Source organism: Anastrepha obliqua, chromosome 4 (genome assembly GCF_027943255.1).
Source record: "Anastrepha obliqua isolate idAnaObli1 chromosome 4, idAnaObli1_1.0, whole genome shotgun sequence".
Lineage (NCBI taxonomy): Eukaryota > Metazoa > Arthropoda > Insecta > Diptera > Tephritidae > Anastrepha > Anastrepha obliqua.
Genome location: NC_072895.1, coordinates 56594345 through 56716240, shown reverse-complemented (window position 1 = coordinate 56716240; position 121896 = coordinate 56594345). Strand labels below are relative to the sequence as shown.

The window sequence follows — 121896 nt, the reverse complement described above, 5'->3', positions numbered from 1 at the left end:
TTTTTTATTTTTTTCAAAAGCAGTATAAATTTTATCGAAATCTATTAAGTGTTAGGTTTTAAGTTACAGTGATCACCATTTAAAAAAAAAGAGGTTGTCTTGAAAGTCGGTTTACTGACGATAGTTCTGTCATGTTATAAGAAAATACTGATGGAATGGTTGCATTTTTCAAAAGAAAATTTTATTTATTTGTTTATTTATTTATTTATTTATTTATTAATAATGAAATATAATTATAAATAACTATATTACAAAAAAAGGCACTAGCTACTAAGACTATCGGCCTGATGTTTATCTAATATATCTTAACATTACTGAGTATAACAACTTTAGATTAGGTAACATTAATTGTAATATATTATTCAAGATATAGTAGATTGTTTTGGTATATAAACTTGTAAATATCTTTAACATTTTCTTAATGCGACGGAAGGTGATTGGTTTTTAAATATGTTTTTCCTACTATTGGAAAACTTAGGGCAATGATCTAAAATGTGATTTATAGACAGTGGGCGGTTGCATATACTACACTCGGGGGCTGCTTTACCAGTTAGGAGGTGTTCGTGGCTAATTTTAGTATGACTCAGACGGCATCTTGTGAAAATTTTTAGCTGCTGAGAGGAGCAATTCGATGAGATATCTGGCCTATTTCGTTCCGGATTTATGCGCTTGTAGGCGTGCTGATATTTGCACCAATCGTTGTGTGTGAATTCTTTAATAAAGGCATTGATTCTGTGTTTAATATCCGCCTTAAAGTAAGTGTTGTGAAAAATACTTGGTGAGGTGCTAGCTTTCTTGGCTGCTTTGTCAGCGAAGGTGTTACCACCAATTCCGCAATGCCCTGGGACCCACACAATTTTAATTTTGGAGCTGCATTGTCCGAGCTGATTATGTATTTGCCTTTAGCTTTGAAGAAAATTTTAATTTTATTTGTTTGATAGATATTTTGTATGGATATAGAGAAGGAGGTAAATGGAATCGCAATGGAATTGATCAAATTAATATACATTTACACAAACGTGAAAAATTACGAAAGATTTATCAAATTCATGAAAGATATGTTCAATTTCGATTGTTAGACGTTAATAAGTCATCACGACTACGAGACATCATCATCGATTTGACTTTTTCAAGACACAGTACACTCGAAACACTCCCTTTCATTTCCTACATTTCCTAGAGCAATGGTTCATTACCATGCACACAGGAAGAAGGCATATGTAAGGGTGTTACCGCAGGCCTCACACGTGCAGACACCTGCTCGAGCCTGAGCCACCTCCCAGGCACATCAGGAAGCATCTCCTCAACTACGCGGACGAGATCTCAGACAAAACCAACAGACAGCTACTGGATCGGACGGTGTACAGACGGGCCATAAACGGTATTCATCGGGAGACTCTCACCACCTTCTTAAGCTCCCGACCCCCGAATGCCGTTATCGGAGTCCAACCACCACCAATCGCAGACGAAGAGCTCCGACTTCCCCGAGAGTCCCGCGTTACCTTGGCACAATTACTTTCTGGATATTGTAGCAGGCTAAACTCCTACTTGTCTAGAATCGACTCCGACATACTAATCATATGTCCACCTTTTCACATGCCCCATTAAACCCACTCATCTAACACCTCTCTCTCTCTACCCCCAACCCGTCGAAACAGCTAGTTTCCTGGGCCTACCGTTAGATGAGCTAGACGAAGACGACCGGTGATTGCGCTACACTGATAGGGCAAAGGTACTGCTACAACAACAACAACAACAAGGCATACGCAAATACAAATATGTGAATTTATAGTAATGTGATATTTAACTTCTTACTATTTGTGTTATTCTGTTGATGCAACAGCTTCTTGATCCTCCATGGGAACAGGAATTGCCGGAGAGAGTGGCTCCTTTTTGAGATTGACACGCTCATTAGGTTGATCTTCAGTGGTGGTAGATTGTAGCGCGTGTTGTTGACATTGGACAGGTTGGACATTGTTCGACTCTTCCCCTGAACAGGATGAAGATGTAGTTGTCGCTTCAAGAGAACCACTAGCAATAGCCCAGTTAGCAGCTTGGCGTAATCTGTTGTTTCGAAGTCTTACATTACGTGCTTTTCTTGCAGCTGCTTTCTGTGCAGGAGTTTGCAATGCAGCAATCCGCTGTCTGTACTCACGTTGTATTTGTGCTCTTGTTTTTGGAGCAGCAGTTATTCGTTTTCTACATGGCCTCGCAGAGGTAGATGCAACAGATTCTTGAATCCAAATGGGAACAGGAATTGCCGGAAAGAGTGGCTCCTTTTTGAGATTGACACGCTCATCTGGTTGATCTTCAGTGGTGGTAGATTGTTGACATTGGACAGGTTGGACATTGTTCGACTCTTCCCCTGAACGGGATGAAGATGGAGTTGTAGCTCCAAAATAACCACTGGCAATAGCCAAGTTAACAGTTTTGCGTAATTGATATCTTACTTTACGTGCTTTTCTTGCAAGGGCTTTCTCTGCAGGAGTTTGGGATGCAGCAATCCGCTGTCTGTACTCACGTTGTATTTGTGCTCTTGTTTTTGGAGCAGCAGTTATTCGTTTTCTACATGGCCTCGCAGAGGCAGATGCAACAGCTTCTTGATCCTCCATGGGAACAGGAATTGCCGGAGAGAGTGGCTCCGTTTTGAGATTGACAAGCTCATTAGGTTGATCTTCAGTGGTGGTAGATTGTAGCGCGTGTTGTTGACATTGGACAGGTTGGACATTGTTCGACTCTTCCCCTGAACGAGATGAAGATGGAGTTCTAGCTCCAAAATAACCACTGGCAATAGCCAAGTTAACAGTTTTGCGTAATTGATAGCTTATTTTACGTGATTTTCTTGCAGCTGCTTTCTGTGCAGGAGTTTGGGATGCAGCAAGCCGCTGTCTGTACTCACGTTGTATTTGTGCCCTGGTTTTTGGAGCAGCAGTTATTCGTTTTCTACATGGCCTCGCAGAGACAGATGCAACAGCTTCTTGATCCTCCATGGGAACAGGAATTGCCGGAGAGAGTGGCTCCGTTTTGAGATTGACACGCTCATTAGGTTGATCTTCAGTGGTGGTAGATTGTAGCGCGTGTTGTTGACATTGGACAGGTTGGACATTGTTCGACTCTTCCCCTGAACGAGATGAAGATGGAGTTGTAGCTCCAAAATAACCACTGGCAATAGCCAAGTTAGTAACTTTGCGTAATCGATCTCTTTCTTTACGTGCTTTTCTTGCAGCTGCTTTCTGTGCAGGAGTTTGGGATGCAGCAATCCGCTGTCTATACTCACGTTGTATTTGTGCCCTTGTTTTTGGGGCACTCATCGAAGGCAGTGGCTCATTCGTGACATCCTCTGGTTCGTCAGGTTGTTTTTCCATGGTGCGATTGTAAGCGGTTCTGCAAAATGAATCGTCGTTCGAAACAATTTAGAAAAATGTTTCATAAAATTCTTCGTTCCAAAAATCATTTTAAGTTATAAAATCCTTTAATAAAATATTGTTTCAATTTCTACTCGACTGTTAAAATTTAATATTTGATTTTATTATTTTATAATAATAATACATTTTGTATTAACATTATTTCTTTCAGCAAGTAAACTGAATAAAAGTTGTTCAATTAGTTATTTAATTATTTTTGCAAATTTAATTCTAATAATTTTGAATAATTTATTTTAAGAATAAACTGTGATAAAATTATTGTTCATAAATCTTAAATTTAAAATTTGGAAACATTAAAATTTTTGTAACTCTAGCTTTTAAAAAGCCCTCCTCAATGTGTATGATATATGAGAAAATTGTTCCCAGAGGACGTTAATGATAGAGAATTCTCACGAGCTACGAATAGTGTGAATTGTCAAAAATGAAGTGAAACCGCGAACACTTTTTCACCTCGCTCAACTCGACAGCGGGGAAGTTCTTAACAGAGCTGATTACAGTGAATTATGTACAAGTACATTGGCTCTGCTCAGTTTTTGGTTTCTGTATGAAATCAAATTGACGAATGCCGACGGCATTTTGCTTGTGCATTTTTATGTTCCCTTGATAAACGAAAATTTATTCAATTTACATTTTCAAACAAACTTAAATGATTGATGAATGAATATGCGCCAACTTTAATTGTGCGTAACTTTAATGTTTGTTGATTTAATTTAAAAAGAACAATTTAAACAAAATAAATTATAAAACAACCTCACATTTAGGTGTGTGTGCGTTTTAGTAAATTTAAAACTATACAAATTTGATGAAACATTTTAGTAATTTTTCGAGTCGAAATTAATTTTAGACAAGAATTCATAGAGCATACAAGTGTTTTGGTATATTGATATATACTTATGTATGTATATCAATATATACATACATATGTATACTATGTTAGTTATGTTTGTGTAAAAGTTCAATTGCATCTTCAATTCTTATAGTGTTACATACATATATACATATTACATACATATGCATGCATGCGCACTGCAGGAACCATGGCCTACCTCTCGCGCATCGCCTTATCATATTTAGGAAGAAATATCCGAATGGTCAAATTCCTGCCTAACAAATGATAAAACTATCCTCTTCTGCATATGCGTGTACATATTTGTATGTGCGTATGCACACTTGATTCCCTAGACTATGTACGTGCATATATATATGTGTTTTGACATATAATATACATATATATATATTGATCAAATCAAAAAATTCTTTATAGAAAACGCTTCATTGCCAGGCACACAGAAAGATGGCATGTGCAAATTTAAATATCTGAATTTTTTATACATACATATGTATGCTATACTATGGCAACTATGTAGAATCATGGCTTAGCCTATGTACGTATATATGTATTTGTGTACTGAACTTCCAGCTTATTAGTATACACTTACAAATGCATGTACATACAACTGCACACACGGGCCACTCACTTTATTCCTGTAAATGCGTATGTCGTCCAAAGCTAAAATTCTATGCTTAGCGACTACAAGAACAAAATGCATTAATAGGCGCAGCCGTAGCGGTCATCACTCAAGTTGCCATAGTGCTGAACAGTCTGAAATAGTCGCGGCGGCGCCGAACAGTTTCAACTATTGTACTGTACAACAAAAACTTATAGTTCTAAGAGCAAAGTACTTTCATTCGTAAAACGAGCAGCCCATATGCCAATTTTCTTGACCATTCGAAAATAGTCAATATTGGAATATTTCGCATTGAATTATTTGCCAATATTTGGTAAATCTTTAATTTTTGTCATGTCGAATGATCGCGGCTCCGTACATATGTATGTATGCATCAATATATGTATGTCTTTCTAAATGCTCGACAACCGCAGCTGCTGTGCGTCAAGTGCGCGCATGAGTATACAGTAACTTGCTAAAATAAGGCCAAATAATAAAACCGCTCACAAAGTGTATTGAATTGCAAAAAAAAAATAAGAAAGAAAAAAATTAACACTTTTCACAGAAGCAAAATTCGTATTAGTACACATGTATTTTTAATGATTTAATGAGTAAATAAAAGATAGTTCAGAAAATTAATATTTTGTAGGATACCTTCGTTACCTTAGAACAGCAGACAATCTCTTCGGCATAGATTCCACCAATTTTTTTGTGAGATTTGGAGAAATCTTCTTCCACTCTGATTTGAGGACTTTTTTTAAATGTTCTCGGTTCCTTATTTGATGATGTTTCAGTTGCTTTTTGAAAATCGACCATAAACTTTCTATGGGATTAATATCCGGGCTTTGTGGTGATGTTTTGAGATAATTTGGACACTTATAAAGGATCAATAACCATCAATAACCTCTTGTTGGAATATACATTTTTTTTTGCAACCCAATTTTTTGGCACTTTTGCGTAGATTCTTTTTTTAAATATCAATATATTGCCTCGCAGTCATAATTCCATCAATAAAATGCAACTTTCCTACTCCGTTTGCCCCGAAACATCCCCATACCATCAGAGAACCACCACCGTGCTTGAAAGAATGCTGCAGATTTCATTTCTGAAGGCTAGTATTACACTTTCTCCACATTTTTATGCGTCCATCGGACATTTTTATATTAAATTTACACTCGTCGGAAAAAATTACCCCTTTCCAAAACCACATATTTTTGTTTAAATATTGTCTGGCGAATATAACACGCTTTCTTCTATTGACTGAGCTTACATACGGTTTTCTAACCGCAGTTCTGCTTCTAAATCCCATTTTTTTACATAATTGCGCACTGTTTGAGGTGTAACTTTGATAGAAAAGTATTTTTCTAGTTCTTCAGCTAGTGAAACTCCACTGACGGTGGGATCTTTCCTGATAAGGCGTTTCAAATAAGTCTTGTGCCTCTGTCCAAGCTTTGCCCTGTTCACATTTCGAAGCTTTTTGTCAATCCTTCCACTGTCTCTATAAATTTTGACTACGTTTTGTATTGTAGACACACTTTTCTGCAATGTTCTCGCAATTTCGCGTAAAGACTTTCCGTTTTTGTTCATATTTATTATTAATCTCCTAGTTTCGTTCGATAATTCACTTAGTTTAGGCGACATTGCAAACTAACTCCGCGAACTTCAACCAATGTTAAACATTGAATGTTTAACACAATCGTTTCGAAAATAACGGTAAATACCAACAAATTGTTTACAAATTCAACGCATACTAAGTGTACTAATACGAATTTTGCCTGCAGTAGAAATAGCTACACTGCTACTAAAGCTATTTTTTCAATTCTATGCAAATGTTTCGGAGTTTTTGTTATTATTCGATTTTTTTATGAATTATACAATACCGCACTACGATTGAAATTAATTGCTTTAAAGTAAATTTGAAAAAAAAACGTGGTATTCTTATTTGTAAGAGGGTGTACTAATACGAACTTTGCATACTGTATGTATATCTGCAAGGTTAAAACTTACTCTGAAATCAGAGTATTTTAAGGTTACTGTACATACAATGCTGTGCCTATGTTCACTCTTAACAGCATCAGCCATACTAAATGTGTGCCAGAAACGTACGATTAATTGCGTTTAAAATAAAAATACCGTTAGCTAGCTTAAGTTTTCCTTCAAGTTGTGTTTGCAAAGAATTAATTGACAACGCAATATATGCCGAATTGTAGTGTTGCTTGTTTATTTTACTGTTATATTTTGGTTTTGGAACATGTTGTACGTAAAACATTTGACGAATATTGCCTTTAATAATATTGTAAAGAAAGGGCTAATAAAAGACATTTTAGATAATAAAGCGTAAGTCTAAAAATGAGTTTATAAAATTTTTTCATTTTGCAAACAATTAATTGGCATACTGTATGTAACACTGTAACTTTTGCACAAACATAACTAAAAACACTTGTATGCTCTATGAATTCTCATCTAAAATTAATGTCGAATCAAAAAATTAGTAAAAATTTTAATCAAATTTGTATAAAAAAATCGATTTTTTCTTTTTTCGATATTTCAAAAGTATAGTATCTTAAGAATATACTGTGAAATTTTTCATTCGGAAATTCCCAAAACTATAGCCTCTTCAGCTCATTAACTAGGTAGAGAGCTGTCAGCGCGCTCCTGTACCTCAAACTTTAAACTCATTTATCTCGAAACGACTTTTTTCGGCACGGCGGGGATGAAAACAAAAAAACTATTCAACCGAATCACTTGAAATTTGGATATGTTGTTCACAAAATGTATCGCTATCGTCGGAACTAGAATCATATTTTTATTTAAATAATTTCCTATTTTTTAAACTAAAAAACTAGTGAAAAAACACGATTTTACGAACTTTTTTTTCAAAAGTGCGCCATTTTGTCAATTTTTTATTTTTTCGATTTGTTCTAGTTTATTTATAATATATATTTTTAATTATAAATTCGGTAAGGATGATGATGATACACTTGGTTTTATTTTAAATTCTTCAAGTAAATCAAACTAATAATAATCAATAAAAAGGCATATGCTACAACAACAAATATGTGAATTTATATACATATGCGCATATACATACATACATATGCTCACTCAAGTAGAAGAGAGCCAGATGTCGAACGTTGCCGAATGCAGGGGTCGATTGTGCTCTTTGTCGTTCGTTCCGCGCTCTCGCTTGCAGTTCAAGCAAGGTAACGCCGCATAAGCAAGATAACGACGAATGTGCAAATTTTTTCGTGCGTGCAGCCGGCTAAATCGAATTATAAAACGTTATTACGTCAAAAACATAGTTTTCCGAAAAACGCATTTAAATTTTTGCTATCAAACCGGAGCGCCCGAGCGCCCTTTGTTAATTGTTAAATAACTCGAATTCACTTCAAATTTTCACACAATATTTTTAAGATATTATACTTTGAGAAAATGCAAAAAAATCCATTTTTTTTTTAATTCTAACTACCCCTAACGCCTTAAATGATTTGAGGGGTACTTCGATATTACAAATGATACACGTTTACTAAAAAAGTCAAAAATATGTAATAAAAGGAACGATTTGTTCCATTCGTTTTCGAGGAAAAGACTTAAATAACCGCTATAGGCCAGACAAAGCTACTGAAATAATGTTTGTTTTGTAGTTGGTTGAACGCTAAAATTGAGTCCAGCAAAATTTTCTGTATTATTTTATTATTTGTTTTAGTTGTATCCATTATGTGCTACATTACATTCTCTTATAATGACATACCTAAAGGTATATAAAATACTTAATTTTCTAAAAATTAATAAATATTTTACGAGTATTGTTATATATAGCATTATATAGCATATACATATATAGCACAAATAATAGAAACAATTACGTGCGCGTTGAAGTTTTGCGCTGTCGGCTTATATATGACAATGGTATGTAGTCTTCCATATTTGTACGTTTTATTCGGACTAAACAACGTTTTACATACTTGGAGGAATCTTTTAAAGGGAACCATTGAGTTTGTGTTGCCGACTTTAATGGGGAGATCTGCGCTGCTGGAATTCCGCTTTTAATTTTTGGTAAAACTTTTTTAATAGTTTTTGATTTCTTATTCATTTTGGGCATTCTAGCTGAGCTATTATCGCTGGGCAAACTAGTTTCATATGATGCATTCGACGTGGTACTTGTCACTAACTGTTCCTGTGAATTATCCTTAATCTCGGTCATGCAAGGTTTATAGGTAGATTTCAAAACTATTAATTCTTTAATATCCATCAAATCAAGTAGTTCTTCGTATTCATCATCAACACTCAATAAATTTGCATCAGTTAACTTTATAGTGGCTTTGGAATCTAATTCGGTATTTAATATTAAGTCCATCATTTCAGCCTCTAATTGTAAGCGTCTTGTTAATGGTAACTGCTCAACCATTCTCATGTTGTCGTATATGATCTGTTGCGCCTGGGTTAAATTATTTGTTCGTACATCTGTTATTTGATCTTCAAGCTGAATGTTGATCTTCACTATTATCTGACGCAATGGTTCTGGTATTGCAGTTAAATCCAACATTTTTGCCATTTTCATTATAATCGGCTGGAGCTTATTCCACCGACGCAACAAGTCATCCTTGGTAAACAAGACGGGTGGCAGAAAGCCCGTATAAGTTAAATTGAATGCCGATGTAATGCGATTCCACGCCCAATCGTCATAATCGGCATCCTGGAATGGACGCACACGTGGATTGTACAAAAATGGATACAACTGTATTAATTCCAAAAGCTTTTCGTCATTTAGCACAACACATCCTGAAGAATCAACATTATTTACATTGAGCACCTCAACATTTGATTTGCCTTTTACATCGTCTGGGTAGCAAAAGATGGTACTTGTAGGAATTTCCGAGCTCATTTTTATTTACTCAATAATTTGATACCACAAAACACATTCAACTTACAAAATATTCAATTGGATATGATCTTCAATCCCCCGTAAGACTAGCTTTGTCATCTATGCTAGCTTTTTTACAAAATTCGATTTTAGGTCAGCGAGTACGTTCAATCGAAGCCAAAATGAATATATTATATTTCACCAAAGCGAATTGAATACGAAAGGTGGCGTCTTTCGAAAACAGTTACTTTATTTTTCGTGATTTTGACGAGTGTGAGTCAAGCTCCTTAACAATACAAAACAAATAAAAGGAAGAGAACATGCATATGTGTGAAACTCAGTGAATGCCTTGGTAATATTGAGTTTTGTGAGATTGAAACTCAACAAACTAATGCAAATGAAGTGCCGTGTGTTAAATGCATAAAGCCCAAATGAATATAAAGCCTCCAAATGCAGTTTTTTGTGTTTTTATGCGGAAGAAAGTAAACATACTTTCACATATAGTAGATCGTGCTTATCTCCCAATCTGTAATTAAAAAGCCAGATTTCCCATTTACAATTTCTCTCCCAAAATCTCAGATTATGAAATAATCCTAGATAATAACCATACCTTTTTACATACAACCCTGTGTTATCAATAATTATTATTGCGAATATAAGGAGAAACATCCAAATAAAAACTTAATAAAATAGATGCCTACAAAGAGAACAGGTTTGCAGACGTAATTCTAATAAAATTTTGGCTAGGTATTATTAACTATGCATTTATATTACAGAAAAAATGTGTGTCCATAAACGCTTTGCCCTGTTATTATATATTATAATATGTAATATCGAATTTCGCATGCGTATTCCTGCCATAATTTTTTGAAACCTCAGTAAACGTCATTTACAGATTTCCTCCAACTGTTTATTAGCAACCAATTCTGCAATTAAATTAGTAATCCTTCTTCTTGTCTTTTCTCTATACCGTTAATAATAATTAAAAAAAACCAAAAACCCCGAAAAATTCCAACCAAATAATTTCTATGAAGAAAACTCCTTTACAACAGTATTGACAGCTGGTTGTCAGTTTTGCAGGTAATCTTCCATATGTGAACGGGTAGATTAATTTTGTGGATTTATTGGTAATTATTGCATATGCGAACGTACTTTAAGTGTGTGTGCATATAATTTCTTGTCTTTGGTTGTTTCCATTGTTTTCGCCTTCTCTTCTTCTTCACAAACAAGTAATTTCCCTTCCTTTAGTTTGTTTATTGATGGACTCTTACGACATGGCGAATTCGGAAAGCGCAATCCGCTTCTCTATCATTCTTGGCTAGGGCACTAGTCTGTGCTTTAACAATTTAACTCGCAGAACTTCGTTTGCATTAGTTTGCTTAGTTTTAATCTCACAAATTAAATCAATAGCATAAATTTTCACAAACATGTAATTTCTCCTACTTTTGTTTGTTTGCTTTGTTTTGCGAAGGGAGATGACGTCAGTGTAAAATAATTGCTTTTTTTTATGGAGCCACCTTCAATACTCAATTCGCCTTGGAGCACTCCCATTCGCGCGTTTTCGATGCACGAAGTTCTCTCTATAACTTTATTTTGTTACTCTCACTTTCGGAGCAAATTTTTTTTATGCATTCGACACTTGATAAAATGTTTGAGATCCTCTGGACTGACATTTTCCATATAATTCACAATAAAACCAATTAACTCATGGTGTAATAAAATTGTTACTACACCATAGAACTAACATTTTCATTAATTATTGAACATAAACAACTGGAGTATGAAAATAGCTGGTAAATATGGAAAGCTCGGATTCGAATTCTGTTGGCCTTCTCAAGGACGTATTTACTACAGCTGATAAATGTCTCACAGACGAAGAGAAAAGTCGTTTGAAAGCTCAAGATACTCGCCTAGTGCCAGAATTCAAAGCCAAGATGCTTGAAGATCAAGCCCAACGACATTGGGATATTTTCTATAAACGCAACGAAACCAATTTTTTCAAAGACCGTCGCTGGACTACACGTGAATTTGAAGAATTGCTGGAGGAGACGCAAGGAAGAAACGATGGTCAGAAATTCGGCAATGCCAAAGACCAACGCCGTCTTTTCGAAGTCGGTTGTGGAGTTGGAAATCTGATATTTCCATTAATAGAGGAGCAACAAAAGATAAATTTTAAAGTTAACAGGGGTTGGTTTTACTACGCGTGCGACTTTTCACCACGCGCCATTGAATTCGTGCGGTCGAATCCACTGTACGATGAACGTCAAATACACGCCTTCCAATGTGACATTACCACGGATCAGATACACACTCACATATCGGAATGTTCCTTGGATATTATCACAATGATATTTGTATTATCCGCAATACATCCACATAAATTCGCCGTCGTTGTAGAAAATATTTATCGTCTACTAAAGCCGGGCGGGATTGTGCTCTTCCGCGATTATGGACGCTACGATATGGCGCAGTTGCGTTTCAAGCCTGGTAACAAGATCGCCGAGAATTTTTACATGCGGCAAGATGGCACAAGAAGTTATTTTTTTGCTGAGAGGGAACTAGCAGCATTGTTTACAGATTCTGACAAATTTGAAGTTATTGAAAATTCCTACGTTCACAGACGTACACTGAATGTCAAAGAAGGAATCGATGTGCCGCGTATTTTTCTGCAAGCGAAGTTTCGGAAGAGATAGTAAGGGGCAGAAATGACACTTTGAATTCATCAAGAATCATTTATTAACTTTATTATTTGAGTTTAATAATAGATAACATTTTGTTAGATAACATTGAATAAATAGATCTATTTTTATCAGTTGTGGATTAAGAATTATAATTCTTGAAACACAAAAAATTTTGTAATTCGCTTAATTCAAATATAATCGTTTTTTATAATTTTTCTTGGTGACAATTTTAATACATGTTGTAATTTACAAAAAAAAAACACATTTTTTAAAGCGGTTAATTTTAATTTTTTTCCCCCTTGATAAAATTAAACCTTCAAAACTATTTTTTAATAAAGGCGTAGCGATAGCCGGTATAGCTTCCTAGCTAACTACATTTAACAAACGATTTTAGTTCACAGCTTCTTTCCAGGTTGTGATTAAAATTTATTTCCTGCCCAAATTAACAAAGACGTAGGGCAACAATAATACATGTAAGAATTATTTGTTCATGTGTAGAATAGTATTCTGCTCTTATTATTTATATTATATTATTAATACATATTTTTACTTGTATCATTAGATTTCCTTAACCCACAATCACTTATTCACTAATATTCATTCATTCCATTTAAACCTAGCAACAATTATTTATATTTTGTTTTATTCATAAATTAAAATTTAATTGTATGTATATACGTTTTCTTATGTTTAACAGCTTTAAGGAAATTTGTCGTTCGATAAAAATAAATGTGGGAAGCATTCCACCCTACAATTGGCACCCACACAAAAATCTTTCATAGCTTTTATATTTGAATACGCGTAAGCTAAAAAAACTACACATCTTGGAAGCCTAGATCCACTAATCCATACTCACATCTCCCACTTTGGCATTGCTCCCAACAACAACACCGCCAACAATTTGCGGCATTTCAATACTTGAATCAAAGCTTTTTGTTATTAAGTCACTGCTCGTAAGTGAATTTGTATTGCTGGCCACGCTACTGTTGTTTAGCATGTTGCAACTTCCAACACCTCCACCGTTTAGTTCACTGTCAATACTGAAGCTGCCACTTCCATTCTCATTAGCAAGTAACGATTGCATTGGCAGCAATTCCGTTGTATCCATTGAATCGTATGTTTTGCTCTTGATACCAGCTAATGATGGACTCTTTTCGAAATCAGTCGTTGTCATGTTCGTACCTTCGGCTTGCAATTGTAGCAATGAGTTACGTTGGGTATGCTTTTCGAATTTACGTAGTGGAGGTTTTGGGGGCTCTCCTGTCGCACCAGCAGCACTGCTCTTGCCATCCTTTTCCTTCTCTTTCTCTTTCTCCTTATCTTTATCTTTTTCCTTTTCTTTGTCTTTGGATTTTTTAAAACCTGCGATTAACGCTTTATGTGCTTGCGCCTTAATACCCTCCATGCTGGGGCGTATGATGGAGTTACGTGATGATGTATTTTGTGTCTGTAGTTGATCTTTGGGATCTACCTCTTCAGTGACACTAGCCAACATTGGAGGCGCTTGTGGCATCGTGAGATCCTGAACTTGTATGGGTATATCATCGGGCAACTTTTTAGTACGGAATGATGCGTTGGTGATCATGGATTTGGATATGGCAATGGTCACAGTATTTGTGGCAGGTGTGAGAGCCACACTGAGTCCCATAGGACCATCACTAGGCTGGCCTGAAGGATTCGCGTGCAGTGAATTTCGCACTGCGCTCGTTACCAGTAAAAGCTCAGTATACATTTCGAAACACGCTCGATGATGTATGTCGTCCAATGTCTGTATGGCTACAGTGCCAAAACCATTAAACATTGCGAAATATATAGCATGGACCAACTCAACAAGGAATGATGAAGAAAGTGGAATACGCGGCGTTATCGACTTAGGCACAAGTGCGCCACTCGAATCAGAACTAAAATTAATCAGTTTTAGTTAAGTTTAGTGTGCATGATTTACTTACCCATAAGATATTCGGTGTGCATGTTGTTTGGAGAAACCTTGATTAACTAACTGTGATGCTACTCGACAAAGATGTATTAGCGCAGATTTTTGTGTGAGGCTTACTTGCTGATTATAGCAGAACATTAGTGCAGTCATAATACGTAGTCTGTTTTGGGCCGTAATTGCCTCTATCTGCGCATGTGGACCCCATTTAATTTCTCGATTACAATTCTCTTCCCAACGTCGCAAATCTGTCATTGGTAAGTTTTTTTCCTCATGATAGACTGACGCTTGTGCTAATATTGGCATGCGGAAAGCCACTACACGTTGACCGCCATCTTCAGTGGATACTTCTGCATTGTAAATGCAAATAAGCAATGTTTCTACACTACGAGCACCTTTTTTGTCACCAGCGGCGACTGCATGTAAGTAAGTATATATTAATACTGGAATGAATTGTAAAGGGAACTTCCGCAGCGAGTCCTCGGGAGCACGATAAAACGATAGCAATTGGTGGCATATATCATGAACTAACGTGTCGTGACGTTGACGCTCACTGAATATTGTATAAATGGCCTCAGCGATTTCAGGGTCTGTCTCATGTTCCACCGCGAAAGCTGTGACATCAGCTGGTTGATTCTGAACGCGACGGTAATCTGCCAACCAATCTTGTACTATTGATTCCGCCATAGTTACCTTGTGTTGTGTAATGCGACTTCTTCCACAGTTTCTGTCGACAAATGCTCTCAGCGTCTACACACTCACTTATAGATCGCGTTTGTTAAAATTAATGTGATTAATTAAGAAATATGCGAAAAACTATTTTTGACGTAACTTTTTTACCCAATCAATTTATCAATTCATCATACAACTGCTTCTTCACACAATCTGCACGTGTTCACAATAATAATCCCAAGGTGAAGTTAAAAGTCAAGAAAGGCATGTCTACTTCAAGACAGTATAGGGTTTGGGAGGAATAGCATCAAGATGCACTCCATAAATATAAGAAGAGCTCGACCAAACATCCAAAACTGGTGTAAGCGTCAATTATATTTATATATACGTATATACGTATAGGGTTTGGATGCAGACCCAATGAGCACAAAATTGTCGTTCCCACGACAGTCGGTTCTACGTTACCGGAGCAACCCGGATTTATATCCGGCCAAGGACTGTCACCTCAGCAGCATTCCCCATATATGTATGAGGAATGATTATGCTACAACAACAACAACAACAACAACAGCACAAAATTGTAATCGGATCATTCAACTTTGTTAAATAGCTTTAGGCTTATACAAGAAAATAAAATGAAGACAGTTGAAAAAACGTATTAGCTGTCAAAAAACAGAGAAACTATTTGCGTAACCTAGTTACGTCCATACAGTTGTTAAGTCAATTCACTTTTAAGCAGCCGCCGTTAGTGTCGTTTCATGCAATTTTGTTTTCTGTGTAATAGATCATTATTTTTACGGGTGTAAAGAAAAACGTTTAAGTAAAAACTAAATAAAATAAATACCAAAGAAAATAGATTTGCAGACGTAATTCTAATAAAATTTTTGTTAGGTATTATTAACTATGCATTCATATAACACAAAAAAAGCGTGTGCCTATAAACGTCTTCTTATTACTTGTTATAAAATGTAATATCGAATTTCACATGCGTATTGCTGCCATAATTTTTTGAAACCTCAGTAAAGGTCGTTTACAGATTTCCTCCAACTGTTTATATAGGGTTTTTCAATAAGAGCGCTTCAACTTTTGAACTTTTTTGAATAAAACACAACCGGTTTGACTTTTTTAACTAATTTTTTTTTTTTTATCGAGTTTGAACATATACATTTAAGTATGAAATTCGATTTCTTTTGCATGACCACCGCGTGCACGTTTTACGAAGTACAATCGTTGAACCCAATTTTCGACCACTTTTTTGCATAAATCGGCCGAAATTCCAGCAATTTCGCGTTCAATATTGGCTCTGAGCTCACAAATCGTCGCCGGCTTGTTCGTTGCAATCGTTGCTCAAGTGTGTAGCGTTCCATGATGAAATGTATACTAATGAAGTTTACAAATGACAAGCGAAAAATAAAAAATATTGCGTCGTTCGCCCTCCCTATCGGAAAAAAATTGAAGCGCACCTATTGAATAACTCTATATTAGCAGCCAACTGCGCAATAAATTAGCTATTTCTTCCCATTGTTTTTTTTCATATCGTTAAAAATAATTAAACACACCAAAAAAATCGAAATATTCTACCAAAATAATTTCTATGAGCAAAAACCTTACAAAACAGTATTGGCAGCTGATTGTCAATTTTGCCGGTAATCTGCCATATGTGAACGGGTAGATTAATTTTGTGAATTTATTGCTAATTAATGCATATGTGACCGTACCTTAAGCGCCAAGTAAAGTTCGTTGATAAGTTTTTTTAGCACAAGTGTTCTTTCTAAAAGTACATTTTTACGACAAACTCGTGTGGCATCCCAACTAGTACTTTTGGGGATTTTACAGCTGATTACATATCTCCTAATATTGTGAATATTATAGAAAATTGAAGAAACTACCGAAAGTCCGGTTATAACGAAAAGGATACAAATATAAAAACAATTGCCTTTGGCTCCCAGTTTAATTTGTCCCATGGAAAATGCTATCCGATGACACTGTAGATAACGACGATGATACAACTGTGATTCAAGAAAAGCTTATAAGAACTAAAGGAAAATGTAGTAAGTAGTATTTAATAATATTAATGAGCTTTCATAGTACTATTTGTTTCATGATTTATAGAAAATTTACGTCCTAATGATATATATGTTGAAGTAAAAACAAGAAATCGTTCCGGAAAATGCATGGGTGCGAAGCAATCGCAAGTGCGGTTTCAATATTCAATGGAGCGAAGTGACAGTGAGAAACCTTCATTGTTTTATAACACTATTCAAAGTGATATATGGTACCACATTGCAGATCATATTCCACCTGAATATGTTCAAACTTTCGCTTTAATTTGCCGTCAAACGTCAGACCTTGTAAATACGCGAAAGTTTTGGAATATGCTCTACAAAAAGTATTGCTTGAAATCGAATGCTAACGACAATTGGTTACTTGCACTGCCTGCCCGTGTGATAGAATCACTATTTTACACATACACACCATTATCAGAACGTTTAAAACAAGGATACTCACTAGACAAAATGTTGGGTTATACCTACGTGTCTTCTTGGCATGAACAGGAGAATTGTATTTGGATTATGTGCTATAAATTTCTACAGAAAAATATAACTGAAAAGAGGGGAGTCAAAAATTTAACTGAATTAGTTTCAATTGATACCGAAACAGATGACTGGGAGACATTGGCGGATAATTCATCGTGGTGTAAAAACCAGTACAAGAACTCGAAAGAGTACATCAATGATGGAGTTAGTTTACTAGTAATACGTTGCGAACGCTTCATACCATTTCCCAATCAGTTACTTTATGAGGGTGGAGGATCGCGTGTAATATTGTTAGCCACTCGGCAAATGCTTGCTAAAGATATGTGCGGCTTAAATTTAGAATTAGATTTTGGAGACACTTCAAGTAAAATTATCACAACTGTGAAATATCCTCAAGTTACAAGTTGTAAGGCATATCCTTGGTGGCATCCCGATTTTCGTAAATACGTAAAAGGAAATGAATTTCCTAAAAAGACTACTTAGTAGTGCAAATTTAATTGTACAGTGTATATTACTTAATATTTTTATAATAAATAAAAGAAAAACTTTAAATTTATTCCTTTCAAAATATATTTATTTGAAAACAAAAAATTGATTAAAGTAAAGTTATCACTACTGTGATATAACCCTAGGTTGTAAGTTATAAGGCCTATACTTGGTATCATACCGATTTTATAAATATATAAAATTAAATTCATTTATTTATTTATTAATTTCTACATGTTTATTTCCTTATAAAATTAACAGCAATATCGGTAAATCGATATTCACAGATATCTTTTTACTGTAACTTACACGGAAGAAGAAGCAGACAACTTAATACAATTTTGTTTGCGTGGACAACGATTGGAGTATTTAATTCGCAAAAATGAATGTAAGTTTAAACATTTCCTTATTATTTAAATGCATTATGGTAAATGCCTTACATTCTCTTAATGCAGGAAGCTGACATTCCAATTGATATACATACGCTGAAGCTGCAGGATTGGCTAGTAAGTAGAAGAATTGTACCCAAAACTATTCAGAAAAATATCAGGGACATACGCACCAAGATTTCAAATGCACTTCAGGATATGCCAGCAAATGATCAGTTGATCAAATTATTGTCCGGCACAAGTAAGTATATTTTTAATAAATAGATATATAGAGCTTTACTGATGCAGAAAACTACCTTATTTATGGTTATGTATTTATGCGTTTCTTTGCAGATATAAACTATTACCATTGCAAGGAGATAGTTGAGATACTTAAGCAAACTGAAAAAGATACTAAAAGCGTGTTTGGTACGTACGGTAGTCAACGAATGAAGGATTGGCAGGAGATACTACGTTTTTATGAAAAAGATAACGTCTATCTTGCCGAGGCTGCGCAAATTTATGTACGTAATGTAAATTATGAAATACCTGGAGTTCGGAAGCAAATGACAAAATTAGAACAACAAAGCGATGAATGTTTAAAACGCGTCCAAGATCTTGGAAAACCGGAAGCGCAATTGTTAGCCGAACATGCTTCACTGCTCCAACAATTGGGCATTAAAGGTGAAAATTTGCGGGAAGAATTTTTGCAAGTTTTGGGTAATTTACCCGGATTGTATGAAAATTCAATACGTAATATTGGCAAATTACAAGAGGCAATCAATTTATTTTCCGAAGGTAGCGAAAAACTATGTTTACCTATATTACGTTACCTTATAGAGTTCGGTAATACAACTGTTTATCAGTATGTACACAAAGAAGCGCCTTTGACGATCGAAGAACCGGCAGTTAAATTAAATTTAAGTGATGCTAATGCGGTAGCAATTGCTGCTAGTGATAACGAGATTGATTTTGGAGGTGATGATAATGGAGGGACTTCGTCTACAATTTCAGCAGAAATTATCGACTTTGGCGAATTTACGTTTGAGGATAACAATAGTCCGTTAGAAGAAGAGGATGCAGTAAATTTGGACGAAAATAGTGCTGACATTGACTGGGGAATCGAGAGTGCACCAAGTGCTGCAGTAGAGATAAATTTTGACATACCCATTGAAGAATATGGAATTGTTGTTGAGGGCGCAGGTATGGATGGAGGCATCGCTAAAGGTAAAATTAGTAGCTTTAAAAAATATACGTACATATATTTATATGTATGAATATCACGTTTTTTTTTTTAATTTAGGAGAACAGGCTTTTACGATCCTTGATTCGCCGTCTTATCGTGATAGATTTTTGGATGAAATTTACGAGCTTGAAGCATTTTTATGCATGCGCCTATATGAGCTTAATCAATTAGACACATCCAGCAACATTATGTTCTCGCTAATGGATAGCATTTCCACTTACGATGCTGTGAGCATACGGAAAATGTTAACGAATATAGAACAGATTTTGAGTGAAATATGCAGTGAGCAAACGCGCCACCTTTTCCAACTGAAACATTCACCAAAATATGCTGATTTGTTAGCAACTAAGTTGAAGCAAATGATGAAGGCTGTGGACAAAATACGTGATACAAAAGAAGTTCTTAAGAAACGCTCTATAGAGTTGATGCAGCAGCGTGTGGATTTAAATCCAGTGCTAGCTGAGCTTGTATCACAAACAAAAAAGCTACAATTGAACATCGAGAATGATATTTCTAAGCGTTACAAAAATCGTATAGTAAACTTAATAGGAGGTGTAAATTAAATACATTTTTTTTATCTTTTGTAATTATTTCGTTATTGTAAAAATATACAAATATTAATTAATTAAAAAATTATTAAAGAAAAAATGCATAATCCTAACTACATATAGCTCATATATACATATATATAATATATATTATATATATATACATATATATAATATATATTATATATATATACATATATATAATATATATTATATATATATACATATATATGTATATATATGTATATATACATATATATAATATAATACATATATATATATGAGGTTTGTCATTACCTGCCGATCATTTTGGTGTTTCATCCGAATGATAGTCACGCACCAACCCATTCGACTACGACGGCCGCCTATATACATATATCTCATACGGAATAGATTAAAAACAAAACATTAAATTTGCACTTGACTCCAAGTGTTTGCTTTTAGATTTTCTTTTGATGGTGAACAATTTATATTGTGTATGCATTTCATATACATATTTTCTTTTCAAACATGTTTATATATTTTGGCTATATTGCTTTTATATACCGCCATTAGGTATTGTAAATTGCATCTTTCTGATATGTTTTAAATTTACGGATTTTATTTGGGTATACAGTTACTTCGGTGCAATTTAGTAGTTGGGTTACAAAACTTGATTCGGCTGTCTAACTTACCCCTACAGTCAAAAATTTAATATTTCAAAAAAACTGCATTTGGAGATATTGTGATATTGTTATAATTCATGCTTGCACATTTAACACGTGACACTTTATTTTTATTGGTTTGTTTAATATAAAAATCGCAATATTACCAGCCATTCACTGAATATTTACAACAAAGTAACTTTTCTTACTCTTCTTTGTGTGCAGTGCTCACGTCATCCCGTTGTCAAAATCGGCAAGAATAAGGTAGAGGTTTTCAGAAGGCGCCACCTTCTGTACTCTGTTGAGCGTGTTTATTCTGTGTTTATGTTTTAAAAGAGTGGCAGCACTATTATTGACAAACCACAAAAGTTCACTAGTGATTGTCAGATTTTTTCCTTTCATTCATTCAGTCTTTGTTTTTCATTGCATCTCGCTAAATATAAAAATTTAATAAGTCCGAACAAAAGGAAACTAAAATTTTTTAGTAACTAGTTAAGGGAAAAACCAAATCGTCGCGAATTCAATTCTGTGCCAATTATTTACTTATTTTAATTCCAATTTCATCCAATTTGTGTTCGTGCTAAAATATAAAGATTCGCTAAAAATCCAATAATTGTAAATATATCAATTTGTACGAAAAATTGTACAACGATTATTCAGAAGGGAGCGGCAGCGTGAAGGAGGAAACTTTAACTTATAGGAAAAAAACGTATAACAAAAATCGAAAACGGAGGAGCCAAATTACAGCAGCAAGCCGAAAGCACAAGCGACGGCGGCGTGGAAAACTTCAACGTTTAGCTAAGCTTGTACACTTTTGCAGCGCTGCCAACGTCAAGTTGAAGGATAAATTATAAAAAAATAATATCTACATATACTTATACACATATATTTTGATCAAAACAAGGCGCTGAACGCGTAATAGTAACAAAATTGAAAGGATGACTTCTAATTTGCGTCAAATCCCGTTGACCTGCAGCGGTCATACGCGCCCTGTGGTGCATTTGGATTTTAGTGACGTTTGCGAGAGCGGTTACTTTCTCATTTCAGCGTGTAAAGGTAAATTATTTCTACTTGTAAAATGTAATTAGTTTGTTTAAACATTCCTAACATTTTTAAGTAATCAAAATGAGAGCATATTGATATGCTGCCTTTTTGGTTGCGTATCTACAGTTTTTAGAAATTATAATTTATCTAGAAAAAATTTGTAAATGATGTAAATACACATTTAAATCGGCACTTCGATTCGGCTTAAAGGCAAATCCAACAGCTAAAGCAACAATTGCTGTAAATCTGCCGAGGTAAAATCTAGGCTTTTTTGCGGGAAGTACTATACAATTAGTATAGCTGTACATTGAATTGAAAGCGCTTTTTCATTAGTTTCATTGCCCAAGGTAAGCCTTGACCTACATGATTTGATGACGTTGTAAGTGATCACAGGCCAAATAAAATGTGCAAAATTAGTTGAGGCGAAAGGTGTACTACTCCAAAACGAAACTCGTTTTACACTTTTGTTCTGTCCTATCTGTGCTAACTACATACATACATGTATGTACATATACATATGTTTGTGCATGAATTTAGCCCAGCCGGTTGATTGGCTGGCAGTTGCTTATTATTGAATTCTACGCACTATAAACAATCAGTTCAAAAGATAGCTTGTTGTTCGTGGCCTCCGTCGATCCTCTGACTTCCCTGGGGCGCAAAGTATTTTACGAAATAGCTTACATTGCTTGCTATAAGTTAATGCACAATATTTCGCTGCAACTTGTTTCGCTTCTCGTTGATCGTTGCTGTATATCGCTCGTTTTACGTTTTGCACATACGGGAAGTACCTTGAAGCTGTCGCATGCTTTTTTGCTTTACCATTTTTGCTTGCAATTCATTTGTCTGTTTGGTGTTTCTTTTTTATTTGCTTTACATGCAATCAATTTTAATTATTGTAGAATGTTTTCTAACTTTTCCTTAATTTATTTACGTTGATAAAACACTCAAATTTGGTTATTATTATTATTAAAAATGCATACAGAGTATTAATGACCATTTGAACATGTGGCAAATGCCGCGACAGTTGGATTCTCCTATATCCATATGACCAGCAACATTTCGATATTAAAAAAAGGTGTTGCCGTTAGAACAACAACAACGATAGCAATTAATAATTTTAATATAACTAAATAGTTTTGTTTGTTAAATCGCGTGCCCATGTATTCTTAGTCAATATTTGAGTTTTGCCTTGTAAATAAGAATTCTAGAACAACCTACTATGGAAATATAACGAATATAGTTCCCTTTTTTTGCCTACATATTTGAAAAATTAAATAAAATTGATATGTAACACATGTTTGTATAGATACATACACATATTGTCATTAAAATAGGTACGCTGCCTTTATCTATCGATTTCCTTAAGGGGTTACGCCACTCTAGCTACTGTAAAAAAGCAGTTTTTTAAGGATTTTTTTTACATTGAAAGAAAGGTGCCAGGAAAAAACTTTTTAAGTATATTATTAAGCATGTATTTAAGTGTAATTACAAATATTTTTATTGAAAAATATTACAAAATGGCGCCTTTGGAGTGAATCTCTGAACGCGCCCTGCGAAAAAGGCACTTCACGGCAAGCAGTACAACTGACGTAAATGTCCACCTAAACCAAATTAAAAACATTCTTCTCAATCGACGTGAGTATAGCTGTAGAAATACGTACGGGATTTTAGAAATATTGAAATTTGTGTATTTTGCAGATGTTTGAAGTCAAAAGTAGAATTTTTCGTCTAAAATGGAACCGTTAATTGTTTATAAAAATTTTTCTAATTAATTAATAAAAAAATCCGTACGTATTTCAGTGCGGAATAATGTTCTAAAGATCCTTGTACAATTACAAGTGAAAATATTAAAAATTGTTTGTGTTATGCTGCTTGCCGTTTTGAAAAATCACGTTTTGAGATAAACACGCTTTAAATTTGAATAGTCGGTTCAGAGACGTCAGAGGCGCTCGCGCAAAAGTGCGAAATATTAGAGATAAACATTTTTTTCACGCATAGGACTTTTTGTTTTATATTCTAAAGAGTTTAAAGCATCTTTTAAGCAAAAAAAAAAAAATTTCGATATTTTGAAAATCCTAGAGTGGCCTAACCCCTTAAAGCTATTGAAACTTCTTCGGTTGTTGTTGTAGCAACATAAACATTCCCCATACATATATAGGGAATGCTGTTGAAGTAACAATCCTTGGCTGGATATAAATCCGGGTCGTTCCGGTAACGTAGAACCGACTGTTTTCGGTGTTTATTATCGGTCACTAAAATCATAAAGTGTAATTTTGCGTGACCTCTATAATATTTACTTTGCGGATAACTCTTGCATTTTAACTAATTAAGTGAGAAATATTGCATGTACCGCAAGTAGCGAATTAGATAATTCATTTAAGGGGTTATACGCAGTTATGAAGCAAATAAAAGACGGGTTGTCAAGGATTTATCCTGAAGAAACTTCAGAATATTTTAATTTGAAAATTTTTGGCGGTTATAAAAGCATCCTTCAAGAACGTAACAAAATTTTTTATTTATGAAAATGTTGATTATAGAGCGCGCTGCAGGCGATTTCTGGAACCTCCTTTAAAAAAAGACGATTTACGGTGTACATCGTAGCTCAGGATTGGATTATCTGAAATCAAAAAACCAAACAAATTTTGTTAATATATTAGATTATCTAGTAATTAATCGTTCGGCTAATCAAAATAGTGAATTTTCACAAAACGGCAGCTTTTAAAAGAAATGATTTCGATTTTTACGTTAAAATTGGCCGTAAATTGATTATAAAATGGAAAATAAGTATCAGATTTACAAAAGGAACGATTAATTACTAGAAAATGTATCTTTAAAGATTGAGTTAAAACGGTTGATCGATCAACCAAGCCGTTTTCGAGATATCGTGTACACCGACTTAAAAAATGCCGTTTTGAAAAAAACACGTTTAAAGTTTCAATACCTACCTTAAAACGTGCCGAGGCATCTCTACATATTTAGGTATAACTCCGAAAGTATTGCTTAGATCTACTTCAAATTTCGTGCGTATACTTTTGAATATACAGTGCACTCGCGATAACTCGAACTAATTAAAACAGGCGCTGTTCGATTTATCGAATTTGTTCGACTTATCAATTGAGTGTGCTATGTTAAAAAAACAGTCATCGATATCGATTTTTCGATCGATTGTTGAACATGGAAGCCAGTAGAAAATTTCTGTAGTATAGTTTCGTTATACGAATTACATTTTGGTCCATTGGCTGGATCAATGGTGTCGCATTCGGCGGCATAAACATAGTTAAAATTAAACCATCCTCGGACTTTAATTCGATTTCGTTGGGATGTGATTGGGCATTATCAATTAGAAGAAGAGCCTTCTCCGGTAGTCCCCCATCTTTCAAATATTTTCTTACCTAAATATTAAAGTCATTTAACTTGGTTAAAAAAATTGTTTTAATGAATCTGGATTTTACCTGCGGCACGAACGAATTATGAAACCAGTCTTTGAAAATCGCCGAAGTCATCCAGGCTGATTTGGAATTTTTGTTAAAATTTTTGAAAACACGAGGATTTCTTGCTTTGTCAATAACGAGAAGTTTAAGCTTATGGTTGCCGGTAGCGTTAGTGCAAGCCATAAATTGCCTTATCTTTCTTTTTTATAAGACTTATGGTGGACTTGGCTACCCCATATTCCTTCGCTAGAGAAGTAACACTACGTCCACGTTTAATTTTGTTAAGGACTTCAGCCCTCTCTTTTAATGTTAAACACTTCAACCTTTTACGATCCATTACTCACGTGCACTGATACACTACAAATGACAAATTTAAAGCAATTTGGCCAATGCAAGATGTTGTTCCCAGAAAACTAACGGGATATTAACGCCGAAATATTCATATGGACAATACAATAGTATACATATAATTTATATACATATACTAATATACATATATTATTACATATGTATCTATGTACAAAATGTACATGTTTGAAAAGAATGTGTGTAGGGGAGATCGGGGGGTTATGAGACGGGTTTTGTTTTTTGACCATAAACATAATATAACCTATCCATTTTTCTGCACATTAAAATTTTTTAATTGTGATTAAGTATAACAACACTTTGACAAAAGATTAATTTCTTAAAATTATAGAAAAATCTCTAAGTTTTGCCTGCCTGCTCAAAAATCATTTTTTTCGGATTTTCGCATGTTCGGGGGGTTGTGAGACACAAATTTCATCAGAAAGAAAACGGCCTGATTTTATAAAAATTTTTTATTTCAATCGTTAAAAAGGCATATATTGGCTTCTACAATATAATTGATATGAACAATATGAATAATATACCTAATCAATCAAGTCAATGAATATCCGAAAAAGAAAATATTAGATTAATCAGATTCACAATGGATGCAGGTGTAATAGCCGGCTGTTAAATTTGCACATTTCAAGTGAACAGGTCTATCGCAAGTATTACAGTGAATCGAATTGTTTCGGTTTAATTTTTTGGGCATTACACCTTTGCAGATAATACAGAAATGCGAGATACGGCTGTAGAATACTATTAAATGTTCCTAGATTACGGAAATAGCATGTCTCATGACCCCCCGAATACGCTGTCTCACGACCCCCCAATTGCTTTATTTTCAATGTGGCCACTGTTTTATGGATGCATTTAATATTTACGCAAAACTCTTGTTGTGGGTCAAAAGGCTACTCACCAAGGAAGGTTTTGATGCATGCACTTTTATAATTAGCTTGTTCAACAAAGTGTAAGAAACAACAAAAACGATTATCAGCAAAACTTTCAATCACACAAGTGGAGTCGCGGTATGAGGACACACAAATAACCTGCATGAACAAAATATTTGTCATGTAAATATTATGATTGAAAGCTAGCAAGAAGTTACGCAGATACCAGACAGATGCCGCGCTCTTCAGTTCAGGGCTGTGAGCGTGTCTCATGACCCCCCGTGTCTCACGACCCCCCGATCTCCCCTACAAATAAATTTGTTTTTTTGTTCGAGTTATAGCGCTTTTTTATTGTTCGAGTTACAAAGAAGTCAATAGGGGAAAAAATGTGTTCGAGTTAGCACGTCGTTCGACTTAGCGGCTATTCGAGTTACCGCGAGTGCACTGTATGTACATTACAAAAATGCAATAAAAAAATCGATTTTTTTGAAAGTCATAATTGCGTATAACCCCTTAATAACTAATAGTTAATATGAATTTCTTTCAAAGATAGGTCGTGTGCAGTATTGCACAGTTGAATTTCCTTAAGCCCAAATAATCCACAAACGGCGTGCTGCCTAAATGAAAACGACTTGCATTATACATATATATAATTGGCGCGTACACCCTTTTTGGGTGTTTGGCCGAGCTCCTCCTGCTATTTGTGGTGTGCGTCTTGATGTTGTTCTACAAATGGACTTGCATTACTGGTAATTTAATTGTGACTCTTGCCAAGAGGGATCCTTTTAAGTAATCAAAGGGCATTGAAGCTGGGTCAACAACGAGCAAAATACATTCATTTGAAAACGATGCTGGACGAAATATCAGACGGCTTAAAGGACAAGAGTTCACGGACGGGTTAACAAAGAAACAAAACAGTTAAGCATAGTGGTGGCAACATAATGGTTTGGGGATGGTTCTCTTGGTATAGAGTAGGTTTTTCATATTTTCATAACTAACAAAACGGGCAAATTTATTTATAAAGACACACTTCAAGAGGTGTTGCCTCCATTTGCTGAGGAGAATATGCCGCTTCGGTGACTTTTTATGCAAGATAATGACTCTTGATGTTAAAGTTAGGGATTGGCAAGCGAGTCACCGCATTATGGCATAAAATCAAAGACTATTGTATTCTACACCCACCGAAACCTGTCATTTGATTATCAATTTTATACGAAATTGAATACAAAAAGACATTGCCAATTATGGTGGACACAGTGGTTATTGATTAAACTTCATTAATTTTTAATAAAATCATTAAATTCGTTTTGTATCGTAGATGTTTCTATTTCGTATCTATTTTACCGACCAATTTCCTTTTCCTTTTTATTCCTATTAACACTAGTTTAAGTTTTAAAATATGAAACCTGTCATTTGATTATCAATTTTATACGAAATTGAATACAAAAAGACATTGCCAATTATGGTGGACACAGTGGTTATTGATTAAACTTCATTAATTTTTAATAAAATCATTAAATTCGTTTTGTATCGTAGATGTTTCTATTTCGTATCTATTTTACCGACCAATTTCCTTTTCCTTTTTATTCCTATTAACACTAGTTTAAGTTTTAAAATATGAAACCTGTCATTTGATTATCAATTTTATACGAAATTGAATACAAAAAGACATTGCCAATTATGGTGGACACAGTGGTTATTGATTAAACTTCATTAATTTTTAATAAAATCATTAAATTCGTTTTGTATCGTAGATGTTTCTATTTCGTATCTATTTTACCGACCAATTTCCTTTTCCTTTTTATTCCTATTAACACTAGTTTAAGTTTTAAAATATGAAATAAAAACTTTTATTATTAATTTAAAAAAATTGCATTTTCCATATGAAAGTAAGGAGTACCTATTTTAATGGCCGTATGTGTATGTATCTACTATGTACATTTGCATTTTATACGTCGTATATACACATTTCCTAATTGCTATTATCTGTTCCGACTATTTTCTCAAACATGTTTCTTTGTTATGCGTGACAGTTATGCTTGCAATGCAGCAAACAAATGCATATAAAATTGCAATTAAACAACCGACAGTCAGGTAGGCAGTCAGATCGATAAATAAAAAGAATTTATAATAAAAACGCCTGTTCACCTTGATTTAGAATATCTACACGATTAACACAAAGCACATCGACAGAGAGGGACGACGAATGCACAATTGCAAACAGATTTTAAGAAAAAAAATTGTTACGTAGAGGCGTGTACGAGTATACAGAGCACGCAAATTTACTAGATTTGCCAGCAGTGATGTTGTAATGCGCTAGGAGATCACTGAGCCGAAAATGTTAGCGTACTTCAAAATTTTATATTTTTCATAATTGTGAATGCCATTCTAGTAGTTGGACTACAAATAAGCTCTGGAATCATTTGAAATAACCTCTGGAATAACCACTTTTCCTCGAAAATTGTATCTCCACTTGTGGTAATAAGCCATATTAATTACGAAAATTGATCACTGCTACAACAACAACTATAACCAAATCCTTCATTTCCTGGGAACTGGATATAAGGCAATTATTTAACACATACTCGTAGTTATGCACAATGTTATTACAGCCTTCCTAGAAAATGCAGTAACACTTCAGTTGTAAGAGGTTTAATCTACACTATTGTACCATCTCGTCGAGATCAATTAATCATCCTACCCAAAAAAAAATCTCTGAATTCAAGCTGTCAAAAATGCTTTTAATTTGCTACTTATATTGTGATATTTTACGTTTATATGGAAACTTTTAGAGAGTGCATATTTAAATACCAAATGTCATACAAGTGATGCGCAATATATAATATATGCAGCACATTTGAAGTTTGAGTTTCTTTTTAGCAGTGTTTTGCTTTGACAACTGCCCTAGTTTCCCGTTTGACAGATGTTAAGTAGACAATTTCCAAGTGTGCCATTTTTTATTTCAATTTCATTCTGAACAAAAAAAAAATCATAGATATATAAACATTTTTATAGAATAGTCATTAACATACGCAATAATACTACAATACAATACATATTGGTGTTCTGTCTCTGCATTTTACGACAGTCGATTATACGTTACTGGAACGATTCAGGTTCATCTGCGAGCAAGGGCTATCAATTCTGCACCACTCCCCAAAGAATTTATTGACTCTGTTTTTATGTTCTTCCACAACAACAACAATAAAACAACAAAAACAAAAACCAAAAACAATATTCTTAACTGACTTGACGTCGGTATTTAGGGTTATCATTACTACATTAACACATTTTACCATTGTTTGGGATCAGTTATAAAAAAATGATGAAGCTAATATAACTAGATGAAATAATTGCCAGTCCCTAATTTATTTGAAGAACTTTCAAGTACAGGGTGGGCCAAATAAGACCTACTAATGCTACTACTACTACTATTAGCAGTAAGCGCAGTTGCTCCATCTTGTTGAAACCACAAATTATGATACTGCTCCGCCATTGGCCGCAAAAAGTTTTCAATCAATGTTCTGTAAGAAGCTCCTGAAATCGATTCCGGCGTTTCATCTTCATTTTCGAAGAAATATGGACCGATAACTCTAGTGGCCATAACACCGCACCAAACAGTACATTTAGATGGGTGCAACTGATGTTGGTGTGTTACCCTTGGATTTTCAGAGCCCCACAATCTATAGTTTTGTTTGTGGACATAACCATTTAAATGCAAATGCGCTTCATCCAACATCAAAACATTATTTAAAAAATCAATTTGGGTGGCTAATTGCGTAAAACGAATAGCGTATTGTAGTTGTTGTTGTTGGTCTTGCGGTAGGGTTCCATAATAAATTTCCAACAACTCAATTATAACCTACAAAAGAGAAAAATAAATATAAAGTTATTTGTGCTTAACATTAGTAGGTCTTATTTGGCGCACCCTGTACATATACATATATTAATGAAATTAAATAAATAACTGGAATCCACTTCGTAAGTAAATCATATCTTGGAGGCGTGTCATTATTCTGGATGACAAAATTCTGTAAATTGCAAAAAAATTCTGCTTTTTAAAATTCTGCTTTCTAAAATTCTGCTTTTTAAAATTCTGCTTTCTAAAATTCTGCATGTTTAATGCGAAAAATTCAGCTTTATTCGAGTTTTGTGATTTTCGTCATACAAGAAGTAACAAAATAAACATTTAATTCATAAATATACATATAGGTATGTTTAAACGATAACAATATTTTAGTTTAGCCAACTACAATATTTTTTGCAATTCTTTTTAAATATGTAGTATGACTTAATTCATTTCTTTTTTTAATAATTCTTCGCAGCTGCTCGTTTTGTTTTTAGAAGAGTTCTACGCAAAAATACGGTGGATTGCGTAGCCGAAGTTGGACTGATGAGGGTTATTTTTTTGAAGCGCGGCCGAAGGCCGCCCACGCGAAAAAGAGTTCTACGCAAAAATACTGTGGATTTTATCGAAACTGAAGAAAAAATTATTATTATTATTTTTTATTTAATATCTCGAATAATAATAAAAAATAATAATAATAATAAATTAAATAATTACATTACCTCTTTAACATTGTTAACATTGTATTTTAATACAGAATTTTGTAATACAGAATTTTAGAAAGCAGAATTTAAAATAAGCAGAATTTTAAAAAGCAGAATTTTGTTTTTAGAATTTTGTACAGACCGAATTTCGACACCAACCCTCATATCTTTCCTCTCATTTGTCCCAAAAACTCGTAGTGCCGATTTCTTCTAAATAAAATAAATAATAAAAATAGTGTTAAATTCTTGATTTTAGCAGGGGTTTTTTTGGAATATAAGTTTTTAATTCTTACCAAAATTACTGTGTGAACACGACTATTGGTGATCCGGCAAGATAATTACTTTGTAATATGTATTTGCATACCATAAATATTTGAACATAATAAATATATGTATTATACATACGTAAATATGTATGCAAATATATATTTTACAAAATCGAAACAATGTTTTAAAGCCCATTCTTATGTAACTATTGTATACTAATCATCACAACTACAAATACAACTGTACGTACATTAATCGACTAACGGAAATTGATGCGAAAAAACTGCTTTCTTAAAACTAAGTTTTAAAAGCACATACAAACATATGTATATTTTAAATTGAGTTTTGATTCGTGCATTTCCAAAGTACAACGTTTTCTGTTCAATAAATGAGTTATGAGTTGGTGTAGTTGTTGTAAAAGCAACGTGGATCAAAATAGATAGTGGTTTCGCTCTATGCTGCACTTACTTAGGTCTGCCACCAGTCGCGTAATCGGCTCACCAGCCAGTGAGTCGCACTCAGGTCGTTGGCATTGATGCAGTCATTGAGTCAAGGTTGCTTCCGCTTTTTTGTTTGGCGACGCCTGTTTGCCTGTTGCACTTTTTGCCATAGCTTACGTTGTCTGTTGCTTTGCGATTTGCTGCAATTTATTTCGCTTTGTACATTACAACTTTTGCAATACTTGTGCATGTTTATACGAGTATGCACGTATGTATCTATGTATGTATGTATGTTTGCACATTTATCTTTTTAGTTTTGAATAAATGTTTTTTTGTGTGATTTGTGTTGCTGGACAGGATTTCAACATTAAAGTTGGCCTTGCTGTTTTTCCCCTTTATAGATTGTATAGAGTGCAATGTTCAAGGTTTTTTCGAAGGAGATTCTATATTTAAAAATTATGTTAAAATTAAAGAGCTACGTTTTGCGATTTCCTAAAACGTTTCAGGATATTCTGCTTCTCACTACTTTTTAAATATATTTTTATCTTGTTAATAACATTTTACAAATAATTATCCTACTTCTGATTCTGTTTTATTATAAGTTTTTGTGACTATTTAAAGTATTCGTTGCTTACGTATGTATAAACCATCCACCGAATAATTAAAAATTAATCAACGTCAAAACTATCTACTTGAAGAAGTTATAGAAAATTGTATTTATACGATTTTTTAATATGGCCTATACTGTTTTTGTTAGAATATTAACTTTGAAATGAAAATGCACAATTCACTGAATTGACATACCATGCATTTCTCTTTTCAGATGGCAGTCCCATGCTGCGACAAGGTGATACCGGTGACTGGGTGGGAACATTCGAGGGGCACAAGGGTGCCGTTTGGGGTGTGGCGTTGAATAGGAATGCCACTTTGGCTGCTTCTGGTGCGGCGGACTTTACTGGAAAAGTTTGGAATGCCGTCACGGGCGGTGAAATCCACAGTTTTCAGCATAAGCACATTGTGAAAACAGTTGCATTTGATGCAAACTCAGAAAATATTGTCACTGGCAGCAATGAGAAATTGGTGCGTGTATTTAATTTGGAACAACCGAACGCCGAACCGGAAATGTATGCCGGTCATGCAGGTGCTCTGAAACGGGCACTCTTCTGTCGCGATGATAAATGCATATTGTCGGCAGCTGAGGATAAAACCGTACGTTTGTGGGATCGTTTAACTGGCAATGAGATACAGCGACTACAGTTTCCACATAATCCAAATAGTATGGAAATATCAGCTGATAATCACATTTTGACCATAACACATGGTTCGACCATCAGCTTCTGGGAGGTGGACACTCTCAAAAAGTTGAAAGAGGTGAAAGTGCCGACAAATGTGTCCTCAGCTAGTTTGCATCCAGACAAACATGTTTTTGTGTGTGGCGGTGAAGATTTTAAGATGTACAAATTTGACTATATAACTGGCAATGAAATTGGTAAGTTGCAAATAAAAAGTATTTCCGACATTGCCGTCAAAATCGCTTTCATGTTTGTTTCTTTTTTCTTCTTCGCCAGAATCGTTTAAAGGGCATTTTGGCCCAGTACATTCGGTAAAGTTTAGTCCAGATGGTGAACTCTATGCCAGTGGCTCTGAAGATGGCACATTGCGACTCTGGCAGACAACAGTTGGTAAGACCTACGGCCTCTGGAAGTGTACCGAACCGGGAGAATTGAATAATTCACTGAATTCTCCTCGCGAAGTACATGCGAACTAAAGAAGTATTCATTAATTGATGTGGCGCAATGGATAGGTGTACACAACCGACAAGTCCAGACCCATTCAGCATTAAGAATGAAACGAATTTTAAACTACTTTAAATTTATTGATCTTTTCATTAATTTACAATCAAAAAAATTATCGTTTTGCAAAACTATTATTTTATAAAACATACCAGAGTGAATGATTTGTAATGAATTTGGAAATTTTTTTAAAAGACAACCAGAGTTCCTGGCTAAAGTAAAAACTCACACTTTTGTATAAATTCATTTACTTTTGCGATATTAAGTAGCTGGCAAAATACTGAACTTAAAATGCGACTTATGCAAAGAATTTCAAATTGCTTCGCCATTTTTACTTAAATATTATAGACAGAAGAGCGGGTTGAGCATATTTTAGTATGTAATACAGTAAGTGATTTGAAATAAATACGTACACATTGTCCTACTTGGCAAAATTGGTTTTTTTTTTCAATTTTGAAAGAAAATACTTTTAATCGAACAATTGATGAATGTAGGATTTATACATGAGTGCCCGTCGCCCAACCATGTAGGTAGATTGTTGTGAAGTTAAGAACACTGCCTCCTTGGCGTATTTCTGGCCTCTGCTGCAGATGATCGAACCAGCGCGATAGATTTAAATAGTTTTCTTTTTCCACGGGTGAAAGAGATTTCTAAAATTAAAACAGAAAATTGAGAAGTATAGTAGTTTTTTAACAGTTGACGTAAAGGTAACAGTAAAGGGTTTTCCAATAAGAGGTGTTATTTTGATAAAAGATCAATGGTTTCGTTACTTGTTTGGCACGTAGCGCCGTCTTGTTGAAAATAAACGTTGCCTTGATCAATACCATCCAATTCCGGCCGTAAAAAATCGTTAATCACCTCTCGATAGCGCAATCCATTTACCGTAACTGTTGCTCCATCTTCATTTTCGGAAAAGTAAAGTCCAATGACTCCGCCGGACCATAAACCGCACCAAACAGTCACACGTTGAGGATTGAGAGGCTTTTCAAACATAAATATTGGATTTTCTGAGCTCCAGAACCGACAATTTTGTTTGTTGATGAAGCCACCGAGGTGGAAATGGGCTTCATTACTCAAGATGATTTTTCGATGGAATTCTGGCTCATTTTCATGCATTTCAACGACCCAATCAGCAAAGGCACGACGTTGTTGATGATCGGCCGGCTTGAGTTCTTGTGTTAACTGGTCTTTATAAGCCTTAAACCCAAATCTTTATGCAAAATACGGTGTAATGACGTTTATGGAATGCCTAATTCCAAAGAACGACGAGGAATGGAAAAACCTGGGGTTTCTTCAACACTTTCGGCTATAACAGCAATATTTTCAGCTGTTCTTGAGCGACGTGCACGGGTTTTATTCTTCACATCACTAACTTGTCCCAACAGCTCGAATTTTTTCACCAATTTATGTATTGCGGTCCGACAAGGTGCTTCACTTTCACCTTTCACTTTTAATAGTCAAATATCAAAAAATGACATTTCAAAAGTGACATCTACCGAAATAGCGGACTATTCAAAATAACACCTGTTATTGGAAAATCCTTTAGCTAATAACAATGAGCTCTTCTAGCATAAATCTTGAAAGCAAGAAGAAATAAATGAAAAGACCTTTTTGCTTTTTGAAGGATGAAATAACGAGTCTATGTATTTGCGAATCTAATGCTAGATTATTTTCTGGCCAAGCGAAGCTGTGTTTGTCTGCTAAATAGTGGATTGCAAGATGCTTTCTTCTATTAATAATACGTTGACGTATAACTCGCGCTTAACTCTCAACCCGTAATTAAAAAGCGAGATTTCCCACACAAAATTTCTCTTCCAAAATCGAGATTATAAAATAATCCTAGATAATAACCATTCTTTTTAACATACAACTTTGTGTTTTCTGTGTAATACATAGATCATTATCTTTGCAAGTGTAAAGAAAAACGTCAAAGTAAAAACTATAAATAAAATGGATGTCGGCAAAGAAAACAAGTTTGTAGACATAGTTCTAATAAAATATTTGTTAGGTGTTAATAACTATGCATTCATATAACAGAAAAAAGCGTGTATCCAGAAATGTGTGTCCTCTTATTACTTATTTCTTATAAAATGTAATTCGAATTTCGAATGCGTATTGCTGCCATAATTTTTTGAAACCTCAGTAAACGTCGTATACTGATTTCGTCCAACTGCTTATTATTAGCAGCCGATTTCGCAATTAAATTAGCTATTCCTTCTCCTTGTATTTTCTTCATATCGTCAAAAATAATTAAACAAACCAAAAATACCGAAATATTTCACTAAAATAATTTCTATGAAGAAAAACCTTTCACAACAGTATTGACAGCTGATTGTCTATTTTGCAGGTAATCTTCCATAAGTTAACGGGTAGATTAATTTTGTGGATTTATTGGTAATTAATGCATATGTAAACGTACTTAAAGTCTTCAAGGCACTCACCATCAAATTGTAGATAGCATAGAAGATAGCCAAATCGGCTAGTGTAATGAAATATCCTACTAAATAGGATTTAGTGCTGAACAGTTTATTGAAATCACGCAGCAGTTGTTGTGATACGTGCTTGTCTTTACAACCTGGCGCTGCGTACAATACAGCAAATTCAATCCACTGATACACTTCGGCACTAATTTCACATGTCGCTGAACTATTGTAAGCTATTTCAGATTTTGATTCCTGTGCAAGAGTATTGAGGATAGTGGCAAAGCCCGATACCGTTTTGTTGTTGTTAGTGCGTGTGATGACCTAAAATTAAATTTCGATTTACTAAGAAATAACACCAAGTCAAGTAAAAAATTATATATGTAATACCTTTTCAGAATTGAGATTCACTTCGCCGGCTGGTACACCGAGAGAATTCGCTATTTTGGTTATTGTCTCGACTTCACACATTTTACAAACTTTCGTTGGCAATTTATGTTTTCTTTTATTTATCTAATTATCAATTCGGAATAATAATTTTGCCTACTCCACGTGAAATTTTTTTGGTCAACTTAATGTTTATTAAACAGCTGTCTGCCAGAGCGCTACCAGATTGCTAAATTTGCATCATTATATTTATTTATTATTGCTTCGGAGACTTTTGCCAATTGAAAAATGCAGCGATAATGTGACATTCTCTAAATACTTTTTAACTAATTATTTACAGAATTTTTCTTAATACATTTGCTAAATCCGATTTGGACTTCCTGATTTGTGTGTTTGTGTAATCGCCTCATAGGTGATATCATACTGCAGAAGAAATATGAATACGGTGGACATGGTGACAAGTAACTAAAAGTTTTGTAATAAGTTGTTTGTATCAGAAATATAAATTTAATTACTACTTTTAGTCTTACTGATGTAATAAAGTTCATATTTAATTCTGCAACTCCACATACAATATTAGTTCTTGTATTTATAATTAATTGCAATGTAAATTGGGTGACCTGCAAATAAATAATAAATTTATAGAATATTTAACGAATACCAGTTGAGCATAACTAACGTACAGTTTCTTCCATTTCCGAGTTTTGCAGTTCTATTTCATTCATTATTATTGCTGTTTGTTTTTTCTAAAAATAAGTTAGTAAAATGTAAATAATGGGAAGTCAAAATGTGTCCTTGGATATAATTATTGTAATTTATATTAAGCCTACCACTCATGTGCAGTCCTTAACCGGGCTTAATAGGGCTCTGAACAGCTTCATGATTGTTAAACCATTCAGCTATTGAGCTTAAGTTTGTGATTGATTAAATAGTTATTAATTGTACTCTGCGTTTTTTTATTAGTCTCCACTGAATTCTACAATTCTCCCCAGATTTTCGAAACGAATAGTCTGTTCTGAGCTTCACAGAACTTAAATCTCTTTATTACTGGCTTCCGTCCGCCTCTGATGTATCAGACTAAGCTTGCTTCGCTGCAGCAAGAACATAATGGATTTTCAAATTAATAAATAATCTCTGGAGTGCCTACAAGCACGTAATTTAATAACTGTTGTTGTAGCAAAATTTCCCGTAAACGCTAAGAAAATGATGCTGAAGTGATAGCGAAGGGACGTAAAATCGACTGTTGTGGGAACGTAACTCAATAATTTATTACCCTTTTCTCATACAATGAGACCTCAATCTCTCTAAGCTAAGGTGCAGGTTGGCTTATAAAACTTGTCCTTTCGCTATTCTTTCAACTTAATCGCTATTACTAGAAATCAGCTGTGCCGACGGTAATAATCATGTACAGTTAGTAACAGAAGTAAGTATACACCGGATACGTTTTCAATTTTCCCCCAATCGATTTCTTCAAACAACCTAAGTGATAACAAAATTGTGTTTAATTTACATGAATGAAATACAAAAATCATATTTAATCCAAGTAATGACAATATTTTAAAAAGGAGCAAAATTATAGCTTTTTGATGTGATAACGTCTTATAATTCGATTTAACAGGCTGCACGCACGAAAAAATGTGTCGTTACCTTGCTCATATGTAGTTACCTTGCTCATTAGTGTTACCTTGCTCTTTAGTGTTACCTTGCTCATATTAGTGTTACCTTGCTCATTGCATTGAATGAACTGCAAGCGAAAGCGCGGAAGGAACGACAAAGCAAACAAAGCAAACGAACGGCAACGTTCGACATCTTGCTCTCCCCTACTTAAGTGAGCGTATATATGTATGTATATGCGCATATGTACATATTTAAATTCACGTATTTGTATTTGCATATGCCTTCTTATTGATTATTATTAATTTGATTTACTTGAAGAATTTAAAATAAAACCAAGTTTGTTAATAATACCTGTTGTTTTAATGTTATTATTATTATTTTTTTATTATATATGAAGGAAAAAATGTATGGTAATATTTACCATATACCTTATAAGATATGTTGTCTATACTAATATTATAAAGAGGAAAACTTTGTTTGTTTGTAATGAATAGGCTCAAAAACTACTGGACCGATTTTAAAAATTCTTTCACCATTCGAAAGCTACATCATCCACGAGTAACATGGATTATATTTTATTTTGGAAATAGGGCTCGAGATATAGGTCAAAACGTGGACCCGGGTAACCTTCGGATGTGTATGTACGATATGGGTATCAAATGAAAGCTGTTGATAAGTGCTTTAATACGGGGTAATTTTCATACCTATTGATGACTAGGGTCTGGAAATATATGCCAAAACGTGGACCCGCCGTGTCTTTGCACCGAATTAAACCAAACTTACACACATTGTTAAGGAGGTATTGAAGATGGTTTCCGTATAGTTTGGATACCTATTGGTAGATAGGGTCTCGAGATATAGGTCAAAACGTGGACCCGGGTAACCTTCGGATGTGTATGTACAATATGGGTATCCAATGGAAGCTGTTGGTGAATGCTTTAGTTCAGAGTATTTCCATCCGCTCCGTGACTAGGGTCTCGAGATAGAGACCAAAACGTGGACCCTAGAATGTGTTTGTACAATATGGATATCAAATGAAAGCTGTTGATAAGTGCTTTAATACGGGGTAATTTTCATACCTATTGATGACTAGGGTCTCGAAATATATGCCAAAATGTGGACCCGCCGTGTCTTTGAACCGAATTAAACCAAACTTACACACATTGTTAAGTAGGTATTGAAGATGATTTCCGTATAGTTTGAATACCTATTGGTAGATAGGGTCTCGAGATATAGGTCAAAACGTGGACCCGGGTAACCTTCGGACGTGTATGTACAATATGGGTATCAAATGAAAGCTGTTGGTGAATGCTTTAGTACAGAGTATTTTTCATGCCGCTCCGTGACTAGGGTCTCGAGATATAGGTCAAAACGTGGACCCGGGTAACCTTTGGTTGTGTATGTACAATATGGGTATCAAATGAAAGCTGTTGATAAGTGCTTTAATACGGGGTAATTTGTTATGTTATGTTATGTTATGTTGTGTTGTGTTGTGTTGTGTTGTGTTGTGTTGTGTTGTGTTGCGTTATGTTGTGTTGTGTTGTGTTGTGTTGTGTTGTGTTGTGTTGTGTTGTGTTGTGTTGTGTTGTGTTGTGTTGTGTTGTGTTGCGTTGTGTTGTGTTGTGTTGTGTTGTGTTGTGTTGTGTTGTGTTGTGTTGTGTTGTGTTGTGTTGTGTTGTGTTGTGTTGTGTTGTGTTGTGTTATGTTATGTTATGTTATGTTATGTTATGTTATGTTATGTTATGTTATGTTAAAGTATATGTTATGTTAATGTTAACTCATTCTCTATATCCATACAAAATATGTATCAAACAAATAAAATTAAAATTTTCTCTTGAAAAATGCAACCATTCAATCAGTATTTTCTTATGACGTTATCACGTTAAACTATCGTCAGTAAATCGACTTTGCAGACAACCTCTTTTTTATATTAAACTTTATAAAAATTCATGTCTCAAAAGTAAGTATACAGTTCATCATATTATTAGTTTGTGAAATCAAAAACATAATTAAAATCAAGTCCTAGTATTTGGTAGGATAACCGTTAGACAATACAATCGCTTTAAGTCGTGATGGCATTGAGTTCACTAAGTTTTCAGTTACAGCTGGTGGTATTTTATTTCATTCCTCTTGAAGGACGTTTTTCAGTTGTTCCTTATTTCTAATCGGATGCTTACGTATTTGCCGCTTTAAATGCTCCTATAAATGTACCAACCTAATCCGGGGACTGTGGCGGTGTTTTCAGCTGTTTTCGCACATTGTATAACAGCCACTCTCGTACAATGTTGGATGTGTGCTTGGGGTTATTATCCTGCTGGAAGATAAACGTTCCTCCAAGGCCCAATTTCGTAGAGCTTTCTTTTAAAATATTTTTCAAAATATTTAAGTAACCATATCGGTCCATAATATTTTCGATAAATACCAAGTTTCCAACACCGTTCGCAGCCATACATCCCCAAACCATGCCAGAGCCCCCTCCATGCTTCACAGTGCCGGTCATATTGTTTGGATCCAATTCCGCGTTAACTTTTCTTCAAACTTTTTCACGGCCATCAGATCCATAGATACTGAACTTACACTCATCAGAAAATATGACTTGGTTCCAAAACGTTTGGTCATATTTTTCATGATCTTTTGCGAATGAAATCCGTTTACTCCGATTGACACTACTCACGAAGAGCCTTTTCCTAACACTGCGCCCATGATAACCAGCATTATGCAAAGCCCGGCGAATAGTTGGGTGCTAAATTGTTTTCCAGTCTCATTTTCAATTTTATATTTCAATTTGGGGCACTTATTTTGGGGTTTGTCCTGATTTTCCGTACGACTTAGCTTTTTTCTCGGGGACTTAAGAGCGGCGGACGCCCACAACGCTCTTTATTTGTGGTTCTTCCCGCACTTTTATATTTATTCACAATCTTTTTATTATAACTGTAGCAAAACTCCTATCTATCAAACGACCGATTTTTCGCAATGATTTATGCTCCTTGTGATATATTATACTCAGTTTTTTAAATATTCAGAAAGCTTTTTTCCTTTTGATGACATTACTAAAAATGTCACAAAAATTAATACAAAACGTACTGCCCTAAATTTTTATACTCACATATTTAAGGCGCATATGAAAGGTTATCCCAGTTTTTTAATTAAATTTTTATTAAGAATTAATTCAAAAAAGCTAAATTAGAATGCAATGCGCTCGATTTAACCAAACTATTTTAAAATATATGTTAAAAATTAAAGTTGTACAATTTCAATAAGAAACTTTGCACCGGGCATTCATCTTCTCATTTTGAATTCAATGCAAATAGGTTTTTATTTATGTATGTAAGTATGTAAGTTTGTATGTAAGTATGTAAGTTTGTATGTAAGTACAAATTTATTAATGCAAAATTTGTAATCAAATTAAATAGTAGAAAAGAAATGTGTGCATTTTGTAATTACTAATTAATCCTTCAATATTGAGTTCATATTCATATCTAGTAAATTTTGAAAGGCCTTGTAAGTATTCGTCCGTCAGACTGTTACTGTTGATGCGACTTGATTGCTTAAAATTTGTCTCTCGATTGAGCACGATCACAGCAAGGTAATAAGCGTCAGCATAACTGCTTCATATATTACGGAAATGCAAGTGTGAAAGCAAAGCGTGTCTATATAATGACCAGTTCTGGTTTAAATTAAGAATCAGGTTTTACCGCCGTTTGTTATAAACAAACCGCTCTTATCTCCCTTATTACCTCAGAAATCAGCGGAGAGCCGATTAGCGCTTGTTTAAAGTGATTCATGGTGAAAAAATTTTTAGAGGTGTACTATCTAGCAGACCGTTATTCGGCTCTGAGCGAATTTAGCTTTAGCTTAGTGAAATACGAATGGCGTAGAATCCAAAGGTCCCCTCAAATTTTTTTTTCAACATAGCTAACGAGCAAACCTGGTTTCTATCATCTTTGAAAGTGATCAGTAATTTTTGTTGTTGTTTTGTTTGTAAACATTAGGAGAGAAATGTTGCAAAATTGCAGATTGCAAAAACAAAACACATGCAAGTTTTATTTTCATACAACTGCACCGAAAAATGCATTGAAATTATAAAATTCAGATAAAGTTGCTTAAAAGAGCTAAAGTTTCAAATAAATCTGATAAATTTCGAGTTAACATACCTGCCCCTGCACACCATAGTTGTAATAAAGTATAAGAAACATCTTGGAAATATGCATGGCCGTCCAAATTACCGAATACATAATCCATGAAAATGTTGAGTTATTCGTATCATCCACGTATTTGTAAATCAAGAAAACATTCACCGACAAGTTCGTGACGGATCCAATATATACCAACACCAGTGAGAGCGCAAACGAATTGTTCACCTCCTTTGTAAATACTTGTAGTGCCGAATAGAGTATTCGAATGCTTTGTAACCTTTGACGTAAGTCCCTTGGATCCTTCTTTTGCGTAAGCTCACTGTGCAGTATTTCGTTAAGCCAAATTGCACGTTGCGTGATGGCATACAGTAATGTGTAGTATTGTACGAGCGAGCAACATATTATGAGATTCGGCAACAAATAAACGATTACACTGCGAATATAGTTCAGAATATTACAATCGCTGTAGAAGTAGTCGACAATAAGAGTTGAAATTAAATATAACGTTATCAAACCCAGATGACTTCTTATGAAGCGCCTCAGTTGTTGATATTGCGGCTGTTTGCCGAAGGAAATTAATTTGTGATCGAATTCTGCTATGGTACGCAAGAAGCGAGCGCACTTGTGATGAGCCCAATAAGTGGCCAGTATAATTTGGAGTACATGTCCCAAATAAACTATATATTCAGCAAAGTATAGCGGCTTTTGCACTGTGGGCAAGTCAATATTCGATAGCGTGTATTCGCTGTAAATGTTCACAACGAGAATGGCGTAAATGACAGTGCACCAGGTGACGTGGAGTAACTTTAAAATATGATCGCTCAGCTTGCTGGTCGGTAAATGTCGATGGACGCCATAAGGCAGGCATGCAAAAAACTCAGAGAGTAACAAAAAATTATATACTGAACGATATAGATACACTTCCACTTCGTTGACGGTACTTTTCACACTAGGGAGAAAAAACTGGGTTCTCTTCTGTGACTTTTTTCTGGTCTTAGTGCTTCCTTGTACTATTGCAGACAACATTCTGTAAACACCAGTCGAATCCTAGTACTGACAGCAGGAGTTTTATGTCTTTAACGGTGCAGCACAAAATGCATTCATTAATTGTTTTCTTTGATTAATGATTTCCAGTAGCTAATTTGTATTTAGCATGAAAATCTACATAAATTCGTACATATGTGTATGTATATAAGTATATGTATGCCCACATGTCTGCGAGCTATTTAGGGTACTCACAATTTCGATTTAAAGTTAATAGATTTTAATTAATGCATACTCACACACACTTATCACTCAGTATTTTTTAACAAATAGGTACATATATGCTATATTTGCACATATGTATATACATGAAAGTTATATCCATGTATATGTACATATATGTAAATATATTATATAAAGTACTCTAATTTTGGGCAAAATCGAGCTTTATTTACTGGGCACACGTTTTATTTGCAAATTAACCGCATTTTGGTGACTTCAATATCACCGTTATATTGGAATTAGAAAGAATAAAGAAAGTTGAGCATATCGTGGTTCCACTGCTCGGCGCCCAGTAAATTTGATATAATCGGATATGAACTGCGGATAATTGCGGATTTTTGTTTAGAGTTTTTGTCATGAATCGAGATCATGTAATACGAAGACCGTGTTTGTTATTGTTTTTGTGGAAAAAGTATGTGACGTCCCACTTTTGAAGTTTGTTTTTTTGTTTTTGTTTACACTCCACTGTTTGTTGGCGGATTCATAGTGATTTTTTGACTGATTTCGATAAATATGTATAAGTATCCGAATGAAATGTTCGTTAACTAGATGGAATAAAAGTTCCGATTAAGGCAAACCTGTGCCTTTGTTTGGTGCACTGTTGTAGTCAAAGCGTTGTTTGCTCTCTTTTTGACTTCTGCTATATTTTATTTATTTTATTCTCCTTATATCCAATAATTTAGACTTTGGTTACTAAAACACACTTTTCGTTCGTGTTTCTTCTACACATCAGCAATACGCGTTCTTGGCTTGTTTTTAATTTTTGTTTAAAAACGTTCTTTACTTAGACACTCTCTTATTTCTCTTGAACAGCTTATTTACAATTTTGTCACGGTTATATTGGGCTCTTTATTCCGTTTCAATCGGTGCAATTTTATATTCTATCGTTCTTGGGAGGACGCGGGCTTTGAAGTGTTCGCGACAACATCGCACCTACATATGTAGTTGCAACAATAACGGAATACAAGATTGCGCCATCCCAGGTCGTGACGTCAGCACAGAAATAAAATAAACGAAGAATAATCCAATGCCAAATTTGCCAAGTACAAAAGTAACTGTTGTGTATTGCGCCAACTGTGTATTCTCTTCATGGTGGTTGTATATCAAGAATGGTACTAGTGGTTCCGGGCGAGATCGGCCTTTATTGCTTGCTTGATATTTTACAACTGAACTTACAAATTAGTTAAATTCTAATACCAAGTCTAAGAGCTAAGCTCGTGTGCTTGCAACGTGATCGGTACTTTGCTGAGTAGGCGTTTCCCACGGGAACGCCAATCTCTGCTCTGGTATTTTCTCAATGACTTTTTGGTTGCACGTGTGGAGTGTTAGGATGACGTCATATTTTGGTTGGGTTGTGTGAAGTATTGCTTTAATTACGCCCTTTTGGTTGTACGTGTCGAGTCTTATGTTGACGTCATATTTTCGTTGGGTTGTGTGAAGTATTGCGTTGGCTCCTCCCTACTCAATTGCGGACGTCCCTGTTCACATCTCCGTAGATTCTGGAGTACCAAGGGCGTTTGGTTTATTGCAATTCCCTTGAAAGTCCTTCAACTTCCTTCTTTCGGAAATTTTAAGGGCGAGTAGTATTATAGCTATTATTGTGAGTGCTGTATTGGAGGTTACATCAACTTGTTTATCGTCTCCAGCTTCTTCGAATTTTAGTACCTCATATTCATATTAGGTATTCATCATAAGCAAGGATAATATTTCTTCAAATGGTGTTTTCGGGTTTGGTTTTTGTGAAACAGCTGGAACAGAGGTTGTATTTCATTTTTATGCATGCAGAAATTTTTTTTTTTTTTCATTATAAAATTGTTTTTTTATTATATCCTCTACATTAATTTGTAGTCCGTTACATTTCTGTATTTTTTCAATATCCTTTTTATTAATTTTATTTTCCTTTCTACACTTTTGAGTCTTATGGTTTCACAAGAGGTTATTCTAATATCGGTAAATTCTAATTCTTTTTCAATATTAATAAAAAGGTATTTCTTCCTTTCTAATAATTTTTTTTTCAATTGTGCTCATTTGTAGATTTGACAATATAAATGAATTAAACAATATTTAATTTTGACCAATGTAAGGCGTATTCAATATTAATGAGCTCTTCTTTAATTAATTGTAATTTATACTTAATTTTAAGACCTAATTCAAATTTTACCTTTTCGTTATCTTTTAAACTTTTAAGTTTTTCATTTATTTTGTTACTTGCTTCATTAATTTTATCTAAACATTTTTTGGTTATTATTACTTGTCTATCGTTATTTTGTAGTAAATTTCCAATATTTTTATTAACTACTTCTAAGTCATGGTGGTCTGGGTTACATGCAATCCACTTCCGCCCTGTGCCTATAATATTTAATGAACACTTATTTTTAATTCTAGGGGTTAGTTTTGAAAGGAGTGCGCGAATTTGGATTATTTCGTAATTGAAGAAAGGATGTAGTGGATGGTTGATTTGGATATTTTGTGCGATTGTATTTTCAAGTTCTTTCGCTAAGTCGTCATACAATTTCGTGTCTATTATATGAATTTGGGGATTTGGGATTTGGATTTCTGCGTAAGCTATGGAGGCAAAGATCTGTAAAAAACTTGTAATTATAGACCTCTAGTTATTTAACTAAATTTTAAATATATATTGTTGACCTATGTCACTTATAAGGATTTTTCCTATTACCTAAAGATCGAACGCCTATGACATTTTTATACGATTTTCCTATTAGCTAAAGATTACACTAACTATTTTCAAATCAAATTTAATTATATCAAAATTTGGTTGATTTTAATTATATTCAAATTAATTTAATTTAATAGAATTAAATTAAGAAAAACACAATAGCGGTCGCCCCTCGGCAGGCAATGGCAAACCTCCGAGTGTATTTCTGCCATGAAAAAGCTCCTCATAAAAATATCTGCCGTTCGGAGTCGGTTTGAAACTGTATGTCCCTCCATTTGTGGAACAGCATCAAGACGCACAACACAAATAGGAGGAGGAGCTCGGCCAAACACCCTAAAAGGGTGTACGCGCTAATTATATATGTATATATATAGTTGTAAAAAAACTTCTGTTAATACTGGAATCGGTGGGTTGTAAGGTGATAGCTTACGCCGATGATGTTGTTATTGCTGTCTTTGGTAAATTTGTATCTACATTAAGATACCTAATACAAAATGCTCTAGATATACTTTCTAGGTGGGCAGAAAAGCGTGAAAGAACTCATATTGTTCACACAGAATCCATTAGCTAAGTCCAATTATGCTCAAGGGAAGCTCTTGTAATTTCGGAAGAAACCAAGTACGTAGGACTAAAAATAGATAGGAAATTGACTTGGAAGTCAAACATCTTAGAAAGAGTTAGGAAAGTGAACCTAGCTTTTTATGTCTGCAAGAGAGCTATAGGTAAGACCTGGTGAATTAAACCTAAGGTTGCTCATTGGCTCTATACTGCTGCCGTCAGACCCATTCTTCTATATGGGAATATTGTCTGGTGGTGTGCTATGCAGCAGAAAGAAGGTGCCGAGATCAGCGGAATAAGCAATATGTGGCGTCATAAAAACCACGCTATCCATATAGGTGTAGATCAGGGTTATATTGCGAAGAGATTTCTATCAGTGAATCCTTTAAACTACCGGATCACTGTAGCGGAAATAATCAGACAGCCAAGCTGCCATACGGGCCCTGGACGCATTCCAAATAGCATCAAGGAGTGTCTTACATTGTCGCCAACCTCTTAATGAGATGGCCAAACAATATCGTATCATCTTATGCTGAGTTCCAGGCCACAGAGATATACCAGGGAACTGTAGGGCTGACCAACTTGCAAGAGAAGGTACCTGTATGCCAAACATAAGTAATCAGGGGTACCTCTCGCAACTTGTAAGCTTCTTATTAGGATGCACTAATCAGTTATGTAAATCAAAGATGGATCAGTGTCAATACCTGCAAAATTGCTAGGCAAATATGGCCAAGGCTAAATTTACGTCTGTCCAAGAATATTATAAAATTGAGTAGACTTCAAATTAGGATCTTAGTAGGGACCCTCGACATTGTCTCATAGGAAATCATGCAAGGAGATTAGGCGCTTACATGCATGATTTCTGTAGTAACTGCAGGAATGAGGAGGAGTTGGAAACAATTCAAAGCCTTTTATGCATATGCTCGGCTCTAGACAGAAGCAGGAACCGATATCTAAGATCCTAAATCTTAATGAACATAGATTTAGGTATCAACAACCTTTTATGCTTTGTGAAAAGCTGCTCGGATGGTTCAATATGGAAAGGGCCAGCCCTTGCGGTTCACAACTGACCCATTTCGTGGTCTAAGTGGCATCGCAGTCTCTATGTGCGATGCGGCTGCCAAACCTAACCTATAGTTCGATATTCATTTGATCCTTTAATAGCGATGAAATTGAGCGGAGTTCACTGATTTCTCATTGTTAATTACAACAAGTTTAGGAATTCCAAATGTAATCTTTAGTTCACTTACTGGACCCTTTATGCGCTCAGTTGTTGGGGATGGAAGTGAGAATAAACCTTTTTTCTGTGGAGTAAATGTCTACATATATGGACGAATTCTCCAGAGTTTTGTAGAATCGGAATGCCTTGGATTTCTGGCTTCAGGGGATGTTTATCATATTTTTGCTGAAGGCAAGTTGATCACTGTTTGACCTTTTTCTCTATTTGGGAGTACATGCTAGGGAATTTGAATTTTTATATAATTTGAGTTTATTTTCGCGGCTATTTCTACGGGCTCGTTGATGCTCTCTTAAATTATTTCTTCTTATAAAGCGGACTTTAACGTTTCTGAAATGTAGTTTCTGTTCTGTAGAGTCCATTAACAAGAGGTGGGTCTAAACGTTGTTTAAAAATGCCAATTAAGTCCTAGGTGGTGTGGTCAGTTTTGGTTATAGTATGTCTGTAATAACTGAGGGGAAAGGGAGTTCAAAAGTGTAGCTGTGTTTATTTCCAATTAGTAGAAATAATTGGTCCTTAAATACATTTATTAGAGCTTCTGAGTAGGTATGAGGATATGAGTAGAACTTATTTTACTTCAGGTTTGGGTGGGCTTAAAAAAGCATCTGAACCGATGTTAGTTTTACCAGGTTTATATCAGATTTCATTTCATTTATACTCCTCTAAAATATTTATATTATTTATATATTTCCATTTTTACGTTATGATTTTCATTGCTTAAAGCAGCATATAGAGCACAGTTTGATGCGTCGGTGGTCAGATGGAATTCTTTTTTGAAATCTGGGTATGTGAGTATAATTTCTTCAGATATTAATAAAGTTTAAATTTGGGGAATGGCTTGTTTGGCGTTATTATGCAGCGTTATTAGCTTTTTATTGGAGCTAGTTTTTGAAGCTCTTCTAAGAAGTGAAGTCAGTGGTCTTGCTAATTTAGCGCAGTATCGTAAACATCGTCGATATATAGTATATGTATATATAATTGGCGCTTACACTCTTTGTGGGTGTTTGGCCGAGCTCCTCCTCATATTTGTGGTGTGAGTCTTGATGTTGTTCCACAAATGGAGGAACCTACAGTTTCAACCTGAGTCCGAACGGCAAATATTTTTTATGAGGAGCTTTTTCATGGCAGAAATACACTCGGAGGTTTGCCATTGCCTGCCGAGCGGCGACCGCTATTAGAAAAAACGTTTTCTTAATTTTGGTAATTCACCGAGGTTCGAACCAACGTTCTCTCTGAATTCTGAATGGTACTCACGCACAAACCCATTCGGCTACGGCGGTCGCCGTTACTATCGTCGATAGTAACCTGATAATCCAATTCTTGTATAAGGCAAATATTAGATGGCTGTTACTTGATTGGGATTTGTCTTCATAGCATTGTACCATTGCATGATATTACGACACCTACGAATTCTACTTCATTCTTAAAAAACTCACACTTATCCAATTGTACTTTCATTCGAGCGTTTTCGAGTGTTCGGAAAATAGTTTCTAAGTTCTCCAAACGCCTACGTACGTCTTTCTCAAGCACTATTATGTCCTCTATAGAGATATAACAGATTTTTCCTATGTGATACATAAGTATGTCTTCAAGAGCATCATGGAAAATGGCTGATACATTTTTCGAAAATAATTTGGAATACTTTCTTCTCAAATAATTTATGCCCTGCTTCTGTTGCAATGTCATACGCTCGGTCCTAATATCAATGCCATATTCTTGAGACAACTGCGGATCATATTCATAATTCCATGCCGTCTCATATTCATCTATTGTAGGTATCCATTCTTGCTCACATCCTTGTTGCTGGACTTCCTGTTGTTCCGATTCGCTTTCAATATGAAAGTTCCTTTGATAAATTGTATTGTATTTGATGATAAGTGTTGGATGGTCTCTTCTCAGCTGGTTTAACTGGTATTGGTCTATTCATGCAATTAATTGCCTTAGATGGCTTTGGGGTGATCAACGTTCATGGCTTCCGGTTTCGGTAATGGTTTAGGAGCAATTTGGCGATGGAGTGTGAATGTATTTGACGACCTGAGAGTAAGGTTGAGAAGGCCATGGTTGAGCTGGCGGTTGAAAGAATGTAGGATACTGTTGAGAAGGTTGTTACGTATTCCAATCAAATTGAGCAGGTGAGGCCCTTTGATCGTATTGTGAGGCGGAGTGCTTTGTTGTGGATAATATGGTTGAGGAATATTGTAGGATGCTTGCGTAGATATTGTGTTTAATATTAAGGAGAGGTGGGAATATACCAATTGATATAAATCTCGAATCGGTAAACGTCTCTGAACCAAGCTACAAACCTGGTACTCTAGAGTTTTTAGATCTTGTTTATCAGCATAGTGCCAAGCTAAACAGGAGCGAATCCGCGTCCAATTTAGTGGAATATTGTAAGGTTGCGAAACTTCGTCTGCATGACTTACAATTTTGTTCCTTAATGTCATAATTTTGGAATTCTCTGATACTGTCTATGGTACTCTAAAAGCCTCTCTCTACTTTTTTCCAGAAACTAAACTCACTTGGGCTTCCTGAAAGTTTTTTTATTGTCCTAGCTATCTCTGGAACACGGTCCGAATCTGTGGTTCCTTGTGAAACTACGGGTTCGTCTCCCAATTTAAGGAATTCATGGATAAGGTTCACTATATCGCTCACTAATTTCTCACCGTCACTTTGAAAAATATTTTTGACTACCCTACGGATTGTCTCTTCTAATCATGTCATTGCACTGCTGCTGGCCACGGCGCCAGCGCTAGGCACGGAGGGTGTGAGGATTGAAGGTATGCGAGCATTTGGTCTTTTATTTATTTTGGCCTTTTATCTATTTATTTCTATATCCTTTTGAATTCTCTGGAGGATCCCCCTTTAGGAAGTGAATCGCAGAGATTCTTATTATATATGAAGCTGAAGGGTGGTCAATCGCAGCTTTCACGCGTATTTGGTTATTGGCTGTACAGCCGTTTTCCCTTGATTACAGAAATAACCGTTACATGCGATTTCGATTTATTGTAATTTTTAAATACATTGCTTGTCTTTTTTTCCATTTAGATACCTTTTAACGTTTCCCTTAATTATATTAAATTTTTTAAACTTACAAAATTATGTACAAAATAAAATAAAGCTGCATCTTGTGAGGTGACGCGCAGAACTTATCCGTTTTTTCGAGGGTTCTTCCCACGGTGAATCCGGATCCTGTATCCGCACACTCTTTGTGTCCACTGACTGAAGCATTTCTCCAATGCGTGTTTGCCCAGTCACGTACTGCAGTTTAAATGGTGCTGAAGAATGTTCTGACGCTTCTTGAGGGGTCTTGTGAAGTTTCCTTCTGACTGGGCCCCACGTTGGGTGCCAGTTACCCGGCTACGGTGGTTAACAAAAAATGTTTCCGGACGAGACCGGTCTTTATTGATTGCTTGATATTTTGAAACTGAACTTACAAATTAGTTTAATTCCAACCCAAAGTCTAAAAGCTAAGCCCGTGTGCTTGCTTGACGTGACGTACTTCTCTGAGTAGGCGTTTCCCACGTTGGGTTATGTGAAGTATTGCGTTAGCTTATAAAAGATTCGAGTTGGCTGCCATCTCTTCAAATGAACAAACAAAAGTAAGAGAAATTAGTTGTTCGTGAGGAGGAAGTGAAAACGAAGCAAAAGAAGCTGTCAAACAAAAGGATTATACACACACGAGAAAGAAACGACGCTTTGGCCAAAATCGTTTAAGCGTTTATCGCGCCAATCAAGAAGAAGATAAGTTTTCGGTTGTTTGTTGTTTTCAAAATAAAACTAAATTAAGTTGCTTAGAAATAGAAAAACATGTATTGTAATATCATTGAAACAGTTTTAATCTCTTTCATTTCGATATTTCAAAATTTTCGGACATGAACAACGTCAGGATTCCGGGACTGGCATCGCTGGTGTATGTTCCTAATAAGCTTAACAAATACCGAATAATTGTTATCACTCTGCGCGCTCCAACAATTATTGAAGCTATAGTTTTATTTTCAATTAAAATTAAATATTTATATTATGTGTTAATACTACATATTTGCGCACGTTTCCACTTATTGCCGCTGTGCTGTCTGGGCACAGGAAAACTTCACACAGAACTGCAGTGTGATTTTTGGCGAGTGTGTTGATGGTTGCATAAATTGCTTATTTGGATAAATTTACAAATGTAAGCTTAAGCGGCCGCCGTAGCCGAATGGGTTGGTGCGTGACTACCACTCGGGAGTGCATAGGGTCGAGTCCCCGTGCATGAAATAGCAAAATGATAGAAAAAGCGTTTTCTAACAGGTAGGTACGAGTAATAACAAACATCCGAGTATATTTCTGCCATGAAAGAGTTCCTCATAAAAGACCATTTGCCGTTCGAAGTCGACTAAAAACTGTAGGTCCCTCCATTTGTGGAACAACATACACCTAACAGAAATGTACGCGCCAATTATTTATTTTTATTTTTTATTTGGTCCCACTGTCCAATAAAAAGAACGGTGAAAAGCGGTAAAAAATAGTTTTGTTTTTAATTTTTGAAATCAAGGAACTGAAATTAGTCGGTATACAAAATTTCAGATTTTTAGCTTGAACTGTTGTTTTTTCGCACTGGAAGGGTAGGTTTCTATTGTGGCATTATATTGACTGAGTTTTTATGTTAAGTAACTATATATCTACAGTGGGAATTGGGAAGGACCTCTCCGAGCCGTTTGATACCAAACGAGGTTTCAGACAGGGTGACTCGCTGTCGTGTGACTTCTTTAACCTGATGTTGGAGAGCATCGTACGAGCCACAGAACTTAATCGCTCAGGCACAATATTTTATAAGAGCGTACAATTGTTGGCGTATGCCGATGATACCGATATCATCGGCCTTAAGGGGGGGGTAGGGTCACAAAATCGAAATTTTTTTTCTTCACTCATCTTATAGTAAATCATTTCAAGAATGTTGTGTCAAAATTTTAAGTGGATCGGAGCAGAACTCTCAAAGTTACAGCCTTTTTAGGCACTCTACCCCGAATGCGGAGCATCGATAATTTTTCAGAGTCATTTTTTCAAACGCGTTTTTCCCGAAACGACTTCTTAAAAGTCGGTGCCAATCACAACTCCGAAACTATTCAACCGATTCTTTTCAAATTTGGCACACGTTTTCTAAATCAAAAATACCTCCCCCCCACACTGTTTTTTTTATTATTTTTTTTTAAGTTTGTTTTTCACTTACAAATATGGCGAAATTTTTCGCCAAAAATGCTCGTTTTACGTTTTTTTGCCACCAAAACTACAAAAATGAAAAAAAAAAATTTATTCATGGGGGGGGGGGGGGGGGGGGGGGAGCATTACGTCATACTTTTCGACTTTTTTAGTTTCAGATGATTCTACGACGAATGCCGATTGGCACCGCAGAGCACCTCTCGAAAAACATATCTCCAAAAAAACTCTGTCATGGGCTTATTTGTCAATATTTTATTATTAATTTTTTTTTAAAACTTATTGAAAAGATGTACAATAACATGCAACTGATTTTATTAAAGTATCTTAAGCCATATTTCTGTAAAAAACTCCAAAAAAAAGTGTTTTTTTTTTTAGAGCTAAACCCTACCACCCCCTTAACAACCGCGCTGTTAGTTCTGCCTTCTCCAAACTGGATAAAGAGGCAAAGTGAATGGGTTTGGTGGTGAACGAGGACAAAACGAAGTACCTCCTGTCTTCAAACAAACAGTCGGCGCACTCGCGTATCGGCACCCACGTCACTGTAGACAGTTATAATTTCGAGGTTGTAAAAGACTTCGTTTATTTAGGAACCATCATTAACACCGATTACAATGTCAGCCTTGAAATCCAACGTAGAATCTCTCTTGCCAACAAGTGCTACTTTGGATTAAGTAGGCAACTGAGCAGTAAAGTCCTCTCTCGACGAGCAAAACTAACTCTCTACAAGACTCTCATCATGCCCGTCCTAACGTATGGGGCAGAAGCTTGGTCGATGACAACATCCGATGTTCGAGAGAAAGATTCTGCGTAAGATTTTTGGACGTTTGCACGTTGGCAACGGCGAATATCGCAGACGATGGAACGATGAGCTGTATGAGCTTTACGAAGACATAGACATAGCGCAGCGAATAAAGATCCAGCGGCTACGTTGGCTGGGTCATGTCGTCCGAATGGATACAAACGCTCCGGCTTTGAAAGTATTCGATACGGTACCAGCTGGTGGTAGCAGAGGAAGAGGAAGACCTCTCTGCATTGGAAAGGATCAGGTGGAGAAGGACTTGGCTTCACTTGGTGTGTCCAATTGGTGCCGGTTAGCACGAGAAAGAAACGACTGGCGCGCATTGTTAAACTCGGCCAAAATCGCGTAAGCGGTTATCGCGCTAATTAAGAAGAAGAACTGTATATCTGAAAGTTTTCTAAAGATTCTGAATAAAAAGTTGAAAATTGCATTAACGTTTTTGTTTTTTCAAGTTTGGAGCTTTGTATGATATGATTTTTGTTGTATGTAGAATGCACCATACTTTTGTAAAAATATAAGAACAAAATTATAAAAAATGTAATATTTGGTATATTCTCAGATATATGTAATGCAGACGTTGTTTTAAAAAAATGCTGGAAAAAAAAATTCATTCAACAACATTTGAGTTTTCAATCACGGTGGACCATTCTGTGGAAGTGCCCGTATATAAATCAATATTTGCATAAATTTAATTTGCTTTAGACTGGTGAAAATCTAGTCACTTTCAGTCTGAAAGATATATGAACCGTTATGAAGGGGAAGGATAAATCATTAGTTCAGTTATTCCCTATAGGGCACTTATTTATTAATTTGATTTATGACTTATACATAATTTAAAACTTAAGTGTCTAACAGTCCGTAGGCAAATATACAATGACGTACATATATACCTACTTATTTTATGAAGCTGGTAAGCATGCAAGCACGCTAATGTGAATATATGTACTATGTATATGGTATACAAGTACATATGTATGTATGTAGATAAATTGTTGGAAATACTGCGCCAATTACCTCGACCTGATCGCCAATTAATTATCAATTAATAATCGGATCTAAATTGCATCGCTCCCTAGGTGCGTTTCTAATTTTATTAACTGTGTTTCTTAAGTGAAATGGCTGACGATTTATTTGACAAAATCATATATGGTTAAACTACAGGAAAGATAAGAGTGAAAATCAGAATTTTATTAATTTCGAATATTTACGCAAAAGTACAAGAAAAGTGGAGAAAGTGGTAAAAACATATACGATTTGATTTTGAGATAACTAACATTACCACCTTCTACTTAATAAATAAGCTGTACTAGATAAGTTGTGTATAAGCATTGTGACATCTTCTTTGACTGGTAGTTAAAAAAATGAGATTTTGGTATATACAGTTTGTCTAATGGAAGCGTGACCGGCAAAATATAAACTTAGAGTTCTGTTACAAAAAAATTAAATTATTAGTTTTATGAAAAATTTAGAAAGCGTACTTTGTTTTTTCAAAACGAATTTCGCGTATGAAAAACGATTTGAAGGAATATTCCAATGTACACACGATAAAGCTTCAAAGATCTCACATGCATCTGCAGCAAAATAATTGGAGAAGTCGAAGATGTTCATAAATAAATCGGTGCAACGGTATACCGAATTTAAAAACCTTGAGATATCCCCGGACAAAACCAAAAAAACCTCTCCAAAGCAAGATCAGAAGGCCATTGATCAGCTGAATCAGTTTTAAGAAAAACTGGTGTTAATGTATCCAAAGACCCGATTCGAGATCATTTACGTGCAGAAGACTTCAAATTCCAGAGCACATTAAAAAAACCGCTGCTCTCATTATCATAGATTGAAAAAGACTTGGGGAAATTCAGAACGGAATTGGACAAACGTAATATTCACGGCCGTCGTAGCAGAATGTGTTAGTGCGTGACTTCCATTCGGAGAAAACATAGGTTCGAATCTCTGTGAAACGCCAAAATGAAGAAAACATTTTTTCTAATAGCTGTCGCCCCTCGGCAGGCAATGGCAAATCTCTGAGTGTATTTCTGCTATGAAAAAGCTCCTCATAAAAAAACCATTTGCCGTTCGGAGTCTGCTTAAAACTATAGGTCCCTCCATTTGTGAAACAACATCAAGACTCCCGCCAAAGTACGGTGTAAGCGTCAATATATATATAATATTCAGGGATGAAGCTTCCTTTTGGGCGAATAGTTGCATACATCTGTTTTGGTGCACTGTTGAAAATCGGCAACTCCAGCGAATTGTTAAGCATCCAAAAAAGATTGATGTTTGGGGCTGCTTTTCCGAAAAAGGATTTGACCGTTTATTTGTGTTTATAGCCAATTTAAAAAAAAAAATATTATTCCCGTCAGCTGCGAAGAAGCTTCGAAAATCTAACTAACCTTGATTTTTACAAGAAGACAACGATTCCAAGCATCGAAGCCGAAGGAGTGTAGAGCGAAAACAGCAGAAACGAATTGAAAAGTTGGATTGTCCATCACAGTCGCCGGATATCAACCCTATTGAAAATGTTTGGGCTCAAAGTAAATATGGAGGTCAAACGAATTCGATTACTTCCACAACTTGCACAGAAATTAACACAAAGTATGACTCACAGAAGTAAAGCGAAAAATTTTATAAGCCCATACAATTCGTTAGAATAGAATTGGTCAAATAGTTTCTAAGTTATGGTGGTCACGTTTCCATTAGACAGACTCTAGTTCATGCTACAACAAGTTTTCAAGTTGTAACCAGAATTTTTATAATTTTCCTGGTTATGCAGTTTTATAGCCATTCAATTTTGGTGCAGGTCTTAAGTGACCACAAAATACCGTTGGTGTTTTTTTTGGTAATTTTTTTGTGTTAACGGTATCATAGCCTAGACAGACAGACGGTGGCATTAATCGGGACTACCGGAGCAGTTAATTCTTATTAAAATTGTAATGTGACAGACGGTTGTTACGCGGATTAGCGAACAGCTGATTTGTTTCATCCGTCAAAGATGGTTCGCAGGCGACAAATACGGCTATTAGCTGCTATAATACTAAGCAATAATTAGTTATTTAAAAAAATCTTAAATGCCAATTTATCAAACAGTTCCGAAATATTGAAACAATCAATATAATTTCGAGTGTGTTAGTGCAAACTGGCATTACAACCTGTCTTTCTTGTTCTTATCTTTAAAAGTTTCATTATCATTCACAATAGGTACTAACTGTCACATTTCGGCAATGTTGCCATCGAAAATTCCCCTAACCCGCTTTAATTATGAGAATTCAGTCTAGTTGTCAATCCGAATTATAAAGGGTTTCAAGGGCCGGTATTGATTTTGAATAAAATACAATTTTTTTAAAGAAATTATTGTCATTTCTCTTCATTATGATAACATTGGTATGGCTAAACTTCGTATGAAACAAAATAAGCGGCCTCGGCGGCACACCTCCACCCGATGTTCCACTTTTCAATGACGCTGAGGCATAATTGAGGTTCTATGCCGTTAATGTGCCGAATTATCTCATCCTTTAGCTCTTGAATTGTTGCTGGCTTATCGACGTACACCTTTTATTTCAAATAACCCCAAAGAAAGAAGTCCAACGGTGTCATTGACATTTAGGTGTGGTTCACATTCAACATCGGCCCTTGAAATTTAACCACCCTTTATATATACATATATATAGATAATAGGTGCTAACACTCGTTTTGGGTGTTTTGCCGAGCTCCTCTTCCTAATTTTACTGCGCATCTCGATGTTATTTCACAAATGGACTCCGAAGGGCAGATATTTTTTTTACGAGGAGCTTTTTCATGGCACAAATAAACTCAGAAGTTTGCCATTGCCTGCCCAGGGGCGACCGCCACCGTCTGCTGAGGCTATTCGGCTATTTCTTCTATATTAAAAAAATTGAAAGAAAATATTATATAAAATTGTTTCTTACAACAAAATTTACTTCATTTCATGGTTTCCTTTCTGTTTACAGCTTCATGACCGCAATAAAGAAATTCAAAAATCACCATAGTAAAATGAAGTCTCGATCTAAGCCATTCTTTAGGCTTATCTATACACTCAACGTTATATGCCAGCTTTTCGGAGTAGCGCCGATTTTAGACTCGTCACGCCATAAACGTCGTGCATTACGCTGCGTCCATTATATTTGGTGTTCCATTTTGGTACTTTATATTTATTTGGTAAACTCTTACTACTTGCTAAGCCTGATACGGGCACCTCTTGTCACCATTGTTAAAGTATTTTTCGTATACGAGTTTATCAACAATCCTTTCATAGTTTCCTTAATAGCATTTACCATATGCTATTATGCCGAACAATATCGAATAATACCACTTGAACTTTTAAGTATTTATAAAAACTATAGAAGACTTCAATCGAAAGTGCTTGCCGACAAAGATTTTTTCGGCGTACTCCATAAGGAAGTGAACCTGATGCTTGCTGTTTTTTGCCCAATTGTGATATGCTGCTTCATTCTTGATTACATTCGCATGGATTGCGGCTTTATTTATTATATCCTCAATACAAGTGTTTTCAATTTATCAAATGTTCTGATAACATTAAATCTATGCCAATATTTGGTATCGTTACGTTTTGTGTACCAAATGTATCGGGGCTTAAATGAGATATTGAAGGGACGCCTGAATCAAGTTGGATCAATGACTTTAGACACGTACGAAGATACTGCCAACGATATCTACATAAGCGGATTTTCTTGGTTTCACCGTGAATTTTATAGTTCGTGCTGCGGAGGGGGAAACAAGTTCAAAATTTTAAAATCATTAAGTCGACCATATTTCGATTTGGACCGAATAATGGCGAAATTGACAAAGGTCTTTGGAATTATTTTACTTTTTAATTTTCTTGGCTCGTTACTCAGCCTTGCTGTGGAGTGTTTTGCTGTATACAAATTCTTTGATAATGCGAATATTTTGGGAGACACATTGCTGGATGTACATAATAGGTTTTTGTGGCTTTTAATACATGTGGGACGCATTCTGTTGATTTTAATCGCAAACCATGCGATCATTGAAGAGGTAAGTTGCTGTAAATATGTATGTATAAGTACATCGCTCATTTGCTAGAAGAACGTCATAACTGTAACATAGAGAAATTTGATTGTATTTTTTTAGAAATGTCGTACAATTTTTATAATAAACGAATTGCATATTACATCGAAGGAAATGGAACGTGCGATCAATCGCTTTTTGCTTCGACTCATGGTGCACCAGCCAGTGGAAATGGCTTGTGGTGCAGTAGATCTGGACTTGCTGGTCTTAAGTGGGGTAAGCGCGAAACGAGTCTGAATAAAAATATTAGGTGGGGGAATAAGTTCATAGCGTTTTTACCCAAGACTTTTATTTAAACAAAAAACAATAATTATATCAGCTGTCGCTGTTTACAACCTTTTCCCAACTCTCGGCTAATTTGTTGATGCCGTTCTGGTACCAAAAATAGCCAGGTCTGGTTTCAAAAAAGTTGTTGAGCCGTTTTTTAAGGACGATGAAAAGCTGAAAAGAGCAAGTGTCGAAAATGTTGATTTTTGCCTCCTGGGTATTCCATTCTAAGCCTCAAAACTAATAAAAAATTAAATGACTCAAAAACACAATTAACATATTTTTGTAGAGCAGAAAGAGGTCTATCGAATGAACTCTTTGACAAACAGCAAAAAAAAAAAAACAGTTCGTTGTAAAAAAAAAGAAAATATAAAAACGCTATCTTAAAACGTTAGTATGCAGTACAGAGCTAGTTTTAGTAGTAGTCAAAGTTAATGCACAATGAGTTCCGGGAGCCAGGCGTCGATTTTGGACTGCGTTTTTATACCGTTAAATTCTTGACTATACTTGTGATTTAGCTTTCATGAATAACGAAAGTGAACGTCAGCTGGCGCACCCGCCGTGGGTGGGATTGTGTGAGGGTACGAAACGGGAGGGTACTTCCGCGCGCCGCCAAGATGTATGAACGCAATGATACATCCTTGCTGCGGCTGACGGTCTTCCCACCGCTATAAACGCAGTTGACCATCATTATTATCGGCATAAAGTAGTTTTACTTTTTAATTTATTTTACAAGTTCGTCTGTTCAGCTGACGTATTTTCCCCCTCTACGGCGCAGCTGACTATTTGTTTTTTTATTCTCTGAATGTCAACAATATACAAAAAAAATTTCAGCCGGTATTAAATGAGCTGTTAAAAATGTTTTTTCGACACGTTTCGCAGCATCTCACGCACATACCCACCGCTACTGGACCAGCTGACGGTTGGTTTCGTCATCCATTGGATGGCGTCTGCCTTCATAAGTCGGCATGAAATGATGAGGTCAAAACAACCTCTGGCTCCCGGACTATAAGTACCTAAGCTTCTGCATAAAATGAAGACATAAAAGTGAATTTTCTCGAAAAAATAATACATATGTATATACATGTTTTGGCTTTTGGATTAGCGTCTTTTTTTAATTGATTTTTTAGCCTCAAAATAAACTAATTTGAAGTTTGATTAATTTTCTTGCATTCAGCATTATTCTTTACTCCATAGAAATAGAGTTTAGATGTTGCCTATTTTTATATGTATATGATTCATAAAAAAAATTATATTATATGTACAAATATTAGTACAAAGGACAAGGTAAGCGAGGAAATAGAAAACAGTGGGTATTTTCTTTTAAAAATATGTATTGCCACATTTTGTTTTTAAAAAATGTAGTTTGAAGAAAAAAATCGTTTAAGTATTGAAAAATGTTAAGTTTTATGCAGTACTTCGCCTTTTTCCCTTTCGTCTCAATTCAATTCATTACAGATTGCTGGTGCTATGGCCAACTACATTATATTTCTTATACAAACCGATGTGGGCAGATTAACAATGGAAAGAAGTCAAAATATTACAATAGCATTGTAATGGCATTGGTCTATAATCTATCAATTACTAAATATTTCATGAATTTCAAGGCACCAACATTTTATTGGAAATCTAACGTGTCAACAATACAATACCAAAAAAAAAAAATATATAGGAATCATCAACTATCTCAATTTGATCTAAATGTAAAAAGCATTAACCGCAGAGTTATCAATTGTTTAATACAGCACTTTGCAAAACAAAGAAAAAACCGAGCTCGTAATGTAAAATCATGTAAAATAAAAGGACTACGCTCGCTTTCACTCACCTTAGTCGCTTAGTTTGGGTTGACAGTAAGACAACCAGTTAGTTACTCATATTTTGTGCGCTACTACTCTAGTTTCATGCACCATTTGATGTGGTCATGCCAATGTCTCTACCACCAGCTAAAACTTTTTTTCGTAAAGTTTTGGCATGGCATGCTATACTGTTATTTTGCTGCACGCACCGCATTTGCATGGGGCGCCCAAAAGATGAACGCTTTCGGTGTGGATCTGGGTGCGGAAACTGGTATATTGGCAATAAGTTTGATGGCAAATAGAAGACTTCATACACTCGAACGGTAAGTATTAAGAATTTGGTGATTTTATTCTACTTGTATATATAATAGAATAACAACATATGTACTTATACATATATCATTCTATCTAAATTTCTTTTGACATACTTTGATATTTCAGTCTCCTGTGGTTCGGCATAGTTTTTGTCTCGATGTTTGCCGCAATTAGTTTAAGTGGTGTCCAGCTAAAACGCTATTTTAATTCGCCGACTGTCATCTCACTGGATCGTGATTATCGCGGATGGCAAGGCCCATTGCCAGCTGTAACACTGTGTTATTACGATCATATTGATTCCTTTAAAGCGAATAAATACATACAGAATAAATGGAATGTTTCCATTGTAGATAATGATTATTTCTACTTTATGGATTTTCTCCATGCTGTAGTCAATGCAACCGCTAGCAATTACGTTGATTTGGCTCGTTTCGCTGAGGATGAACGTTTCGATGATGTGAATCTGTCGGAGTTGGTACAAGCGATAGATAGGCCTTTCGAACAAACCTTGACTAGCTTTGATAACCAAAATTCTACAATTCAAATAATGCCTGTAATGACGGAAAATGGCTTTTGCTATGCGATTAATTCACCTATGTCGGAAATGTTGGCTGGGAGGTAAATATGTAGTTGTAATGGAGAGCGTTTTGGAGAGGGTTTGGATGAGGTACTGTGACGAGTAGAGAGCACAAAAGGCCATCAGGTCGAAACGCAAATCTCATTTCCATTTATTCATTCAATGGAGAGAGTTAAAAGAACCTACAGTGTGTGCCACTGTAATTCGTACAGCCACCTTTCATTATTTTTTAATTTGTATAAAAACACAAACAGCATAAATGAAACTAGCTCCGCACTTAAAAAAAATCGAAAAAATTGTGCAAAATTTTAAAAATTATTTTATTGGATTTTTAAGAGCTCCCCCCGCTATGCTATTTCCTAACTCAACAAAGAAGAACTACACAGTTCAGAAACATTACAACTAGTTACAGTTTACAAAATGTAAGAGGATCGCGCATTTTCTACATACAAAATAAAATTACTTCCTATGAGCGAACCGAAGATGCCCACAAAAGAAATATTTTCTCACTCCTTTTTTTAATAATTTTAATACTTGCAATGAGGAAAATGTTTTGTGAAAAACCTCACTTTTTCTAAACTGTTGATAGTAGTAATTTTAAAGCTGCACTAAAATAAAATTAACTACCCGAAAAAGTTAGAAAAAAAAAATTATTAAAATTTTGGAAATTTCAATAAAATTTTGTTTTTTTTAACGATACCGCAGAAAAATTTATTTTAATTTCATTTATATTTACTTATTATTACAATCGGTATACACCCCTCTTCCTCCATTTGAGGAACAACATCAAGACGCACGCCACGCCCCTCTTCTATTCTTAGAACACTCCATGCAAATCTTCCATTTTTCAAAGCAGTGCTGGAAATTCCTTTCAATAAAGTTCCTCCAAATCGCAATTCTTCTTGTTTCTAGTGTAGATTTCATCTTAGGAAGCAGATAGCGTAAAAATTCTAATGTGAACGAAAGCGGTAGTAAATTCGAATGAGACACTTTAACGCTAAAGAGTTGGCGGTCGCTGGACGTGAACGCGTACCAATTTTTTCTATAGTGTATATAGTGACAATCTCTTTGTCTAATAATCATACGTCATATATAGTATATTTTACTAGAAAGTGATATAATAAATTAACTAAAAAAAGTAGACCTTGAGAACAAATATGAAATTAGAAGAAAACAGCTGCACGATTTTTAGTGACACATACTGTATATCTAAAAACTCAACATATGGGATATAAGAGTAGGCATTGATATGTGTATTACCTCATTATTTAGAAGCATTAACTACCAGGATGTCAAACAACCGTTAACCTGTGAATATGGCAAACATCAGTGCTTCATTAAAATGGATTTGTACGAGAGTACGGGAACGGTGAGTGTATGCTTGTGGAAATTGTGTTAAATCGTTTAACCACCCAAAACTATGTATAATACTTCGCCTCCTTCCCCAGGTGGTTGTACATTCGCCATTCGAGGTCTCAGCAAGCGATGCTAATATTATAGCCTTACACAAGTCCGATGAAATAATTGCTTCCTTCAAGGTTATCGAAACAGTGTAAGTACTGACATATGTTTAGCGGGAATTCCATGATTCCGATCCCAACATTTTAGTGCTTCGAAAAATTTGCGTGATCTACATGTGGGTCAAAGGAAATGTGTTTTCTATGATGAGGGGACGACCCAACTGAAGGTATTCTTATTGCAATTATCATTACTCGATAAGAATGTTATCGATTTTGTTTCGCTTTCAAATGATATTTTCAGGTATACAGTAAGACTTTGTGTTTGGTACGGTGTCGCGCTGTCATGGCGTTGGAGATGTGTAATTGTGTGCCATTCTTTTACACGTTTGTGGGTAAGTTAAGTCCACTTTGGGTGATGAATGGTGGGATTAGGCATAATCTAATACTAATTCTCTTTGAGCATTCTGACCTTTTGTCCGAATAGCAAATTTATATGAGTACTCATTCTGAGTGAGAATAGTTCAGAGTTGAAATTCCGCTATGGCTTTGCGCTCAAGGTAGCGTCTTACGATATGGAGTTTTCCTCTAAGAAATTTCGCTCTTCCTGGGTGAACCGTTTTTAGAACCAACTACCAAAGTTGAATTAAACGTAGGGGAGGGGTTTAATTGGATAATACACCTGGAAAATTCTCTACGTTGCGCTAACGGTTCTCTTTTGAAAGATATTTTGCATTAATGTTGTGAGAAACTGTATTATGTATTAGCTCTTTAGCTAATAAATGCAGGAGTTATTTCAAATATAAATTATATAGATGTACGAAATCTGGATATTAAATAGCAAGGCTGGGGTTACTGTAGAAGAAGTGCGCTAAACGATGGTGTTTTCAACAGCCAAGGCCTTTCCACGTCAAAATTCAAGGAAATGATGATTGTTTTTGCGATATTAAAGGGACTCTGCCTTTTAATAGGCTCCTGGTAGTGGGACTATTGGGCAACATTAAGAAAAGAAAGAACAAATTAAATCTGTCGAAGCCTGCGATTCACGCGTCATAAAATTTATATATTGTATTATATATAAATCGGGTATTTTTTAAGAGCTTGTGAACTTAAAATGATTATACGAAATAGCAATATTGTTAGAATGCTTATTTTATTATTACTATAATCTAGTAATTATTTATTTGTCATTTAGATATATTCTTAATATGATATTCGGGATATGCCCGCCACGGCTACTAGTTATATGGTACATTTGATCAGTCCAATTTTCGACTTTTCTAATAAATGGGCAGCCAATGGCGAACCTCCGAGTGTATTTCTGCCATCATAAAAATATCTGCCGTCGGAGTCGGCTTGAAACTGTAGGTCCCTCCATTTGTGGAACAACATCAAGACGCAAACCACAAATAGGAGGAGGAGCTCTGCCAAATACCCAAAAAGAGTGTAGGCGCCAATTATATATATATATATATTTATATATATAATATAATAAATCTGACCGTATGACGTCAATGGAGGCTTGACTATTGCAATGAATCGATTGTTAAGCGCGTTGTACGGCAGGTTGGGCCTTCTTGTTGGAACCAAATGTCGTCGATGTTTAGCTAATTCATTTTTGGAATCAAAAATTCAATCAGCATGGCTTGATAGCGCTTGCCATTCACCTTAACAGTAGCTCCGTGATGTTTTACCAGTGTTCTATAAACTTTGCGAACAGATTTTTTTGTTTCAAAGAAAATTTCCGCAATTTGGGAGGGTTGTTCCGCCGTTAAATGATTCATGATGACTTGTCTAACCTTACTCAATAGAAATGTCAACACAGTTTGCCGTTCTCAGCTGTCAAACCATAGTTATCGATATCGATAGTTCTCACACAGCTAAAAGAACACCCGATAATTGTATACTTGCGCATATACGCCTAAAAATGGTAAAGTAGTGAGTTATACCAGTTTTATGAAGTATAACCATACTCGCTAGCCGTGAATCTTGCCCGATAACTTTGTTGTTGCTTTCACATCCCAATTTTTCGTCAAGTGAGCTGAGCAGAGAAGTGACGAACAGAAGAGGACTTTTCTTAGTTTATTCTCAAATTTGAAACTTCATTCAAATGAGTGAATAGAATTCTAACATTTTTTTGTTTTTAATTCCGATTAAAATATGTGATTTTGATAAATGAAAATTTGTTGGACTTTTTTTTTTTAAATTTAGGTAAGGTTTAAACTTGGATTGATATCCATATATGTATACATATTTATTCTATTTTGATAAAAAAATATTAAAATTAAATGAGAAAGAAATAAATTGTCTAAACTTATCAATAAGTCATTGTGCTATAGTTATTTTGTTTTGGTCGGTCTATTTAATCTAGTAGGCACACAGATGTAGGACTTTTCGCAAAGTAGTTTCTCCTCTTTGCGGATCTCAGACGAGTTCCTACAGATCTATTTTTTGACATATTCAGCTTGCCGATTATGTTCATCTTTTTCTGATCTAAAGAAGTCCATACCCGGTGACTTTAGTTGAGATCAACAAAACGTGTCAGCAGCTTTTTCTCATACGAGTCAATTTCTAAGCTATAAAGGATTCTACTTTCCTCTGTATACACTAGCAATTGTCATATTCCTTGCTTTTAGGGCTGCAGCTTACCGCTATAATCCAGCCAGAAGAGTAACTGGACTATAATACGCCCGGTCCAATGACCAATTACAAAATTGAATTTAAAAATATAAACTGACTATTTGTTTCTTGGTTAATTTAACTTTATATAAATTCATATATAATACAAAAAAATGAAAATGTATGATTTATTATTTCATTGTTATTTGAAAATATTAATTATTAGGGCGGGTCGATGTAAAAATCGCGCATTGCTCTGTTAAAATCGTATTCTAGGGATCAAAATAAGAAACTCTGCCGAAGGAACCATACCTCTAAAACGATTTCTGATGTCCCCCAATTTGGGTCGAACGAAAAATCCCACTTTGACCCATTTAGAGTGCTCCAATCGAGTCCAAACGTATAACAGACCCCCACTAACTTTGGACGGCCGATCCACCCATGCCAGTGGCACACCCCCTGGAACTCCCCTGGAGGATTTCAAAATATCACCATTTTTGGCCTTTACATGAGAAAAGAAACTAAAAAGTTCGACCCAAATTGGGGGACATCAGAATTCGTTTTAGAGGTAGGGTTCCTGCGGCAAAGTTTCTTATTTTGATCCCTAGAATATGATTTTTACAGAGCAATGGGCGATTTTTTGCCTCCCCACAAATCAACCCGGGCTATTAATTATGTATTAGAAAAAATTAAAAATTTGTTTTGAAAAAACTATTATTTCATAACCGGCCAAATGACCGGTTGCGACAAGAATAGGTATACCTGATACACCGGTACGGTTAGTGTTAATAAAGCTCATACAAATTATCACTCCATTAATATGTTTCACCGGCACAAAAACGCTAACAACATAACACAAAGACAAAAAAAAAAAGAAAAAATCACTATAAAGCACAATTTAGTGTATTGATTTTCTTAAATTTCAACTATTATATCATTTCTTCAAGTCTAGAAGGTCCTAGTTGTAATCCTGCTGGTTTCGAATGTCTATTGGATTTTAAGTGGCCCATTTGGGCGCTACATATTTGCAAATGTCCGAGTACTTGTACAGAAATCGAATACACTGTGCAGACAATTAAAAAGAGCTTTTGGTAATTTTATACACCTATTAGATATATTTATATATTTACATTTTTGTAGTAGCGAAAATAAACCTCTTCGGCACTTTCAGGGGGGTCAAAATGAATGATGAGGCCGTCAATACAGATGTCACATCCAGTTTTCGTTGGGATGTAATACCACCGAAAGTGCGTATGAGACGTGATGTCGTCTTTAGCTTCGAAGACTTATTAGGTGAGTATTACTTGGTGGTGTATTACTTTCTCAAATATCTTCTAAATTCATTCCTCTCAGTCTCATTTGGCGGCACTTTGGCGCTCTTTCTGGGCTTTAGTCAAATTTCTGTTGTACGCTTCGGGTATGTGATCACCTATCATTTGATAATGACGATTGTGGAGTTGTTTGTTACCATGAAAAATTATTGTGGATGCAACGGGAGAATTTTCGTACAAAAGCCGATTTCCAAACGGAATTTGTTGGTGCAGGAAAAGAAAAATAACTGTTTTGCCTTGACCAAGAAACGTCAACAATTAATCTCTGTGCATTCTAAATTATCACAAGATGATCTTCTGAGTGATAGCACAGCTGACTGTAGTGGTGAAAATAATGCAACAACTGATGCAAACATTGTTAAACCTGAATTCGAGTACATCAATTGAATAAATAAGTGGTGGGGAAAGAAAATGTGACGAAGTAATACCAGAAATGCATCAACTTACCTAAATTTAGAAATAAACGCATTTATTTATTTTTAAATTTAATGCAATGCTTCGAACAATTTATGCAACATATACAAATAAAATGATAGCTGCTTTCGTTGTTAGTACATGGCTCAATGGTTCAGCTCAATTTTTTTAGTTTATTCCTTAGATAATTGGTCTCAACATAGGTTCCAAACTAATCCGTTTGGGAGCTCGATATATTTAAAGCCATTACAGTTATATTCCGATTTGGTTCATGTTTTTTTTCGTCATAGAACAAATTTAGGGGGTGGCGTTACAAAGATTTAGAAATTTAGTTTTGGGCAAACTGTTTATTTCTAGTCTAGAATATTTACATTTTCAACAAAATATCTGTTTAAACAAACAACAAATTGCCCCGTTAGTTTCGCGTAGCACGGATATTACAGCACAGATAAGTGTACGTACGACACCAACGAAGGAACGGATTTTTTTCTTTAATTTTCCTTTAAATAAAAAAAATCTATACCATGAACTGTTACTCTAGAAGTATTTCGTGTATATTTATAGGAATGTTTATGCTGCTACAACAACATTAAGAAAAAGGTGAAATTCTTTGAATTCGGGCTAAGTCAACAGTTCAAACCATATTAAAAAACCTCGATGTGGTCATCCGCCTAAGATAAAAGAACAATCGCAATACATTGGAAACCGGCCACATACCGAAACAGTACGATGTGTTTTAGAGAAAACGGATCTAATAGCCAAGTGCCGACAAAAATTACAATTTAAAACCGAAATTTCTAAAAAAAAAAGACGGCTCGAATTCGCATGGCAGTATGCCGACAAATCGACTGATTTTTGGACAAATTTGTGTTTGGTGTTTAGAGTAAATTCAATTTATTCGGACATGATGGTACACGGAAAATATGGCGCAAAGCGAAGGAAGAGCTGCAAAGGAAAACAACTTATCCCAGCTGAGAAGCATGGTGGAGGTTCGATGATGGTATGGCGCTGTATGTCAGCGAATGGGGCTGGTAAATTACAGTTTGTGGAAACAAGTACTGACCGGTTTAACACTTAGGCATTCTATAAAGCAATTTGAAAGAAACAGCAAGCAAATTTGGTCGGAGTAGCGGATGGTATTGCCAACTGGACAACGAAGCATACATCCCACGAATAAATAGTAAACGAATGGTTGCTTTATAACGTGCCAAAACAAATCCATTCGCCATCTCAATCACCGGACTTCAGCCCTTTAAAACATTTATGGGAAGAATCAGAACGCGGGATACGTAAAAGAACTGAATTAAAGGATAGTCTGGAGCGCGAATGGAACCAAATAACATCCACAAAAAAGAAAAAAAAAAATAGTTCTGTCAATGCAAATCGGATATAGGCAGTAGTAGAAGCAAAGGGAGGCCCAACTTGGTACTAACTAAACCATTTACATTTATTATATTGGGTATGGGAATAAGTTTCCGTGTCGCTGCTGATACTATTTTTGTGTTCGCTCTTGTAATATATTGGTGATTTGAAGGTGTATATGTGAGGTCTCGATCGCAGTAGTTAACATTCGTTTGAAGCGTAAAGGTCCTTTTTATCTGACGTCAAAAATGTCTACGTTCGTCCCGAAAAAACAGCATTTGCGGGAAGTCATGCTTCATTATTACGTTTTAAAGAAAAGTGCAGCTGAAACGTGTCGTATATTGATCAATATTTACGGTAATACGCTCCATCAAATGCAACTTGCAAAACTCGAAACCACTCTCGACGCTTCCAAAGTGGCAATTTCGACGTGAGTGATAAAAATCGCGAAGGGGCACCGAAAAAATTCGAAGATACTCAACTACAACAATTATTGGATGAAGACGCATGTCGAATAGACCGGAGTGAAATACGTAAATTTTTTCAAATCATATCGTAATAGCAGGGAAAAGTTGCTACATATCAATACAAATTTAGGAAAAAAAAGAAATTTCAAATCGGTTAATATCTTCCGTTCGCGCATTGCATTTAAAATTTACAAATTTTATCCCAAATCTAGCTGATTTACGAAAACTTGTAGAAGTGGTAAATGATTAAAGATCGAGCTCCCTTTTTATACATAGCACTTTCAGCATTGAGTAGTAGATTTTTAATTTACTAATCTATCCATTTCTGTGGTTCTGAGCGATTAACTTTTACCAATTTTACACCAAATCTACTAAGGAAACCTATGCCAAATGAGGCTTGCGTGAAAGCGGCTTACGGCTACTACAACACGTCTGTGCTTTAGATCGTCTTCCACTTGGTTACTTGTATTCCATCGTCTTTCTTTTCATTTTGCTTTTGATTCTGGCATACCGATAAACGAAGTGCACGGAAGAGCTAGTACTCTCTGGTCATTACCAGTTCTGCTTTCACTCTTGTCGAACAGCGCTGTTTGGTCAAAAAAAATTCTATTCGATGTTCTTTTGAATTACATAGTTTACACAATTACTTAACATTAAATCTCTTGAAACATTTTATTCATGTCTCTTACTCGTAAGGACATACACTGCCCATTTTTTGGTGCACCTAAACCACTGCTGTCATCGGTCCTTCCCACTAATACCGACATTATACAATGTTGGCAAGAAGTGAGGTACAAAATGTCAGTAGAATCTTCTGCTGCCAGTTCTGGTCAGAAGTTAAGCTTCACAGTTGTAGCAGATACTGTAGCTCATCAGACTGAGTCCCTTTATTCCAAGGCTTCGATTCCAATAGTTTCCCACACAAGAGTTGTACAAAAGATTAAACATCTGCATTATCGATACTACACTCTTCGTAAATCTTATTCAAGGGACAAAGACACACCTGAGAAACAAAAGAAGTACAATGATTTTATTGAACAATCTTCAAGTACATTATTTGACATTTCGTCCTGCAAGTGCGAGATGACACTCAATTGCTTTTGTCAAAGAAGCTTTGACAAGTGTATTTGTCCCAGGCCGGTAACTATCAACTGCACATGCCCTAAAGATAGAAAGATACCGCCATTAGAAATCAAATTTCTATATTATATGCTCAAAGATATCTCGGACAAGGAAAGATTGGGACAGTAGATACCAAAGAAACTCAAAAGCTTACATTAAAATTGCAGAGAAAAGCTCGTCACTTAAGTCAGACCAACTTACCTGGACCTTCTTGTAGTAGTATTGATTCTGAAACAGAGATAACTCCTGAAGTTGACAATGATAAGAATGATCCCGATTTTCAGACCCCACGCTCTATTTCCTCTCAGTCAGCAAGTTCAAAAAATGCACAGATGCGCTTATCACTTCCAGCAACGGCCTTAACAAGTGATCGTTTGGAGTATCTGATAGAGCAGCAGCAGCTATTGTGTCTAGTGCATTTAAAGACGTTGGTCTTATAACGGACAAAGATACTTCTTTTGTTGTTGATCGAAGCAAAATGAGAAGAGAAAAAGAAAAATGTAGACTAAAACTTATCGAAGCGGGGAATGCAATAGAGCAATTAAACGATCCGATGTGTGTGTATTTTGATGGCAGGATGGATGACACTTTAGTTTTAGTTGAATAAGGAAACAAACGTTATCAATCTATAAAAAAAGAAGAGCACATTTCAGTAATAGCAGAACCAGGCTCAAAGTACCTTTGTCATTTAGTACCTACTTCAAAAAGTGGAAATGACACAGCATACAGCATTGTAAATTATTTTGAAGAAAATGGTATAAATAAATCTAATGTTGTAGTGATTGGATGTGATGGTACGTCAACAAATACTGGGTGGAAGAATGGTGCAATAAAATTCATTGAAACGCGTTTAAAAAGACCAGTACAATGGGCTATCTGTCTCCTCCATTTTAATGAATTACCTCTGAGGCATCTAGTTGAAATACTTGATGGTAAAACAACAGGTCCTCAGTCTTTCAGTGGGCTTCTTGGCAAACAGCTGGCTAAATGTGAATCTTTGTCCATCGTTGCTTTTCAGAGGATCGAATGCTCTCTTCCACGAACGCTTGACGCAATAAGCTTAAGTAAAGATCAGAAATACTTACATGACATTGCCATTGCTATTGATGCTGGTTTTTGCTCCCCAGATCTAGCAAATCGAGATCCGGGACCAATATCACACTCTCGGTAGTTGACAATTGCAAACAGGTTCCTACGATTATACATTTCTTTGCACGAGCCATCTAAAAATCTCATTCAAATTGTAAAATACATTTTGACTGTATACGCACCTCTATGGTTCGAAATCAAAACAAATTCGTCAATAGTTGACGGACCTAAACATATTTTAGAATGTATTAAAAAATGTAGAATCTTATCTTCAGAAGTCCAGGCAGTAGTTCATAAGGTTATTCAAACAAATTCCTTTTTTGCCCATCCAGAAAACATTCTTCTCTCGATGGTGGTAGATGACAGAGAGCATGTCCGCGATCTTGGATTGAGGCGAGTTCTGAAAATAAAAGAAATCCCTTCAAAAGACAAAAATATTAGAAACTTTTTGGTTCCTAAACTGAACTTTGGAGCAAATGAATATTTTGAGTTAATTAATTGGTCTGAAATGAAACTTACCTGCCCTCGAATTTTAGACAGCCTTTCTTCTGAAGATATCTTGCAATTAATTTCTGATAAAGAAAAACCTAAATTAACCATAGATTTAACAAATATTCCATGCCATACGCAAGCTGTGGAGCGTTGCGTAAAACTAGTAACTCAAGCGTCCTCAAAAGTGTATGGGAACGAGAGAAGTGATGAGCTGTACAAAACTTCTTTAAGATAGTGTGGTCAGTGGGCGCGCTAAGAGGGGAATAATTTATTCTACTTATATACTCAAGAAGACTTATACAAAAATTAAAATAGAGAAACTAACCACCCGCAATTACGTAAATTTATACAAAAAATGACATTTTCCACTTCTTTTCAGGGGCTGTAGGGGCTTTGATAGAGCGGTAGACGTTTTTCTTTTCAAACTATACCTGATGTTGTAATAGTCTACAAAAAATGAACTTTATCTAACATCATTTCCACCTCTTACAATTTTTCGAATATTTGTTCAATTTATTATAAAATTTGTAAATTTTAAATGCAATGCGCGAACGGAAGATATTAACCGATTTGAAATTTCTTTTTTTTCCTGAATTTGTATTAATATGTAGCAACTTTTCCCTGCTATTACGATATGATTTGAAAAAATTTACGCATTTCACTCCGGTCTAATGTCGAACCCTTGACGATATGTCTAAAGAGTTGGATGTTGACAGATCAACCGTCTGTAAATGTTTGCACGCGATGGGAATGGTCCAGAAAGCAGGAAACTGGGTGCCACATCAATTGAGGGAGAGGGATATAGAGAGACGTTTGGTGACGTGTGAGATGCTTCTTGAACGGCAGAAAAGAAAAAGTTTTCTGTATCGCATCGTCATTGGCGATGAACACTGTTATGATAACCCTAAGCGTCGAAAACGTTGGAGCCCCCCAGGTAAACCAGGTGAATCGACAGCGAAAAAATATTCATGCTTCAAAGGTTACGTTGTGCGTTTGAATCGAGTATTATTTAATTGTTTAATAAATTCGTAACTTTGGCTAAGAAAGGGCGGAAACGTATTCTCATACCCAATAATTAAATTTAAGTAATTTGTTTTATAGAGTACGTATACTTTTCTGTGCTGTGAATTAATTTTTTTTTTATGTAATTTCAATTCAATCAAAATTAAATATTTAAATTTTATCATCGGAATTAATATTTGCGTTCTTTAATATTTCAGCTTGCTTTAAATAAAACCAATTATCCTCTGAATGCATTATTTGTGAGGGGTACGTTAAGTTTTATTTGTGACTGTATAATTGGCGCCTGCATCCACCAGTTTGTGGTCTCTTTATCAAATGGAGGGACCTACAGTTTTATACATACCACAACCGAACGGCAGATGGTTTTAGAGAAGACGCTTTTTGATGTCAAAAATAAGCTTGGAGGTTTGCCATTTATTCCTGAGGAGCAATTGCCATTAGAAAAAATCCTCCTCTATCATTTGATATTTTATACCCACAGTGGGCTTCGGATTCGTATTCTACCGAATAAGCCACGAGCACACCCATACAGCTAAGTGTGATAGTTAAATTACCGGAGAAAGCGCAAGCAAATTAAGTTACGAGTACAATTTTTTGTATTAGTTTCTCTCTAACTCTATGCAATGATTAAAATGCCATTCTTATAATTTGAAGCCCTTTAGCACAATGAACTAACTGTGTCTTGTGTGTTTTTACTAGTTATAGTGTTTTGGTTAGTCTTATACAAAAAAAAAAATATATATTTTATTATATATTCCTTTCACTTTCATAAAGTTTTATGAAACACGAATAAAAGGTTTTTAAGTTCAGTTTTAGTTGTCTTTTAGTTTGTCTTTATCTTATCCTTATCTCTATCCTCTCTATCTCTCCATATCTCTATCCCTCTCTCTCTATCTCTTCCCTCCTTCAATTTTATCTTTATTCTTATCTTTACCCTGCCTTTATTTTCCTTATCTGCATATCCACTTTCACCTTTGCCTTTATATTAAGTATTTAAATTTACCTTCATCTGTATGCTTATCTTTATTTTTATTTAAATCTTTGCCATTGTTTTATTCTTCAACTGCAAAGTCAACTTCAAGTCCATCTTCGTATTAGTCTTAGCACTTTTCTTTGATTCAGTTTAAATATTAAAGCATACATTTAGGAGCCATATATAAAGAGATGGGAATAATGTAACGAAATAATCGTGCACGTTATAAGCACAAAATATTACAATAATATATAATAGTAATAACAGTGAACGCGTATGAGCCCTTTGACGTGTCATCTCAGAAAGAAGACCATAAACTTCCTATAAAAGTGCCTGAGCTATCAATAGCTGAATGTCGAGACTCGATAGCGGTAGATCTAGCGAAGGTATATTTTATACCAAAGTGATAGAAACAAGATTGCGCCCATCAGAGAGTGCGTGACGTCACTTTTGCCAAGTTGTGCAGTGTTGCCAACCATTTGCAAATTTTTAAGTTGGTGTTTGTTTTAAAGCTACCGAAACTATAAGTTAAAAAAAAAACTTTATTATTAAACAAAAGAATGTTAAAAAAGGTTGATTGTAATTAATTAAAACCATAGAGGTGTAATCGTTTCTTCCGGTCATCAATCCTTAGTGGGGCATAAGGCATTAAGAGGTGTATTCATAGTAAAAATAAGCAAAAAAATACCAGAAAATACTAAAAAAACCATAACGACATTTTTACAAAAAGAGTACCTTATCTAGTTACAATACATAACCTCAAATTTAGCAAATAAGTCGTTCCCTTAACAAAATAGTCTCGCTTAACAAAAATCATAAATTAAATTGTTCATAAGCATAACACATTTATTAAAAAAAAACGCTCATTTTATAGACAATTTGTCACGCATACAAAGTTCTTTAAGTAATTCAATAAAAATTTGGTGTTTTACTTTCTTTAAATGGGCATTTTAGTGCGTCTTTATATCCAAAGCTGGGCAACACTGCGGTAGCGAGAGAGAGATTTGACTGCTGAAAGCAGAAGAACACCAACAACAACTGCAATCGCGGGCAATGCGACCTGATGTTAAAAAAAGTAAAGCTAAATAAAACTGAGTGAATTATTGAACTAATTTAAAAAAAAATTATATTTTACAAAATTATAAACATTACTTTTAATTGGAACAGTCTAGAAAAATGTCATCCGAGACGAAATAACAAAAAAAACAAATATGCTAAATCAAGTTACGAAAATGGTAATCTCGCCATACTGGTGCTAAAACGACGTAACTCATTGCAAAACTCGCTGAGAACAAAGTAACGGTACCACGATAGGTGCCATCTCATTATTCTTTCCATCATTTATTTTATACAGCAATGTAGGTTCTGGAAATACTCAGAGATTTAGATCGATCTGTCGGCCATTGGGCACCCTACAGATAAAACATTATTTGTATTAGTGCCATTTTTTAATTGATTTTTTAAGTGATATTTCAAATATCTCCTTCACCTAGCCACGTAACAAAATCGTATGCTCATTTTGCATTAAGAAACATTCAAGTTGTAATGCTGCGCAGTCCAAGCCTATAGCGCATAGGAAAACTGGGTCAAAAACGACTGCAACTGACAAAAACCAAACAGGACAACACGAAAGAGACTTATATATTACAATTTTGGGTGCTTAAGTGTTCATTATAAGGTATCATAATGTTTCAACGTCTTATATAAAATAAAATAAATAATTAAATACTACGTTGGTCAATAAGTTTTTCGGTTCGATAAGAATGGTTTGAAATACACTTTATTATTCTGTATAGTCTTCCTGAAAGTCAATACACCTGTTCCAATGAGATTCCAATTTATGAATTCCACCCCGGATCTGAGAATATGGAAGGGCTGCAAAATATGCTTCCACAGCTGTTATGACCTCATCGTTTGATGAAAAACGTAATTCGTATTCGCATTCGAATGGTGCACAAAGCTTTCTGAAACCCAATACTTCAGTCAAAATATTGCTTACACTGCCCAATGAGATGCGTAGGGCTTCTACTAAATCCCTTTCAGTCACTCAACGATTTTCCAATACGATGACATGTAATTTTTCTACGATTTCTGGTATTGTAGCTGTGTATTTGTTTGGGCTTCCTTGACGTGGATCGTCTTTAAGGCTTGTACGCCACGTCTAAATCCAGCAACCCATCTTTCTACTGTACTAATTGATGGCGAAAATATACTTGTACACTTTAATATTCGTTTATAAATTTCCTTTGCTTTTAAAGTTTCAATATACATAATAGTAATATGTAAGTGTTTATGTAAGTGGCGTTACTAAGGACCAGTTTCTCAGTGCTAGTTTAAATATTATATGTTTTCTAGTTAAACTTAGTATAAAAATTCACCACAGTTAAACTTGCATTGAAAAATTAGGCGTACATCACTAACTTGTGGATTAGTCTGAGTTAACTGTTGCTATAGCCCGATAATCTGTTGGCACTTAATTTATACTCTACATTTCTGTGCTCTTCAGGCAGGCACATTCAAATTTCCAAATCAGTTGTTGGCTGACATTCGCGACAAAAAGTCACAATTCAGTTCTCGCTCGCACAATAATTTAAATTTTCAATATAATACTTAAGTACACACAATACAATATTTGAATGCACTGGAAAGATATCAGTGCTTGATGCTCACTGTAATGAAAGAATATCTTAAAAGCAACTTAAGCCCCGCGAGCTAATATAACATATCACAATTTTAATACTTCATTTCTTTGTTAAATAATGTAAATATTTACCTAAATATACATACATAATATATGTTAAATAATATTTAAAAGAGACAAATACACTAATTTTTATCATAAAAACGGTATAAAAATCGAGCATTGATGCTAGCGATGCTGCAGGTGTGAGTTCAGATGCGAGTAGCGTGCTTGTGTGTGCTGTGCAGAGTTAAACGATAAGAAAGTGCAACGGATTACGAAGTGAATATTATTTGTCTAATATATGCATACATACATGTATGGTATGTATGTAAATGAAATTTTATGCAAATGCAAATAGCACAAATACTCATAAAGTGTTGACCGAAAGGAGGATAAACTCTATTATTTAGTTGGACTCGTTTGTTCAATCTTTTGTGTCATTGAAAACATAGACAATAAGTCATATCCCGATAGCAGCATTGGTTTTCCGAAATGTACGAGATTCCTACTAGTTTGTGTTTGGAGTGGAAGAACATCAATTATCATGTGCCATCGAGCGAGCAAAATAATTATACATTTTGGCAGGAATGTCGGAAGGTTAAGGAGCTGCACATCCTAAAAGACGGTGCGTATGGGTAACATGGGTAGAGGGACGAGACATTACTTCACATTTTCGAATTTTTCATTTACGAGTATTTTGTTTTTTTTCGAATCATGTATGAGATCGCTGCAGCTTGCATCTAACGCACTTTCTTATTTTACTATTTCTTTCTTATTTCTACTATATACCACCAACAGAGAATTAGACAAAAATCATAAGGTATTTTCTTAGCTTTAACTAAGCATATCCAAAGAGATTTTTTCAATTTTTTTTTATTTTAATAGTATTTTATCATATACAATTGGTATGAAACATACACCGTGCAGTAGTTTCATAAAAAATTCATGATTTCTCAACGAATTGGCCGGACATAAACGACCCATCGGTATGAGATAGTGTTAATGATGGCGATTTTGTCAGCTAGTCCTTTTTAAGGGGACAGATACCTGTAAACGGCCATATTTTCACTGATTTTCATTAAAATTATTTAAAATGAAGAAGTTAATATATTTTTTTCAAAATTGACATACAGTTTATTTATACATTAAAATATTATAAAATTCAGTGACTTGAATACAAAAAACCAAAAATTTTGTTGTTTATTAATGTCATAATTTCTTTTTTTATTAACAATAAATGAAAAGAAATGCTTAAAAAATGAATTTTGGGGCGAATTTTCCAACTATTTTTGCTTCGAAAAAATTATTTTTTCTAAAAATGCTCAAAAAATTGTAAATACACATAGTGATATTATAAAAAAGATGTGTGCAAAATTTCAGGGAGATTGGTCAATAACCTTTCGAGTTATCGTATACGCCAATTGGAAAAATATAGTTTTGAGAAAAACGCGTCTAAGGTTTGAATACATGAAAATTCCTCTCCTAGTGCTCGAACGCAAAGAGTAGAGTCGTCACGGTTGACGATCTATAATATAAGAAATACTTAAAATTACCTTCTAAAATTTTTTTGACATATTCTTAAAGGATTATATTAACATTTTATGAAAAAAAAAATTTTTTTTTTTCGAAATTTTACAGGTATTTGTCCCCTTAAATAACAAAGAATACAACTCGATTAGCATTGAAAATAACAATAAAAGGTTCATTTACTTACAGATTTTTGTTGCCACGTCGGAATTTTGTAATTTCAAATGAAAAACTTGCACAAAAACACAACACTACATAATTTCGTCGAAAGTTGTGTGCGTTGTATGGTGTCATCTTCGATACCGTACCGAAAAAGAATATGCGCGTGGTCATATTTTGCTAACGAACCAACCATTTCGAGAGTTAAAGATTTTTAACGCACAAAATAGTTTATTGGTGGGAAAACGGATATAGACATTTGTGTGCTGAAAAAATGTATGCCAACAGCTTAATTTGTGGCCTGTTTTCATCATGAAAATTATCCACGCCTCCCTTCTCTCTAAGTTTGGATGTAGAAATTTGAAAAGCTCATAGCACCACATTGTGACCTTTTTCACGTCTGCTACTCCATAATCGCTGTTTTTACTTGCCTCGGTTGTTTTCACTTCCTTACGGAACTGTGAGCGAACTCCATGGATCTTTTGCCGAATGCTCTTATTTGCTATAAAAGCGTTTGCAATTTCCAACGCTTTAAACATTGCATCAATGACCGAATTTCTTTTCCCTCGGTCGCGGTATGTTTTTAGTGTTCCATAGACACTTTCGCGCATGCAAAAGATTTATTAAATATTCCGTTAGTGCTCTACTTCAGGCTGTTGTCATTTATATTGCAAAATTGTTTGTGAATCCACATTAGATTAAATATTGCCTATGCTTTTATCACAAAGGCTGTTTTGATAGAGTCGTCTATGTTTTTTTTAACAACAATGCAGAGAAATATTTTGCAATACCCACTTTAATAATTTCTGGTAATCCCGAATAAAATTTCTTTAAGCCTATAACTTTCTGCCTACACGATATTTACTTTGGTATTTTTTGGTTTATGATGCGATCTTCAGTAATTTCTGGGTGTGGCAACATCACATTTAACATCTCTTTGGCCTTACGAATTTTGTTCGCTGTAAGAGTTGCCGAACTTTCCCCCTCTCTTCGTATTCGGTGTTACAACAATTGCACGGTGTTCGGCAAAACCATGATCAACAGTAGGTCTGTACTCGTAGTTTTCCAGCAAAAATAGTCGAGTAAAAATTATCTTGTAGTATTCAATGGTTAAACATTAAGGTTAAATTGGTATTCCACCCAAGATTTAAAGTTGTAGCTTTACCAACATGGCCGCTATACACACTTTATGTATATAAGATTGAAGTATTATCGGTTTATTAGCCTCAGAAATGTACCATTCCTTCTTTTTTTATAAATAGAGTTTATACATACCTTATTTCCACAATTTTCATTTCTTATGTGATTGCACATAAACATAGAACACATTTTTTGCCAAATATCATATTTTTTGCGTTTTAAAATATTTTTAAATATAATATTATGAACGATGCGTGAACGTTTGCTAAATTGTTCAAATTAAAACAAAAAACATTGTTTGGAAATTGGATGTAATGATAATCCAGAAAAAGTCACTGTCCGGCTTACTTAATGGGTCGGTGGAATCTCTGGATTTGCCAAAAATCAAGATTTTTTTGTATTTACTTGAAACTTGCGCTTTGGTGCATTAAAATTCAATGGGCTCTAAAAGTGCATACTCGGGAGAATTCTATGTCTGGTTAAAAATTTAAAAGTATTGCTGACATTTTGAAAAATGTTGTACAAAGTTTGGAACTTTCCGTTATGCGGTTTTTGTTGTAGTATGAAGTATATTTTTATAAAAAAATAGTGGGATTATAAATTTGCTACGGGGTGTAGATGAGAAGGAATTGTAGGGGTACGAATTAATAGTGATTAGGGTAAGTATAGGGGAAATTCTGAAAATCTGACATTTTGTGAACTATTCCTTATCAAGAGATATGCAAGACTTCAATATATAGTAAAAGCCTTTAATGTAACTATAGGCTTTACTTTACCTAAACAAGCTTTTGTAAACTTCCTAAACAAAATATTTTTATTATTGTATTTTATTTTAACTCTAAGCGTAAGTGTACCTACGTATGTGTTAAATAGTATGCCAGATTTGCAGTTCATATACTTAAATGAATGAATAAATAAATTTTACTATTTCTTCGTGGTTGGTCCCTTTTGTTATCGATTCCAAGTGGTTTGTTTCAGAATAATAAATTGATCTATGATCACGCTTACCTTCCATAAACTGAAATGTATATTACTAAAATAGAAAATTTAAGAGACATTGTCGAAGTTTGCGCTAATATCGCCGTATACATGTTTTTCAAACTTAGTTCATCATTTAGTCACCAGTGCATACGTGCATTGGGTTAAAAAAGTTCAAGTGCAAGTTACGTTCAGAACCATGAACTGATGTACCATATATTGCGGTGACATTTACTTATAGTATTAAAAAAATTACTCATATTTATATTTAATATAATTTACTATTTCAATGCTTCTATTTTTCTATGCAGTTAGTGGTCACATGAAAACTGGCGATTTGGTTGCCATATTGGGTTGCAGCGGCGCCGGCAAGACCACACTACTCGCTGCCATATCGCAACGTTTACGCGGCAATTTAACCGGCGAAGTCGTATTGAACGGCGTGGCCATGGGACGAGATGAAATGACGCGCATCTCGAGTTTTTTGCCACAATTCGAAATCAATGTAAAAACCTTTACCGCCTACGAACATTTATATTTCATGGTGAGTACAAATACGAGTACATTCGTATTACATACTTGTTGCCGCTGTGTGGTTTTGTTTCGGTTCTTCTATTTTTTAACACATTTACATTTTGCACTCCCACAGTCGCACTTTAAAATGCATCGTAAAACAACAAAAGCACAGAAACGTCAGCGTGTCAATGACCTACTACTCGCTTGTGGATTACGAGATGCAGCACATACACGTATACAATCCCTATCAGGCGGTGAACGCAAGCGATTAAGTCTGGCTGAAGAGGTACACATACACCCACTTACTCGTACCTGCTATTGTGTTATTATCTTATCAACATGCTTAGTATCTTAAGACAGAATTTAGTTAACGCAACTTATTTTATATTTACATACTTATAGCTCATCACCGACCCACCATTCATATTCTGCGATGAACCCACCACGGGCTTGGACAGCTACAGTGCGTATACAGTGATAAAAACTTTACGCCATTTATGCACGCGTCATCGTGTTTCCAAGCATTCACTCACATCTGTATATGGGGAAGATTCGTTTTCCACACCGCCTATCAGCAGTGAGGAAAGTACAAGCCAAAATTCGATTGAAATGGAAGAGCTACAATCCAATGAGAATATTTTAGAATCTATTAAGGAAATACCTACACTAAGTGTACTGAATAATAGCCCTAATGGACGCCATAAGAAGGCTATCATCTGTTCCATACACCAGCCCAGCTCGGATCTTTTTGAACTGTTTACCCACATTATATTAATGGATGCGGGGCGTATTATTTTTCAGGGTAGCACAGAGCGTGCTTTTCAGTTTTTTACTAAGTGAGTGTGATTGAGTTGGTGTGGGTTGGAAGCTGATCTTTTCAATGTTATCATTCAAAACATGCTTTTCGTGTTTCAGTTTAGGTTACGTGTTACCGCAAAATTGTAATCCAGCCGATTTCTATTTAAAAACAATATCCGATAGCCATACGCAAGGCAAGGATGGCGAATTGATCAAAGCGAAATATGATAATGAAATATGGGGCCGATATTCGGGCAGTTGGCTGTTGCCGCGCTCCTACAGTGGCGACTTTTTATATAACATCAAAAAATTGTAAGTGTGAAAACTTGTATTTCTAACATATGTACGTAGGTAAATAAAAAAATTTATATATGCGACATTACTTTATAAGAAAGATTTACATGCCTGTGTCAACGGTTTACAGCGCACGCTCGATGACGTGAACGCTCTAAAGCGTGAACACCCCAAAACGTGAACAGACATTTTTGTGCATTAGAGTAGTCAATGTGCACAAGCCCAAAAAGCTCTATAATATGAACAATAAACGTTACAATTATTTTAAATTGGGGAATCCCCTAATTATAAAATAGGCATTTTATTCGTAATTTCATGTAAGGAGTAAAATATTTCAGTCGCGGTTTTGGTTTTGAAAAGAGTGTTTCGTCTTATGTTTTCCGGTGAAAATGAGTTCTAAAAAACCCGTGTGCTTGACATTAAAACAAAAGCCTAAAATTCTCGGCTTTTTATAATAAAACAAGGCTCATCTGTGACGATTTTAGCAAAGAAATATAATGTTGCTAAATCAACAATTTGTAACATTAAAGCGAAAAAGCAAGTGATTTTAAAATGCGTAAACAACACGCATTGTGGAAATGGAAATAGAAAAACACTGCGTTCTTTAGAGTTGCTCAAAATGGAGAGAGCTCTTTATCGATGGTTTATCCGAATGTGAGATAAAAACTGGCCAGTAAGTGCTCTAATGTTGAAGGAAAGGGAAAAACACTTCATGAAAAATTTAAGGAAAATGAAGCAAACTTCTTCGCTAGTGACGGATACCTCCAAGGATTCAAGAAGAGGTACAGTATTCGTCTTCTTAAAGTATCAGGCGAAAAACTGTCTTCGCAACCTCAGCTAGTGGATCCGTTTAAAGAAAAACTTAAAGCTAAAATGGCCCAATTGGAGTTGTGCAACGATCAGTTATATAATGCTGATGAGTCGGGATTATTCTGGAGACTTTTGCGAGAGAAAAAGTACGCGTCAAGTTTGGAGAAGAGAGCCCCAGGGGAAAAGTCCGAGAAGCAGCGAATCACGTTTTTATGCTGTTCAAACGCCACTGGATCCCAAAAGCTTAAGCTTTTGTTAATTGGAAAGGCGAAGAATCCATGCTGCTTTAAAAAGGTTCAGTGTACCACCGACTGTAAGAGCTCAAAATCTGCCTGGATGACGTCGGCCATTTTCAAGCAATGGTTTCTTGAGTCATTTGTTCCCCAGGTGAATATTCTTTTTAAGTTTCGTCCGATTTTTAAGGTTAACTGGTTGTTTTTTAAGGTTACATCGTTTTTAAAGGAGAAAGCCCTACCAATTAAAGCTCTCCTATTAATCGACAACGCTCCTGCTCACCTAAATGAAGTGGAACTGACAACGGAGAATGGGCCAATTTCGGCAATCTTTATGCCACCAAACGTTACTCCCCTCATTCAACCGATGGATCAGAATGCAATAAAAGTCACTAAGTTGCATTACAGAAACAGCCTTCTAGCTTCAATAGCAGCGACAAAGTCTGATTTGCTCGGGCCGTTGAAGCAACATTAGCTAAGTGCTGGAGCAGTATTTTAAATTTTGCGGTAAACAATGATGATCCCGAAGATAATGCTCCGTTAGCGGTTTTAAAAGGAAAATTGGAAGCTGAACTTCGCACCTTGATGAGCAACACCGTCGATCTCCTTAGTAGTTTAAATCCTGAGGTTCGTTCGTAGTCGTAGATATGCTCAAAGATATGTATGTGGGTTATTGAAAAAACTTTTTTTGATTAAAAATTTCAGATTGAATTCACGTTACCAGCCATTCATGAATGGAACAAAGATATCGCGGAGGGCAATGCAGATGACGATCATCAACAAGAGGACGAATCCGATGATGACAGCGTATCAGAGCAACTGGAGAAAATTAAGCCGACTGAAGCAGTTGGAATTTTCAACAAGGCGTTAATATGGGCTGGTCATGAAGACGTCGATCAAAATGATATGAGTGTGCTAAGACGGTTAAAACCATCGTATGACTTAATTTTCAATTAATATGTAACGAAAACAAGAATAAAATGAGAATTTAAATGTGGAAAAATATATTTACTTAGTCTTTTTGGGCATTCCAAAACGTTAACGTGAACTGCCTTGGTTCGAATTAGTTCACGTTATCGAGCTTGCGCTGTATAAATATTTTGATAACACATTTTCTCCATTTTTGTTTGTATTTCCAAAATTTATTTTAATCAGTGGCCGCCATAGCCGAATGGGTTGGAGCATGGCTACAACTCGGTAGCGCGAGTCGTTTTTTTCTCGTGCTAACCAAGTGACGCGAAGTCCTTGTTCGTCCGATTTTTCCAAAGCAAAAGAGGGCGAAAGGAGGTCCACCAGTTAGCGGAGGCCTATTAGCACCAGGCAGTATCGCATCTAATATTTTTGGAGCTGCAGATTTATTTATCCATTCGTATGACATGACCAAGGCAGCGATAGTGCTGAATCTTAATTCATCGCAAAATGTCCAAGTCACTATAAAGCTCATACAGCCCATTATTCCATGATCTGCGATATTCGCCGTCGCTAGCATCTTAAATAATATTTCGAAAATTTTTTTCTGTCCAATACTCCAAGGGACGCCTCATCATATAATAGGACTTTACTACTACAACTACTTTAAAATTATACGAGTATCTGTCAAACGTGACGAGGGTGCCATGGGTATCAAAATCATTGGTATACAACACGAATTGATCATCTTATAGAAAATGGTGGGTAGAATTTCATTGCAATATCCGGTTCTCAGTATGTGCTGCTTGGAACGCCGCTGTAGTATGGCAGACAGTGATCTTCCCACAATGGGGGAAAATGCCCGATCCTATTCCAGTGTAAATTTTTGATCCGTTTGTGAAGATGGAAATTTTGCGGTAAACTGCTAACTACGACATCAAATTTGCAGTCACTTCTGCCGGGGGAGTAAGCGCCGAAGTTGCGGTCAAAGTTGGTCTTCGTGATCTGATAGTCACTAATTCTATGGCATATGACCCATACTCATCTAATACTAATTGTCGTCCATGCAGAACTGGACTCATAATCTGGGGTTTCTTAGTTTCCGCAATAGAATCTTCCACATCTCTCCTTTTTTCTAGACAAATGGTATTATAGATTATAAAAATAATTATGTATCTTTTTGAAATGGATACTAAAGTAGACAAGGTAAAAGTTTGAGGTAGAAGATATCTTTATTTCCTTTCTTTGCTTTACACTTTGTGTACTATTACGAAGTAGTGTTTCTGGTAAACGTTATGTCTCACGTTTCAGAGTAATCCAGTATGACATAATTTTTATGAAACTTTTAAAAAACGTCTTTTACTTAACTTTTTCCTTTGGAAAATGCAAGTGAACTATGGCAGCTACTGCCTAAGCCTTAATTTTTAATACACCATTATTTTCATTTAATGATTTCTTGCTAATCTATATTAATTGTTTTCATATTTTCAGCAAAAAGATACGTTGGGTCTACCAAGTGTACTTGCTCCTAATACGTTTTATAACTGAAGATAGCCGTAATATTAAACGCGGCTTCATATCACTGGGACTATTCATGGTATTTGATAATGCTCTTACAGCTTTTTAGAAAATGTATGCAGATAAATTTTTTTCTTCATAGATTACCTCAGTCACTTTGGCCGTTATGTACTCCGGTGTAAGCGGCCTCACACAGACGTCCGTACAAGACTTAGGTGGTTCGATATTTATGTTATCCAGTGAAATGATATTCACTTTCTCCTACGGTGTGACGTACGTCTTCCCTAGTGCATTACCAATTATGCGACGTGAAGTGGGCGAAGGCACTTACAGTTTATCAGCCTATTATGTGGCTGTTGTGTTGTCCTTTATACCGATGGCTTTCTTCAAAAGTTATGTTTTCTTCTCGGTTGTTTATGGTGCTGTATATTTTCAGAGAGGTTTTATGCTTTACTTGTCGATGGGTCTAGTATTGGCTATTTCGGCTATTGCTGCTACCGGATATGGTCTTTTTCTCTCGAGTTTCTTTGAGACCGACACTATGGCAACGGAATGTGCAGCGCCATTCGATTTGTTGTTTCTAATATTTGGAGGCGCTTATTATAATGTGGACTCGATACCGTTTCTTAAGTATTTTTCATTGTTCTTCTACTCGAATGAAGCTTTAATGTATAATTTTTGGATTAATGTGGATGAAATAGGTAAGAGTGCCTCACTAGATTTAATTCGATTTACATGCGTTGTATGTGTATTAATTTTTTCTTTCAATTGCAGGCTGCCCTGAAAATCTAGATCATCCGTGTGTGGAAAATGGTTTGGAAGTCTTAAAGCGAGGTTCATTCAAAACGGCTGATTACACTTACTGGGTAGATTGTTTGGGTTTGCTGTTATTGGCAATTGCTTTTAATGTAATAGCTTTTTGTTTTATAAGAAAGTATGTTAGAAGAAGTGGTTATTATTAAGAAAATATTTTTAGAAAAATACATAAACCAATAACTGCTTTTGCAAATTAATGAACATACGATGTGTGGCTCTTAAACAACGGCACTGACGCCGCTTTAGAATAAGTAAGCATGAACGGCAGCTGTTAAGCATTCAGCTTTCTCTTTCGAATGCAGTAGTACATCTCGCTTCTGCGAACAAATCAGTAAAGCCATAGTATTCATTCGCTTGAGAGTTGTTTTTTTATATCTCTGGAAAACTGTTAAGTCCAGCAATAGAGCGGCGAATCGTTTCATGAATATTGAAATTTTATGCAATGTCGATAAAAAATTCATGAGCTCTCCAGCAAGATAATTCGCCGACTTATTTATTCCGCATTGTCTGTCAAGCCTTATTCAAGATTTGAGTCGATTGAAGCTGTGGAAGAAAGAGCGGAACTCGTTTTGAAGGAATTGATAGAAGAAAACTGGCGGTATTCTTTCGAACAACCCATCGCGCAAAACTGGTCCTTGAAAGCGTTACGTTCGCAAGTAACTTCTTTGTGTCGTCTAAAAAACACAGTAGCGTGACGTTAAAACTACCTTTAGGTGTTTTTCCTCTTATTTTTAGTCTATTGTAAAGAATTGCATATATGTACAATATAAGTTCACAAATATATATAATTTGTGAACATTTTTATTGGATTGGTTGCTTATTTCTGTAAGTGAAGTAAGGGAAGTAAAAATTTACTCCGAGAGCCAAACGGCAATTAGAGCCGTGGGCTCGTTGCTGGGGGCATTCGAAATTAATTTTCATTCGAATGCTTTGATTTTAGGCTCATTTGGGTTCCCGGTTACTGGTGAGTTGCTGTCCTAGCTAGACAAGGAACCATCGAGGCGGCTTTATCTCGAAATGAGAGGGGTTCCCTTGATAAGCTGTCCCCTGGTCCTAGAAATATGGGTCTCGCGTCAACTCAGCGAGCGTTGGATTAGTACCCAAATGTGTAAAGTCGCGAGATCCTTCTGGCCATGGGTAGATCGTGGGCGCTTGAGGGAGCTTCTAAGGCTAACAAAGCCGCAGAGGTTGAATTTTGTGGGTATTTTTACCGGGCATTGTCCATGCGGTGAGACTTGCAGAAGCTGTCTGGAGGGTGAAGTGGAATCATTTCAGCACTTTTTCCTCGGTTGTTCTGCCCCCGCCGGGCTATGCTTCAGATATCTCTATTTTTTTGCTACACCTACGGATATAATAGGCCTAAATATCACACACCTGGTGAATTTCATCAGCAGCGTGAAGCGGTTAATGCGATTGCAATTAGTCACCGTTTGGTAGTCATCCTCCTCTAATCCAAAGTTCCCTTTTCCTTTTTCCCCTCTCATTTTTTTTCTTCTAAATTGTATTTCAAGGAGAGAATTTGATTCTTTGTCCAACTCAACCATTTACTCTATTCTAACCTAACCTTTAAGGGGAATACACAACTCCACTGAAGAGGCGTAAATTGTTGCATACATTTTATTTTACTTCCATATGCTAATGTGTTTTTTCAGCTTTTTCATAGCAAAACGGTTTGGTGTACATTGTGAAGCAGTGGAATAATGGGCCGATATGCTTTTGAAAATCGACGAGGCAAGCAATTTCTGTAGACGGTACCTCTTTTCGGCGCATGCTGAACAATTATTTTCTGCCAATAATGAGAGAACATTTGAGAGCATTTTGATGCCACGCCGCACACGCGAAATTCCTTCGTTGACGGGTGGCATGTATACGACAAGACTGTATACGACATAACGGTCAACATTTGAGGAAATAAATGTCTTCTTTGAACTAGTTGTTGAAATAAATTTTTATCATTAGTACCATCAAAGTGCTACCGCACACCCTGTAGATGGGGAAGTAACATTTTTTGAATAATTCAGATTCTCCTACACCGTCGGGCGACCAATTCCACTCCCACAAAACTTTAGGAAACTGAAACAGTCGCTGCTATGGAGAATAAAATTTAATTCGATTTGCCCCTTTGCACTGTTACATACTTATAGATATCCCACCAACTTTCAATTTGTACCCATACGAGTGCTCATTCACAGTGCAAGCAAAACTTCTAACACAACTCAAATAAGTATTTGACTTGCAACAGTGTGACTAACTAAGTTTTTAGTGGCGCTGCATAAATGCGTATGTATTTAGCTATGCATGTATGTGTAAAAAGTGTATAAAAGTGAATTTCATATTTATGCTCACTGTTGTTAGTATTCTTGCTGCCAATTGCACAAAACCAAAAAGTCAGCGTGAACAAAGTTTGCAGACGTTATCGATTCTTTGCGAGTCTGAATGAAAACAAACGAAACAATGAAACGTTTTAGAATACGCAAATTGCATAAATTTCTAGTGTTTATACATACATACGGATATACTTATTTACGTAATTATGAGCGTAAAACCCTCCAGGGAAACCTGGAGTCTATTCTGTAATGCAATGCGGCTGGAAATGTAGTATTCTGTATAGAAAATATCGCATTTAAATATAAGTATATGGGTTATAAAAAATAGTTTAAAAGAAAAATAACTACATTGTCATTAGAATATAGACCACAAATTGTTTTGTAATTTAATTTTCTTCCACATCGCAATTACTATTTACGTCGCGTTATAGAGTAGAGCTCCAAAATTCGCATTGAAATAAATTTCCTGCATAGAAACTCTAGTGCAATCATACCCATGATAATCCGGGAGCCAGGGGTCATTTTGACCTCATCATTTCATGCCGACTGATTTTAATACAGGCAGACGCCATCCAATGGATGACGAAACTAACCATGAGTTGGTCCAGTAGCGGTGGGTACGTGCGTGGGATGCTGCGAAACGTGTCGAAAAAAATTTTTAACAACTCATTTAATACCGGCTGAATTTTTTTTGTGTATTGTTGACATTTCTTCTTCTTAATTGGCGCTATAACCGCTTACGCGATTTTGGCCGAGTTTAACAAAGCGCGCCAGTCGTTTCTTTCTCGTGCTAACCGGCGCCAATTGGACACACCAAGTGAAGCCAAGTCCTTCTCCACCTGATCTTTCCAACGCAGAGGAGGCCTTCCTCTTCCTCTACTACCACCAGCTGGTACCGCATCGAATACTTTCAGTGCCGGAGCGTTTGTATCCATTCGGACGACATGACCCAGCCAACGTAGCCGCTGGATCTTTATTCGCTGTGCTATGTCTATGTCGTCGTAAAGCTCATACAGCTCATCGTTCCATCGTCTGCGATATTCGCCGTTGCCAACGTGCAAAGGTCCAAAAATCTTGCGCAGAATCTTTCTCTCAAACACTCCAAGCGTCGCTTCATCGGATGTTGTCATCGTCCAAGCTTCTGCGCCATACGTAAGGACGGGCATGATGAGAGTCTTGTAGAGTGTTAGTTTTGTTCGACGAGAGAGGACTTTACTGCTCAGTTGCCTACTTAGTCCAAAGTAGCACTTGTTGGCAAGAGAGATTCTACGTTGGATTTCAAGGCTGACATTGTTATCGGTGTTAATGCTGGTTCCTAAATAGACGAAGTCTTTTACAACCTCGAAATTATAACTGTCTACAGTGACGTGGGTGCCGATACGCGAGTGCGCCGACTGTTTGTTTGAAGACAGGAGGTACTTCGTTTTGTCCTCGTTCACCACCAAACCCATTCGCTTTGCCTCTTTATCCAGTTTGGAGAAGGCAGAACTAACAGCGCGGTTGTTAAGGCCGATGATGTCAATATCATCGGCATACGCCAACAATTGTACGCTCTTATAAAAAATTGTGCCTGAGCGATTAAGTTCTGCGGCTCGTACGATGCTCTCCAACATCAGGTTAAAGAAGTCACACGACAGCGAGTCACCCTGTCTGAAACCTCGTTTGGTATCAAACGGCTCGGAGAGGTCCTTCCCAATTCTGACGGCGCTGCTGGTGTTGAGCAACGTCATCTTACATAGCCGTATTAGTTTTGCGGGGATACCAAATTCAGACATCGTGGCATACAGGTAACTCCTTTCCGTACTGTCGAATGCAGCTTTGAAGTCGACGAAAAGATGGTGCGTGTCGATTCTTCTTTCATGGGTCTTTTCCAAGATTTGGCGTATTGTGAATATTTGGTCGATGGTAGACTTTCCAGGTCTGAAGCCACACTGATAAGGTCCAATCAGTTGGTTGACGGTGGGCTTCAGCCTTTCACACAATACGCTCGCTAGAACCTTATAGGCGATATTTAGAAGACTAATCCCGCGGTAATTGGCACAAATTGCAGGATCGCCCTTCTTATGGATTGGGCAGAGCACACTTAAATTCCAATCGGCAGGCATGCTTTCATCCGACCATATTTTGCATAGGAGCTGATGCATGCACCTTACCAGCTCCTCGCCGCCATGTTTGAATAGCTCAGCCGGCAGTCCGTCGGCGCCCGCGGCTTTGTTGTTCTTTAGCCGCGTTATCGCTATTCTCACCTCGTCATGATCGGGTAGCGGAACGACAATTCCGTCGTCAACGATTGGGGTATCGGGATCTTCACTTTCTCGGTGACATGCGCAGCTGTTGTTGACATTTAGTAGAATAAAAAAAAAATAGTCAGCTGCGCCGTAGAGGGGGGAAAATACGTCAGCTGAACAGGCGAACTTGTAAAATATAATAAATTAAAAAGTAAAACTACTTTATGCCGATTGAATTTTTTTTACATAATTTTGGGCACATATGAAAATATAATAATGATGGTCAGCTGCGTTTATAGCGGTGGAAAGACCATCAGCCGAAGCATTGAAAATTCCGCGCGCCGTCGAGATGTATGAACGCAATGATACATTCTTGCTTACTAAGACTGACATATTGCTTTTTTGATAAAAGAGTCCTGGACGTTCGCTTCTTACCGGATTTGCGGCATTTCGGTTTTCTTTTGTTGAAACTCATTGTCTTTGTCTTTTATAAAAACTTCAGGAGCATGGAAGAAGATGCCAGAAATTCTCAAGAAACGTTATAATTGCTTACAAGCTCTAAAAAAGCATTTTCAAGCAGTTGTTCTTTTATTACTACTTCAAGTGAAAGAGGGCAAAGGAAGATTTTTGGATGGTAACGATTAGGAGTTATAGAGAAACTAAAAAAATCCAAGCTAGATAGACTCTTGGGCTTAGGTAAAAAGTGAGTACCAAGATGCCTGGAGGTTAGTCTCGCGAACGCAGGGCCGTTGAGGAGTGGGACACCATGCAACTTTACGAGGTTGCTATAATAATAACTACAAGAGTAGACGAATGCATTTCATCAGGATACCTCAAAAGTGAAGTTATTATTATGATTATTGGGTTATAATGCACTGTCTATTGGGCTTGATTGAACGTTTCTGTGAATTTGAGTACCTCCTCACGCTTTTTGTACGATATCACTAATGGATTTAGATTCACACCATCTAGGTGTACGGGTCTTCATATAGCGAGCGATTTGTAGAGGATATGCTCTGGAGTTTCATCACTAAATTCGCAAAAACGGCAGACGCTTGGTTTAATTCTAGTTTCCTTAAATGATAACTTATTCCACAATATCCCGTCTAGTATCCAGTGAAAGTTTGTAATCACTCTCAATCCATGTTCAAGAGCCTATTTGGTGCTCTTACGGAGGGAGGGATAAACTGTTCAGTCCACCTCTGTACTGGACTCTCTATCCAGAGTGTCCCTTCACATTATTTGATTGCTTCCTTTATGAGGGTTTTTGTGAGCCCACAAAAGGGTTCTGGCGCGTGGAATTTTGAAGTAGCACCTGTAGCACCATAATAACTTTCATGTCTTGGTACCCAGCCCAACAAGGGTGGTCTTTGCTAACAGGGTATTGAGCACAGTGAAGCATTCCTCAACGAGCTTAAATGTTATTATGTGAGATTGCAGTGCACATAAGAATGCCTGACTCTCTGACAAAATGCAGATGCACATAGAAGTTGCGCAAATATTTCAATGCCACAGATTTCCGCTTCAAAGGCTTAGGGATAACCGTCCATTGGAATCGATCTTTTATAGTTCGGCCGAACGGCACCCGGCGTTAGTCCTACCATCCGCGAGCTTTGACCCATATGTATGTATACCAGACTTTTCGTAAAAAAAAGAAGTTCTTTAGAGTCTCATCGCATGGATACTGGTTTTTAAGGCCCTCATCATTATCGATAGCTGCGGCTTATGTTGGTATCAGGACTTTCTTTCGCAAGAGCCTCGTAAACACGTTTACTAGGTCCTGTCCAGTTTTGGTGAAAAATAATTCACTTGGACTCAGCTTAAGTGTGCAGTTTGAATCGTCTTACAAACGAACAACGCTTGCAAATCATTGAATTTTATTATAAAAATGCGTGTTTTGTTAAGAAAGTTTATCGCGCGCTTCTTCCATTTTATGGTCAGTTTAATCGACCCACTGAAGCGGCTATTCGAGCTATTGTGACAAATTTAAATTATTGGACAACAAACCACCAACATCCTTACGTAGGGTGCGAACTGAAGAAAATATCGCAACTGTATCGGTCAGTGTTAATGATGACCATCAATTATCGATTCGTCGCCGTTCGCATCAATTGGGCCTGTGTTACTCAAAAACGTGGAAAATTTTGCGAAAGGATTTAGGTGTGAAGCCTTTCAAAATACAGTCGGTGCAAGAATTGAAGCCGAACGACCTACGCAATGCAGAATTTTTGTCGAAAATTTTTTTATCGAAAAATTGTGTTCAGCGACGAAGCTCATTTTTGTATCAAAGGGTACGTAAATAAGCAGAATTGTCGATTTTGGAGTGAAGATCAGCCAGGAAAATTGCAAGAGCTACCAATGTATGGGCTGGAGGTATCATTGGACCGTACTTCTTCAAAGATGCTGCGAATCGTAACGTAACTGTGAATGGTGAGCGCTATCGTGAAATGATATCCAACTTGTTTTTGCCCAAAATGCAGGAGCTTGACTTGCATGACATGTGGTTTCGGTAAGACGGTGCCACATGCCACTCAGCCCGCGTAACAATGGACTTATAGAGAAGCGAGTTCGGTGAACATTTTATTTCACGTTCGGGACCTGTCAATTGGCCACCCAGATCGTGCGATATAACGCCTTTCGATTATTTTTGGGGCTATGTTAAGGCTCATGTTGAATAGACAAATGACAAGCCTGCTTCAAGTAACGCATTGGAAGACAACATTAAAGCATTCATATGTTAGATACCGGCCGAAACATTAGAAAGAGTATGCCAAAATTGGACTAAGCGGATGGACAATTTGAAGCGCAGTCGCGGTCAACATTTGCATGAAATAATTTTCAAACATTAAATTATATGGACTGTACTATCGATTTAAATAAAAATTTCATGCATTTTTCTGAATTTTACGTGTGGTTTTTTTGAAAAAATTTCCTATAGCTCTTAAAAAATCATCCTTTAGTTGTGGTAGACATAAAGTGTCACCAATTTAGAGGTATTGGACTTCAAATTGAAATAAAATAACGAAAATTCAAAATGTTTGGGCAATCTTTATCGTTTTTGAGTAGAACCATTCGTGACATTTAATTTTGGCTGGCTGGACTGGGGAGCTTCGGTCGGTATCTCGTGAATAACTTTAGTAATGTTGGTTTCCAATGCCTTAATCGAAACTGGTTTATCTACAAAACATTTAGACTTTACATATCCCCACAAATAAAAATTCAAAGGTGTGATATCACCCGATCTTGGTGGCCAATCCACTGGTCCGAGACGAAAGATAAATTGACGAGAGACGCAGTAAATCTATTGTATCACGAGCTGTATAGCTAGTTGCGCCATCTGTTGGGAACCAAATGTTGCGGAGATCACGGGATTTAATTTCTGGCACAAAAAAGTCGTTTATCAAGGCACAATAGCGTTCCTCATTCATTGTTACATTGACGGCCGACTGGTCTTTGAAGAGATATAGCCCGATGATTCCTTCAGCGCGTAGGCCGCACCAAAAGGTTGCTTTCAATGGATGTAATGGCTGTGCTTGAATGGCTTCGGGTTGCTCTTCAACCCAAATAAGGCAATTTTGCTTATTGACTTCGCCACGAAGCCAAACATGGGCCTCATCGCTGAATACCAGAAGTTGGCCTGAGCATGCGATGAACACTTTTCACAGAGCATCGATTTTCGTAACACAATTGTACGATTTGTAAACGTTGCTAAGACGTAGGTCCTTCCATTTTGAAAAGTCAATGAATACTGAAAAAATATGTATTTAGTTTGATAGCAGTCACCCGTGACCTGTCAAAAAAAAAAAAACCCTATTCGGAAAATTACCTCCACTCTGATCACCCTTTATAAGTATACTCGTATTTAATACTTGCGCTGTAACACATTTTCCGAGCTATCGAGTGGGAGGTGCTGTATGCTTGGTACAATATGCTTTTACCAATAAAAGAACAAATGCAAGCAACTAAACTTTTCCTTGTGTCAATGAGCAAACAAACTACTACCACTTGAATTTGTACTAATGCAATTTTATGAGTGTACAAATGTGTGTGTAAATGTATTTCGTATAAGCAGAAGAAGTCATGCCACCCAAGAAGAACTAAGTCATCGGCAACATTACTAAACTAGTAGCAACAAAAAATATATGTAGCGCAATGCCTTCTCGGCATCATACGTTAATACGAACATCCTTGACATCCTGTCTAAGGATAACAAACTGGGTGGCAAATGCTACGTTTACATGGTTGAGACGTTCAGCGAACTAAAATGTGAATCAGAAGTGATTTTCAAGCGTTGTTTGCAGGCATGCATTTACAAATGTAAATACATATGTACATACACAAATATACATTCACAAAAATAAGCTAGTTTTCGTCAGTGTAGTTGTTATTGTGCGAAAAGTTTGTGACCTCCTTGACGCCTTTCTAATGCTTACGACAACTATTAGACTGGTTGCACCAAAAATTCTACCGTTTTTAAAGATTCTGAAATCCTAGAGCTGTTTTCGTTTCAACGAAAAAATGTTCCCCTTCCAACGAGTATAAATTGTTCAATGTTGCGCTTCACCCTATAAAAATACATGATTTTTGCCTACTCTGAAAAGAGCACAAAACACTACGAGTATATGTATATCTATCTTTGTTTGGCACATGTATTTTTTAATATTAACGTTTTATGTAGTCAGCTGATTTTCAGGGCAATCAACTCCCTGACAACTTCCCAAGTGAGAATATTCGCTTCCTTTGCCTTCATAGAGTGTGGTATTTTTAGAATTGTATCGTACACAGAACCTTCTCGCCGGATTACACTTATTTTACAATCGAACACAAAAAAAGTACAAGGCAATGACAAGGCAACATGTTTTGGGAGAAACGCGATAGCTATAAGCGTCAGACAACTTATCAACCTACAAGTACAGACCGCGATAAACGATAGCACATCAACAGCTTGAGTAGTTTTCACTACTTTTTCCTTTGTTTTTAATTTCATTATTTTTTATAGAAATATACCATAGCTCATTGTCAAACAAAAACACTATAAACTAGAATTTCAATATTTATACAAAAAATAGAAAAAGTCCACAAATCATACATTCCAATTCCATGGCTTTTAACAAGAATTTCTAGAAAGATGTTCGGTGTGCATTTTTATACCTTATTAAATTTTGTTTTTCCTTGACAGCGTTGCGCATTTTCTCCATATATAAAAAAAATGTAGTGCATTTGTGCGATAAAAATCAACCAGGAAGCTTTAGGTTTTACGCATAGAGTAATGATGCTCAGTTGTTTATTTTCTCGTGAATTCAATTTTTTAAGTGACTTCAAATTTTCAAAAGCCTAAGTTTACAAAAAAAATGGGTTTAAATACTCAGTCTAGATATTATTGTGGATATCAAAGAAAATGCTATTAAAATAAAACGATTATTTGCCTTCAATTTTCAAGTTGAAATTCTCCGTAAAAAAATTTCTGTAAACTTTTCTTTTATGAAATGAAGTATACGCAATGGGTACTATAAAAAACTTATATTTGTCCTGGCGATTTGGTTCTGCATAGTTGCACTTTTTGCGCAGTCAGTCTCTATCGTGGTTCCTAAGCTCCTTATGCCTCCGAACTCAATTATCCAATATTTGGAAGAGTTTTGCATTTGTACACAGGACACGATTTTATGTGGGTCCAAGTAGTTAGAATTGCCTGACGATATGAAATGTATTCTGGTTGTAATTGTGCTCTATAAAGAGCAAACTCCGCCTGATATATGGTTGAGTTACAGAAATAAATATATATAATTGTTTACTATACTATTTTTTATAGGATATCAAAATAAATTAATAGATTAAATTTTGCCAAATTTTTATAAATTCCATAAAATTAAAATTAATCAATGTTTTATCAATTAATGCTTAAAAAAATGCTTTATTGGTATTAGAAGACTCACTTTATTTTTTTATTTAAGTGACTACCCTTGCCAGCTTGACAGCAGCTTATCGAAAGTCAGCACATTTTCGCGTGGTTTCGGGTTCGATTGGAATGGTATGGAATGGAATTGTGGATGCCCGAAAATTTGTTCAACTACTCAGGCGATATTGCCCATTGCATTTACATAAGGTCAAGAGATAGGCTTGAAAAAAGGATAGGGATTGACAGGTGCGGTTGGGATTCATTACTCCTGGACAAACTTCCCAGATTTCTCATAAATCTTAGCAGTTTACGGAGGGAAAGAGAATGTAACTCGTCCATTCACGAAACATCTGATCAATAAATGTGCCACTTAAATCTTGCAAAAGCCAGATAGTGGCAGAGAAAATGCTCTGTACCATCTTCATCCGCCAACTAAGAGGTTGAATCGTCGATGATGTCTATGGTGACCATCGCATGGTCGCATGTCGCATGGACTGTACTTGTTATTAGTCCTGTCAGAGCTAGTAGCTCTCTCCACCTTTGTCTGAGAAGGAATTTTGTCAGATATTTGCAAGAAACACTTGTTTGTTTTGCAGGTGTGAGTTCAACAGTTATAACGAGACTTATTACTGAGAGTCTTGATGTACCCGACAGTTCTCGTTAAAGTTGGCTGTTGTGCAGAGCATCCAGCACACTCAATTCCGATTACTCATACAGCTTCTGCTCTACTGCGCTTATAGGATAAGATCATTCGTGGATCACTTAGATAACATTGATCGTACAAGGTACATTGATTGATGTACATACTATATGTGATTGCATCCACTCGCCACGAGCATGGGTTTCAGTGCAAGTATTTTTTAGCTGTGGTGAGTTTTTCAAGTAAGTCTATTGGGGGTTTAAAATTACCCGAACAAACATAGTAAATACTATATTTCTGAAAATATGTTACATCGACAATTTCGCAGCATCTTTGATATTTTTTCATACCAGTCTAATATGTACGCATACGTATTGTACATTTTTATGCATACATACATATGTTTAGTAATGAGTACGTACAAACATACAAACATAAATACTTTTTGTAAATGCGAATATACAACTTCGAATACTTATTTCGAACTGTTTTGTTCACATTCCGTGTTGTTTTGAAACTGAACTTAGTTTTTCAATTATAACTTTGATTGAGAAAGGACAAAAGCTGTGGTTCTTGTATATGAAAGTAAGCGTCTAGGTATACACATTGACACAATGAAGCCATAACTGCGAACATCAGTCAACGCTCGAAAGGCTTTAGTACATAACGTGAGTTGTGAGCCAAAAAAATGCTTTGTATAAATTGTTAGATAAATATCCATATATACATACACACACATGTAATATTCTTTGGAAATATTTATTTAAATTTGTTTCCTTATTGATATAATTCAAACTAGAAACTTTATTATGAGATATAAACTTGAATAGTTGTAGCCTCCGATGGTATAACATTTCGCTTGGGAATAATTATCCAGAATATACCGATATGTATAGGATTTAGACATAGCTGGTAAGGGGGCGTCCATAAATTACGTGAGGTTTCTGAACCTCCCTCCTCCCCTGGTGAGATGTCGTGAGATTTTATTCAACCCAATCCCCCATCCCCCAATATCACGTGAGATTTTTCAAAATGTGGCTTTCTTATGTAAACGCGTTGGATTGTTATTGTAAAAAGAAAAACAAAAATTGCTCCGTGCTTTTATTTACGACTATTTAAGACTAGTAATCAATATTGCTGAGAGTTATAAGTGTAATAAAAATTTAACAATAGAAGACTTAAATCGTAACTACTGCGATTAAAAAAAAAATATCTACTCTAATTCAGTCCATGGAGAATCATGCGCGGTTTCAGGAGAGACTATTGGGAACAACATGTCCATATGATTTTCAGTAAAATCATCTGCTCCTTCAACTTCGTTCTGATCTAGCCACTCTAAGCCGTTGACACTTGCGCACAGTAACTCATTAGCTCGTCTTGTGACAATCCGTGAGGGTCGCACTTTGCGGAACATACGCGCTTGCTTAGCTGGTGCAATGTGAGCTGCTCGCCTCTGCTCTGCAGCTCTTGTGATAGATGCGAAGTAAATACCACGTGTACTGCAACATCTTTCCTCTAAATCATCACGTATACTTGGGCAATAGAGATCATAAGGCGTGCTGATGAAGGCATTTAGCGGTTGAATCGGTAGGCTATTAGAAATGGAGCAAATGACTTTGCGTCATGCTCTTTAAAGTCCGGAATTGTCAAACGTCCATCAACCTGAGGGATAGGGTATTGAGGTGGCAGAAAACGGTCGTGAAGAATCACGTGCAGATCACTCCGGCGTGCGCTGCAGCACTTAGGTCAAGCTCCATATGCAGCTTAGCAATCTGTTTCTTCATAGTATCTTGTGCTGGAGTGGGACGTACGTTAGATGGTGTAGTGCTCGACATAGCTTCATCCACATCATCGCTGATCACAAGAAGCTGATTTTAAATTATGTGAAAACAGTGAAGGAAATGACCGCGCTAATATTTTGTAGTTATGATTTTAGCATATTTTATCAAGAATTTCACTGTTTCAGTTTTTTTTATGCTATTAAATGTAACAATAAACTTTATATAAAAAAAGTATTTTCTTAAAAACATATATATTTAACCTACCTTTTGAAGGAATGCTAAAGTAGACCGAACTTTTCTCTCAGTGGATTCCCTGAGAAGCCGTTCAATCTCGTGTTTAATGTGATGTATTAACTCTTCTTTTTTCGGGAATTTTTGCTTCGAGGTATTTCATAATTTTATCACATCGTCGTGGCAGGACTTCTTCGCCTTATAGACGTATCTTTTGACGTATGCGTTATAAAAATCTGGATAACTCATTTTAAATTAGTAAGAGCATGAACTGAGTCGAGTAAAACATTTACAATAATAAACAAAGAAGGTTGGAACCTGTCCGTGTGTCGCTGCCACTCAGCTCGTACGCTCTTGTTCATTGAGTCGCGCGTTCGGCTGATAGTGGCGCGAAAACAAACGACGGGCTACACTGTACAGTAAATTCAGATTAAATTGAGCTATTTGGTATAAAACAAATATGGTGGTTTGACAGTAGTAATGTATAACGTCGAAGTATGAATGAAATTATTTTCTTTCGAACGAATTAGTGAATGATCTTAATCATATTACGATTACGCTTAAGATTAAATCTTAAGCATGTTCAATCTGGATAATGGACCAAAATATATTAGTATAATTTTTTTTGTTTCAATCAGAAAAAAAATTGCGTGATATTTGCCGAGACCCCCCTCTCTCCAACGTAAGATTAGATGAGATTTGACTCGACCCCCTCCCCCCCTTAAACATCTCACGTAATTTATGGTCGCCCCCTAAGGACGATGGACCTTGCACTTTCAAAGCATGCATTCTTTGTTGGTCTATAGAAACATGTTTCAGAATGTCGAAGTTTCTCAAAATCACTTCAGCTGGACGGCGTGAATCTGCACTAGGTTGGGGATCATAGAAATTATGGAAAACGGCCGAGTGTTCTAGCAAATAGTCTGAGATAGGATAGGCGAAACTAAGTCTAACTATAAAAGCCCAACTATTTGAGTTTTCTATTTTCGCAAGTGAAGAAAGCTAGAGCGGCTTCTAATAGCAGGTGGGTCTCTTTGGCCAACCGCTTTTCATTCGAATACTAACTGGACATAGGGAGTTCAAGTTTGGGACTGCACATAATCATTTATGTAGAAGCTGCAGAAATGAGGAAGGAATGGAGTCCATTCAGCACGTTCTCTATAAATGCTCACCACTTTTTTGACGACGTCTAGGTTTAAACACAGCTTCTCTGAAGTTCGGCATGGTTTAAGTACATGAACTGATGAGAATAGGGAGATATTTCCTGGGCACCACAATAAGCCTCTTTGTTCATCGAGTGAAGTGAGACAAAACCAGGTCGTTAAAATATATATTTTGTATATTTGAAAGAATCGAGCTTGTAATAAATCGAAATTTTTTGGTATCACAGATTTCTAAAATGTCCACCCACAGTATATCGGATATTAATACAAAAACCTTTCTCTCTTTGGCGTATTTATACCTACGGTGCATACATATGTGTGAATGTATCCCATTTGGTTGATCTCGGGTTCGATGGAAACTGTGGGTATGAAAGTATGAAATGAGGGAATACGTTTTTTTGTAACCAGAACTGGTTAAAAGCGCAATACCTCAAAATGGATTTATGAATAGTTAGAGTTAGAAGATGCTCACGATCTGCTTAAGGTACTTGACCACCTTGGAAAGCTAAAAAGTACAACATATTCAATAATTTTTTTTTCATGTTCTGTACAATATATTAAAAAAAAAATTTTTTTTTAATTTTTATTTAGAGCTTATATAATACAAAAAAAAATAGATTTATTAAAATTTCTTTTTTTAACATATATCCAGGAGGCGCCAAAGTCGAGGCCTGAAGAAAATCATGTCTTGCGGCGGACAGTTAATCTTAGAAATGGTAATTCTAAAACAAAAGAGAGAAACAAAATTTTCAAAAGGAAGGTTCCTTGCGTGAGAATTTACCACAAACTGACAAAAAAAAAAAATAATAAAAAAATGGCGGATGTTTGAAAAAAAGTTAAGAAAACACCCCTGTTTTTCACAATGTTATGCTTAAAAAGCAATACTTTATTAACTTTTTTTTGCAAAATGTGGTAAATTGGCATACAAAACATCTTAACAAATAAAACAAGACCAAAATCATTAAAATCGGCTAAGCAGTTTCGGAGATAAAGTGTCCGCCATTCGAAAAAAAGTAATTTCTGGAAAAACGCGTTTAAAGTTAAAACGTGCTATTTTCTTTCCGCTGAGTCAGCAAGTAATGAGTGCAGGATGCGCCTGCACATTTTCACTGATTTCACTTTGTTAGAATTCGAATTTAAAAAAACAGTTTCAGGTGATGATTTTTAAAAGTATAAGGATTGAAAAAATGTAAAAAAAAAAATTTAATTTTTTGAAACTTATAAGGTGGTCAAGTACCTTAAGTCAGAATAGCTTGTAAAATTATTGAGATCGAAACAAATTCCCTTTAATAAATGAGTCTTTAAGGGACTTTCACAACAGCTTTAAGGGCCTTTCACAACTGCCGACTTTAGACTACTAGAACTATTTGTTTTTGAATCTATTGTACATACCTATAAGCTTGGGAAAAAGAAATCCACTATTTTCTCGGTGGATGACTGTAGTGATCGACATATTGTAAAGTATCAATCAAACGAAAGGCGAAAATTCAAGCCAGGCCCCTGAAATTGTGCATGGTGATTATGGTTCCAATACTGTAATAGTTAATTACGTGCAGTTTTGGTTTCATCGATTTTTGTTGTTAAATAAACTGTCGATAATGTCGATAAAATCATAGAAATTGTCGAAGTTGACCGGCGTGTTAGTAGTCGCACCATCGCCCAGGGGCTAAAGATCGATCATAAAACAGTTTTAAACCATTTGTGCAAAAATTTTACGTTAAAATAAGGACAATCTCATCAACAGCATTATCAAACTGTTGCATCAACAACAATAACATCATGTACTTAAAAGATTCTCCATTAATTATGTTTTTTTTACTTTTCATTAGAAATATAATTATGAATAATTATATTACATTAAGAAAGGCACTAGTATTTGGAAAGACGAGTTCTTGATTTTAAAGTCCACTTAATCGTACTAGAACTTTTTTTAATTTTTGATGTTTTTAAATTTTACCGAAATGAAAGCATGGAATTTTTATGGAGAAATAAAATTTCATGACCCAACTTTTTATGGAGAAATAAAATTTCATGATTGAATTTTGATCTTGAACGCACTCATCCGCTACAGAGCGGAGCAAATGATTAACGTGCAGTTCCTCGAAAAAATTAATTAATTTACACAGTTTGGTTATTTGAAAAATTTCGAAACTTAAAAAGAATTAAAAACACTTTATATTATACAATGCATCAAAATATCATATTTTTTAATTGTTATACATATAAATACATAATATGTATATTAAAATATTTGGTTTTTCATTTTTTACCAAAAAATTGTTCGAATTTTTTGTAACTTTTAATTGAAAATAAGGAAAAATTCTATAGAAAAAAAACATTTATTTATTTTTCTTAGACCGACAATTATTTGGCACACTTGCACAAACCAAATTAAAATTTTTAAATCCCATATTTAGGCAACCACTCAATATTTTCTATTCCCCTTTTGCTTATTTTATTTGACAGCTTCACTAAATCCAAAAATCAAAATCGATTCGATGAAGTTGTTAGATAGCTACACTCGACATGCTGTGCCTCTTATTACGCAAGGTGGCGTAAAATTATTCACCCTATCGGAGGATTTATAATTTTTGTAAATGGTGTCATACGTCAATCATATTCGTCACTTGTGAACTACACAGCTGCAGTACACAAACAGAAAAACATGGTGCGCGTAAAGGTCAAAATAAACTTGTTTGTTTTTTATTTTTAGTAAAAAAGTTATACAAACACAGAATCGTTTCCACGACAATCGGTTCTACGTAACCGGAACGACCCGGATTTAAATCTGGCCAAGGATTCCCCGTATATGTATGGGGAATATTCATGCTGCTACAACAACAACAATAAACACAGAATTTGATGTTTAATTTAAGCCACGAAATAGTCACTGGATGTTAATCTGCAGATTACAGTGGATTATAGAGCAATTCGTAAAATTGAAGCAATGTTGCGACTGTGGACTTCTGTGCGTTAGGGTGTTATTCTGGTAAAAGATAACTTTTTCCACACCGAGTTCGATAATTTTACTTCAACTCGGCCTTAATACGATGGACAATTCTGTATTCTTTTCATCCATGTAAATAACAGCGCCCGCAGACCTCGTCGACCGACAGACCCACTTTGGTCCTCATTGGCTTCGATTTACAATGAGAAGTTCAGGTACCAAAACCCAACCAACTTTATCATCGCGCCTAATTATTGTTGTTTTTTATCAAATTACTTGAAGTCCTCTATTTTTATTTTCGCATTACGATTCATTCTACTCCAATATGACATTTGACATGCAACTATTGATATGTAAGCATACATGTACATATGTATGCGTGCATGTCTGGAATGGTTACAGTTCCATTTGCAAACGACTGTAGACGAATGTTGCTCGTTTACAGCTGCAAAAAATTCCAGCTACATTCATTGCAATAAATGCAACAAAAATACGCATGCAAAATTACATACATACATACAAATGTATGCATATGTCAGTAATAACATTGAACACGTGCTGCAGCCACGTCGACTGCCGGGCAATTGACAAGAATCGCGTTTGGCCCATTCGTAAGAATTTCGGAATTTCGTTCAGTTGATTGTTGTTATATCATGTTTTTGTTTTTGCTTTTGTGTCTGTTGGAGTGGCAGTAAATTATTAGAACCAGTTTGTTGTTGGGCATGCGCTTTTGGGGCATGATTGCACTAAGTACATACCTATGCACATAGGTGGGTGTGCGAGTTGCTGAGTCATTGTCGGCCTCAGTTGTTGTCCCGCATTTTTTAGTCTTTTTTCGAATTGTATTTTTGTATTTGCACGATTTGTTTTTATTTTGCCGGCCTTTGGCCACTTTTCTGCGTGTGTAAAGTTTGTATTTTTTTTTGTTTTCCTTGCTCTTCTACAAGTATGATAGTTACTTATACTCGTAAAACGGCTTGATGTGGGGAAGAGCTTTGAATTTGGTGCAATTCCTTTTTTCATTTCGCTTTCGATCTCAATATGAACTCGTAATGTGACTGTTCTTTTCATGTGGGTGTTTTAAGGGTTATAGCATACTTTCGGGCTGTATGGTAATTATGGTAGTTGAAGGCAGTTACGATGAGAGGTGGCCTTTTAGAACTGACTTTAAAAAAGAAATACTCTTAAAAGCATGCAATATATTTCACGATCCTTTGTGTTATTTTAATAGAATGTGTGTGTGAGAGAGAGGGGAAATAAATAATTGGATAAGGTTTCAAACCAGACCTGTTAAATAATGATTGATAATTATAATTATCATTAATTAAAGGGTGTTTGTTTAGGTAGGCGTTTAATGATTAAATACCTTTATTTGCACCTTTTTAATGAATAATAATTGGTTACCTTCAGGAAAAAAAGTTTTCTAAATGAAGTAACTGTCTTTAATATTATGATTAACATAATTCTTCGATTATTTTTCATTATGTTGATATGAGCTGCTTTCGATTCACCATTTACATTGTTTGTGGTGAATAATTCCATTGCGTTTCAAAGCAACTCGCTCGAAAATATGCAAGGTATAATAAAAACTATTCCCACTTTCACTTGGAAGCACTGACTTAAGCATGTCGCTTGTAAGCTACGCGGCTAGAAATAAAGTCGCTTGAAAATCGCTAAGCTGTTGTTGCAGTCAATCGCAAATTTTCGCTTATCGTGGTCGTAGGAGATCTCCAACGAACAGAGAAGTGGTGGATAGAAAGCAGCTATTAGCAGCCATTTTGAATTTTCGTAAATAGAGAATAGCCATCTGCTCGCTAGGTGAAAAATTTACATGCCACAGCAATAACAAGGTAAGCAAAACAGTATAACTCACTATTTTCAATGCAGCCAACTCTTTTTTCTAATATCAGCCAAGTTCCGTTACTAATACTCATTAAAGGCTTTAGAACCAACCTGCCATATTTCGCAGCTCTCTTCCAATATTGTCAACGTATGTTTGTTTATACCAATTGGCTAACATTACACCTCAATCGTGCGCCAGTTCCGTTATTTTTTTATATTTTTTCCCCGAAAACAACACTATAGTTATGCCTAAGCCACTGCATTTACTTTATTTGGCCTCTCGAGACTTTTTACTATTCAAAATACCCATGAAGGAATAGAGATTCGTCACGATTGGTTAAATAAATTATCAGATTTACCCTTTTTCCAATAGGGGTTTTTGACGGAACACCCGTGACTACTGTCAAACTAAATATATAATTATTTTCCAGTGTTCATTGACATTTTATAATGGAAAGACTTACGCCACAACAAGTTTACAAATCGTACAACTGTATTACGAAAATCGACGCTCGGTGAAAAGTGTTCATCGCATGCTCAGGCCAACTTTTGGTGTAAAATGATGAGGCCCATTTTAGGCTTAATGGCAACCCAAAGCTATTCAAGAACAGCCATTACATCTATTGAAAACAACCGTTTGGTGCGGCCTATCGCCTCCAAGATCACACCTTTGGACTTTTATTTAGGGGTTATGCAAAGTCTAAATGCTTTGTGGATAAACCAGCTTAACATTGGAAGCCAATTTTACTAAAGTTATTCCCGAGATAACGACCGAAGTCCTCCAGTGTGTCATTCAAAATTGGGGCTTACGCGTGGCCGAATTACGGCACAGTTGCGGTCAACATTTGAAAGGGATTATCTTTAAAAAATAAATGCCAATAATTTAAATTTTCGTTGGTTTATTTCAATTTAGTATCCAATACCTCTAAATTCGTTACCCTTTATTATCAAGTTAAATATTACATCGTTCGCTAACCGCAATTGTAAAGGCTCGGTCCAATTCTGTTACCGTCTCAAACAGTTTCAAAGCAATTTTTGTATGAGCAAGATCGAACTTGGTTCGGTTGGTTTGAAAGCTCTCTATGGTCCATAATATTTACAAGACTGAATCGTTAACTCAGTATTGTGAGCATGACAACCTCTTTTCCTAACCTAGAATTAACTGTAATCGGCATTAAGGCATGTAGCGGTCTTAAAGCGTACGTTGTTACTAAGTCGTACAAAATATTTCAAATTGCATAAGCAAATGAGAAAAAGAAACACTTTAATGAATTTTTTCTCCACTAAACATGGCAAATCCATCATGAAATTCTAAATTCAATACGCATTTTTTGCAATTTTTTCCATTTGTTTCGTATGACTCAAGTTTCACCTTTTCACAGTCAACCAATTTGATCGCTGAAGCTAATTACTCATTTTAATAATAAACTGCCATAAAAAGCAAAACAATAAAAAGTTAAAAAGTAGAAAATTAAACGAACTATAAGTAAGTGCATCTCAAGTTGCAGCGCAATGACTATTGAGTCAGGAAAAAAAATTAATAAAAAATATTTTCTTGCTAGTTAAGAGCTATTAGCCCATATTTAGCATGCCTAGAAGCCGTTCTACGAAAATTTCAATGTACATACCTACACACATTTAAAAGCAGCATTTGTTGTTTCTAGTCGCTTTGCAGGGCGACTAATACGACAAGCCGACTACCAGATCGAGACTGGGCGGCCTACTAAGTAATCATGTTACGCTCATTTCGGCGTTTAGGCATTGCCATTATTTAGAGGCCTTTGTGGAATTAATATATACATATGTGTGAAGATATACTTATATATTTTTTTCCTATTTTCAGTTTTCTACATTTTCTACATGGGCAATTGCTGCGATGCCTAAAACTATACATTTATTTAGGCACAAAGTGTTGTCACTACTGATAAGAGATTTCATGATTGAACGCCCAAAAATTTGCTGCGTGGCAGCAATCTCTTCGAAGGAGGGACACACACAAAAATATTTATATACATGTATGATACATACCCGCGGAGAAGATCTAAACAACTCGGCAAGCATTCTAATGCATGAACTGGTATTTGATGCAAGAAGTCATACTAGTTCGCGAGTGACTGCAGTTGAACCAGTTGTGAAATTAGGAATTATAGTTGTATGCAAACCCAATATTCGCCAATTACTATAAATAAGAACGCTTCAATCGTTAAAAGTGCACGCAATGAGAGTTAGATGAATATATATATGTAAATATTGATGGAGTCAATAATAAATAGACAAGTAATGATTCGCAAAATTAAAGATTTCCATCACTCAATAAAACTTTTTTTATTTAGTAAAATAAAAAAGAAAATTGAATAATTAATTTTGCGCCACCTTGTTGAAGAATTTCAGATTATAAAAGAAATAGTTTATGTTTAAATTTAAATTTAAATTTATATTAAGTCGTACAACGCAATTAAAGATAAGAAACAATTTTGTGTAACTTTCTTATATATATATTTTAAATATTTTTGATACATTATTAAGTTTTTCATATAATGCTGTTGCAGATTCTAACAAATGGTTTTCGGACTTTGAAATAATGCATATCTAATATGGTCTTCTTCTCTCTTTCTAACATTTCCATAAGTATATTGGATTCATTTTATTTTGAATTTAACATTAAGAATTTTATTCTGATTGTAACATTAAGAATAAGTAAACTCCTACAAATGGAATAATAAAATAAAACACAGTGCTTGACTTTTTCTAACTGTTCGTTGATCGATTGCGCAAAAAAATATATACATACATATACATATACATATAATATATTATTGGCGCTTACACCCTTTTTGGGTGTTTGGCCGAGCTCCTTCTCCTATTTGTGGCGTGTGTCTTGATGTTTTTACACAAATGGAGAGACCTACAATTTTAAGCCAACTTCGAACGACAGCATAAATGGCATAAATCAACTCGGACTTGCACTTTGCCTGCCGAGGGGCGACCGGTATTAGAGAACATTTTTTCTGTCAATTTGGAGATTCGAACCTACTCACTTCCGAATGGTGGTCACGCCACCTACCCTTTCGGTTAAAGCGATCAAAATTCAAAATATCTACTATCGTGAAATATTGTCTATTCAAAAAAAGTAAGATATCATTAAAAAAATTCAAGCTTTCATTTGAACGTTATTAAAAAATGAAGAATTCGAAATTAAAAAATTTTTTTTTTTAATTTTCAAAATAAAGTTTGCTTAAAAAAAATTGTTGCAAAAAAAAAATTTTAAAAATCCGAGAATCCGAAATAAAAAAAAATTTTTAATTTTAAATAAATTTTTTTAAAAAATCCGATAATCCGAAATTTAAAAAAATTGAAATAAATTTTTGTTCAAAATAAAATTTTTTACTCAAAAAAAATTTCGAATTTTTCGTTCCTAAGCGCGAAGTTTCAGATTTTTTTTTAGAATTTTTTTTACCGGGAAATATGGCAAAACATTTATTTTATCTTGTTAAAAAAAACAAAAATCCAAACTTTGATTTTAATGTAGTTACAAAACAGAAAAAATAAAGAATCCAAAATATCAAACAAAGAAAAAAAATTAAATAAAAATGTTTAAATAAATTTTGGTTGAAAAAGAGGGACCAAAAAAAAAAAACAAAAAAAAATGTAAGAATCCAAAATTTAAAAAAATTAGGAAAAAAAAATTTTAATAAATTTTTATTTTGAATAAAACTTTTTACTAAAAAAAAACTATTTGACGACAATTTTTTTACTGGTAAGTATTTATATTGTATTATTTTGTCTTCTCTTAAGCTGCATTTACATGAGGCGATTTTCTAAGCTATTCAACAATGCTTGAAAAGTTGTCTGAGAAGAGGGGAGGGAAATGGGTTCTCTAGCGTGAATTTGTGGGCGCTTCTGATAACTTGTACAAATGTAAACCAAATTGAATAGACAATAAATGGACTGACTGTTTACTTTGGGTCAAGCGATTATGTCGCTTTGTAGGAAATTTAAACTCAATTTACTGCTTTCGACCAACAATTATTTTACTTACAAAACAAAGAAGAAAGACTTGCAGAAAAAATTTCCTTATATTTCGGCAAGCATTCAATATTTTCTCTCTCCCTTCTGCACAATTTACGTAACATTTTTTTCCCACCAATTTTTGCTGGGATAAAAAAATGTGTAATCATTTATGTGCATACAAGTATTTCTTGAAAAGCTCTCTTTCAGCACATACTTTGTGGATTCGTCACTTATTTGTAAATTGAAATTAGATCTTCAGCCGTTTAAACGTCTGACTGGCGGCGAAATAACCGCGAAGCGCGGCAAACTGACACCCTAGTAACAGTTATTAGTGAAGGCATTTGGTTGAGCAGCAATCAGTAGTAGGTGATCGATGTTTACATGGAAAGTACTGAGTGCTCATGTGTTTAGACATTTATTCCTATTTTCAACACACATATGCAAAAGTACATTTGTATTACCTGAAACTGTTTTCTTAGTGTCAAGTTCGTTTTAATTTAAGTCACTTAGATGTGGACTTGTTTACTTAATATACTCGTATATGTACGTACTTACCCTTGCATATTTATAATATACAAGTATGTAGGCACTGTAAACAGTAAAGACTTTCCACCGACACCTTCAACAGAAATGATCGTGAGCTCGAAGTTCGTATTTATTATCGCATTTACAAAGTAACTACTTAGCATTAGCTAAATTCACTTGCATACTAATTAAGTGCCTGTAGTAGGTGGCACATACCTACTATACATATGAATATATACTTATATTTTTGTTTTTAATTATAAATACAAATAAAACAGTTGTTGTACAAGGTGGCGTAAAATTAATCATCCAATTTTGTTTTTGAATAACTTTTTTACTAAATTGAAAAAGAAAAATATTTGAGTGATGGAAATCTTTATTTTGACCTTTACGCGCTCCATCGCATGTCTGTTTGTACACTGCAGCTGTCTAGTTCGCAAGTGTCAGTATGATTGACGTGCGACGCTATTTTTAAAAATTATATTGTAAATCTTCGGATCTTTGTTTCAAAAGTAGTAGCATTACTGCAGTGGATATATTAAACTTTGTACCAAAGTAAGGGCATTACGAATTTTATTATTTCCTTTGAAAAAAAAACGTTCGAAATTATGACGTATGATATTATTTTTGCGACTACATGTAGACATTGATTTTGGCGTTCAATGACAGTAATTTTATGTATTGGAGGTAAATAGCGTTCTGATGTAGCGAGCGATTCGAAGAGAACGAATTGAAAAAATCCAAAAAGAACCAACTAGTCAACTTAAGCCTTACGAAACTATTTACATTCTTTGGGAATGATTCAAAATCAAGGGAACGTTGTGCCATAGAAAAAGAAATCACAAATGAAAGCAGCCAGTATATTAAGACTAGCGCACTTTAAAAAGCAGTAAAAATTCTACTCATAGCTCCGAAAATTTCTTACGAATGATCTCACTGGACCTTCAAAGCGACTAAGGATTAGCTCTTATTGTTTGTTTTTCCTTCTGGAATGAATTCATGATGCATAAAGCCATATGCATTAGAGGAAAATAATACGCGGAAAATTACCATAGTAGCACCTCTCAGGGTTAAGTTTCATCATCTTCGCGTTGTGGCCTTGCGCTGAACGAAATGCTGCTTTACACTATTTTGAGAGGCATAAGAGTTGTGGCGTACGCAGATGATCTGCTTATTCTGGCCCTAAGGCGCGTTAAGGAGCAAAATTAAATAAGTAATTTTCCCTGCGACGAAAAGCGCCGAGTTATTTTGATTGTATGTCTACAAACATAAATAAGTTTCCACCGTTCGACAATATTGAAATTGGTCTATAATTTTTGAAATGTTACAAAACATGGAGTGCCTTCCTTTTTCTTTAATAAGTAACGCAATTCCATGTTTGCTTGGTAACGTTGTCTGTGATCATATTTTTTTCTATACACCCATTTCGCGTTTATTATTAGCAGTCCAGATTCTGGCGTCACAATTGACAGTTTCTAAGAGAAAAATATTATTAGATTTGCTGTTGTAAACCATTTACTGAAAATAGTGTTATAAAACTGCGTTAGTAGTAGCACAGGAAGTCGTACCAGGTTTTATTAACGATTTAGAAAATTTCAAAAATGAAGAAGAAATATAAAAAAATAGAAATAGATTTTTTTACTTTCATAGATACTAGGATGGGAAAATTTAAGCAATTAGTACTGGAGGAACGTAAAATTGGTTGTAATATTGGCGCTTACACCCTGTTTTTGGTATTTGGGTGATTCCCTCCTCCTATTTGTGGCGCGTGTTTTGATGTTGCTCCATAAATGAAGAGACCTACAGTATTAAGCCGCCTCCGAATGGTAACTGGAGGAGGGGGAGCTTTTTCATGGCAGAATTACCTTCGAAGGCTTGCCATTGTCTGCCGAGGGGCGACCGCTATTAGAGACAACTTTTTCTATAAACAGTTAACATAAAAAAGTGCCGTCTAGGAATTATTCGTTATTAACATCTAGTCGTCTCTTTTGAAAGACCCTTTATAATTCAATGCTTCACATTTTCGAAAACAAAAAAATATAATTTTTTCTTTTTTGAAACTTTTAGAAATCTTTTAAAGTTTTTGAAAGGTTTCTCAGAAAAGCCCAGAGTAGATGGAGCTCCATTTCTTGGGGTGCTATTTCGAAAACGCTTGGGGCCAGTACCATAGATGCAGAACGTAGAAAGTTCTGATGAAGATGTGGGGACCTTTCAGAGAAGGAGACTGTTCAGCACTTTCTTTGTAATTGTCCGGGCTTAGCAGCTAGACCATTGGGGTCACTGGGTGCTCCTTTCGTCGACAGCCTGTGGCGGTGAGTTAACCTGTGTAAATCTAACCAATCTTTTCTATTACATCAACAGCTCTGGTTGGCTGGAAATATCTGCCCGTTGGAGGTCTCAAAGGTAATCAAAACTGCCCTTTAGTGCTAGACTGAAGTACCATTTCACCTACGTAGCTACATTGAAAGGTTTGAAAAGGTTGTAAATTTTATACCAGTTTTTATAAGAATATTAACTATATTTTTGTAGTAAACTAATAAAACAACTATCTAAGCATTGCACAAAAAAAAAAAAAAATTGCTATGCACTGAGTGTAATAATGTTTAACACAGGCCTTTAACAATGACGTACCAAAAAATAAATAAACTTTAAGAATCCATATGTCCATATTAAAATAAATTCATCTCCTTTAAAAGTTCAATAAAGTTTTTTTGAATAATGTCTTCTTAACAAATAACAATAACAAAAGCATTAAAGAGCATCAAACGCTTAAATTACTTATTCTTCTTTTCTCTTTAGTTACAGTCACAGATATATTAAATTTTCTGCGATCGTTTGTGATGGGACGTGATCGAAATTCGAAAAAGCTTATTTCACCAAACCAAACAGACGACCAAACTGGCTGCCAATACTCATAAATACACACATATGTATGAGCATTATTCATGTGTATGTACAAACTTATGCGAAAATTATTCAAGAAATAATCATTTTGTTTATACATAAGCGACATTTTATTATTATTAAATGAAATTAAGGTGAATTCAAGTAATTGCGATGTGATTCTCGGTTATTGCTCGGGCACGTCGCCGCCAAAAGGATTTTGAACCGCTGTCAAAATATATAAAATTTACAGTGAATTTTTCCATGGGTGCAGATAAAAATATAATAAAATAAAAAAAATACATATATGTATATGTACTTGTCCATATGTAAATATTTTAATTTTCTTTATTTATTCAGACATTCCTTAATACGGACGATAACTTGAGAATGTGTTGACAAATCGGAACTATGTTTTTTTATATAGGGGCTTAGAACTTTTCCTCTTTTGTAGAGACAGTATAATCAATTCAATAAACTAGAATGGGGAATCTTTTCTCCATCGAAGCAGGCATAATTATGTCTTATGTTCTAAAAATAGTGCGTTAAATAACTATAGCACTGGGACTTATTGACAAGTCTTGTTAATTCATTTTCTTCCTATTTAATTTTAATAATTCTTTTGTGAAAACATAGTGCATTCTTCTACGAAAACCATGTAAATGCAATAACTCCCATTCAAAAAAATTCTACAGATTTGCATTTAAATTACAAATTTTTTAATCAGAATTTTTAGAAAACTGAGGAATATGCAAAAGTATAGCCCATTGAAATTTGATATAAAATAATTTGATAGTTTTTTGGTCAATTTTTTTAATTTTAATAGCTTTTTTTTGCTCTCAGTATTGGGTGTTTTCTTCCACATAAAAAAAAATGCTAATGCTGATGAGCTGGTTACGAGGGAATATATAGGATGACTGCTCTGTGAAAAGAGGAGTAGGAGATCTCTTGATTACTTATAGTCTGCTATTGGTGAGGTGGGTCTCGTGTCAGCTCAGTGAAAGCTGGAGAGAGCACTTGAGATATCTTCAAGAGCTAACAATGGAGTAAACTCTCGATAGCGGTAGATATTTTGAATGGTGACTATCTGATGGTTATTCATGCGGTGGGACTTCAAACAGTTTCGAGCTTCCTTTTGCGGCTCCAATTTCCATCAGCATTTACTTCTCAGTTGCCCTGATTTCTCGAGACTAAGATTCAGACAAAATCCCTCTGATCTGACTCCCATAAAAGCTGGATGGTGAAATATTTAGATGCAACCGAAAATTAAATCAAGAATCGGCTGATTAATTTCGTGCATACTATCACTGAGTGAAACAGTTTTGATTACCGCCTGGCTATCAGTATAAATGTTTATTGCCCAGAAGTGAGCAACTAATCAACTGCTTTTTGGACAGCTGAATAGAGAGATTTTCGCGTAAGACATTCAAATCAACCTTTCCTTCCGGTTTCAAGCCAGCCATGAAGAATGAAATTTAATGGGGTCTGCGCTTGGATGGAGGGTATTTAAATTGTTAGTTCTAATATATAGGGTTTTTCAATAAGGGGTGTTATTTCCGTAAAAGATCAATGATTTCGTTACTTGTGTGGCACGTAGGGCCGTATTGTTGAAAATAAACATTGCCCAGATCAATACCATCCAAATGCGGACGTAAAAAATTGTTAATCATCTCTCGATAGCGCAATCCATTCACCGTAATTGTTGCTCCAGCTTCATTTTCGAAAAAGTAAGGTCCAATGACTCCGCCGGACCATAAACCGCACCAAACAGTCACACGTTGAGGATAGAGAGGCTTTTCAACAATAACTCTTGGATTTTCTGAGCCCCAGATCCGACAATTTTGTTTGTTAACGAAGCCACCGAGGTGGAAATGGGCCGCACCACTCAAGATGATTTTTCGATGGAATTCCGGATCATTTTCACGCATTTCAACAACCCAATCAGCAAAGACACGATTTTGTTGATGATCGACCGACTTGAGTTCTTGTGTTAACTGGACTTTATAAGCCTTAAGACCCAAATCTTTATGCAAAATATGGTGTAATGACGTTTGTGGAATGCCTAATTCCAAAGAACGACGAGGAATGGAAAAACCTGGGGTTTCTTCAACACTTTAGGCTATAACAGCAATATTTTCGGCTGATCTTGAGCGACGTGCACGGGTTTTATTCTTCACATCCGACAAGGTGCTTCACGACGACTCAAAAATGTTCGAGTTTTACGAACCGTCTCTGCTAAACTTTCACCATTTTAATAGTGAATTTTAATAATTTCAATACGTTGTTTAAGAGTGTGTCGTTCCATTTTTATTAATGGCGTAGTTCCTACTTGTCAAATATCAAAAAATGACACTTCAAAAGTGACATCTACCGAAATAGCGGACTATTCAAAATAACACCTGTTATTGGAAAACTCTTTAGGTAGATTCTAACACAGATCAGTTACTGCTAGCATGAAGTTTAAATTTTTATGAAGTTTAGGAGAGCAACAGCTTTTATTCAGAACAGCAGCGCTACCTGTCGACTCTGCCTACTAGTCCATATTATTAAGAACATTCCATATTAACTAATCAAAAACACTGTGATTTGAATAAATTGGCATTTGATTAAATTAGAGTTCAATTAATCGAATATTTATTTAGTGGAATCAGAATTGTGAATAATCACTTAATTTCACAAGTCAATTAAAAATATAACGTACAAAAATATTACGTTAAATAAAATGTTCTACTATTTAATTTTTTACTAGAAATCTTTAGTATGCCATATTTCACAATATATACATACATACTTGCAAGTATATTGCATAGGGTCACAGTATATGCCGATTTGAAGCTGAGATTACAATTCAGTTTTCCAAAGTTCTTGGACAGCCTTGAGTTCGGTGTAGCCAGTTGTGTTTTACAGCGCTCCTAAATAAACTCAAAAGCTCAAAGAGAAAATTCGAAACATTATTTAGCAACGCTACCCCTAAAAGTGAAAAGACGGAGCACTTAGTAAAAAATATGCTGTTTATGAACCCAATACTTTATTGCATGCAACAGCAAAGAAGAAATCCCGAAGATGTCATGTATGTACGTCTTGAAAATCATGGAACTCTTGTAAGCTGACCGGCATGTGAGCATTTATTATATTGCCAAGGAAGACGCTCAGAACTTTTTGCTTCAACTAATTGGCATGAGCCAACAGCATGAAACTACAACAGTGTCTGTCTACTACTGAAGTGTGTGGAATGAAATATACCATAGACTTGCTTTATATTTATAAGTATATGATTGCTTTGGCCGAATGAGCAGACGCTTATGCTGGCAGGCAGGTATGTTTCGATTCGTATGCTACGGCCACCATCTAAAACTTGTTGTGGTTTGGTCTTGGGAATTTCGGTTAATTTAGCAGATTATTCTATGGTTGGAATATTGAAGCAATATGTTGGTATCTATTCATTGCCTTCAACTGTAGAATAACTATTATCGTCTATAACCCAAATGAAGCAAGAACTTGAAGCAAACAAATCATCTTTCCTTTTTTTACTTAGCCTGAGCTTTGCTGTTTTGAATATAATAAGATACATTACAAAAAAATCAATTGGACAATGCTCACCTTCACTTTTTGTATAGGGTAGGATATGCTGCAATTTTGCCTGGTCAGAGTATATCAGTTTGAGAAAAGAAAAACGAATATTTGAAAGTCTTGTCTCAGGACAGAATAATAGTGTTTTATTACTGATTTTCAAATTGTGTTTGGGTATTTCATTCACATATTTGGCTATATTTCAGCATTGGATATATTTTAATTTTAAATCTAAAACTTATTTCTGAAACCAGTACATTTAAAATATGAGGGAGAGAGAAAAAAAAATCATAGTAAGGATAAAAGAGTTAAGCCAATGAGAAAAGAAGACGATAGACAGATAAAAGTATTTGACAATAAGAAAAATGTTTCTGATGATTTCAATTTAGTGTGCAAGGGATCTCACTGACTTGCTGCGATTTAATCTAAGCCTGAGATACTGACAACATTTTGTGCAACCTAGTAAGGTACATATATGAAATTTAATATAGTTTCAAGAGGCATAGAATGAATTTTCGGTGCATTTATGGTATTTTAATGTGCTCAACACGTTTTACATCGGATATACACAAATGGTCCGTAAAATAGGTACGTTGCCTTTATCTATCGATTTCCTAGTGACGCTCGGTCAAATTTAAATCGATTGATATTTCTTTGGTTTTATTATCGGTTATTATTATCATAAAGTGTAATTTTGCGAGGCCTCGAAAATAATTACTTTGTGGATAACTCTTGCATTTTAACTAATTAAGTGAAAAATATTGAATGCAACGTAAGAAGCGAATGAGATAATTCATTTAATAACTAATAGTTAATATGAATTTATTTCAAAGATAGGCCGTGCGCAGCATTGCACAGTTGAGATGCGGAGTCTTATTGTCAATCTTAGAAAACAAAAGAAAAAAAACGAACAAATTTATTTATTTTGTTGTAAATGTCCTTAAGGTCATAAAATCCACAGAACGACGAGGTGGCAAAAAGAAAACGACTTGCACTACTCATAATATAATTATGAGTTTTACCAAGAAGGATCCTTTTACGTCATCAAAGGCCATTGCAGCTGAAATCAACAACGTAGTCACAGCGAGAACTGTACGGCGTCGATTATACTACATGAACCTAAGCTGTTCATTTTTCTCTGTTAAAAAAAAGCAAATTTAAGGAAGAGGAAAAGTTTTGCTCAGGAGCACAAGTCATGGCGTGGACCTTAGGCTATGAAAAACTGCTACAACATATGTACATTGGAGCGATGAAACAAAAATCATTTTATTTGGAAATGGGCAAAATATTAGGCCCCAAAGGTCAAGATTTTTCACTACGGTTCACAAAAAAAGTCAAACACGCTGGATTTTACAAGATATTGTTAAAGTTATGGATTGGCCAAGCGAATCACCCGACCTAAACCTCCTAAATCTCATTCATTGAAAATCTTTGGGGAGATTTAAAGCAGCGAATTGGCAAGGAGACATTACAAAATTTGACGTATTTATGGCAAAAAATTAAAGAACTATGATATTCCGCTCCCACAGAAACCTTCCGTTTGATTATCAATTTTATACTATCTCGAATACAAAAAGACTTGTCAATCGATAATTTAAAAAGAGTTTTTAATAAAATCATTAAGTTCTTTTTGTACCATTATTTTAATGACCGCATGGAAATTTCGGTTTTGTTCCTGTTGTCACGAGTTTAAGTTTTAAAATATTCATGAATTATACAATATTTGTATATTTTTTATTTTATATTTTCTATATATATCTATATCTTTATATTTTTTATATTATATATAACAACATATATATATAATTAGCGCTTACACCCTTTTTGTGTGTATGACTGACCCCCCCACAAATGGAGAGACCTACAGTTTTAAGTAGACTCCGAACGGCAGATATGTTTTTTATGAGGAGCTTTTTCATAGCAGAAATACACTTGGTGATCTGCCATTGTCTGCCGAGGGATGACCGCTATTAGAAAAAAACATTTTCTTTATTTTGATGTTTCTCAGAGATTCGATCCAACATTCTCCGAGCTCCGAATGGTAATCACGCAGCAACCTATTCGGCTACGGCTACGGCAGATTTTTATATTAATCTATAAAATAAAAATCACATGCAATTGGATATCTGCTATTTTTAATTTACAAAACTTGCATTTTTCCTATGCGCGTGGCTTACTTATTTTAATGGCTATTGGTGTATATGTCTCTAGCAATATTGATATACATTTAATAAGGCGTTATCAATTTAGAAATATCGTATTTTAAATTCAAATGTCATAATTCGGCCATCCGTAAACACCAAGTTTGAATGACCCGCTGGAGGACTTCAGTCGGTAACTCGTTAATAGTTTGAGTAATGTTGGCTTCCAATGCCTCAGTAGAAGCTGGTTTATCCACTAAGCATTTAGACTTTACATACGATCTTGGTGGCCAATCTATTGGCCCGACTATTATTTCACGGGCTGTATGGTAAGTAGCGCCGTCTTGTTGGAGCCAAATGCTGTGGAGATCACGGGCTTCAATTGCCGGTATCCAGTATCAATAAGTCGTTTGTCATTGCGCGTTTTTGAAGAAATATGGATCGATGATTCCTCCAGTCCATGGGCTGTACCAAACGGTTGTTTTCAATGTATGTAATGGCTGTTCTTGATTGGTTTCGGGTTGCTCTTTAGCCCGAAGATGGCAATTTTGCTTATTAACATACATAGCCATTAAGTAAACGATTTGTAAACGTCTTTCCATGTTGAAATGTCAATGAATACTGAAACAAACTCTTGGGTTGAGAACAAACCGTTATTATGGCCCACTCCTTGACAACACGTAGACCATTATTTAAGTCACAAATACATGCATTAATTGAATCAAAGGGGCATCTAAGAACTAAGATACAATTGGACTTCATCGGCATAGGCATCAAACAACAAAAAAAAATGCATTAATAAAACGTCAAATTTTAGCAGATACTACAAAAATATCGCGATCGTTTTGAATTCCAGGAATTGGCCTATCCCGTTCAAAGAAATACAACAACAAAAAATGTATTAATAATACGTTTCCAATCCGACTAAATAATACATATAACTGAACATATAAAATGATTTTAATTATCATTTATCATTTTGAAAGTGACAAATTTATGTACTTACGAACACATACACACATGCATATATATGTACGTATATAAAAGGGCAAAAAAAATTAAAAAGAAATATCGTTACTCGCTTTGACTTTGGCACTATGCCGTTTAAAGGCGATTCTGCTAAGCTCCACCCAATTCTTAAACATTTATACTCGTATTTATATTTGTTTATTTATTTTTTTGTTTATTTGTATGAAATTAAGTGCGAATGTAAGAGTGTATTCGTGTAAATTTCTGTCGCAGCCATGTTTTTTTTATTTACATGCATACATACATACATACATATATTTTATATATTTGTATTGTTATTGTTGTATCTTGACAGCGGTGGCTGTGGTTGCTGCAACGCCGCTGATTACTGATTGCTGTTTTAATAATATTAAGCGATTAAGAATAACGAAAAAACAAAACAAATACAAGCAACAGAAATCGTTCGCTTTGCTTTTAATATCTGTACATAATAAATTCGTACGTAAATACATACCAACAGAAATACAATTTTTATACACACATACATATGTGCGTACAAATGTATACACAATTATTGCTATTTCTTGTTTTATTGCTTATAATTTGCTACTTTTTTCTCCTCACTTTTATTAGCATCTACTCGTATGATGGCGGCGGCGAATACTAACGCTTGAAAACTGGCTTTTGCCAAGGCAGAAACAACAAACAACTTAAAAGATTATATTAAATATGGCATATAAATATTTATTTGAAATGCCTATGCATACAGTGTGTATGTGCGAATGCGTAAATTTGTAAGCATTCAGCCAATTACATATGAACATACATACATACAAAAAAATTAAGGCGGAGGAATTAAAATTAAATAACAAGAATAATAAGTATAATACAAACATATCTCAACTTATTCATAAACGAATGTGAACGAAAAAGGCAAATGAAACTGTAAAAATTAATTCAACGTATGCCGCGCCTTCTATACGCCATATGCCAATGCCTGAATATAATTACACACATACCAGCACTATGAGTTCATGCAAACATGTGCCAGTTTTAGTTGGTCTGCAGTCATGTACATACATACATACGTACGTACATGCATTGATAGGTTAGCTGAACTCGTATGTGGTTATACGTTTATTTAAGTTAATAATTTGGCTTTTTGTCTGCATTGGTTAAGACGTCAGCAGCCAGCCAGCCAGCCAAGCAGCCTTCGACTTAGTCCATTGATAACTATTGGCTGGCATGAAAATGCTCAAATTTTTAATTAAATAAAAAGAAAATTTTTTTAATGAAAAATGGCGGACTTTGTAATATCTAAACAAGTTTCCGAAGAAGTAATGAAGGATGAAAGTAATTTTCAGACTGGTCATTGAAAGAAAATGCGGCAAAAGTAGCTGAATGTAGTTCATTCAATGGATCCCAAAACGCACTGTCTAGGAAAGATTGTCTTATTTTAATAGATCCCAGAAAATATACGAGTACTTCAACTACTATGAGAGTATCTCGGGTGTCATGTATGTAGCTGTTGGTAAATCAACTGTTAAAGAATGTTGTAGACGCTGCTAGGGTTTTTCTTCCATATACAAAATTTCGAGCATATAAAGGGTCTTTCAAAACTGATGCCTAGATATCAGTAGTGAATAATTCCTACACGGTACCTCTCCCATGTGTCATCTTCGAGATTTGACGATGTACAATTTCACAGATATACCATTTTATACGATAGAGCAAGGCGTTAAAATTTTTGAAACTTATTATAAAAATGGTAAATTTTTAAGAACAACATATCGCAAATTCGTAATTTTTTTGGTGGAAATAATCATCCGAAAGAGCCGGCAATTCAAAGATTGGTGCAAAATTTCAAGAAACTGGTTCTGTTGAGTATAGAAAAAGACTGCCGCACCAAACTGGACGTGCTCTGAACGTGAGAATATTATAGCGCAAACTGTTGATGAGAAATCTTCAATATGTCGACCTTTTCAACAATTAAACATTCCTGAATAAATAGTGAAACTTGAAAGAATCTAAAGTTTTACATATTTCATTTTAAAACAACATCTAGGCGCATCTTGTGAAACATCAACGGC

At 35.4% G+C, this 121896-nt stretch overlaps 11 protein-coding genes across 14 annotated transcripts; 7 read left to right on the top strand and 4 right to left on the bottom strand.

The window, feature by feature from the left end:
• Positions 1–258: 258 nt before the first annotated feature.
• LOC129244048 (uncharacterized) lies at positions 259–9896 on the bottom strand. Of its 4 annotated transcripts, none has more exons than XR_008582364.1 (4): positions 9805–9896; positions 8740–9735; positions 776–3384; positions 259–712 (listed from the first exon to the last, which is right to left on the bottom strand). XR_008582364.1 is itself a non-coding variant. In XM_054881647.1 (4 exons), exons 1-3 carry the CDS (start codon positions 9855–9857, stop codon positions 1824–1826), a joined length of 2610 nt encoding a protein of 869 aa, XP_054737622.1. In that variant the 5' UTR covers positions 9858–9896; the 3' UTR covers positions 259–906; positions 1816–1823. The 4 variants fall into 4 exon arrangements, 3 of the variants coding, with proteins under 3 accessions (XP_054737622.1, XP_054737623.1, XP_054737624.1); XM_054881647.1 differs by having other exon boundaries at positions 259–906; positions 1816–3384; XM_054881648.1 differs by having other exon boundaries at positions 259–3384.
• Positions 9897–11396: 1500 nt separating this feature from the next.
• LOC129244818 (tRNA N(3)-methylcytidine methyltransferase METTL6) lies at positions 11397–12665 on the top strand. The gene has a single exon (XM_054882686.1). The coding sequence runs from the start codon at positions 11537–11539 to the stop codon at positions 12428–12430; it is 894 nt and encodes a 297-aa protein (XP_054738661.1). The 5' UTR covers positions 11397–11536; the 3' UTR covers positions 12431–12665.
• A 7-nt stretch (positions 12666–12672) lies between these two features.
• Positions 12673–15224, bottom strand: LOC129244817 (hyccin). Its single transcript, XM_054882685.1, has 2 exons — positions 14368–15224; positions 12673–14319 (listed from the first exon to the last, which is right to left on the bottom strand). The coding sequence occupies exons 1-2, from the start codon at positions 15036–15038 to the stop codon at positions 13260–13262; spliced, it is 1731 nt and encodes a 576-aa protein (XP_054738660.1). The 5' UTR covers positions 15039–15224; the 3' UTR covers positions 12673–13259.
• Positions 15225–16845: 1621 nt separating this feature from the next.
• Positions 16846–18116, top strand: LOC129245355 (uncharacterized). Its single transcript, XM_054883463.1, has 2 exons — positions 16846–17074; positions 17136–18116. Exons 1-2 carry the CDS (start codon positions 16993–16995, stop codon positions 18041–18043), a joined length of 990 nt encoding a protein of 329 aa, XP_054739438.1. The 5' UTR covers positions 16846–16992; the 3' UTR covers positions 18044–18116.
• A 379-nt stretch (positions 18117–18495) lies between these two features.
• Positions 18496–20247, top strand: LOC129245354 (CDK5RAP3-like protein). Its single transcript, XM_054883462.1, has 3 exons — positions 18496–18676; positions 18769–19641; positions 19718–20247. Exons 1-3 carry the CDS (start codon positions 18496–18498, stop codon positions 20221–20223), a joined length of 1560 nt encoding a protein of 519 aa, XP_054739437.1. The 3' UTR covers positions 20224–20247.
• Positions 20248–21248: 1001 nt separating this feature from the next.
• LOC129244459 (serine-threonine kinase receptor-associated protein) lies at positions 21249–33843 on the top strand. The gene is made up of 3 exons (XM_054882097.1): positions 21249–21908; positions 32644–33309; positions 33389–33843. The coding sequence occupies exons 1-3, from the start codon at positions 21791–21793 to the stop codon at positions 33586–33588; spliced, it is 984 nt and encodes a 327-aa protein (XP_054738072.1). The 5' UTR covers positions 21249–21790; the 3' UTR covers positions 33589–33843.
• Positions 33676–36630, bottom strand: LOC129244460 (eukaryotic translation elongation factor 1 epsilon-1). Its single transcript, XM_054882098.1, has 3 exons — positions 36424–36630; positions 36055–36357; positions 33676–34263 (listed from the first exon to the last, which is right to left on the bottom strand). Exons 1-3 carry the CDS (start codon positions 36502–36504, stop codon positions 34111–34113), a joined length of 537 nt encoding a protein of 178 aa, XP_054738073.1. The 5' UTR covers positions 36505–36630; the 3' UTR covers positions 33676–34110.
• Positions 36631–36780: 150 nt separating this feature from the next.
• On the bottom strand, positions 36781–43199 carry LOC129244168 (putative gustatory receptor 59f). The gene is made up of 4 exons (XM_054881782.1): positions 42192–43199; positions 37104–37166; positions 36951–37040; positions 36781–36885 (listed from the first exon to the last, which is right to left on the bottom strand). Exons 1-4 carry the CDS (start codon positions 43197–43199, stop codon positions 36781–36783), a joined length of 1266 nt encoding a protein of 421 aa, XP_054737757.1.
• A 15055-nt stretch (positions 43200–58254) lies between these two features.
• Positions 58255–61017, top strand: LOC129246304 (putative gustatory receptor 59e). The gene is made up of 3 exons (XM_054885005.1): positions 58255–58934; positions 59031–59183; positions 60693–61017. The coding sequence occupies exons 1-3, from the start codon at positions 58332–58334 to the stop codon at positions 60789–60791; spliced, it is 855 nt and encodes a 284-aa protein (XP_054740980.1). The 5' UTR covers positions 58255–58331; the 3' UTR covers positions 60792–61017.
• A 247-nt stretch (positions 61018–61264) lies between these two features.
• On the top strand, positions 61265–67725 carry LOC129244167 (pickpocket protein 11). The gene is made up of 9 exons (XM_054881781.1): positions 61265–61353; positions 61472–61963; positions 63195–63291; positions 63371–63474; positions 63531–63609; positions 63684–63774; positions 66951–67089; positions 67170–67291; positions 67352–67725. Exons 1-9 carry the CDS (start codon positions 61265–61267, stop codon positions 67714–67716), a joined length of 1578 nt encoding a protein of 525 aa, XP_054737756.1. The 3' UTR covers positions 67717–67725.
• Positions 67726–76817: 9092 nt separating this feature from the next.
• LOC129245851 (protein brown) lies at positions 76818–86853 on the top strand. The gene is made up of 8 exons (XM_054884273.1): positions 76818–77579; positions 81070–81302; positions 81408–81560; positions 81677–82110; positions 82190–82384; positions 85810–85915; positions 85979–86537; positions 86611–86853. The coding sequence occupies exons 1-8, from the start codon at positions 77447–77449 to the stop codon at positions 86796–86798; spliced, it is 2001 nt and encodes a 666-aa protein (XP_054740248.1). The 5' UTR covers positions 76818–77446; the 3' UTR covers positions 86799–86853.
• Positions 86854–121896: the final 35043 nt, after the last annotated feature.

Coding starts and splice junctions, on each gene's coding strand:
- LOC129244818 (XM_054882686.1), top strand. CDS start 11,537: ATGGAAAGCTCGGATTCGAATTCTGTTGGCCTTCTCAAGGACGTATTT.
- LOC129245355 (XM_054883463.1), top strand. CDS start 16,993: ATGCTATCCGATGACACTGTAGATAACGACGATGATACAACTGTGATT. Junction 17,075..17,135: donor AAGAACTAAAGGAAAATGTA/GTAAGTAGTATT, acceptor CATGATTTATAG/AAAATTTACGTCCTAATGAT.
- LOC129244168 (XM_054881782.1), bottom strand. CDS start 43,199: ATGTTGTCTGCAATAGTACAAGGAAGCACTAAGACCAGAAAAAAGTCA. Junction 37,167..42,191: donor ACTATGGTGTGCAGGGGCAG/GTATGTTAACTC, acceptor ACTTATTTTTAG/AAAAAACAAACAGCAATAAT. Junction 36,886..36,950: donor ATATGAACTTTATTACATCA/GTAAGACTAAAA, acceptor CAAAACTTTTAG/TTACTTGTCACCATGTCCAC.
- LOC129244817 (XM_054882685.1), bottom strand. CDS start 15,038: ATGGCGGAATCAATAGTACAAGATTGGTTGGCAGATTACCGTCGCGTT. Junction 14,320..14,367: donor GCACACCGAATATCTTATGG/GTAAGTAAATCA, acceptor GATTAATTTTAG/TTCTGATTCGAGTGGCGCAC.
- LOC129245851 (XM_054884273.1), top strand. CDS start 77,447: ATGTACGAGATTCCTACTAGTTTGTGTTTGGAGTGGAAGAACATCAAT. Junction 82,111..82,189: donor GCTTTTCAGTTTTTTACTAA/GTGAGTGTGATT, acceptor TTCGTGTTTCAG/TTTAGGTTACGTGTTACCGC. Junction 82,385..85,809: donor TTATATAACATCAAAAAATT/GTAAGTGTGAAA, acceptor TCATATTTTCAG/CAAAAAGATACGTTGGGTCT.
- LOC129245354 (XM_054883462.1), top strand. CDS start 18,496: ATGCAGGAAGCTGACATTCCAATTGATATACATACGCTGAAGCTGCAG. Junction 18,677..18,768: donor CAAATTATTGTCCGGCACAA/GTAAGTATATTT, acceptor GTTTCTTTGCAG/ATATAAACTATTACCATTGC. Junction 19,642..19,717: donor GGATGGAGGCATCGCTAAAG/GTAAAATTAGTA, acceptor TTTTTAATTTAG/GAGAACAGGCTTTTACGATC.
- LOC129244167 (XM_054881781.1), top strand. CDS start 61,265: ATGAACGCTTTCGGTGTGGATCTGGGTGCGGAAACTGGTATATTGGCA. Junction 63,475..63,530: donor TTCAAGGTTATCGAAACAGT/GTAAGTACTGAC, acceptor CCAACATTTTAG/TGCTTCGAAAAATTTGCGTG. Junction 63,610..63,683: donor AGGGGACGACCCAACTGAAG/GTATTCTTATTG, acceptor TGATATTTTCAG/GTATACAGTAAGACTTTGTG.
- LOC129244460 (XM_054882098.1), bottom strand. CDS start 36,504: ATGTGTGAAGTCGAGACAATAACCAAAATAGCGAATTCTCTCGGTGTA. Junction 36,358..36,423: donor TGAATCTCAATTCTGAAAAG/GTATTACATATA, acceptor ATTTAATTTTAG/GTCATCACACGCACTAACAA. Junction 34,264..36,054: donor ATGCTATCTACAATTTGATG/GTGAGTGCCTTG, acceptor TTTTAATTTTAG/AAATCTCTTTCACCCGTGGA.
- LOC129246304 (XM_054885005.1), top strand. CDS start 58,332: ATGCTTGCTGTTTTTTGCCCAATTGTGATATGCTGCTTCATTCTTGAT. Junction 58,935..59,030: donor ACCATGCGATCATTGAAGAG/GTAAGTTGCTGT, acceptor GTATTTTTTTAG/AAATGTCGTACAATTTTTAT. Junction 59,184..60,692: donor ACTTGCTGGTCTTAAGTGGG/GTAAGCGCGAAA, acceptor AATTCATTACAG/ATTGCTGGTGCTATGGCCAA.
- LOC129244048 (XM_054881648.1), bottom strand. CDS start 9,857: ATGACAAAGCTAGTCTTACGGGGGATTGAAGATCATATCCAATTGAAT. Junction 9,736..9,804: donor CATATCCAATTGAATATTTT/GTAAGTTGAATG, acceptor AATTCCTACAAG/TACCATCTTTTGCTACCCAG. Junction 3,385..8,739: donor CGCAAAACTTCAACGCGCAC/GTAATTGTTTCT, acceptor TTCATTTTGCAG/AACCGCTTACAATCGCACCA.
- LOC129244459 (XM_054882097.1), top strand. CDS start 21,791: ATGACTTCTAATTTGCGTCAAATCCCGTTGACCTGCAGCGGTCATACG. Junction 21,909..32,643: donor TCTCATTTCAGCGTGTAAAG/GTAAATTATTTC, acceptor TTCTCTTTTCAG/ATGGCAGTCCCATGCTGCGA. Junction 33,310..33,388: donor TATAACTGGCAATGAAATTG/GTAAGTTGCAAA, acceptor CTTCTTCGCCAG/AATCGTTTAAAGGGCATTTT.